Source organism: Oratosquilla oratoria, chromosome 28, assembly GCF_046742065.1.
Source record: "Oratosquilla oratoria isolate Oo_2021 chromosome 28, ASM4674206v1, whole genome shotgun sequence".
NCBI classification, from domain to species: Eukaryota; Metazoa; Arthropoda; class Malacostraca; order Stomatopoda; family Squillidae; genus Oratosquilla; species Oratosquilla oratoria.
In genome coordinates this window covers 4,772,575-4,895,436 of record NC_134804.1, presented here as the reverse complement: position 1 = coordinate 4,895,436, position 122,862 = coordinate 4,772,575, and the positions used below count along the sequence as shown (strand labels likewise).

Genomic DNA, 122,862 nt, shown 5'->3' with positions numbered 1-122,862 from the left:
TACTTTGGTGATCTGCTGAGGACTCGGAAGGGGCCGTCGTATGGGCGCTGAAGAGGAGCTCGTGTGGAGTCTTTCCTGACGAAGACGTAGTCACTTGTAGACAGGGCCGGGGGAAGGTGCTCCGGCTGTGGTTGTGGTGGGCGAGGGGGTGTTGGACGGGTGTTGGCGAATGTGTCCTTGATGAGTTGGAGGAGGGCGTGACGATCCGGATCGCCGACGGCAGGCGTGGCAATTTCCCCAGGGAGGCGAAGGTTCTCAGCGTAAAGTAGCTGCGATGGGGAAATGTCATTGTCGACCTTAGGTGTGACGCGGATCGTGAGAAGCACCAGGGGAAGGGCGTCGACCCAGTCGCATGAGGGTTGTGCCTTCAGCGACTCCTTCAGTTGGCGGTGGAACCGTTCCACGAGTCCATTGGCTTGGGGGTGGTAAGCGGTGGTCCGGTTACGTTTGGTGCCAAGGAACTTGAGGAGGCTGGACCATAGGTCAGATTCGAACTGGGGGCCCCTATCGGTGACAATGATGTGAGGTGCGCCGAATCTGGATACCCATCCAGAGAGGAAAGCACGGGCGGTCGTCTCGGCGGATATATCCGGAAGGGGGATCGCTTCTGGCCACCTGGTGTACCTGGTCTAGGAGTTCTTGGAACTCCTGTTTGGCAGCGGCCAACTTCTCTGGGGAAAGTCGTCGAGGCTTGCTGTGTACTGGCGGTCCAGATGTCTCGATGTGGTGCATGATGTTGTGAGGGGTGGGGTAGCGGTCGGGCTTCGTGATGCGGTTAAGTTGACGGTAGTCACCGCAAGCCCGCCATTGGTTGGGCGGTGGGGGTGGCTTGGGAACCATGTGGAGTGGTGATGCCCAAGCACTCTCCGATGGTTGGATGATGTCCTGACTGGCCGCCGCTGCCCTATTTAAGGGTCGCTCGCGGCTCAGCGTAGTTGGCAAGAGAGGTCGCTAGCCGCTCGAGAACCATTTGCTGGCTCCTGATTGGCTAGCTCATATTCACCTCCCGCCAACTATGGGAAGTGTGTGACCGCCTGTGGCTGCGTCACTACACACATACCCGATATATCACAACTTCACATATTTTATAAGTCCTCTGCTATTTTTTAAATTAAAATTATATCACTCGTAAAATTCAGGTGATTTGAATACTGCTAATAAACATATTTTTCTATTTTCAACTTGACTGAAAAATATCAGACAAATTGTAAATAAATGAAATTATAGCATCATGTCGCACTCCTTTCTCGATCTTTATATATATTTTTTCATTATCTTTATACAATCAAATTGCAGCCCTAAGAAATACGTTTGCGAATAATGGTAAATTTATTTCATTAGAAAGAAAATTGGAAAAAAAAATATGGTATTATCAACCAGTTACTTTGGAATCAAACACATACAATATATTTTTTTCGAAATATATACAGATAAGCTGAATATTTTTTTATACAAAAAACAACTAAAGAAACAGAAGGGCACTCTGTGACGTTATTGTTTGTTTACAAACGTCAATCCTATTGCGTGTAAGTCGAACTTCAAATTCTGGGTGCACGAAAGATCAAGCGGCGTCATAGTACGTCGTCAGGCCAATTGGGTAATTTTGTCAATAAACAAATGAAGATGCCATCGTACTCACTAAATGAAAAGGTTCAAAATTTCGCTATATTTACAAGATTTGGTGTTCTTGTTCTCCAGGTGAGACGCATGCATAAATATTTTTGAATGGGATAATTAATAATGGACGATATATATTGATATTGTTGGTTGTGTGGTATTTGGTACCTTTTGATTAGCTTCAGTTTATAAGCAAACATACAGTTAGCAGCATTTCAGAACGTCAAACATGACATGTGTCATGTCAAGGGTTTCCACTATGAAATGTGCGGCATTGTAACTTGTTCAATTCAATAAGTTTATTGTTGATGTACATTGTCCAACAAAGGAGAGAGTTGGGTCTTGCCAACTAACCCCTATACATTTTATATTTAATTTGTTTATTACAGTTTTATCAAAATAAATGTTTACATAAATTATATTACAATATCACAGTATTATATTTACCATTTGAAAGCAAACATTGGATGTTTTTTCACAATTTTAGTTAATATATCATTATTTATGAAATAGCATACGAGCTCAATGAGGTTCCATTGTCCCTGTGGTCTAAATTCATCGATTATTGGGCAGTACTGTACATAATGTTATAGTGAATGTCCTCCCGGCCTTGCACATAAAGTACAGGGCTCAGGTTCAGCTTCCCTGTACACCTCCCATTAATATTTATATCCCAATCTGAGTCTCAGTGACTAAATCCATTTGGGAACTATGTCTACCATATGGATATTCCTCTGTATTATTTAATACTGCCTTATAATGCTTGCTACTTACACTACTATCTCGCAACATTTATCTAGGTCTATATCCATGTTAGCAATAACATTTGATCTTAATATTGACCTTATATGTTTATATGTGTATTCATTACCAGGAATGTTGTTAACATCTCTAATTGCACTTCGTGCAAGACTATCTGCTTTTTCATTATAATACAATCCTATATGGGATGGCACCCATACAAAATAAATATGTGTATTGTTTCTCTCCAGGTTATATATAACATTTAAACATCTGTTAACAACATCACAATCAGCTGGAGAGGAAGACACAAGTTGATATAATGCACTCTGACCATCGACAAAAAAGTATACAGGTTTACCCATACTCGAAATAATATGTAAGCCTTCTAAGATAGCATATAGTTCAGTTCTGGTTGATGACAAATTATTTGGTAGTCTTTTTGAAATTTCATAATCTTGAAATTCTTCAGAGGAAGAATATTCTCTTATAAACACCCCACATCCTGTCTTGGTACCCTCAACTGACCCATCACAGTACACATGTACCACCTGTTTCCGTGGGTATTGTGACAATTTGTCAAGAAAATGTGCTTTTAATTCGTATTTATACCATTGTTCCTTTGGTTTACTTAGCTTTTCAATGTCAATTTTTACATTATATGGATTCCAGGTGGTATAGTAGTTATTTTTTATGAGGGCATTAAATTCGTTCATAATATCAAACTTTCTTAGAACCTTACATATTTTGCGAAGATATGGGTTGTTAGTTACATGATTATCATTATATAATGCTAATATATCTCTTTGGAGAGAGTTTGTACCATTACACACTATACGATATACAGTTCGACTCGTTATTTCTTCTATTCTTAAAATAATACTGGGTAATCTTAACTCTCTTCTTATTACCTCTATCTTAGTTGTTGTAGCACACCCTAAAATAATTCTCATCACCTTATTTTGTATGACTTCTAAGCATTTAAGTTGTTGTGTATCGTATTGCACCAACACAAGTGAAGCATAATCTATGAGGGAACGTATCACATATATATAAAACATGCAAAGTATAAGTACACCAACACCTGACCCTCTCTTTGCTAAGACTTTGAGAGGGGCTAGCCTAGATACACACATATTTTTAACATATTCAATACAATAATTAGCATTTCTATAACCTAATTGTACACCCAAATATTTGTAGTTAAGGACATGCTCAATTTTTACACCATTTACAGTAGGTTTTCTACACTTTTTCTGTTTAGCTTGAAATTTAGTTTTGTTTTCATTTATGACAAGCCCCATGTATGTACATAATTGTTCAAGTTCATTCACAGCCTTGCTAAGTGTTTTAGGTGTATCACATTGAATAAGTATGTCATCAGCATAAATGATGACTTTGGTACCCTGTGTAAATTCATATCTAGCAATTTTATCCATTAGTATATTGTATTGCATAGGACTTAGAACTCCACCTTGGGAGGTACCTAACTCAAATGTTTCTTCATCTGATAGTGTTCCCTGTAACCAAACCTTACCTTTTATATTATACAAATAGTCTTGTATCCATCCTAATAACTTTCCTTTGACTCCCTTCAATAAAAGTTCCTCTAGTATAACTTCTTTATTAGATCTATCAAAGGCACCTTTCAAATCTACATATACTTGACAAGAAGCACTGGTATTAGCTAAGCAATGAACAAAACAGTCGCTAGTAGCACGTCCCTTCATGAAACCATATAAATTTTCAGACATTTTATCACCCACTTTATAAATTAACCTACGTGAGACAATTCTTTCCATCATTTTGCACAAACAGCTGGTAAGTGAGATTGGTAGAAATTTCCCATCACTCTTAGGTACAGGTATAATTATGGCTGATTTCCATGCTGGGGGTAACATACTATTTCTGTAAGACACATTAAACATATCTAGTATGGGATTTTTCCCGTCAATATTCAGTAATGCATTTATAATATCATATGTAAGTCCATCCTCACCAGGGGCTGTTGATTTACCACTTTTGACAGCATATAATAGTTCATCTATTGATATAGATACACAAGTGTCATCATCCAACTTAACATTATGATTTACTAATTGTAGCCTTTGTAACCTATTCTCTGCCAGAGCAATTTGATGTCCAACAGGCAGACCAGACAAAGCAGAAACAGAACTCCATTGTTTAATGAGGTCTTTGACCTTTTTTGCAGGATTTGAGTCACTGGTTACTGAAGTTTTCTTACCTTTGACCTTATTAACGTGATACCAAATTTCCTGTATTGATTTGGTGTTACAAATTTTATTTAGAAACTCATCCCATAACTTCTTCCTCATGTCTCTCTTTAGCTCAGACAAATGTTTAGCAACTGTTCCCATAGCTCTCTTGACATCATGATCATTTGGCTGTGCTTACCATCTACTCTGTAAGGCTGCCATTGTATCCTGACAATTTGATATAACAGGGTCATGTGGATATGATCTCTTTTGATTATGAGTGTGCTTCTGCCTAGTCTTGTTGTTGTCTACATATTCATTAATTACTTCAAGTAATCCCTGATAAATATCATTGGCATCTTGTAAATTAATATTGTTATTACTGTACCATTTCTTGACATTGATCAGGAGCCCAGGAAATTTACTTGAGGGGTTGCTTAATCTTTTTCTGTGTACTATGTTGGTTGTGGAGAGGGGGATATATGTCTTAAGGGCAAAGTGGTCACTGAGAAGAGATGGTACAACATTAGTTTCACACGTACAAAATGGATTATTGAATAAAGCAACATAATCTAGTCTTCCTCCCTGAACATGTGTAGGGACTTTGGCACCAGTAATTTGTACATTATTATTAGCTTTAAGAAAGGTTACCCACCTTACGCCATTAGTATTAGAAGTCTTAAAATTACCTACTAAGTATTTCAGCGGCTTTGACCCATCGTTTTTCGCTCATATTTCCGAAATAATCATTCACATCAGCATGGTATATTAGCACAGCCTAATTCACACCCTGCGCTAATTTTTGACGTTATAGTGCATTCACAAGTGTATTTAATTACGGTGTTTACTCTTGATATTATGTGTGTCGTAGCCGACACCCGTGAAGTAAATCGAACAAGTGAAGTTGGGATACACGAGGTAGTTTGTGATGACGTCATGACTTCACCTGTTCGATTTACTTCACGGGTGTCGGCTACGACACACTTAATATCAAGAGTAAACGCCGTAATTAAATACACTTGTGAATGCACTATAACGTCAAAAATTAGCGCAGGGTGTGAATTAGGCTGTGCTGATATATCATACTGATGTAAATGGTTATTTCGGAAATATGAGCGAAAAACGATGGGTCAAAGCCGCTGAGATACTTATGTCTAGCATTGAAATCACCCAAAAGAATTGTACTTTCTTCTAATATGTGCAGAGGTAAATTGTCAATGTACAGGGCACCAGAATGAACATACATATTAGTGATATTTATATAGTTATTTGATAAATGTAGACACACAGTGATACATTACATTCTATTCCCCCATTGACTCCTTTCTCCACCAAGGTAACTGGAAGTCCAGACTTAACATAAGTAACCATACCTCTACTGCTTCCATCATCACAACTAAGAATATGTTGATAATATCCTCTGAGTTCATACACCTCTGGTCCAGTTTCCTGTACAGCTATGAAGTCAGGGCTCTGTTGAAGAATATATGCATGTATATCAGTTATCCTATCTCTTAGTCCATTAACATTCCATGTCAATAAATTGAAAATTTTGTTATTCATTGTAGGGTTTTGCATCATTTTGGTGGGGGCCACTGTTTATTGTTCTGGCTAGCAATGACTTCTCTTCTGAAGGCTTCAAATTTCTCTAGAATTAGTTCTATATTCCTAGATAGCTGTTCGTAATTTTCGTGTCTCTCCTTATCTCGCTTTTTCAAAATTTCAGGTTTTTCCATGATAGATTCCATATTCTTTGCTTGTTGACAGTTAGCCTTCTGTATTTCTTGATGCACAGTTTCCTTTACTTCTTGATGAACTTTCTGAATGCCTTGATACACAGTTTCCTGTACTTCATGATGTACTTTCTGAATGTCTTGTTGCACAAATTTCTGTACTTCCTGTTGGACTTTTTGTATGTTTTGATGCACTAATTCCTGCACTTCTTTAAATTTAGAGTCTGTGTATTCTTTCATTTTTCTCGCAAGCCTTACTCTATCTGCTCTTAAATCCTCTATACTCTCATTTAACAACGTAGTAAGTTTGTCCACTGCTAAACTTAGTCATTCCTGCTCTTTAGCCACTATATTTACTTTATTTGACTGAGTAATGGATAGTGACCTCACCTTAGCTTTAGAATTAGTTGTTGCTTTCTCCTGTTGAAAAAAGGTGTAAATTCTTCCTGCATAGCTGTGATGTTCCAAGCAGGTCTTGCAGGTGGAGGAGCAGTTTGGTATACAGTAGTGGGTATACTTGGTGGTAGAGTCTTGTAGCATGGTTTTTTAGGGCATGCTGAAGAACTTGCATTGTGTTGACCTCCACAGTTGCAGCATTTCGGTGGTACAGCTACTTTTTGTTGAATCTTTTCCCAGCACTACTCTGAGAGATGTCCCCCAGCACAGTATCTGCATCGCACATATGTAGCTCGACATCACCAACTTTTGTGTCCCCATTTGCTACACCTTTGACACAGGTCTGGCTCTGGAACATAGGGAGCAACTTTCTTCCTTCCAACACCGATGATGAGAGTTTCTGTGTCAATAGGTCCTGATACTGCTCCTAGGAGTTGTGGCCTTGGATTTTTCCCAACCATCCGTCGTTTTAGCCACTGGAATCCTGGTGGACACTGTAATAAATTTACATTTTTGTAAGTAGGTACATCAAAAATTACCACAGTACGTTGTAAGCCAGTTATAGGTTTCATTACTTGTCCCTGGAAGGCATCTGTTATCATTGTGTTATATTGCTGACCATTGATTAATGTGATATATGGTGCATTTCTCCCTTCCTTAAAGAGTGGCCTACGCTCAGGGTGTCAATTTAATAGAGCCATATACCAGGTATATTTGTTTTCCAGAGAGAGGTTACATTTTTCTGGAAATGCTATCATGACTCTTTCCCTACCTGTGGTGTTGTTGTCCCCGACTACAATATCTTGATTCACATCAGCTGCTTTAGTGTCTGCGAGTTATTTTTTTCAATTATCAAGGCCTGGTCCATGCCGGCTGCTTCTATTGCAGTCATTAAGGGATCTTTCGTGGTGGCAGATTTAGCTTGGTCTTCAGACATTCCACTAACCTTCATTCTCTTGGCACAGGAACTGGCATTGTTGACACTGTCGTTCGAGTTCTCAGCTATCTCGGCCCTGTCCTTCACCTTTCCTACTCCCTGTGTTGGCGTCTCTCTCATGCTACTTCCTTCACAGTTTTCATTATTCCGACTCTGTTGCAGAGTCATATCCATGTTGTTAACTTCCTGGGAGGATTCAATAGCAGCATAGGTGTGATCTAAGGAGCTCCTTTTCTTCCCAAATTTCATGGTCATATAATACAAGATTGTCTGGAGTTATGCTCGGAACAACCTTCCTCTGCCGCTGCCCGGCAATGTCGCACGGGCGGCATTGTTTTCACTGTGCAGTGATTTTAGAGGGAGGCTGCTGTTGGCTGTATATAATAGTGATTTAATCAGTACTTAATTGTACAAATGGATGAAGCAGTGACATAATCCGAAGGGGTAAACACAGGTGTTTCATGATTTATTTGAATGTATGAAGAGGAAGGTCACCATACCCATGAAACTGTAAAGCTGTGGTGAGTGGGGCATATCAATGTGTTATAGAATAGTGAATATTTAGGAAATAACATCAGAACATTGTATTTCAAAATCATATTTTTCTAGGTGTTTTAATGGAGATTTGACCAAACCTGAAGTTTTTTTTATGGGAAATTGCTCATTTTGTATTCACCTGGCCCATCTACTTAACCAATTTGGCCAGGTGCACTGTTAGGTTAGAGTAGACAGATTTAGGTTTTATTTTAGTTGTGCACACCTATGCGATATAGCATTAGAAAATTAAATATTAATTTTGTAAATCATAGTACATGAATGTAATGTGTGATTTTCTTGGCAGAAATAAAAAACAAAAAACCTTGAGCAAATTTACTAATGAACTAAACTGCTAGAATACGGTATGGAAACCATACCAATCCAGTCACTATCAAATGACTGCTTTCACATTGTGGACCGGGTGTTCTCCAACTCCAGGTGACATTAATAAGCACTGTTACAAATGCAATAGGGCTTCCTTAGACTTTATGAGAAAACACGGGGTTCTGCCATCATCTGTTAATTGTCCAAGATACAATAATAATCAGGCTGTCAACATCCGTGATGATGACCTGGATCATCTTTAGAATTTGAGGTACTGAATTACTAAATATTGGTTAGGCTATGCAGGTTAGTTAGGTAGGTTAGATTAGAATAGACTAATTTATCATCCTTTCATTTCTTCGACTTAGGCACCTATCAAAACAAACATGGTGTATCATTCAACTCCTGCGACTTCGTTCTTTAAAAAATACATTTTAGCAAGTTTTTTGTTATCGATTTCTGCCAAGAAAATCACATATTACATTGATCTATTATACATACATATACCAAAGGCTTTTTCCCCCTAACACAGGGGGTAGCCAAAAAGAAAAAGGCATAGAAATCGCTCCCGCCCATTTCATTTCCCATATATTCCACTCCCCTCCACCCTCCTCCCTCCCTCCTATCTTGGCACCTCCTGGATGACGGGTCATCCCTGCATCCTGTCCCACCTTTACCTCAAACCATTCACTCTCTCCATTTCTAATCCTAATGCAAGCTCTACTACTCTCATAAAAACTCTTGACTGCTCTTAACAGCTTTCCTCCTATCCCTTATATCTGCAGTACCTCCCACAGTGCCTTCCTGTCTACCCTGTCATAAGCCTTTTCCAGATCCATAAAAGCCCAAAAAACATCCTTACCTTTTCCTATAGCTTTCTCACATATCTCTCTTACCACAAAAATCTGATCTACACATCCCCTACCTGTCCTAAAACCACACTGTTCCTCACCAATTACTCCCTCTGTTCCTTTTCTAATCCTCTCAATCAAGACCCTCTCATAAGTCTTCCCAACTACACTCAACAAGCTGATCCCTCTGTAACTACTACACTCACACTTGTCCCCCTTTCCTTTGTAAAGTGGAACTATACAGGCACTCCTCCAGTCCTCTGGCATTCTACCCTCTCTCCAGCAAACATTAAATAACCTCACCAGCCAGTCCACCATCACTTCAGACATTCTGCATGGCATCCATCCAACCCTGGTGCCTTACCTGCTCTCATCATCTCAACAGCTGCTTTCACTTCATCCTTCCCTAATTCTCCTCCATTTTCCTCACTCATCACTCATTTTCTTAGCGCTTCCCACTGCAGCTATCTTTCCCTCCCTATCCTCCATCACATTTAGCAAGTCCCTAAAATACTCTGCCCACCTTCCTCTCACTGCCTTCTCTTCCATGATCATCTCTCCATCTGCACCTTTTACCTTTTCTTCTCTACTTAATTCGCCTCTTCTTCCTCTTTTAACTTCCTTCCAAAACATCTTTTTATTACTTTCAAAATTTTCTGTCATACTCTTTCCCCATTTCTCATCTGCTCTCCTCTTTGCTTCCTTTATCTTATGCTTAACTTCCTTTCTCTTTACTTTGATCTATTATAGTTTACAAAATTAATATTTTTCTGTTGCTATATTACGTAGGTGTGCACAACTAAGATTTTACCCAAATTTATCATGACGTTAATATTTTCGACCTCCGCCACTATCAAAACACAAAGATGATGAATGCTGGTCATTTCCAGCAAGTGGTAGTTTGATTAGGACAAGTGGTAATTTTTTAGTTGTGCACACCTACAAGATATAGCACTAGAAAAATAGAAAAGTAATTATTGATTTTGTAAATTATAATAGATCAACGTAATATGCCATTTTCTTGGCAGAAATCAATAACAAAAATGTTGCTAAAACCTATTTACTAACAAAGCAAGTTGTGGCGGCTGAATGATACACCATGTTTTGATAGATGCTGAGGTCGAAGAAATGAAAGGATGATAAATTAGTCTGTTCTAACATAACCTAACTAACCTACGTAACCTAACATATTTAGTAATTTGGTACCTCAAATTCTAAAGATCATCCTGGTCATTGTCATCATCATGGATGTTGACAGCCTGATTATTATTGTACCTTGGGTAATTAACAGACGATGGCAGAACCCCGTGTTCTCTCATAAAGTCTAAGGAAGCCCTATTGTCTTTCTAACAGTGCTTATTAATGTCACCTGGAGTTGGAGAACACCTAGTCCACAACGTGAAAACAGTCATCTGATAGTGACTGGACTGGCATGGCATGTAGACCTAGTGGCTTTGTTCATTAGTAAATTTGTGTGTAGCAAGGTTTTTTGTTTTTTATTTTTGCCAAGAAAATCGCATTCTACAAGTTCAAGCAAGCATTAGATAAGAACTCCCTGTGTACTGTACTGTCACTGTTTTTGGGTTGTGGAGTACATTAACTATGTAGACATAGGGATGATAATCAAATATATGTGAAATGAGGTTATAAGTCGGTGTGTTAGCATAACCTAACCACTCCCTCAAAATGATACCTGCTCAAACTGACACCCACTCAAACTAGTGCTCATTTTAATTGATGAACTCCCCCACTACTGCAAAAGTCTGGCAGGATCGTATTAGAAAGTCAGGGATTTGGATGGGTTGAAGAAGCTAAATGAATGAGTATTTGTTGAAACAAATGACAATTTTTCAAATGAGAATAAAAATAAAGATGAATTTCACCATTCCCTAACCAGACAGGGTCCAACTATGGAGTGTATTATACCAAGCTCAGGGTCTTTGCTTCCATAGCCTCCAACAGTGTGATGTATATTATCTAGACAGATCTCCCACTGGGTTAAGGATAATTCAGCTAGACTTTTTTAAGAGGAGTTCAGTGTGAAAAATATCTGTGCCAATTTCAATGATTTTGTATATATGTATAACATGAACTACCAGAGGAGGCTGGACGACCGTGTTGTGAACAGCTGCCCAGGATGTAACACTTCACCCCATACCATACAACACATAATGGAAGACTGCATTATACACAATCATGCACGCAAACAACACAACATACACTCTATAAAGGATTTGTGGGAAAACCCAGTCTCGGCTGTGGCCTTCCTTGGGGAGACGGGACTGCTCGGACAGACAGTCTAGGGAACGACAACAACAACAACTTCTGTTGCTATATTGCATTGGTGTGCAATTCTAAAATTTACCATTATAGGTACTGCATTATCAAATGCAGGCTAGGTTAGTATAGATGAATTTATCATACTTTAATTCCTTTGACCACTGCATCTATCAAAACAAAGATGGCATCTCATGCAGTCATTGTGGCTCCATTCATTAGTACATCACTTTTAGCAATTGTTTCTGTTATTGATTTTTGCCAAGAAAAATATATAGTGAGACCAAGAATAAGAGTGATGGATGGGGTGAAGGGGCTTTGGATACACATGGAATGTCTGTTATGTAGGGAAAAGAAAGTACAGAAGATAGGAATGAATGGGGGAAAATTATGACTGGATGAAGTAGTGACAGCCTAAAGGGCTATTCTCAATTGCTTCATGATTTATTTTGAATGTATGAAGAGGGAGGTCTCCATACAGGAAGCATACATACATATACTAAGGCTTTTTCCCCCTTACAAGGGGGGGTAGCCAAAAAAGAAAAAGGCATAAAATCATTCCCACCCATTCCATCCCTGCATACACTTCACACCCCTCCACCCTCCCTCTTATCTTAGCACCTCCTGAATGACGGGTCATCCCTGCACCTTGTCCACTGCCCTGGGTCAGAAGCAGTGTCGCAAGACACAGCACATCCACAGCAAGGCCGCTTCATTAAATCGGCGACCCCCTCTCTCCGTCCCCCCAATGCATAAAATGAGAGGACGGGGAGAAATCCCTTCGGGCTGCATCAAATTTTGCTCACACATGCTACCTCACCCCCCATCCACCCACCCATTCCACCTCATGCATCACAACATCATCTATATACAATCATTCTCCATTCACCCCTGTCTTCTGTCCTCTCCCATCCTTCCTCAACAGACATTCCCCTCTTCCCCAAAGCCCCCTTTACCCCATCCATCCACCTCATCCTAGGACGTCCCCTCATGTTCACTCCCTCCACATCTGCCTTCCACACCTCTTTTACTAGTCTTTCTTCACTCATTCTTTCCATGTGTCCAAACCATCCTAATATTCTTTCATGAACCCTATCTCCCAGCTCCTTTTCCACCCCTGTTCTCCTCCTCACCTCCGCATTTCTCACTCTATCTAGCCTAGTAACCCCCATCATACTTCTCAGACACCTCATCTCAAACACATTCAAACTCCTTCTCTCTTCCTCTCTTATGTTCCATGTTTCTGCCCCATACAGTGCTGTTGGCACAATCACTCCTTCATACAGTCTCCTCTTAGCATCCATTCCCAAATGTCTATTCCTCATTACACTCTTTAATCCACCAAGGCATTTACTCGCTTCTCTCAATCTACATTCTACCTCCACTTTCACTCCACCTTTCCCTGCCACATTTGCACCCAAGTATCTAAAACTATCCACTTCCTCCAGTCGCTCTCCCTTAATGTTCACTTCCAGTCTACTGCCACTACAGGAAGCAGTTGGAGTAAACCAGCTCTAGCTATCAAGCCCAGTTGAGGAAGAATTGTGCCCTGCTACTTTGCCTTTGACCCAAGCATTATGGCCTTTCATCCCCTGAGGTGCTGAGATAGGAGAGTTGGTTTAGTGGATGGTATTTGACCATGATATGGATATGTGCTATGACAGGGCATTCCCCAAATAACATGGAAAAATGCTGTTGTTTTTTATGTAATCTAACCAGGTGAATGATAAATGGTTTAAGCAAGGTCAGGAATTCAAAAGTTGAATGTAAATGTGGGCAAAAGTAAAGTTATCAGGTGTACAAGGAGTGACGGTGGTAACAGGTTGGATGTGAATTTGAAGAATGTCTGGAGCAGCGAAGAGAGAATGCAAAAGAGAGTGAATAGAGGGATATTATAAATTGGTGAATGGTTGATGACAGAGGGACATTATTATCTATTTCATGCATTCTTTTGAGTGGATGAGGAAAGGGCAGTGGGTCACCTTATAATGAAACAGAGGAGGACTGGCTCAAGCTGCTGTGACAGAACTGTGGCTCACATTGCATTTAACCCTAACAGTGTGGTGGGGAATAGAGATGACCATTCATCCACAAGGTGCTGAGATATGAGAGGAATAAAATGAGTTTCAAAGTATATGAAGTGCACAAATGCTTTGATTTGGCCACCCCCTTTTTAGAAAGAAAGCCTTTGGCATAGATCAGAGGTTCCCAAAGTGGTCAATGAGACCATCCAAGGGGTCGAAAAGGGGTCAGCAGGTTGCTAGGGGTTCGAAAGGCAGTCTTTAAAATTAAATGGTCAGCATGAAATGATCCTGTTTTCTTCCTGTATTGAAAGAGTGAGAATAATCAACCAACCAATATCTAAAATTAAAGAAAAACCATGTCAGTTCACTCTGAGTTGAAAATCCTCCCCCATTCTGTGTATGTAGGGAGAATCTAACATACACACAACCACATCGTGAATGAACATCAAGAAGACAAGCTTGTGTAATATTATTGGCTTGAATATTACTTATAGTAATATAATAAAGAATATATATTATAAATATTTATTTTAAAACATGTTTATGTATATGTGAAAGTGCATCATTATTGGGATGCCGTCGCCTTGATGAATGTTGTCATTTAGCCCTTTTATAAAGGATCAAAATGATGATAATAACACTATTGATAACTAAAATTATAATAATGATCTATATACAATAGAAAATAAACTTTGTCAGGTGTCAATCCAGTCTCTCAATGCCTAACCCTCCCTACAGTAAAACGGGAACACCCGTGTCTCCATCTCAGAGTACACTCACGTAAAGGTATTTCGCACTTATTATGCCGCACACGTTGTCATCAAGCGGTTGACCGGCAAAATGCCAGAGGAATCCGAGCCCATAAAGAAGAGGCGGCAATGTCACTTTTGGAAATGGGTGACAGATCAGAAAAAAATTCCAAAAGCCGTCCTGCAGTCCAACAGACAGTACCTTTACCAGCTAAGGACCGAACATAGTCAAACATTCCACGCTCTATATGCTTAAGTCAAATCTTTCACAACCAAAGAGTCGGTAAGAGAGTTTCATCGAAAAGTCCTTAAATTAGAGATTTTTGACGGGGATATCACGGACGTGGCTTCCGACAATTTTATGAAACACTACTTTGCCGGATACTCAAATTTTGTGAAGAACGGTGCTAAATCTGACCACAGAAACTATCAGATGCACTATCTGGATATGTCATATAAAGCGTTTGTACGCTCCAAACGAGTTAACAAGTATTGATCTCCAAGAAAGATTTAGAGGAATTGTTAGACTTAAAGTTTAAGGAAAAATTTCAAGTGTTGGAAAAGAAACAAGAAGAAATTAAGAAGGAACAAGAAGAAATGAAGAAGGGGCAAGAAGAAGTGAAGAAGGGGCAAGACATCATCATCAAGGCGGTCAAGAGATGGAGTGACGATGATGACAGTGATGGTTCGGAAGTAGAAACTGGAAGGACTCCATCACGTAAAAGACCTAAAATGTCCAAAGATGTTGTTATTACTGATTACTGATGTTGAATAAAAACCTATATGGATTTTTCTCTTTTATTAACCAAACCATACATTAAAAAAACGTGGGTGTAGCCCTCGCAGCGCCGCAGGCCAAGCACACATGGCGAAGCCAGGTGCTTGTAATAAAAATGTAATAAAAATAATAATGGTAATAATAAGGATAAGGATAATAACTATAATAATAATAATATTACTAGCATTGATAACAATAACAACACCAATAATAATAATAAATTTACATTATTTGTGAATTATAGTTTGGGGGTCTATAGAAAATCTTAAACTTTACTAGGGGGTCGATGAGCTGAAAAGTTTGGGAACCCCTGTCATAGATAAATGTAGGAATTCAAGCAAAACTAAGATGAGAGATGCCATCATGAGCAAACAAGTTAGAAGGTAGAACTGAGAGCAAACTTTTTCTCTCGAAGAGACATCCAACATTGGTACACCATGGTCAAAGAAGTAGTCTAAACTTAGAATATACTCATTTGTGATAACCACATACCAAAGACTTAGCAGCAAAAGTAGAGTGGAAGACAACAATAAGATTTTTTTTCTCTTCCTTGACATTGGATTAGCATACAAAATTTAAGTTACACTGTGCAAAAGTTATCTTGAATAGTAGATGCTGATGGAGAGCATGCAAAATTGATTTGTATATCACTCAAGCATGCAAGTGTCCCAAATGATTGTGGGTGTAGACAGCCTTTAGTATTTCTGGGAAAACATTTATAATTCAGTTAATTTGTAAGATACTGTGCAGCATATATACATTTGTATATTTATTTATATTTCATTCTCTTCCTTCCCATGCTAACCATGTGCACTAATGAGATACTAAACACAATTGTTTGTTTTCTTTCTTTCAACAGGCAGTTGCAAACCTCATAATACCGGATCACAATGCAGATGCTTTTGTGTCACCACCGAACCCAAACTTACCAGAGTTGTGGGGGGACAAGGTGGTGGAGGTGCTCCTTGGTGGGCTTATGCGATGGGATGCTCAATACTTCATCCACATTGCAGAATATGGCTACACACATGAAAACACGCTGGCCTTCTTTCCAGCATTTCCCATAGCAGTTCGATTTACAGCTTGGCTTCTCAGCTTTGTTCTACAGTTTGTTTGTAATCATCACAGTATTCTTTTAGTGTCAGCTGTGCTCCTAAATTTCATCTTCTTTGTGAAAGCTGCAGATGCTCTGTTCAAACTAAGTAGGAAGGTGCTAAAGGATGATATCCTTGCCTACCGAGCAGCTCTTCTATTTTGCATTAACCCAGCCAGTATTTTCTTTAGTGCCCCATATTCAGAAGCCATGTATGCCTTCTTCACATTTTATGCTCTCTTGTTGAATGAGACAAGAAATGCAACAGTCACATCACTTCCTTTTGCGGTTGCTTCTGCTGCACGTTCAAATGGCCTGGTCAACATCGGTTTCATCTTGTATCACAAACTCCAGGACTGTTCAAATTATTATTACAAGTAAGAAATTATAATTTGTTTGTTGATGAATTAAATATTTTAGTTTCCTGTGTGTAGTATAACATTTTGGAATTATATATGTCAACTGTGTGTAGAACAGATGGGTGGGGGTGAGCTTGAGATGGAAGATCAAAGGTGGGGTGGGAAGAGTGGCTTGGTTGCACATGCAATGTCACTCAAGCAATGCAGAAAGAATGCAGGAGATAGGTGTAATAGGAAGGAGATTGTGAATGGATGAAGGGAGGGTGTACCCTGGGGAATGTTCTTCGCATCTGCTTCATGGATTATTTTGAGTGGGTCAGGAGAGGATTGTCATATGATGAAGTAGTGGGAGTAAACTAGCACTATGTGTCTGACCCTGCTGTGAAGAAGCAGTTCATCTGTTATGCCTCTGACCCGAGCAATTTAACCCAATAATTATGCAATAGGGTTTCATTGGTCATACCCGTGGTACACAATTGTTTGGGGTTAAAGAAAGAAAATTCTCAGAAGAAAGTTTTACTGTTATGAAATGAAAGGTTGCATGGAAAAGTATAAGAAATATTAGTTCATTATTTGCCTTGGTTCAGGCATGGTGATGTAGCAAAGTTGCACATTTTGTCACTTCGAGTTAGTGGGCAGTGAGTGGTAGTCATGCGTGGGTGAGCAACAGGGAAATTTTCTATTACTTTTTCACACTGTTCCTCACCACTGCTGCTTTAGTCATTCACTGTTTCTTTTTCATGTGAATGTTTTTTTGTGTTAATTATCTTACCCAGTCTAGGGTATTGGCTGCATATTATTGTGAGGTTAAAATCTGCTCAGTAGCATGCAGCTGACACTTTAGGGTTTATATGAGGTGCCCCTACAGACCAGAGCCACTTATCATCTTGTGTGTGATGCCATAGAGGAAATCTCTATTCACATAGAATACATACATATACCAAATGCTTTTCCCCCCTTACATGGGGGGGTAGCCAAAAAGAAGAAGGCATAGAAAATACTCCCACCCATTTCATCTCCCATATATTCCACTCCCCTCCACCCTCCTCCCTCCTCCCTCCCTCCCTCCTATCTTGGCACCTCCTGGATAACGGGTCATCCCTGCATCTTGTCCACTACCCTGGGTCAGAAGCAGTGTCGCAAGACACAGCACATCCACAGCAAGGCTGCTTCATAAATTCGGCAACCCCCCTCTCCGTCCCCTCATGCAGGAAAGGAGAAGACCGGAAAAATCCCTTCAGGCTGCGTCAAATTTTTCTCATACATACTTCCTCACTCCCCATCCCCCACCCATACCCCCTCATGCATCACAGCCTCATCTATACACAACCCTTCTCCATTCACCCCTATCTTCTGTCCTCTCCCGTCCTTCCTCTACAGACATTCCTCTCTTTTGTAAAGCCCCTTTCACCCCATCCATCCATCTCATCCTAGGATGCCCCTCATATTCACTCCTTCCACCTCCGCCTTCCAAATTACTTTTAGTAATCTTTCTTCACTCATTCTTTCCATGTGTCCAAACCATCCTAATACTCTTTCATCAACCCTATCTCCCAGCTCCCTTTTCACCCCTGTTCTCCTCCTCACCTCCTCATTTCTCACTCTATCTAGCCTAGTAACCCCTATCATACTTCTCAGACATTTCATCTCAAACACATTCAAACTCCTCTCTTCCTCTCTCATGTTCTCTGTTTCTGCCCCGTACATTGCTGTTGGCACAATCATTCCTTCATATAACCTCTTAGCATCTATTCCCAGATGTCTATTTCTCATTACACTTTTTAATCCACCAAGGCATTTACTCGCTTCTCTCAATCTACATTCTACCTCCACCCCCACTCCTCCCTTTCCTGTTACATTTGCACCCAAGTATCTGAAACTATCCACTTCCTCCAGTTTCTCACCCTTAATGCTCACTTCCAGCCTACTGTCACTCTCTCCCCTTTTACATCTCATCACCTTACTTTTGCCCACATTTATCTTCAGAGAATGATGCTACTTAATTATGCTGCAACTGCCCCTCCTGTATGCTGTCCCCCCCACTCTTAATACTGTCCTGTACCACTTCTCTGAATATATATTTCCTTTTCACTAAACCCATAGTAGGAGAAAAGAATACTGCCAACAAGTGTTCCCTATTGAGTCGTAAAAGGCAACAAAAATGGGACAGGGATATGACTAGGCATCCCACTCTCTGTAGCCCCAAAGGAGACACCCTCCCCCCCCAAAAAAAAAAAAAAAAAAAAAATTAAGAGTATCTGGGTGGAGTTTTCCAACCAGAACCCGAAGGTTTGGATCTTTTAATGTGTGTGGATGTGGTGCAGATGAGAGTAAAAGGGAAGAGATAGGCAGTATGTTTGTGAGGATAAAGATGGATGTGTTGGCATTGAGTGAAACCAAGTTGAAAGGGAGAAGTGAGTTTGAGTTTGGGAGGGTGTCAGGAGTGAAGAGAGGATCAGGGAGAGAAGGGGTGGCTATACTAGTAAGTGAAAAGATAGGTAAGCATGTGGTGGAGTGGAAAGTTTCTTCAAGGTTATTGTGGATGAAGGTGAAACTGGGAAAGGAGATGTGGGTTTTTGTAAGTGCATTTGGGCCTGGTAGTGAGAAGAGTGCAGAGGAAAGGGAGACTTTTTGGATAGATTTAAATGGGTGCATACAGTGTATAAGGAAAAATGTCAGTGTAATAGTAGTCTTTTTCCCAACTTTAGAATCAAAAGTAAATTGAAATTACACACTTATTTTACTCTTTTTTTATAGCTTTTATTACAATTGATAATCTGGGATTTTCAGTGAAAGAGAAGCTTGCTGGTGGATGAAGCATGTTTAATTTCAACACATGTCGACACCAATGTCGTATATCGTCCTACTCCTCACTTGGGAGATAATAGCCATCATCAGATGAACTTACACTCCCATCTGATGTATCCAAGCCTTTAATTGAAGCTTCACATTCATTCTCATCTGAACTTGACATCTGGGCATGATTTATATATACATATATATAAAAAAAAAGTGCATGTGCTCAAAAGTGATGAGTCTGCTTCATTTGAGATACAGTACCTTATCACAAATAAATGCATCTCAAGGTGAAAGAGACACAGCTACCAGATGTACGATTCACAGAGTATACTCGTTGACTGGTGAGAAGGGCCCTAATTCAATGATTATACTCATCTGTGCTTGTTTTTGAAATGTTATGTCAGGATGAGTCTACTTGTTGCACTGAAAAAGAATTGGGTGAAGAGGAGTTTAATCATCCTTGCCGGAGAAGGGGCTAATGGACTCTATAGTGGTGACCAGGAGAAGAGTAGGAAGAGTTTCGTATGTACAAGTTCTTAGGGCAGAGAGTGGGGGAATATCAGATAATTTTTGGGGTAAAGGTAAGTTGAAAGTGGAGATCAATGGAGAAAGAGGAAAAGAAAAGAAGGTAGGGATGTGCTTAGAGTAAACTGCTTAAATGAGAAAGAAAAAAGGAGGAGTACAATAACCTGAGAGAGAAGTGGGAGGTAGTAAAGGATAGAGTAGAACCAGGAGTGGAGAAGGAATGGGAATGTTTCAAGGAGGAAGTCACAAGGTGTGCAAAGATGGTGTGTGGAACAAGGGGGGCAGGAGGAAATAGAAGGAAAGGTAGTGATTGGTGGGATGAGGAAGCAAAAAGGTTGTAGAAGAGAAGAAATAAGCAATCACAGATTGGTTCCAAATAGGATGAAAGAATCATGTAAGAGATACAAAGAAAAGAAAAGTAAAGCATAAGATAAAGGAGAGCAGATGTAAAATGGGATAAGAGTTTGAAAGAAATTTTTGAAAGTAATAAAAAGATGTTTTGGGAGGAAGGGAAGGCAAACCAAGTAGAGAAGAAATGGTAAAAGATGGAGATGAAGGGACGATAATGGAAGAGACAGTGGCAAGTGGAAGACTGGTAGAGTATTTTAGGGAGTTGTTAAATGTGAAGAAGGATAGGGAGGGAAAGGTAGTTGCAGTGGGAAGCACTAAGAATATGACAATGATGAATGAGGAAAATGTAGAAATGAAAAGATGAGGTGTAAGCAGTTATTAAAATTTTCTTGAAAGTGGCAGTTGCCGACAAGACTGACGAGTTAAACACCATATGAGGACGGAGCCGTTATTTGTACAACGTTTCACTTATTACAGCTTTTTCAAGTACAAGTTGAGATACATATGCTTGAGATTAAATAAGGGGAAAGGAGGGAACGGGGAGAGGAAGGAAGAGGAGGAGGAGGAGGAGAAGGGGGGGGATTGAACACTGGGAAAGGTTGAGAATGCTGGCCCAAACGTCCGTGGGCGAAATGTTCATAAAGGGTGGTTTAAATATTTAAAATTTTGTTGGCCATAGGTATTAGGGGAATTATGTGGGGCGAGATGTTAAACATGCCCCTGTTTTGTTCAATAGTGTTCGTTCCTTGAATGATCGCTGCTTCTAAACACTTCCTGCGGATTTTGTCTGGTTGTCGTATCAGCAGCTCTGCATTCTTCCAGTCCATAAGATGGTTTTCCTTGTTTATATGTGTCACACATGCATTGGTGGTGACATCATGCCTGACATCGTAACGGTGTTCACGTATTCATGTATTCAGGTCGCGTGACGTTTCTCCGATGTAAACTTTATCACATCCTGAACACGGAATATGATAAACACCGGCTTTGGTGCCTGGTGTTTGGTTGTGTATTTTCGTCTTCGTGATGTCTTTTATCGTCCTGCTTGTCTGGCACACTACTTCCAAGTTGGTGGTTCTTAAAATATGTGTCAGGTTGGTGGCAACTTCGCTGATTGGCAACATGAGACGTCTTGTTGTGCTGTCCTGCTGCCTACGGCTTTCCCGAATCTTAGTGGCCTGCCGTAGGCAGCAGGATAGCACAACAAAATGTCTCGTGTTGCCAACCAGATGTTGCCACCAACCTGACACATATTTTAAGAACCACCAACTTGGAAGTAGTGTGCCAGACAAGCAGGACAATAAAAGAGATCACGAAGACGAAAATACACAACAACCAAACACCGGGCATCAAAGCCGGTGTTTATCGTATTCCGTGTTCAGGATGTGATAAAGTTTACATCAGAGAAACGTCATGCGACCTGAATACACAAATACGTGAACACCGTTACGACGTCAGGCATGATGTCACCACCACCAATGCATGTGTGACACAGAAACAAGGAAAACCATCTTATGGACTGGAAGAATGCAGAGATGCTGATACGACAACCAGACAAAATCCGCAGGAAGTGTTTAGAAGCAGCAATCATTCAAGGAACGAACACTATTGAACAAAACAGGCATGTTTAACATCTCGCCCCACATAATTCCCCTAATACCTATGGCCAACAAAATTTTAGATATTTAAACCACCCTTTATGAACATTTCACCCATGGACGTTTGGGCCAGCATTCTCAACCTTTCCCAGTGTTCAATCCCCCCCCCCTTCTCCTCCTCCTCTTCCTTCCCCCCCCTTCTTCTTTTCTCTCCCTGTTCCCTCCTTTCCCCATATTTAATCTCAAGCATATGTATCTCAACTTGTACTTGAAAAAGCTGTAATAAGCGAAACATCGTACAAATAACGGCTCCGTCCTCATATGGTGTTTAACTCGTCAGTTATTAAAATGATGAGAGCAGGTAAGGCACCTGGGTCAGGTGGGTGTCATGCAGAGTCTAAAAAATGGAAGGTACAGTGATGGTGGACTGGCTAGTGAGGTTATTTAATGTCTGTTTAAAAGAGGGTAGAGTGCTGGAGGACTGAAGAAGTGCCTGTATAGTTTTGCTCTACAAACTAAAGGGGGACAAGTGTGAGTGCAGTAGTTTCAGAGGGATCAGTTTGTTAAGTGTAGTTAGGAAGGCTTATGGGAGGGTTTTGATTGAGAGGAATAGAGGGAGTAATTGGTGAAGAACAGTGTGGGTTTAGGACAGGTAGGGGTTGCATGGATCAGATTTTTGTGGTAAGACAGATATGTGAGAAAGCTTTACAAAAAGTTAGTGATGTTTTTTGGGCCTTTATTGATTTGGAAAAGGCTTATGGCAAGGTAGACAGGAAGGCACTGTGGGAAGTATTGTAGATATATGAGATAGGAGGAAAGTTGTTAAAAAGTTGAGTTTTTACAAGAGTAGTAGAGCCTGTGTTAGAATTAGAAATGGAGAGAGTGAATGGTTTGAGGTGAAGGTGGGACTTCACCAGGGATGTGTCACATTGCCCTGGCTATTCATTTTATACATGGATGGGGTGGTGAAAGGTAAACACAAGGGTAATGGACCTGGAATTGGAGAGGGTTAAAGAAAGTGGAAAAAAGTGGGAGAAAAGCCAGTTATTTATTGATGACAATAGCAGGATCAGAAGAAGGATTGAGGAAGTTAGTGACAGAGCTTGGGAAGGTATGTGAAAGAAGGAAGTTGAAGGTAAATGTGGGTAAAAGTAAGGTGATGAAATGTACAAGGGGAAAGGATGGTAGCAAATTGGAAGTGAGTATTAAGGGAAAGAGACTGGAGGAAGTGGATAGTTTTAGATACTTGGATGCAAATGTGGAAGGAAAGTGACAAAATTTTCACATTGAATGAGAATCAGACAAGAAACAATGGTCTCAAACTATCCGGAAATAGATTCAATTTGGAAGTAGGTAAAAACAACTTTGCCAACCGTGTAGTTAATGAATGGAATAAACTTCCTGCACAGGTAGTGCAATGTAGTTCAGTTTGAAGCTTTAAGACTCGTTTAGATAAACACCTAAGCAAGATGCTGTAATGATTATAATTTATTATATATTATTTGTTTTTGCTTTGTTATCATTTGTCTGTTTGATTTTCATTTATTATTAGTTATTTGTCAATTTATTATTATTTACTGTTTACCTGTTTGTTTGTTATTCAACTATACCTATGCATTTATTTATATATTTTGTTTGTTGCATACATTATTATAGTTTTTTTTTATAATTATTATTTTATTATTATTATGATTTTTTTCCCGCATCCGACCTAGATATGGACCAAAAGGTCTCCTGTCGGCATGCTCCGCCTTTGTAATCCTTTGAGTGGAGGTAGAATGTAGACTGAGTGAGTGCCTTGGGAGTTAAAAAGTGTAATGAGAAATGGACATTTGGAAATGGATGCTAAGAGGAGATTGATTAAAGGAGTGATTGTGCCAACAGCACTGTATGGGGAAGAAACATGGAACATAAGAGAGGAGGAGAGAAAGGGTTTAAAAGTGTTTGAGTTGAAATTTCTGAGAAATATGGTAAGGGCTGGATAGAGTGAGAAATGAGGAGGAGAGCAAGAGTAGGGATAGAAAGGGAGTTAGGATATAGGGTTGATGAGAGTATTGGGATGGTTTAGACACATGGAAAGAATGAAGTGTAAAACAATAAGTAAAAGATGTGTGGAAGGCAGAGGTGGAAGTAGTGATCATGAAGTGGTGACCAAGGACAAGATGGATGGATGGGGTAAAAGGGGCATTGGGAAAGAGGAGAATGCCTGTTGAGGAAGGAAGGGAGAATACAGAAGATAGGAGTGAGTGGAGAATGGTTGTGTATGGATCATGCTGTGATATATGGACAGGAGTAGGTATGTGTAAATGATTTTTTGACACAGCCCAAAGGGATTTCTCCCCATCTCTTTTTCTCCATGAGGGGGCAGAGGGGGGATCGCCAATTAAATGAAGTGGCCTTGCTGTGGATGTGCTGTGTCTTGCTGCATTGCTTCTGAACCAGGGCATTGGGCAAGATGCAGGGATGACCCATCATCCAGGAGGAGCCAAAAAAAAAAAGAGGGAGGGAGGGGTGGTGAATGGGAGTGGAGTAGGTGTGGATGAAATGGGTGGGAGAGGATTTATGCCTTTGAATTTGGCTACTTCCCTTGTAAGGGGGAAAAAGCTGTTGGTATATATATGTATGTATGTATCTTACATTGCATACCACAAGAAGTAGAGGGTTATGGTTCATGTTGAGGTGATTGGTCTGCCCTTCCTGAGAACAAAGGATGCATGGGAGTGTAGGTGTAGTGTGTGGACTGGTTCACCCTGAGTCGCCAAACTTCGTTTGAAGACATATGGGAGTAAAATATAGACTGCCAAGTTTAAGAAAAGCCTTCACATTATATAATGCATGTTGCATTTACACATTGTCCATCATGTGATGTATGTCACAGTTTATAGGTTAATGGGGGAGCAGGGTGACTTTTCATCCATGAGGTGCTGAAATAGAAGAGATGATTGGGGGATTGGAGGAGATAGGATTTATTTGTATATGATGCAGGTGTTCTTTGGCTAGGTCACCCCCCTTATGATTAATTGATCATTTTATGTCACAGCCATGATTAATTTTCTTGTTCTTGTTGAAAAAATTCTGTTATTCATATAGTAACCTTCAGATTTATAAATAATGTTTTCTTTTACATCTTCAGAATTCGAAATGCAACAACTGAATCAGGCCACTTAAGTTTGTTGATTGTTGTGATTTTGACCTTCAACTACACACTCATCCCGCTCTTCATTAGCTGTGCATTTGTCATCCTGCCATTTGTCTTCTTCCAGTTCTGGAGTTACTATGTAAAACACTGTTTACAGTTTAATATAATTGCAAAGTCCAAGACAAAATTCCAATACAGTTGTTTATATTTTTCAATATAATTATTCATTTCAAATAGGTTGATTATGAAAATAGTTGGTGTGTAACATAGTGAAATATGTCTTTGTGTTTTATTCCAAAATAGACCTACTGCAATGAAGATATCAACTTTATGCAAGAAATGCCTCCCCACATTGAAATGTTTGTGCGTTCCAATTTCTTGCATTCACCCGACATTGGCAGTGCTGACTGGTGCTACAATGTTCCTCCTTTAGCATATTCCTTCGTCCAGAACAAATACTGGGAGGTGAGACATTCCTTTTATGTGTCAGGTATTTTTACAGCTGGTATTTTGTAATTCAGTAACATTCCTCAAATGAAACCCTATATAAGATCTAGTATGTCATTTTCAGTTGATTTTTCATTTGTTCTAAGAAATAGCTGTGTAAGGTGTTTCAGCATAAAGAATCATGATTCACTGGGTATTCATTTGAATTTCAGTCAATGAATGTCATATTTAGAAAGCAAATGTACACCCAGGTTGGTCTGTTGCGATATTATGAGGTACGACAGGTACCCAACTTTCTGGTGGCTATACCAGTGGTCATGCTTGTCATCGTACAAGCAGCTCTCTACTTGGTAGATAACCCACATGTAAGTATGATTGATTTTTTTTTTTTCTTTTCTTTTCTTTTAAGAATAGGAAATAAAAGTTTTCTTGTTTTCAATGTTTTGGAGAGTAAAAAAAAAAAAATGGAAATGGTTCATGTTATGGTAGTATTTATACTAAAGTCAGCTTTCCAACTACTGTATAGATTACTGTATATCATAATGGTAGTTTGGTACATATATGCTGAGACATTCTGACAAGTTGAAGTGGGTTGGAAGAGGAAAGACTGAAGTCTTAATCTGAGTTTATTCTTGACTAGTTTCGCACGAAACTAGTCTTTCCTCTTCCCTCTCACTTCATATACATGTGCATGCAACAAAAGGCCTTTTTCCCCAGATAAAGAGGATGGTTAACTCAAAGTATACACCCATCCAAGACCCATTTGTTGTTCTTTTTGTCTTAGCACGTCATGGATGATGAATCATCCTGTACTTCACCTCACCCTTCAAGTCAAAGACATATTTGAAGCTCGGTATGATAAATTGGAGAGTAGGTGATGGGACCCAACAAGCATTGCTCCTTTCCTGACGGGTGGAGGTGATATACCCTCCTTCTTTGTTTAATGATATTCCCCTTCTCCTTATCCACTCAAGAAATTTACAGAGCAGACAAGAACATCCCTTCAGTCTACTTCATTTTCTTCTTTATATTTAACTGCTCTCCATTCATGCTGACCTTTTACACTATCTCTTCATTGCTTGATGGGCATTCTTATCGCATGACTTCACCATCTTTTTCCACCATATTCTTGGTCCTCCTTTAAAGTTCACACCATCCAGGGACCAATGATGTATGCCTGCTTGTGATGGTCCTGCCCATTTTTCAAAACCTGTCAACCATCTCACAGACCTTGATGGGCTTGATTCCAAGATGTCTCTATCAACTTTAATTATATTTCTTACACATTTTCATATACGAGACCTGACAACTGATAACTGCTCTCCTCCTATTACTTTCAGCCAATGATGTAGAAATAATCCCACATTAATACAGACAAAAGTCCAGAGTATCTTCCCAGAGAGCTCTTGGGGGGATGGGGGAGAGGCTGCGAACTGTTGCCAGGTGCTGTGGGGTTACAGGTTTCCATTTCTTTCCACATTTTCCTCACTCATTCTTTCCTAATGCCCAAACCCCCTCAGCACTCTTGGATCCACCAGCTCTTTTTAATCCTACTCTCTGCCTCTTCCCCACATTTCTTATACAAACGATTCTTGTTACACTTACCATACTCCTTGAAAACATTATCTTGAACACATTTGGGCTCTGCTTTTCTGTTTTATTCAGATTTCAGGTCTCCACTCTATACTTTAGTGTGGGCACAATAACTGCTTCATACTTCTCTTTGTGTTCATCCCCAGATACATATTTCTCATGACATTTTCAATTCTTCCCTGACATACCTGATTTCCTTACCCTATGATCCTCTTCCACCTCCAATCCTCCACCCTATTCCCTGCCACATGTGGCTCCAAATACCCCAAAGCTCTCCCCTTCCACCAGTCTCTCACCCTTTAAATTTACATCCAATCCTCCACTGTCATTACTCCTAGTACATTGCATCACCTTATTTTGTCCATATTTACTTTCAACTTTCTCCTCAGACACATCCTCCCAAACTCCACCACCAACTGCTTCAGTTTGTTCTCAGACTTAGCCATCTGCAAACAACAACTGCTTCAACTCCCACTTCCTTTTAATCTCACTCACCATAATGACATTATACAACCCTGTCTGTCACAGCCCCACCTTCACTTCAAAACACTCATTCTTTCCATTCCCAACCCCCACACAAGTTACACTACATGTAAGATATTGACCACCCTCAACAGACTTCCCACTATTCCATACATCCACAGCACATTCTATAATAACTTTGTGAACCACCCTTGTATGCCTTCTCAAGGCCATTAAAGCCCAAGACATCCTTACCATTGCCAAAAACTTCCCACTTATATTTCTACAAAAACTTGACCCATCCACCCTCTCCCTCTTAATCCACTAAATTAAAACTCTCCCATACACCATGCCTTGCGTTTAGCCACCACTTTCTTTGCTCAGTACCTAGTATATTCTTCCCAGTTTCTTCTTTGCAACCCATGTATATACCAAGGGCTTCTTCCCCCTTTTAAGGGAGGTAGCCAAGTCAAAGGTATGCACATACTCCCACCCATTTGTTGCAATCACCATATGTTTTTTTAAAAGCAGTGTAACCTTTGAGGCACCTGCCCTCAGAGCACCATTCAGCATTAAAACAGTACCTACATAGAATAGACCTGGCCACAGATTTAGGTTGTCCAAATTGCAGCCACCACATAGAAAACACAAAACACTTCTTACTACTATGGCCCACACTAACAATCCCTAGACAACAACATAATATATCTTACTTGAGATAACTATATTAACATGCTGCTACTCTAGTGTGAGTAATCCAAGGTTTTCCACTGTCACGAACTAGACTCTGTATTTGAGTTGGTGCTTCGAATCATAAAATATGACTCGAACAGTTCCTGCAATCCAGATTCTAGAACATCTATTAAGCCTCTTTTTAGATCATTTAAATCTCACTGGGGTTAAGGAAAAGGTGGAGCACAATTACTTAAGGGTGGCATAGCACTTCCACTTATGAGACATTCAGATTAATGATAGAAGGCTGATTTTTCTACCACAAATTGTGCATGTCACAGTGGTAAATTACCCCAAGTTTCACTGTTTTACATACACAATTGTAGCTGTAATAAATTTTTTCATGAAAAAGTGAAAATTTTCCTATTTTCAAATGAACAAAAGTCCGTAACTATACTGAACTAAAAGCTCCATTTTCGTGTACAAACTCTACATAGTATGGGATGAAATATGACACAAAGTTATAAGTCTACCTTGTAATTTGTGTCAATTGATTTTTTTTTTTTTTTTTTTAAAGCAATATTTCATGCATTTTTTTTCCTGGTAAAAATTCAGAACCCTCATTTACAATAATCAGATACTGATAAATTTGTGTCATTTTGTGGAAAAAACACTATGAATGAAACATGGAAAATTTCAGAAAGATTGATGAACTCTGGAGGAAGTTTTATAATTTTTTAGTATAAATATTACTGTTTTCGGAAATCGCCTGCTGAACTTGGCACAAGGATTGAATTACCTCTAGAGGCATATGGGTGTCAATAAAATGGTGGTGTATGGTGCCAATATATTACACCAGGCTTACTCTATGTAACTGCTGAGCCAGAGTAAAAGAATTGGCTCATTGTGTGTGCCAGAGTCCAAAGAACTGCGTACAGTGTTATGATAGGCCTTTACCGGTTGGGTCAAACTCACCACTGGGACCTCCAAAACATTGCGTCATCAAGTGGGGGATTTCTAAATACCAGCGATGGGCCTCTTCCCCACTCTCAGCAGTGTTTCTGGTCATAAAGCATGATGGTACAGGCATTTTAGAATGCACCAGGTGCATAATGTTGCTCATCTGTCTGCTTCAGGCGCTTGCGTCTGAATACAGAGGGTCGAAACAGTTCCCTCTTTCTGTCCATTCTCTGGACAACAGGCCTCATAGTACTTGCTGTGGAGTACAGATTGGTGCTAAATGCTGCTACTTCATATCCTATATTGTAGGTGAGTACTGCATATGCAACAGCAAAGTCTACAACTACTTTGCCCAGGTTCTTTACCTTGGGGCAATACTTCCAGATCTGACAATGCAAGGATTCATTCGGATTTTGGGTCTTACCCTGCAAGCATCTCTTGAGAGGGTTTCCTCTGTTAGGCATTTATACACACCCTTTAGCTTTTCTTTTCCTTTCTCATCACAATTCAGGCTGATGCTCTTCTCCTCTGGGGATCGAATGACTGGCCTCTTCTTTCCTGGTGGTGTGCAACACACACATTGTTCAATCTCTTTCATATTATCCATACTGACAATAACATTGTCTGTGTTATCACTCTCTGCACTTTTTTCAGTGTCTGGAAACAACTGTTTCAGCTTACAAGCACTTGAAGTTGACGGTACAGCGATGTCAATGCTGTCAGCTGGCTGTGTTGTGGTAGGCATGGATTTTAAACATTGCACACATAGCAGATCAGCTGGCTGGGGTGACTCACCTCTATCGACACTTCTGGTTGCCGGCTTCCTTCTCCGCCCTTTATTGGCCTTTGCCATATCTCCTCTTCTAGGTTCCAGCATACAAGATCACACGATAAAAGAGAATAATCCGTCAGTGGTGAAGTGTTACTTTCCTCCACACTTGTACAACACACTGCCATGCTCGCTTTTGCTTTCACTAGTAGCGGAGTACATGCCAGAAGTCTTCAGAACATCACACGATGTTATAGACAAAATATTATTGCGACTTACGTAGATTATATTGTGATATCATGAACACGTGTGACATCATAATGTAAACAAAAGAGGTATTTCACATTTTTTTGCCCAAAAACATAGTAAAAATTGCGCAATATCTCCGAAACTTCGCTGAGGTGTTGCCAACATATCAAGTTATTTTTGTGCTTGTTTTCACAACTTTTTGTAATTTTTCATTTTTTACCCTTCTGAAGCAGTATGCCACCCTTAATTTAACATGTACATAAATTACAATTTGCCTTTAACTTACAATGAAGTTCGGTGTGAACAAAGTGTGAGCACAGTTATCAGGGGACCCAAAAATCCCCATGCATCTTTTTATACTACAGCAGTACAACACTAGTGCCATGGCACAGGTGCCAATGTATACAGATGTAACCTATCCTATCGCTATCTACCCAGCTCCACACAATTTACCAGTTTCTTTATTTTTGTGTGAAGAAGGCTCACAATATATCAACTACTCATCTAAAATACATAAGCCTGTGGGTCATAGAGGTGAGGGCCTACTTTGAGTCATCATTTTGATTTACGTGCCCTCTGACCTCTGAGGACGGGAGGCTCCCATTGTGTAATCCTCTGCTGTCGGCTTCCAAATCCCCTGCAACTTGGATGACAAAATAAGATACTTGTGTCAACAACTAGAAATCTTACTCTTCATTCTTAGATAAACCTATACATACTTAGAAAGTGGGTGCTGTGGCTCCAGCTAAGACATGGCTTGGCACCATACCTGCATCCTTTGTCAGTGACACGTCATGGAACATGACACCACTCACTTCTCGTATGTCATATCAGTCTGGCTGAGGATTATTCAGGTGACTACCCTTTGTAGCTAAGATGAAAGGGAAAGCAAATGGGTTTGGGATGGGTGCATGACCTGGCTGGCTATCTCCCATATAAGGAGGAAACTATTTTGGTATATGTATGTATATATGTATTCTTTGTATTCTCTCAGTTTCTCTTATAGCTCTTTTTATGTAGTGACCATATCACCACTGCATATTCCAGTCTGAGGTAGATTATACATACACCCATCCTGGGAGCAGATCAGATTTTCAATTATAATTATAATTTTGTGTATGCATATATAATTACATATATGTGTATATGTGTATACATATATAATTTTTTTCTTTCTTCTACTCCTCATCCTCCTCATATTCTCATCAGTATAATGAAATGCCACTCTTATGTTCATTAACGGTTTATGTTTCTCTCCTGTTATTTTGTTTATATAATTATCTAGTGACTGATCATCCCTAATTGAGTCTCCTAATCCTGTTCTTTGTGTGCTTTTGTGATTACTTCATTTCCCATTTTATAACACCATAATGGTGTCTTTTTTGCTTTGAAGAAAGATTAGTAAAAGAAGTGTGGAAAGCAGAAGTATGCCTCGTCCAAGATAATACTAGCTTTCATGTTGTCATAAACTAACGTACGTACTTTATTCAAATACATACCATCATGATGAAGGGTAATGTTGGCATCATTTTGGCCCTCCAGGTATTAGTGATTGTTATCAACGGGTCGGTTGAGAAGTTCAGAGGTTCCAAAATACGATCATAAGGTTCAAGATCAGATTGATGGCTGTTGCAAACACTTTGGATTTGGCCGATGGATTATATACAGACACTCCTCTACTTACGTTCATTAATTTTACGTTTTTTCAATTTTACGTTTTTTAGTTTAGCGCGCTCTCCGTAGTTCAAACGATACTTGCGCGTGACACTGCATCCATTGTTTGCATAGCACAAACGACAAACTGAACATGCCTTGCCTCCTCCTCCACCATCTCAATTTATGTTGCTTGAATTTAATTTATTTGAAATTAATGTTATTATTTTACAATGTTATGTGTATACTTAATGATTTAGGGGTGTTTTATAAGATACGGTAATAGAATTTACGGATGTATAGTAGTACAGTAACAACTTACGTTCATTTTCATTTTACGTTCGGCCGTTCGGAACGTTACTAAAACGTAAGTTGAGGAGCGTCTGTACAAACACCTACTATCGCCCACTTCCGTTACCAAGTGCAGCAACAAGGTCAGGGTCGGAACGCATTCGTGTACTTCCGCTGTAAACAACATCAAACCCGGTACTCCCCCAGGTAGGCGTAGCTCCTCTTTGGGGATCGGTGCCATCTGCGTAGAGCTGATGGCCAGGGGTGGTTGCTGCTGATTGGCCCCCAACTCTTGGGGTTGGGGGGTGGTCCCACGACGTAGACGCTGCAGCTCCACTCTATAAAGGATTTGTGGGAAAACCCAGTTTCGGCTGTGGCCTTCCTTGGGGAGACGGGACTGCTCGGACAGACAGTCTAGGGAACGACAACAACAACAACAACATCAAACCTGGAAGCAACAGTGTTATAATAGCAATATGTTTGCTATTATCTGGTGACATTCGTCAATGCCCTGGCCCTATGAGCAGAAAGAGCCAGTCTAGACTCCCATGTACGTGTTGTGAAGTGGGCGTGAGATCCAACAGTAAAGCACAGTCCTGCAACCAATGTGACAGATGGACCCACATTCGTTGTTGTGATTTCCCTGCTAACCGATATGAGGAGCTACAGTTAAATGGTGAGGACATTTCGTTTATTTGTCCCAGTTGCTGTTTGTCTGCACTGCCTGGTGTAGTGGATGACACTCCTGGATCAGACCCAGAGTATACACATGCCACAGTACCTCAGACTGAGTCCGTTACACAATCTCAGTCCGCAGAGATGGATGCCAAGCTGTCCTGTTTGTTGAGCAAGGGCCTACAAATTGTTCACTTGAACGTTTGCAGCCTGACGTCAAAATTGGACGAGGTACGAGAGATTGCACAGAGGTCAACCCCTGCAGTATTATGCTTCACTGAGACCAAGCTGGACGATATGATAGCGGATCCGGAGGTTGAGATCAACAACTACACCATCGTGATGAGAGATCGTAACCGGGATGGTGGCGGCGTGGCTGTCTACATACGCAACGACATCGCGTTTGATCAGCGGACAGATATGAACAGTGAGTTAGAGGCTTTGTGGATAAACATTCTCTTGCCAAAATCTAAGCCTATTCTCGTAGGTGCCTGCTATAGACCGCCCTGGCAACATGACCTCTATAGTAAGCTTGAGGATGTGTGTTCCAATGCCACAGACTTTCTGAGCAAAGAAGTGATTATAACTGGTGACTTGAATACTCATGTAGAATCAACCTCGAATACTCTGCATAATGCTCTAAAGTCATTCTGTTTAATGAATGATCTGAAACAAATTATCACAGAACCCACCAGAGTATGTGCCACTGCTGAATCTATTATATCTTATTTTGGTATCAGATGTTCAGAAAATATGTTCTAGTGGAGTAATTGATATTGGTTTGAGTGATCATAGAGCAACATATTGTATCAGGAAGGTTTCCAAACAACAAATCAATCAGGATAATACCATAAAAGTTCATTCTCTTTAAGCATTACAGCAAGGAATTGTTCTACGAAAGGTTGTCCACGGTTAACTGGTTTTCAGTCGTCAATTGTACATATGTTGATCAAGCTTGTATTAATTTTAAAGCACTGTTCTTGGGTGTTTTAGACAATTTAGCTCCTGCAAAATCCATCAGAATAAAACAACGTTCCGAGCCGTGGTTTTCTGGTGACATCTTGAAAATGATCAACAGGAGAGATAAGGCTTTAAAAGATTATAAGAAAGCAAAAGATCAATCTGTTTTTGCTATGTATAAGAAGTTACGGAACGAGGTTCAGGTTATGGTAGACAGAGCTAAGGTAAGATATTACAAAGATTCTCTTCAAACCAACAAAAACAATCCCAAAAATCTATGGCAAACAATCAAACAATTAGGTTCTTCCAAAAATCCAAAATCCAAAAGTAGTAACATTGGTCTTAATGTTAATGGGAATGTTACTTTCGACAAAGTAGCAGTGGCTCAAAAATTTAACTCCTTTTTCACCACCATTGCTACCACCCTCGTAAGTAATTTACCAGTACCTTCAGGTCTTTTTGGCCAAGAACACATTAATAATTATTATTGGTATCAGGGTGTAACCCATGACACTTTTGCTCTGTCTACGGTTGCTAAGGTAGATGTGTATAAAATGTTGAAGACTGTTAACAGGTCTAAGGCTACCGGACTAGATAATATTCCAGCCAGATTTGTGAATGACTCAGCTGAGCAGATTGCTCCCTGTATCACTCACATAATCAATATTTCGATTCAACAGGGCAAAGTTCCCAAAGATTTTAAATTAGCGAAAGTTATTCCTTTGCAAAACAGAATCCAGTAACTATAGACCTGTCTCAGTGCTTGGTATTATATCGAGGGTCTTGGAAAGAGTTGTTTATAACCAGGTTTATGAATACATTCAAAGTAATAACTTGTTCTATGATTTACAATCAGGCTTTAGAAAATCATATTCTACTGATACATGTTTGATTAATTTGACAGATTATATCAAAGGTGAAATTGATAGAGGTAATTACTGTGGAATGGTTATGCTAGATCTCCAGAAAGCTTTTGATACTGTAAATCATGATATTCTATTATTCAAATTAAAAGCGTTAGGTTTCAAATCAGATGTTATTAATTGGATGAGGTCTTATCTAACAGGTCAAGAACAGATTGTGAATGTAAATGGTACAACATCAAAAACAGCACAAAAAACCTGTGGTGTCCCACAGGGTAGCATTTTAGGTCCGTTGTTGTTTCTTTTGTATGTGAATGACATGAAAGCTGCTGTGAACTGTAAACTGCTGTTGTATGCCGATGATTCAGCCTTACTAGTTTCTGGCAAAGATGTAAATAGGATTGAGATGTTACTCAGTGAAGAGTTATTGAATGTCAGCAAGTGGTTGATGGATAACAAATTGTCTCTATATCTAGGTAAAACAGAAACCATTCTCTTTGGCTCTAATCAAAAACTCAAAAATGCTCCCAACTTAAATATCCAATGTAATGATACTAGTATTCAACCTAAGTCTGTTGTTAAATGTCTTGGAACAGAAATTGATAAAAAAGTGTCGGGAGAAGTTATGGCGCAAAAAATAATTAAAAGAGTCAGCTCCAGAACAAAATTTTTGGCAAGAATACAAAAATACCTAGATGTAGAGACAATGAAGTTACTATCTTCGGCCCTGGTACAGTGTCATATTGACTATGCTTGTTCTTCCTGGTATAGCAACCTATCTAAAAAATCTAAGAGTAATCTTCAAATATGTCAAAACAAACTAATCAGGACTGTTTTGAAACTCCATCCGCGTACTCATCTAGAATATACGCATTTTAAACTGTTAAATTGGTTACCTGTTGAGAAATGTGTTGTTCAGTTAAAGCTTAATCATGTTCACCAAATTGTAAACGACTCTTGCCCCAGTTATTTGTCAGATACCTTTACACTTGTTAGAAATGCTGGTTCCCTGAGAACTCATTCTAGTAGGTCATCTGTTATTGTACCTAGGTTTAATAGTTCATTAGGGAAAAGTATGTTCAAATACACTGGTGCTATTGCTTGGAACTCCTTACCGACCAACATTCAATCAATTGTATCTAAAAGCAGTTTTAAAAAATCAGTTAAATGTTATCTTTTAGGCACTGTTCTTTCTGAAGGAAATAGTTTATATGTTTAATTTACACTTCTTATAATCTTAATTTACACTTCTTATAACCTAGCTTTTACTATGACAATCTTTTCCTAGTTTTTATATGAGGACCACAGTGGAAATAAGTCTCTTGACTTTCTGTGCCATCCTCGGATGTACAATTATATGTACTATGTATAGTATTGAGTCTTATATGTATTGTACTTATTGTATGTATGATTGTATCCGAATAGAATTCAATTCAATTCAGGGGGTGTCCTAGGATGAGATGGATGGATGGGGTGAAAGGGGCATTACAAAAGAGAGGAATGTCTGTGGAGGAAGGACAGGAGAGGACAGAAGATAGGGGTGAATGGAGAGGGGTTGTGTATAGATGATGCTGTGATGCATGAGGGGGAGTGGGTGGGGGGTGAGGAAGTATGTATGAGAAAAGATTTGACACACCCCAAGGGATTTCTCCTCATCGTCTTTTCTGCATGAGGGGACTGAGAGGGGGGTCGCCAAATTTATGAAGCGGCCTTGCTGTGAATGTACTGTGTCTTGCGACACTACTACTGGCCCAGGGCAGTGGACCCTTCGTCCAGGAGGTGCCAAGATAGGAGGGAGGGAGGAGGTTGGAGGGGAGTGAAATATATAGGAAGTGGAATGGGTGGGAGTGGTTTCTATGCCTTTTTGTTTTGGCTACCCCCCATTTAGGGGGGAAAAGCCTTTGGTATATGTATGTATGTACAAAAAATGTAGTGAGGCAAAAGATAGAAGAGACAAAGCTTGGAAGAGATGGAAAAAAGCAAAAACAGGGTAAGTGGCAAATAGATATCATACTAAGAAATTAATATGTAAAGATACATACATACATATACCAAGGCTTTTTCCCCCTTACAAGGGAGGTAGCCAAAAAGGAAAAGGCACAAAATCATTCCCACCCATTCCATCCCTGAATACACTTCACACTCCTCCACCCTCCCTCTTATCTTAGCACCTCCTGGATGACAGATCATCCCTACACCTTGTCCACTGCCCTGGGTCAGAAGCAGTGTTGCAAGATACAGCACATCCACAGCAAGGCCGCTTCATTAAATCAGCGACCCCCCCTCTCAGTCCCCCCAATGCATAAAAGGAGAAGACGGGGAGAAATCCCTTTGGGCTGCATCAACTTTTGCTCACACATACTACCTCACCCCTCATCCCCCTGCCCATTCCACCTCATGCATCATAATATCATCCATATACAACCATTCTCCATTCACCCCTGTCTTCTGTCCTCTCCCGTCCTTCCTCAACAGACATTCCCCTCTACCCCAAAGCCCCCTTCACCCCATCCATCCACCTCATCCTAGGACATCCCCTCATGTTCACTCCCTCCACATCTGCCTTCCATACCTCTTTTACTAGTCTTCCTTCACTCATTCTTTCCATGTGTCCAAACCATCCTAATACTCTTTCATCAACCCTATCTCCAACTCCCTTTCCACCCCCGTTCTTCTCCTCACCTACTCATTTCTCACTCTATCTAGCCTAGTAACCCCATCATACTTCTCAGACACCTCATCTCAAACACATTCAAACTCCTCTCTTCCTCTCTTATGTTCCATGTTTCTGCCCCATACAGTGCTGTTGGCACAATTACTCCTTTATACAGTCTCCTCTTAGCATCCATTCCCAAATGTCTATTCCTCATTACACTCTTCAATCCACCAAGGCATTTACTCGTTTCTCTCAATCTACATTCTATCTCCATTTTCACTCCACCTTTCCCTGCCACATTTGCACCCAAGTATCTAAAACTACACTTCCTCCAGTTGCTCTCCCTTAATGCTCACTTCCAGTCTACTGCCACTTTCACCCCTTGTACATCTCATCACCTTACTTTTACCCACATTTATCTTTAGCTTTCTTCTATCACATACTCTCCCAAACTCTCACCAACTTCCTCAGTCCCTCCTCCGATCCTGCCACAAGCGCAGTGTCGTCCGCAAACAGCAGCTGGCTCACCTCCCACTTTTCTCCATTTTCTTTAACCATCTCCAATCCCTGACCCACTACCCTTGCATTTACCTCTCGCACTACCCCATCCATTTATAAGTTGAACAGCCAGGACAACATAACTCATCCTTGACGAAGTCCCACCTTTACTTCGAACCACTCACTCTCTCCATTTCTAATCCTGACACAAGCTCTACTACTCTCATAAAAACTCTTGACAGCTCCTAGAAGCTTTTCTCCCATCCCATATATCTGCATAACCTCCCACAGTGCCTTTCTGTCTACCCTATCATAAGCCTTTTCCAGATCCATAAAAGCCCAAAAAACATCCTTCCCATTTCCTATAGCTTTCTCACATATTTGTCTTACCACAAAGATCTGATCTACACAACCTCTACCCATCCTAAATCCACACTGTTCCTCACCAATTACTCCCTCTGTTCCTCTCCTAATCCTCTCAATCAAGATCCTCCCATAAGCCTTCCCAACTACCCTTAACAAGCTAATCCCTCTGAAACTACTACATTCACACTTGTCCCCTTTTCCCTTGTAAAGTGGAACTATACAGGCACTCCTCCAGTCCTCTGGCACTCTACCCTCTCTCCAGCAAACATTAAATAACCTCACCAGCCAGTCCACCATCACTGTACCTCCTTTTTTTAGACATTCTGCATGGCATCCATCCAGACCAGGTGCCTTACCTGCTTTCATCATCTTAACCTCTTCAGTACGGGCCAAAATCTCGCGGGCAGCATTAGCTGCCAGACGTACGATGTGTCGTAATAATACTCGCATCATAAAATATAGTCAACGCTTATATCGATCATTCTCTCTTTCACCTGTGAATTTTGATAACCATAGAAAATGTGATGAAGACAGTTTGAAGAGTATGTCATTACGCAGGGGCAACTACAATAAATATAATCAAGACGCCGATATGGCAGCCTCGCATATCCACTTGCTCCTCATGCCGCCTACGTATGCGGCACCGTATGGAAGGGGTTAACAACTGCCTTCACTTCATCCTTCCTTATTTCTCCTCCATTTTCCTCACTCATCACTCTCATTTTCTTAGCATTTCCCACTGCAACTATCTTTCCCTCCCTATCCTCCTTCACATTTAGCAACTCCCTAAAATATTCTGCCCATCTTCCCCTTACTGCCTTCTCTTCCATTATCATCTCTCCATCTGCACCTTTTCTTCTCTACTTGATTCGCCTCCTCTTCCTCTCTTAATTTCTTTCCAAAACATCTTTTTATTACTTTCAAAATTTTCTGTCATACTCTTACCCCACTTCACATCTGCTCTCCTCTTTGCCTCCTTTACCTTTTGCTTTACTTCTCTTTTCTTTTCTTTGTACCTCTCATATGAGTCCCTCGTCCTATTTTGTAACCAATCTGTGAAAGCTCGCTTCTTCTCTTCTACAACCTTCTTTGTTTCCTCATCCCACCATTCACTACCCTTCCTTCTATTTCCTCCTGTCCTTCTTGTTCCACACACCATCCTTGCACACTTTGTGACTCCCTCCTTGAACCATCCCCATTCCTCCTCCACACCTAGCTCTACTCTATCCTTCACACCCTCCCACTCCTCCTTCAGCTTCTTCTTGTACTCCTTCTCCTTTTCATTTAAAGAGCTCACTCTAAGCACCTCCCTACCTTTTGTCCCTTTTCTCTTTCTCCATCTATTCTCCACTCTCAACTTACCTTCCAATAAAAGATCTGATATCCCCCCACCCTCTCCCCTTAGCACATGTACATCCTTAACTCTTCCTATCTTAGTCCTATTTACCACTACATAATCCATCTATGCTCTATCTACCACCCTTCCATCCACCACCCTCTCCCATGTGTACTTATGCTTGACTTTCTTCCAAAACACTGTATTTGCTATCATCAACTCTCTTTCTAGACACATTTCCACCATCAACTCTGCACTACAATTCTTTCCTGGAACTCCACATTTCCCAACCACTCCATCAAAAGGACCATTTCCTACCCTAGCATTAAGGTCTCCCGGTACTATTACGTTGACATTTCTCCCTAAATCCTCAATGCACTCATTTAAATCTATCCAAAAGGCCTCCCTTTCTTCTACACTCTTCTCACTGCCAGGCCCATATGCACTTACAAAGACCCACATCTTTCCCAGTTTCACCTTCATCCACATTATCCTTGAGGAAACCTCCTTCCACTCCACTACCCGTTTACCTATCTCTTCACTTACTAGAATAGCCACCCCTTCCCTCCCTCGCCCTCTCTTCACTCCTGATAACCTCCCACTTACACTCACCCTTCTCTTTCAACTTGGTTTCACTCAAAGCCAACACATCCATCTTTCTTCTCACAAACATACTACCTATCTCTTCCCTTTTACTCTCATCTGTACCACATCCACGCATATTAAAAGACCCAAGCCTTAGGGTGCTGTTTCGAAAACTCCCAGACCCTCTTATGCCTTTACTTTTTCGTTTAGGAATGTCCCCTGTGGGGCTACAAGGAGAAGGATGCCTAGTCCCACTCCCTGTCCCTTTTCCTCTCGCCTCTTACGATCCAAGTGGGAATACTTGGTGACAGTATTCTTTTCCCCCACCACAGGGAATTCCCCCACAGCAGAAAGTGAATACTCAGAGAAATGGTACAGGACAGCAGCAAGGAGATGGGGGACAGCATAACGGAGGGACAGTCGTAATATAAAAGTGTCATCATTTCTCTATGAAGAGTTTTCCTCTATCATAGACAAAATGATGTGTGGCTCTGGTCCAATAGGGTGCCCCATATAGACCCTAAAGTATCAACTGCATGCTACTTTGCCACAATAACAAGCAGCCAATACCCCAGACAGTAAAGATAAACGCAGGAAGAAAAAAGAAATTGAAAAAGACTTAAAGACAAATGTAAGAACCAACCTAAATTATTCTATACATATGTAAATGGTAAATTAAAAAATAAACGGTAAATAGTGAAACTGCATCAAGGGAATGGGGAATATATAGATGTAGAAATGGATGAAATTATGAACAAACATTTTAAATCTGTATTCAAGATTGAAAATACACAAAATTGGGATGAAGAACAGAAAGATCTCCCCCAATGAAAGAAATAATTGTGACATAGAAAGAAACAAGGGACCAAATGATAAACCTTGATGTCAGAAAATCACACGGTCCGGATGGAATTGCAGATTGAATACTAAAAGAAGGTATAGATGAACTAATGGACAAAATATACAAGATAATAGATTGCCCTCTCAAAGAAGGAAAGGTACCACAAGATTGGAAAAATGCAAGTATTGTACCAATATATAAAGGGCAAGATAAGGAATACTCAACAAGCTATAGACCAGTCTCCCTTACAAGCACAATAGCTAAAATATGTGAAAAAATTATCAAAAGTAGATGGATTAAACATCTGGAAGATGTATATATCCTGAATCCAAAACAATTTTGCTTTAGACAAGGAAGGTCATGTGCCACTAGCTTGATTTTTTTTTACCCAAGGCTAATAGACATAATACAAGAAAGGGATGGATGGGCTGACTGTGCTTTCGTAGATTTACTAAAGGCATTTGATAAAGTACTACTCAAAAAGTTACTAAGAAAACTCAAAATAACAGGAGGTGTACAAGGAAAGTTATTGGAATGGATGAAAGATTTCTTGAACGGGAGAAAACCTCAACCTGGGAAGAAATGATAAGTGGAGTCGCACAAATATTAGCTCCAATAATGTTTGCCATATGTATCTATGACATGGATGAAGTTGTAGAATGTTGTATGAACTTTTTTGCAGATGATGCAAAACTACTGTATGAAGAAAGACTGAATCACTACAGAGAGACCTGGATAAAGTTTGGAAATTTACCCAAAATTGGGAAGTAAACTTCAACATCAAGAAATGTAGTATAATGGAGTGTGGAAAAAGTAAAAATAGAATATCAAGGCAATATAAAATTGGTACAATGGAAGTAAAAAAGTTAGCTCAGAAAAGGACCTAGGAATAATTACACTGGGTAACAAAATATTTTTTTTTTTTTTTTTTTTAAATCGTCCAGGGTTTTCCAGCGGAATTAGACTAATTGTGATGCTCTGAGTCCGAAAATGCCCTTGGTTTTTCTCAATCAGGTCAGGATTGTTTGCTACAGACATTTAAGAAAAAAACGATTTTTCGTCCAAAAACCCAATTTCTGCGGATCATAAAAATTCGTTTTTTCCGTTTTCCTGGGGAAATAAAAGTCAACGTATCCAAATTCAATCATTTTTTATATACTCGATTACATTTGGTAAGCTTAATACATGTACATGAGCATTACGTGACACAAAAGTTCGGAGTTCACGGCGTAAATCGCCATTTCCTCGAATTCCGTGTGTGAGCAGCTGCTGGGTTGTCTCTCTTCAGCGACCAGCAGTAGTCCACGAGCATGACTGCATCCCACCTCCCCTGGTACCTCTCCTCCATTTGACGCATGTCCTGATGGAACCTTTCTCCCTGCTCATCGCTGACCGCACCAAGGTTTTCAGGAAACTTCTCCATGTGTGAGAACAGGAAATGCATCTTTATACTCATCAAACACCCGAGGTTTTGGAAGTTCTTTATCATGCTGTTGATGAGTGTGGCATGGTTTGCTGCCTTCTTGTTCCCCAGGAAGTTGTTCACCACCTGCACAAACGACCTCCAGGCGGCGCACTCTAGCGTGTTCATGGAGTTTTTGAACTCTGTGTCCTTGATGAGCTGGCGTATCTGTGGGCCATCGAAAATGCCGGCCTTCAGATTCTCAATGGTCACTCATGGGAAGGCTCGCCACAGGTAGTTGAAACACCTCCCATCCTTGTCCAGAGCACGCGTGAACTGTTTCATTAACCCAAGCTTGATGTGAAGCGGTGGGAACAAAATCTTTTCCCGGTCAACAAGAGGTTTGTTTATGATGTTGCTCGCCCCAGGTACTAACTGCTCTCGCGCCAGCCACTCTTTCTTCACATAGTGCTGGGCTCTGTCTCGACTGTCCCACTTACATATAAAGCATGGGTACTTTGTGTACCCGGACTGCTGACCAAGTAGAAAGTTCACCATCTTAAGGTCGACGCAGATGAGCCATTGGTGCTGCTCATATTGGATTTTGTCGAGCACGTACTTGACTGCTTCATATTTCTCTTTGAGAGTTGTGGAGTGCGCAAGAGGAATTGAGGCGAACTCGTTCCCATTGTGGATGAGCACACTCTTCAAAGAGCGCTTACTACTGTCTATGAAGAGTCGCCAATCTCTCGGATCATATTGAGGAGCGCCGAGTTTAACAAGAAGACCGGCGATATCTCGGCAGTACACGAGGTCTTCCTCCTGGCAGAAGTAGCCCATGTAGTCCTGATGCCTTCTACGAAAGAACGTGATACGCGCGTCCTCACCGAGTAGATTTTTCTCTTTGAGTCTGGAGGCCAACAGCTCGGCGGAAGTCTTCGACAAGCTGAGATCCCGAACCAGATCATTAAGCTCACATTGTGAAAAGGGCTGCAGACCATCTTGTGTTTCATACTCTTCTTCTGTATCTCCTCCCTCCTATGCAGTGGTGGCCTCGTCGTCGCTGTCAGGAAGCTCTCTGCACGCTGGTACAGGAAGTTCTTCGCAGTGAACAACTGGACGGCGGGCAGATGGAAGGTCGGGGTACTGGAGGCTGCTCCGATTCTTCCGGTTGATGCCAGTAGTATTGATGGCGCAGAAGTAACAATCCGATTCATGGTCAGACGGCTCCCTCCAAACCATCGGAATCCCAAACTTCAGTGAAGTTTTCGTGCTTGTGATGCTCTTCCTGTGCATTGACAGCGTGTATTCTCCGCAAATGTAGCAGAAAATGTCAGGATTATTCCTGCATGACCGTCGCGCCGAAGCCATATCAATACCCTGAAAAGAAAGAAATATGTCAATTAGTCAATTTCAAACAGAAACACACCAGAAGCAACCATTTATATATGAATAATTCGCTATATTCTTCAAGAAAAATAGGATTGAACTCAAAACCCTTCAAATTATCATATGTATAGCTCGTCAGGTAGGCCTATGGCTGTATCTCAAAAAGTTGACCTGATTGAGCAAAACCAATGTGATATTCGGACTCAGAACACCAAAATTAGTCTAAATCAGCTGAGAAACCCCTGACGATTTTTTGGCTGTTACCCAGTGTTATTAACAAAAACATGACAACTAACAAACATATTGATAAAATAGTTGGAGAAACCTACAATTTACTAAAATCAATAAAAGTGGCCTTTAACTACTTAGATATGGTAATGGCAAAGAAAATATTAGTCACACTGATAAGACCAAGATTGGAATATGCTGTGACACTATGGACACCTAGCACAAAAAAGAATATAAAGAAATTAGAAAGAATCCAAAGAGCACTGACAAAGATGGTATCAGCACTTCCAAAATTTATATATGAACAAAGATTGTCCAAACTGAAACTACCAACCCTGGAACAAAGAAGATAATGAGGAAATCTGGCCATTTACAGAATCATGAAAGGCATGACAGAAAAGATTTATTAAAGTGGGACAAAAGAAAAACAAAAGGACATGAAAAGAAACTCAAAAAGGATAGTTATAGAAGAGATCTGGAAAAAAAAAATAGTTTCCCACTCAGAGTGGTGGACATCTGGAACAAAGTGGATGAAACAATAGTATGTGCAAAAACCATACAAGAATTTAAGAACAAGATGCTGAAAGATACAAAGGCTGGTCATTACAAGCATAGCTCCCATCCCATAAAATACAACTAGATAAGTACAGAAGCCCCTATATCACTAATTGGTGAGAGGAATTCATTGAAGAGATCTAAGCACGATGAATTGGATCGGGCTCTCTACATTTGGTTTACCGCTCAACGCTGCTGACAGTCAACTTGAATATTGAAATGAAGGAATGTGTGATATTTTAAACAACTATTTTAGCTCGGTATTCATAAACAAAACACCTCAGTTTTATATACAGATGCTCCTCTACTTACGTTCATTTGTTTTACGTTTTTTCGATTTTACATTTGAACTGACTAAAAAAAAAAATGGTAAAAAAAAATTTTAGTGAATTTTTTAGTTTAGCGCGCTCTTCGTAGTTCAAACGATACTTACGCATGACGCTGCATCCATTGTTTACATGGCACAAACGACAGACTGAACGTGCCTTGCCTCCTCCTCCACCTCCACCATCTCAATTTATGTTGCTTGAATTTAATTGATTTGAAATTAATGTTACAGTAAACTCACGCTTATCCGAACGCGTTTTAACCGAATAATCGCATTAACCGAACATTTTCTCAACACGGGAGCCATCACTTCAACCGAACGTATTTGGATCTCAACCAAATATTCAAACACCCCGCTGCCTCTAGCGCCACCCGCGAGCTTCACTAAGTGCTCACACGGTGGCAGTACACTCCATGTTTACACCCGATCGTCTGTTTATACTCTATAGAATATGTTTATGAACTATTATAAGCATTTCCATGTGTATGTTAAGTTTACAGGTACGAATATTGCAGCCGACATTACCACATAAAACTCCACGGGAACGAAACATACAAAGTAGGATTAACCGAACATTTCGGTTAATCGGACATTTCTAATCCCCCTTGGAGTTCGGATAAGTGGAAGTTTACTGTATTTTACAATGTTATGTGTATAATTAATGATTTAGGGGTGTTTTATAAGATACGGTAATAGAATTTACGGATGTATAGTACAGTATGAACGGTCATACATTACTAGAATGTGCATTAACAACTTACGTTCATTTTCAACTTACGTTCGGCCGTTCGAAACGTAACTAAAACGTAAGTTGAGGAGCATCTGTATCTATTTATCAGAGGACATCATTTGTGATAATTACTACCAGGTCTTTTTCAAATTCCACTTTCTTTACTTTGTTCTGATTTTATTTTGTCCTGATATCCTTTCTTTTACTTTTTCCAAACTCCATTATGTTGAAGTCTATTTCCCACTTCTGACTCCATTTCCAAACCTTGTTCAGGTCTCTCTTTAGTGATTCACAATCCATTTCAGTATTCACTTTCCTCAGCAATTTAGCATCATTTGCAAAGAAGCTCATGTAACATTCCACATCTTCATCCATGTCATTCACATAAATAGCAAACATTATTGGAGCCAATACTGATCCGTGTGGAACTTCACTATTCACCTCCCAAGCTGAACTTTTTCTGAGTACTATTCTCATTTTTCTGCCATGCAAGAAATCCTTCATCCAGTTTAGTAATTTACCTTGTATCCCTCTTATGTTTTCCAGTTTGTATTTAACTAGTTGTATCTTACGGGAAGGGGAGCTATGCTCATGATGTCCTGTCTTTGTATCTCTCCATATCTAGTTTGCTCTTAAATTCTTGTTTTTGCACACACTGTTGTTTTGTCTAATATGTTCCATACATCCACCACTCTGTGGGGAAAGCTGTTCTTTTTCAGAAACATGGAACATAAAAGAGGAAGAGAGGAGTTTGAATATATTTGAGATAAGGTGTATGAGAAGTTTAATAGGAGTTACTGTTGGATAGAGTGAGAAATGAGGAGGTGAGAAGGAGAATGGGGGTGGAAAGGGAGCTGGGAGATAGGGTGGATGAAAGAGTATTGGGATGGTTTGGACACATGGAAAGAATGAGCGAAGAAAGACTAGTAAAAGAGGCGTGGAAAGAGTGAACATGAGGGGGTGACCTAGGATGAGATGGATGGATGGGGTAAAAGGGGTTTGGGGAATAGGGGAATGTCTGTTGAGGAAGGACGGGAGAGGACAGAAGACAGGTGAATGGAGCATGGTTGTGTATGGATGATGTGTGATCCATGAGGTGGAATGGGTGGAGGGTGGCGGGAGAGGGAGTATGTGTGAGAAAAATCTGACGCAGCCTGAAGGGATTTCTCCCCATCTTCTCCTTTTCTGCATTAGGGGATGGAGAGGGGGGTCACCAATTTGATAAAGCGCCTTGCTGTGGATGTGCTGTGTCTTGCGACACTGCTTCTGACCCAGGGCAGTGGATAGGATGCAGGGATGACCCATCATCCAGGAGGTGCCAAGATAAGAGGGAGGGAAGGGGGTTGGAGTGCGATGGGGATGGAATGGGTGGGAGTGGCTTTTATGCCTTTGTTTTTTTGACTACCTCCCGTGTAAGGGGAAAGAGCCTTTGATATATTTATTTTCTATAATTGTCTTTTTTGAGCTTCTTTCCATGTCCTCTTGTGTTTCTCTTATCCCAATTTAGTAAGTCTTCTCTATCAAGGACTTCCATGCCTTTCATAATTCTGTAGATGGTCAAGAAGTCAGTAATTCCAATATTTCTTCATATGTGAGTTTTGATAGTTTTGGGGCCATCTTCATAGCTGCTCTCTAGATTCTCACAATCTTCTTTATATTCTTTTTTGTACTGGTTGACCATAATGTTGCTGTGTATTCCAATTTAGGCCTTATCAATGTGTGTATGTGTCTGTCTGTGTGTGTATTTATCTAATTGTATCTTATGGGAAGGGGAACTACAGTTGTGGTGTCCTGTCTCTGTATCTTGCAGTGTCTAAGTTGTTCTTAAATTCATGTATGGTTTTTGCACATACTGTCATTTCATCCAGTTCCATACATCCAGCACACTCTGTGGGGAAAGCTGTTTTTTTTTTTTTTTTTTTTTTTCCAGGTCTCTTTTATAACTGTCCTTTTTGAGCTTCCTTTCATGTCCCCTCATATTTCATATTTCTCATATTCCAATTTAGTAAGCCTTCTCTGTCAAGGACTTCCATACTTCTCATGATTCTATAGATGGTCAACATGTCTCCTCTTTCTCTTCTTTATTCCAGGGTTGGTAACACTAGTTTAGACAATCTCTCTTCATATGACAGTTCTGAAAGTATTGGGGCCATCTTTGCAGTTGCTCTTTGGATTCTTTCAATTTTCCTTGTATTCTTTTTTATACTGGGTGTCCATAGTGTCACTGCATCTTGGTCTTATCAGTGTGACTAGTATTTTCTTTACCATTTTTTCATCGAAGTGAATGCCACTTTTATTGATCTCAGCAAGTTGTAGGTTTCTCCAACAATTTTGTTTATCTTTCATCAGGGGACATGTCCTTTGTGATGATTTCTCCCAGGTCTTTTTCAAATCCCACTTTCATTACTTCCTTTTCACTGATTTTATATTGTCCTGATATCCTGTTTTTACTTTATCCAAATTCCATTATACTATATTTTGTAATGTTGAAGTCTATTTCCCATTTGACTCCATTCCCAAAGTTTGTTCAGATCTCTCTGCAGTGACTCAGAGTCTGTTTCAGTGCTCACTTTTCTAAACAACTTTACGTCATCAGCAAAGAAATAACTTTGCGTCATCAGCAAGGAAACTTATGTAATTGTCCACACCCTTGTTCATGTCATTCACATAAATAGCAAATATTATTGCAGTCAGTATTAATTCTTGTGGAACTCCACTAATCACCTCTTCCCAAGTAGAACCCTTATCTCTGAGCACTACTCTAATTTTTCTACCGTGCAAGAAATCCTCCATTCCAATAGTTTACCTTGTACTCCTATGGTTTTCAGTTTTCTTAATAGTTTTCTATGTAGAACTTTATCTGTAGGTCTAGGAAAACACAATCAGCCCATCTATCCCTTTCTTGTATTATATCTAATAGTCTTGAGTAAAAACAGATCGGATTTGTGGCACATGATCTTCCCAGTCTGAGTCCAAACTGTCTCAGTTTTAGTATGTTGTTCTCCTGGGGCCGTATACACAAAACTTGTTAGCACTAACAAATAGCTGTTAAGGGTAACAAATTCCTGTTAAGGCTAACATTTAGCTGTTAAGCACTAACAGTGATACAGAAAACTTGTTAGGGCCTTAAAAGTACTGTTAAGATAAAAGTGCTGAGGAGGACTATTAAGCTCTTAACAAGTTCCTGTTAGTAGAGAAGATGGCGGAGCAACAACAACTAAAAAGATGACTGCGAGTTTATCGACAGCGACGGGACATATTTAACGAGTACAATGATGACGAACTCATCAAACGCTTCAGAATGAACCGTGCTGGTATAATAAAAATGGCTGATTTAGTGAGGGACAAACTTCAATCCCGAACAGAACGGAATCGACCACTGAGTCCTGAGACGAAGGTGGCAATTACCCTATGATATTTAGCCACAGGTAAAATGCAGCAGTGACGAATTTGGGACCTCGCAAGCATCAATCAGCCGTGTCATTACTCAAACAATTGATGCACTATCAGAACCAGATATTGTAACTCAGTTTGTAAAATTCCTATTGACTCGCCAAGAAGTGCAAGTAAAACAAGCAGAGTTCATGGAAAACTGTAGGTTTCCCGGTGTTGTGGGTACCATAGAAGGCACAAACATTAGAATTGGGGCTCCAAGTGTCGATGAACATTTATATGTAAACAGAAAACAATACCATAGCATCAACGTGCTTTGTCATGCCTCCCTCTTATCCTTGTGGTTTAAATTTGGCTTGAATCGCCCATTTATTATTATTTTTTCTCCATAATCACGTTGATCAAGAGGAGTGTTTCCTCTTGTGACCAGTTTGGCTTCCTTTTCTTTTTCTGTGTTTCTTCTGTCATGTCTATGTCCTCTGAAATTATTGTTGAGTCTTCTGTCGGAAGATTTGTCTGTGGCACGGCCGCCTGTACAATGCGCCTTCGTCCAAAAATATCTGTCGTTGGTTAATAAGTACTTCTAAAACCCATACATACGATATCTATGTGCTATCATGATACTTTATTAATAAATTCTGAACAAATGCATTAATAACACTGTTTTATGTGTGCAATTTTTGATAATACGTCCATTTACATGTTCATAAGCTGCTAACTTCAGCGCTGTTTAGCGGTACTTGACAAACAACTGTTTGCTAGCTAACAGTTGTTAGTTAAGCATTGGTGTATAACTTTTAGTGGTTTTCTGTTAGCTAGCAGAGATTGTTAAGGCTAACAAAAAAGTTTTGTGTATACGGCCCCTGATGTTTTGTCCATCTATTTTTGATAACTTTTTCACAAATTTTGGCTATGGTACTTTTAAGGGAAACCGGTCTGTAATTTGTTGGGTTTTCCTTGTTTTTTTCCTTTATGTATTGGTATGATGTTAGCCTTTTACCAGTCGTCTGATATTTTTCCTTCCTTAAGTGAGCATCTTATTATATTTTGCCTACCAATTCTTCTTTACACTCATTTAGTATCCAGTTTGCAATTTCCTGACATCAAGGCTTATTATTTGGTCCATTATTTCTGCTTGTGTGTTGCTATTAATTCCCCCATAGGTGGGGGATCTCATTTCTTGCCCTTCATCCCAGTGTGTGTGTGTGTGTGTGTGTTTGATTCATCATGGTCTTGGATCATGTGTTGGACTCATGATTGACAGCTATTTCTATCCTGGAGGAGAGCTCAGAGCTCATGTATGACCGATCTATGGGTAATGCACACACACACCCAACACCACGCCCACAAGAGTTGGAGTAACAACTCACAGTGCAGCGACATTGAAATTATTTCAGCCCTGGGCAGAATTCAAACCCAGACCACCATAGTGGAAGCCAGGAACTCTACCACTGCACCACAAGTCATGTTGCATGTATTTACTTGTTTACCTTGTATTTTATGGGAAGAAAGCTATGCTTATAGTGCCTGCCTTTGTATCTTTCAGCATCCAGTTTGATCTTAAATTCTTGTATAATTTTTGCATTCACTTTTCCTCATTTAATTTGTTCCAGATATCTGCCACTCTGTGTGGAAAGCTATTCTTTTTCAGATCTCTTCTGTAACTAACCTTTTTAAGTTTCATTTCGTGTCCTCTTGTTTTTCTTCTATCCCACTTTAGTAAGTCATCTCTATGAAGGACTTCCATCCCTTTCATAATTCTGTAGATCATTAGCAGGTCTCCTCTTTCTCTTCTTTGTTCCAGAGTTGGTAGTTTGAGTTTGTCCAATTTTTGTTTTTATGTCAATTTGGAGAGTGTTGGTGCCATCTTTGTCATTGCTCTTTGAATTCTTTCTGATTTCTTTGTTCTTTTTAGAACTAGATGTCCATGGTGTCGCAGCATACTCCAATTTTGGTCTTATAAATGTAACTAATATTTTCTTTACCATTTCTTCCTCCATGTAGACAAAGGCCACTTTCATTGATCTTAACCCCTTCAATACGGACCACATCGCATGTCTGGCAGCATTAGCTGCCAGACGTGTGATGTTGCATCATAATACTCGCATTATAAAAAATAAACTCACTGCTCTATTGCTCGTTCTCTTTCACCCGTGAATTTTGATAACCATAGAAAATATGATGAAGCCAGTTTACAGAGTATGAGGGTCACGCAGGTATGACTACAATAAATATAATCAAGACACCGATGTCGGCATCCTCATATACCCACTTGCTCCTCATGACGCCTACGTAGGCATCACCGTATGGAAGGGGTTAATAAATTGAAAGTTTCTCCGAGTAATTTGTTGATATGTTTGTCTGGTGCCATGTCATTGGTGATAGTTACTCCTAGGTCCATTTCTAAGTTGACTTTTTTAATTTCCTTTGTATCAATTTCATATTGCCTGATATTATGTTTTTGCTTTTTCCAAATTCCATTATACTACATTTCTTGATGTTGAAATTCACTTCACTCTTCTGACTCCATTTCCAGATTTTGTCCAGGTCTTCTTGTAATGATTTGTAATCTTCCTCTGTGCTTACTCTCTTTAGTAGTTTCACATCATCTGCAAAGAAGTTCATATACCATTCCACACCTTCATGTCATTTATATATATGGCAAACATTATTGGAGCCAATACAGAGCCTCGTGGGACTTCACTTATCATTTCTTCCCATTCAAGAAATCTTTCATCTATTCCAATAACTTTCCTTGTATTCCACCTATTATTTCAATTTTTCTAAATAGCTCTTTGTGTGGTACTTTGTCAAATGCCTTTTGTAAATCTAAGAAGGCATAATCTGCCTATCTATCCCTCGAATAAAAACATATCAAGTTTGTGGCACATGATCTTCCATGCCTAAATCAAAATTGTTTTGGATTTAGTATTTTGTTCTCCTCCAGGTGTTTAATCCATTTACTTTTGATAATTTTTTCGCATATTTTTGCTATTGTACTTGTAAGGGAGATGGGTAGTTGGTTGGATTTTCTTTGTCCCTCCCTTCATATATTGGTACAATATTTGTATTTTTCCAATCTTGTGGTACTTTTCCTTCTTTGAGTGAAACTCAATTGTCTTGTGAATTTTTGTCCATTAGTTCATCTATACATTCTTTCAATATCCAATTTGCAATTCCATCTGGCCTGTGTGACTTTCTGTCAAGGTTTTTTATTTGTTCCCTTATTTCTTTCTGTGTCACCATTATTTCTTTCATTGCAGGGGGATCTTTCTGTCCTTCCTCCCAATTTTGTGAGCTTTCAATTGTGAATACAGATTTAAAATGTTCGATCATAATTTCATCCATTTCTTCATCTACATATTATTTCGTTTATGTATTTACCTAGTTGTATTTTGGGGGAGTAGAGCTATGCTCATAGTGACCTGCTATTGTATCTTTCTGTATCCAGTTTTTTCTTAAAGTCGTGTACAGTTTTAGAACTCACTGTTTCCTATTTCACTTTGTTCCACACTCTGTGTGGAAAGCTATTCTTTTTCAGATATCTTCTGTGACTATCTTTCTTAAGTTTCTTCTCATGTTCTCTTCTTTTTCTTCTGTCCCATTTTAGTAGGTCATCCCTATCAAGAATTTCCATCCCTTTCATAATTCTGTAGATGGTTATGAAATCACCTCTCTCTTCTATGTTCCAGGGTTGGTAAATTTAGTTTGTCCAATCTTTGTTTGTATGTCAAATTGCAAACTGTTGGTACCATCTTTGTCGTTGCTCTTTGAATTCTTTCTAGTTTTTTTGCAGCATATTCCAATTTTGGTATTATCATGTAACTAACATTTTCTTTACCATTTCTTCATCCATGTAGTCAAAGGCTACTTTCATTGATCTTAACAAGTTAAAAGTTTCTCCAACTAATATGTTGACATGTTTGTCTGGTGTCATGTCATTAGAGATGGTTACTCATAGGTCCATTTCTGAGTTTACTTTTTTAACTTCCTTTGTACCAACTTTATATTGACCCGATATTCTATTTTTGCTTTTTCCAAATTCCATTATACTACATTTCTTAATATTGAAGTTCACTTCACACTCCTGACTCCTTTTCCAGACTTTGTCCAGGTCTTCTTGAAATGATTTGCAGTCTTCCTCTGTACTTTCTTTAGTAGAATTGCATTACAGGGGTCCCTCAAATAACGCGGGGGTTAGGTTCCTGAAATTACCACATATGACCAAATCCGCGTATGCTGACTTTCCATATTAAATACCAAGAACCGTATGTATATGTGTACGTGTGTGTGTGTGTGTGTGCGTGCGTGTATGTGGTGTATGTATGTGGCGTATGTGTTTGTGCGTATATACATGTGTATGTGGCGTATGTGCATATGTGTATGTGGCATATATACATGTGTGTGTATGTGGTTTATACACATTGTGTGTGTGTGTGTGGCGTATGTATATGTGTGTGTGTGTATGTGGCGTATGTATGTGTGTGGCATGTGTATTCACTTGGTCTTTGGATCACGTGTTGGACTCGTGATCGACAGCTATTTCCCTCCTGGAAGAGAGCTCAGAGCTCGTAGGTCCGATCTATGGGTAATGCTATGACCTTGCACATACACACACCCCCAACTCCCCACCCACGAGAGTCAGAGTAACAACCCGAGGCACAGCGATACCGAAATAATTTCGGCCCTGGGCAGGATTCGAACTGGGTACTGGGAGCACTTCTACTTCCCAGTTCAGCGCTCTACCAACCGTCCCACCGAGTCGGTGTGCGTGCGTGTATGCGTCTGTGTTAACATGTACAAGTAAGCATGTACGTGTGTGTGTCTGTGTTCGTATTTGTGTGTACACGCACACGCATTCACAATATACACTGGTTGTCTAACACGTGTCTATCGTGTGCATGTCTACACGTGTGTAAGCGTGTATATGTCTGTTTTTGATCTCCCAAACCACCACCACCAGTAACAAGAACCTCATAAGAGAAATTAAGTCACGACAAGCGCAGTCATTATCAGAATTATTAGTTGTGTTCCAAACAAAAGAAACATTACACTTCAACAGGTTAGGGCGGTAAAATTGTTTGCGATGTTGCCGCGTGTGTGCGTATGCGTGCCCGACTCGGCGCAAATCTTAAAACGGTTCTCTACATTTGAGATGGTTTTGAAATAAAATCTGCGTATGATTGAATCCATGTTATTCGAATCCGCGTTATTTGAGGGACCCCTGTATCTGCAAAGAAGTTCATATAACATTCCACACCTTCATCCATGTCAATTATGTAAATAGCAAACATTATCGGAGCCAATACAGAGCCTTGTGGGACTCCACTTATCTTCCCAATTTGAGTTCTTGTCTCTAACTACCACCCTCATTTTTCTCCCGTTCAAGAAATCGTTCATCCATTCTAATAACTTTCCCTGTATTCCACCTATTATTTAAATTTTTCTTAGTAGCTTTTTGTGTGGTACATACATATACCAAGGCTTTTTCCCCCTTACAAGGGAGGTAGCCAAAAAGGAAAAGGCATAAAATCATTCCCACCCATTCCATCCCTGAATACACTCCACACCCCTCCACCCTCCCTCTTATCATAGTACCTCCTGGATGACAGGTCATCCCTGCACCTTGTCCACTGCCCTGGGTCAGAAGCAGTGTCGCAAGACACAGCACATCCACAGCAAGGCTGCTTCATTAAATCGGCGACCCCACCTCTCCGTTCCCCCCATGCATAAAAGGAGAAGATGTGGCAAAATCCCTTCGGGCTGCATCAAATTTTGCTCACACATACTACCTCACCCCCCATCCCCCTGCCCATTCCACCTCATGCATCACAACATCATCCATATACAACCATTCTCCATTCACCCATCTTCTGTCCTCTCCCGTCCTTCCGCAACAGACATTCCCCTCTTCCCCAAAGCCCCCTTCACCCCATCCATCCACCTCAACCTAGGACGTCCCCTCATGTTCACTCCCTCCACATCTGCCTTCCAGACCTCTTTTATTAGTCTTTCTTCACTCATTCTTTCCATGTGTCCAAACCATCCTAATACTCTTTCATCAATCCTATCTCCCAACTCCCTTTCCACCCCCGTTCTTCTCCTCACCTCATTTCTCACTATATCTAGCCTAGTAACCCCATCATACTTCTCAGACACCTCATCTCAAACACATTCAAACTATTGTTTGGTTAACAATAAGGTGGAGTAAAACGCTGCACGTCAAAAGTTAATATATATTGTACATAAAAAGTACAATCTACGTCTTCACACTCTTTCACCGCAGTCAAGAAAAATGCCCTCATATGCACCCTACGAGAGCTCACGCTGTTCACTGCATGCGTGACTAAGCACCGGGTGGTCTGATCCAAAAAGTTGCTAAATCTAATTTATACAATTATTCTAATTATTCACTCGCACACAGAAATTTTACATTTATACACTTTCAGTTACATGACAACTTAAAATTTGATAGTAATAATAATCTATATCCCATTCATTCAACTTTCGCATTACAAATGATTTGATAATTACTTAAGATGTACCAATGGCAATTTGTAAGTTCTCGAAGATTCACGCTAACACGCATGTACATATACACATACAGAAATTCTAACTACGTATTTATCTGAATCTACATGTAGCATAATTCTAGCAACTTAGAGTACAATAAACGCTCGGCCACGTGGAAGGAGCTGGCCTCAGCGACTTACAATGTAACGTACAAGAAGATATTTTCAATTTGTACATGCAGGCATATGAATATTATAATTACATGGAGAACATACATGGAAGATTAAAAATCTTAAAGGACGGTAGTGAACAATTTGGCAGCTATAAGGGATTGAAAGTTCAAGAAGTATGACGGCTGCGAAGATTATATGGGTGGGAGACAGGGGACGTTGAAATGGGAGGGGAGGGAGGAAGGGGTTCTGTGGGAGTCGGAGGGTCATTGTCACAGTCTACACCTCAAGAGAAAAGCTTAAGGGTGTCCAGGTGCATGATGGATTCTGTGTCTGAATGTAAGTGTTTTACTTTGACTTTATTTGTAGGTTCTAGTGCGAGGACACGGAAAGGACCAAGGAATTTTGGTGAAAGCTTGGAAGATGGAGAATGGTTCTGGGCATATACAATGTCACCTATTGCAATGTTAGATTCTCTCGCATTTTTATTGTGAAGACGGGCCATCTCTTCTTTAGCGAGAGAAAGAGACTGAGTAATTCTCTTGAAGAGAGAGCTGAAATTTGAAAGTGAAACCTTTACAAAATCATCAAGGTTGTAAACGGGACCTATTTCTGAAGCAAGAAGGTCATATGGGAGTCGCTTGTCGGAGCCAAAGATGACAAAGTGAGGCGACTCTGATATGGACCTATTGGAGGCACTGTTAAGGCAAGACTGAATCATAGGGACATGATGATCCCAGGAGAGATGGAGGTCAGAAGCGAGGTGTCGGAGAACATTGAGAATCTTTCTGTTTTGGCATTCAACAAGGCCACTTGAACTGGGGTGGAAGAGATGGCAGTGAGGGGAAGATGGGCAGAATATTTTAGGGAGTTGCTGAATGTGAAGGAGGATAGGGAAGGAAAGATAGCTGCAGTGGGAAATACGAAGAAAATGAGAGTGATGAGTGAGGAGAATGGAGGAGAAATAAGGAAGGATGAGGTGAAGGCAGTTGTAAAGATGATGAAAGCAGGTAAGGCACCTGGTCTGGATGGATGTCATGCAGAATGTCTGAAAAAGGGAGGTTCAGTGATGGTGGACTGGTTGGTGAGATTATTTAATGTTTGCTGGAGAGAGGGTAGAGTACCGGAGGACTGGAGAAGTGCCTGTATAGTTCCTCTTTACAAGGGAAAAGGGGACAAGTGTGAATGTAGTAATTTCAGAGGGATTAGCCTGTTGAGTGTAGTAGGGAAGGCTTATGGGAGAATCTTAATTGAGAGGATTAGGAGAGGAACAGAAGGAGTAATTGGTGAGGAACAGTGTGGATTTAGGACGGGTAGAGGTTGTGTAGATCAGATCTTTGTGGTAAGACAGATATGTGAGAAAGCTATAGGAAAGGGGAAGGATGTTTTTTGGGCTTTTATGGATCTGGAAAAGGCTTATGATAGGGTAGACAGAAAGGCACTGTGGGAGGTTATGCAGATTTATGGGATAGGAGGAAAGCTTTTGGGAGCTGTCAAGAGTTTTTATGTGAGTAGTAGAGCATGTGTTAGGATTGGAAATGGAGAGAGTGAGTGGTTTGAAGTAAAGGTGGGACTTCGTCAAGGATGCGTTATGTCGCCCTGGCTGTTCAACTTATACATGGATGGGGTGGTGCGAGAGGTGAATGCTAGGGTAGTGAGTCAGGGATTGGAGATGGTTAAAGAAAATGGAGAAAAGTGGGAGGTGAGCCAGCTGTTGTTTGCGGACGACACTGCGCTTGTGGCAGGGTCAGAGGAGGGATTGAGGAAGCTGGTGGCAGAGTTTGGGAGAGTATGTGATAGAAGAAAGCTAAAGATAAATGTGGGTAAAAGTAAGGTGATGAGATGTACAAGGGGTGAAAGTGGCAGTAGACTGGAAGTGAACATTAAGGGAGAGCAACTGGAGGAAGTGGATAGTTTTAGATACTTGGGTGCAAGTGTAGCAGGAAAAGGAGGAGTGAAGGTGGAGGTAGAATGTAGATTGAGAGAAGCGAGTAAATGCCTTGGTGGTTTAAAGAGTGTAATGAGAAATAGACATTTGGGAATGGATGCGAAGAGGAGACTGTATGAAGGAGTGATTGTGCCAACAGCACTGTATGGGGCAGAAACGTGGAACATAAGAGAAGAAGAGAGAAGGAGTTTGAATGTGTTTGAGATGAGGTGTCTGAGAAGTATGGTGGGGGTTACTAGGCTAGATAGAGTGAGAAATGAGGAGGTGAGGAGGAGAACAGGGGTGAAAAAGGATTTGGGAGAGAGGGTTGATGAAAGAATATTAGGATGGTTTGGACACATGGAAAGAATGAGTGAAGAAAGACTAGTAAAAGAGGTATGGAAGGCAGATGTGGAGGGAGTGAACATGAGGGGACGTCCTAGGATGAGGTGGATGGATGGGGTGAAGGGGGCTTTGGGGAAGAGGGGAATGTCTGTTGAGGAAGGAAGGGAGAGGACGGAAGACAGAGGTGAGTGGAGAATGGTTGTATATGGATGATGTTGTGACTGCATGAGGAGGAATGGGCAGGGGGGTGGGGGGTGGGGTAGTATGTGTGAGTAAATTTTGACGCAGCCCGAAGGGATTTCTCCCCGTCTTCTCCTTATATGCAAAGGGGGACGGAGAGGGGGGGTCGCCGATTAAATGAAGCGGCCTTGCTGTGGATGTACTGTGTCTTGCGACACTGCTTCTGACCCAGGGCAGTGGGCAGGGTGCAGGGATGACCCGTCATCCAGGAGGTGCTCAGATGAGAGGAAGGGTGGGAGGGGTGTGGAGTGTATTTAGGGATGAAATGGGTGGGAGTGTTTTTATGCCTTTCCCTTTTTGGCTACCTCCCTTGTAAGGGGGAAAAAGCCTTGGTATATGTATGTATGTATGTATGTGATTTGAAAGGATTTGCAAATATTTGAAAGAATCTCATTGTTGAATTCCGTGCCATTGTCAGAGAGAAGAACTTTGGGAGTAGTGAAGGGGCAAATAACTTTGTCAATGAATGTCTTTGCAATTGTTGTCGCAGTCTTGTCTGGGATAGGTGCAAGTATGCAAAATCTGGAAAAATGATCATTACACACAAACAGGTACTGGTTTCCACTAGAAGTGAGTGGTAATTTGAGAAGGTCAATTGCAACCATATCAAAGGGTTTGCTAGGGATTGGGTATGTCAATATGGGAACTTTACTCTGAATATGACCTTTATGGCTAGCACAAGAATGACAGGCATCAATGTGGTTATGGATATCCTTTCTCATGGTAAGCCAAAAGTACTGAAGTCTGGCCTGTGTTAAGCATTTGTCTTTTCCTGGATGTGCAGCAAGTGGAGAATCATTTAAAAGGAACAGAACTTCAGGTACTAATTCAGAAGGAACTACGAGTTGTTGTACAAGTCTATTTGGTTCATGCTTGTTGGAAAGTGTGGTTTCATGATAAAGAACGTCATCGACAAGTCTGAAGTGGTCCAAGGAGGTAGGTAAGTCTGTAAGATCAGATGTATCTCCTGACTCGAGAGAGAATATCACACGTTTCCACATTGGGTCAGATCTTTGAGCTGCTTGTATACGCGCATGAGTAAGAGTGACTGGCTGAGGGAGGGAATTGATAGCAGCAACATTTCTAGAAAGTGCGGCTGCAACCTGGTTTGCTGATCCACGCACATATGAGAAGGTGGGATTGAATTCTTGAATAGTCAAGAACCAGCAAGCAAGTTTCCCGGACAAGTTCTTGCCTCTGAAAAGTTGAAGAAGTGCCTGGTGGTCTGTATGGACTGTGACAGGATAACCTAGAATGATTTCCTTAAAATGTCTAAGAGCATATATTACAGCAAGAGCTTCAATTTCTGTGACAGAATAGTTACGTTCAGCTTTGTTAAGGAGTCTGCTGGTAAAGGCAATAGGACAAAGGTGTGTGTCGTGTTCTTGCATGAGGACTGCACCAAGGCCTTGGAATGAGGCATCGGTGTAGAGAATAAAGGGTAAGTCATAGTTTGGGAAAGCTAAGACAGGAGCAGTGGTAAGGGCATTCTTCAAGTCTGCAAAGGCTTGTTCCTGGGCAGATGACCAGTGGAAAGGTACATCTTTCTTTAGCAGTGAAGTAAGAGGGGCTGCAATTTTTTAATAATTGCGGATGTACCTACGGTAATAACCTGAAAGACCAAGGAAGGAGCGAAGGTGCTCAAGGTCCGTTGGACGAGGAAAGTCAGCAACAGCTTTGACTTTATCAGGAACAGTAAGAATGCCATCAGAAGTGAGTATGTGTCCAAGAAAACGAATTTCTTTCTTAAGAAAGGAGCATTTGTTGAGTTTGAGTTTTAGGTTGGCATCTGCAAGACGAGAAAAGACTTGTTGAAGGGTGTGAATGTGGTCGGGTACGGATTTGGAAGCTATTATGATGTCATCCAAATACATGAAGACATTTTCACCAATTAAGCCATCAAGTACGGTATACATAAGCCGTGTAAAGACAGAAGGAGCAGAGGTGAGACCCATAGCCAAACGTTTGAATTGGAAATGACCAGAAGGGGTAGAGAAGGCTGTTAGAGGTCTGCTTTCCGGAGCAAGAGGAATTTGAAAATATCCTGACATTAGGTCTAAAGTTGAAAAGACAGTGTTATTCTGACCAACAGAATGTAGGATTTCCTGGAGAACGAGAATGGGCGTCCTTTCAGGGACAGTGATTTTGTTAAGCTCTCTAACATCAACAACAGGGCAAAATGTACCATCTGGTTTGGGAACAACAAATAGGGGAAAGTTCCACTCGGAAATGGACGGTTCTATGATATCCTGGGCAAGCATGTCTGCAATGAGCTTGTCCACAATCTTGCGCTTACTGTGCGGCAGTCTATAAGCCGGAATATAGCAAGGTTTAGAGCCATCACGAAGGGGAATGTGGTGGTGAATGAGGTCTGTAGAACCTAGGGATTCACCTGGCAAAGCAAAGACATGGCGAAAGGCATTGCATAAGGAAATTAAATCCTGTTGAGCATCGGGGAAGTCAAGGGGTTTGAAGTGAGATGCTTCAATAGGAACCTGTGCATGATGCACATCGGAGTTAATGGTACAAACTGGCAAGGAAGAATTTTGGTCATCAATGACTTTTACTCTTGAAGGATACACAAGAAAATCACATAAGTTAGTACCAAGTTTGGGGTGGAGGGGAGCATGAGTGTCATTGGCAACAAGAAAAGAAGTATGACCTTTCTTGGAGGTAGTACATAAGGCTGAAATAAGTGATATGCCTTTGACACGTGTGGATTCTGGCATACAGAGAACATCACATTCCGGAGCTCGGAAAATGCGAAGCTGCACTTTGAAATACTCATGTGGTGGAAGAGTCATGGTTCTTGTTAACACTGCATGAGTAGTGCGACACATTGTGGAAAGCACATCGGAGACAGGGGAGGAGGTAATTACTAAATCATCCAAGGAAGGAGAAATCTGGCTTTCTGTTGGAGAGAATTCTGTAGAAGGGGGAGAACATTTGGTATTCCTTTTCCTTGATTTAGGCATGTTAGAAGAACGCAAACGCTTAGTACGGGTGGGAACTTTGAGCAAGTTAGGTTCACTAGAAGGGGGAAGTGAATTCTGAAGAGAAGGTGCCGATGAAGGTTGTACAGTATCCTGGGACGTGGGAGCTATAGGAGAAAGGGAGGAAGTACTCTCTGTTTGAGTTTTCTGAATCCGGGTAGAGGGGGTAGGAGGAGCAACAATAGTGGGCACTGACACAGTAGACATGCTGTGGGAGAGGGAATTTGCAGAAGTGGGAAGTGCAGAAGGTGGATGAGAAGTAGTCACCAAGTGTAGGGCTGGAATAAAATGACGACTGCAAGCAATGCCATGACGTTGGGGAAAGACGCTAATTCCATATTGTTGCATAGTGTCTAGTCCCAGAAGGACATCTGCAGGAAACTGTACATCAGCCACATATAGAGGGATATGAATCTCTTGACTGTGAGGATGAAGAATTATTGGAAGATGGATCTTACCTAAAACTGGAAATGGAACACCATCTACGTTAGTAAGTTGGAGGTCGGAAGGTTCCAAGATTGTAACATGCTTATAGGATAGGCGGAGTTTGTGGAAGGTGGAAGAAGTTATGATATTTACAGAAGAACCAGTATCTATGAAGAGAGATATAGGAATGGTATGCACAGTAGCAGGAATGGAAATAGCATTGGACCATGTGTTAGAGTTAGAAAGAGTACAAATGGGAAGGGCGGGTGGTGGGGATGGGATATGCATGCTAGGAGGGGGTGTCCTGAGAGAAAGAGAAGGAGATAGTCATTTAGGAGAAGAAGAAGGGGAACTCCGACGGGAAGAGAAAGTCTGTTGAGAGGGGTTGGAGTTCAAAACACGACATTCTGCAGCCGTGTGGAAACATTTGCCATGGACGGGGCAATCTTTATCAGGAGGAGTGGAGAGACGAATAGCACATCTGTTAGCATAGTGGCCTGGGGTTTTGCAATAGTAACAAATAACAGTGGAACGTGAGAAGGATCTTTGTCTATGTCGAGAAATGGATCTGGGACGGAAAGTGGATCTATGCCGAGAGGCAGATCGGGACACATGTGCAATTGCTAAAGTAGGTTTGGGGATAGGGGCTGGCTGGGCATCAATGTCTGTCAGTGTCTTTGGTGACTCTTGGATCTGATGAGACAAAGTTGAGATGGTCATATTTGGAGTGAATTGTATGGATTTAGTTTTGTTTAAGGTGTCTGGATGGAGAAGAGAAAGAAAGTGAAAGTAAGCAAAGAGGGATGCAACCTGGTTGAGGGAGATTTTTCCATCTGCATCAACCCAGTTGGAAGATTCTAGTGTGGATTTTAGACGGGCTTTTAGATCTGAAGCAAGTCTTGCAGCTTTTTCTTTTCTGACATAAGGAGGAGAGTTGATTTGTAAGGCAAGGTCATATAGGGGAGTGAGAACACCAAGTGTAGTGTGTTGGCCAAAGTGAGACTTAATTAAGTCAACAAAAGTAGAATAATTGTTACATTCCTGAAACGCATCCGTTTGCAGGATGTCTCCGGCTACGGAGTTGAGATCAACAAAGCTGCGTAGGACACTGAGTTTTTCATCATCAGTAGTGCAATTTCTACGATTAATAGCCGCTTCGACATTGTTAAGGAATGAATGGAAGGGGATATTGGATCCTGTGAATTTGGGTACGTCTACCGTGTCGTGTACAATAGTCATGAGTTGACGGGGTTCCTGGGATGAGGAAGAAGCCATGTTGGTAGGGCTCAAACTTGGGGATGAGAACGGAGAAGGAGGTAGGGGTGGAAGGTCGTCTAGTGACACATTGAGTAGAGATAAGAATCTTGGGGAGGGATGAGGTGAAGGTGTTGATTCCGTGGATGTAGGTACAATATTGAGGGAGGGGCTGCGAAAAGGATCGCGAGGAAAGTCTGTCATATGGGATGGACTCACTGCCAAAAGGTTTTCCACTTACCTTAGAAATACGAGAAGACGTCTTGAGATGTAGAGAGAAGACACAGAGGGATCGAAACACATAGGTGGAATGGAAGAGAAGTGGATTTTGCTGTAAACAGTGGAAGATTTTAGTAAAGGCACACAGAATTATAGGTAAATATACACAATGCAAAGAAATATTATAGGACTTATAAGGAATTATGAAGAAAAATATTTGAATTAATGTTGGCAATATATATATACAAAAATGCAGATAGTAATAGTTATGATGTAAACAACATAAAACTGTAACACGATTGTTTGTGAAAGCAATTTCTAACTAATTCACACAAAAACACTGTAATGTTACGAATCAATATATTGGTGCACTTGAATACACAAAACAAAGTTCAAGAATGTCACTTATGGAGGAGGGGGTGGTCGTAGTGGATATGTAGTCTGCGGCCCCGTTGTGAGGAACGGAGAGCGGATGGAGGTGGTGGACGTCACGTTACGTCACAGCACGTCGCGGCACAGCACAGCACAGCCGTGGAAGGTGGTTGATGCTGGAGCGGAAAGGATTTCAATGCTCGTGGTCCGGAAGTCCACTTGGGAAGTGGAGCAGAGACCGGATACTGTCGTAGTCCACTTGGAGAAGGAGATGTGACTCGAAATACGCGTCTGAGGGAATTTTGCTGACCTACGCGTATGATTGACAGGGAGTTCCTGTTTGTGAGCTCAACGGCACGGGTGATGACAGTTGGGTTAGGGGCGAGCTTGGAGGGTGAGGGTGAGAGTGGAAGACGGAAAACTGCGAAGACGCTTGGTAGCTTGGGTATAGATGAACGTGGTTGGAGGTAGCGTGGTGAGGTGACCTTATACCACTGGCACTCGTGTAGGGTATGTAGAATTGTAGGTCGTTCACCGAAGATTGCACTGTAATAGGGTTCACCTAGTTCTGCACACTGTTGTAGACAATGCAGGTTGAAGCACGTAGCACTGAAGACGTTCGCGTTGGTCGGTACTTGTGGATAGGGCGTTTGGAAAGCACTTATAACTTTTCGACACCGCGCCACCATTTATTGTTTGGTTAACAATAAGGTGGAGTAAAACGCTGCACGTCAAAAGTTAATATATATTGTACGTAAAAAGTACAATCTACGTCTTCACACTCTTTCACCACAGTCAAGAAAAATGACCTCATATGCACCCTACGAGAGCTCACGCTGTTCACTGCATGCGTGACTAAGCACCGGGTGGTCTGATCCAAAAACAGTTGCTAAATCTAATTTATACAATTATTCTAATTATTCACTCGCACACAGAAATTTTACATTTATACACTTTCAGTTACATGACAACTTCAAATTTGATAGTAATAATGATCTATATCCCATTCATTCAACTTTCGCATTACAAATAATTTGATAATTACTTAAGATGTACCAATGGCAATTTGTAAGTTCTCGAAGATTCACGCTAACACGCATGTACATACACACATACAGAAATTCTAACTACATATTTATCTGAATCTACATATAGCATAATTCTAGCAACTTAGAGTACAATAAAACTCCTCTCTTCTTCTCTTATGTTCCATGTTTCTGCCCCATACAGTGCTGTTAGCACAATCACTCCTTCATACAGTCTCCTCTTAGCATCCATTCCCAAATGTCTATTCCTCATTACACTCTTCAATCCACCAAGGCATTTACTTGCTTTTCTCAATCTACATTCTACCTCCACCTTAACTCCACCTTTTCCTGCCACATTTGCACCCAAGTATCTAAAACTATCTACTTCCTCCAGTCGCTCTCCCTTAATGCTCACTTCCAGTGTACTGCCACTTTCACCCCTTGTGCATCTCATCACCTTACTTTTACCCACATTTATCTTTAGCTTTCTTCTATCACATAGTCTCCCAAACTCTGTCACCAACTTCCTCAGTCCCTCCTCCGATCCTGCCACAAGCGCAGTGTCGTCAGCAAACAACAGCTGGCTCACCTCCCACTTTTCTCCATTTTCTTTAACCATCTCCAATCCCTGACCCACTACCCTTGCATTTACCTCTCGCACTACCCCATCCACGAAAGACTACTTACTAAATTAGCTTTACACGGAATAAGTAGTACCCCATTAGGTTGGATTAGTAATTGGTTGAATGGTTGAAAACAGAGAGTTGTTTTAAATGGAAAAAACTTCTAGATGGAAAAATGCTACAATTGGAGTTCCTCAGGGTTCCGTTCTTGGACCACTTCTATTCATAGTATATATAAATGATATAGACCATGGACTAAAATCTATTGTTTCCAAATTTGCTGATGATACAAAACTGTGCGGAGTGGCAAATGATCACTCAAACCAATTAGATATTCAAAAAGATTTAGATAAATTACAGCAATGGTCTGAAAAGTGGCTAATGAAATTTAACACAAGTAAATGCAAGGTAATGCTCATAGGTAAAAATAACAGTAAGTACAATTACAAGTTATTTGGAAATTCGTTATCAAAAGTGGATAGTGAAAAAGATCTCAGCGTAATTATCAGTAATGACCTCAAATCACCCAAGCGGTGTATTTCAGCCTCTGAGAAAGCAAATAAGATTCTAGGACTGATTGTGCAATTTTTTTATTTCAAAAGTCCATCACTCATTAAGCTATATAAACCATTAGTTCGTCCACATTTGAAATATGCTGTTTCTGTATGGTCACTGAATCTCATTAAAGACATTGACAGACTGGAAAAAGTACAACAGCGAGCCACAAAACTGATTCCAAATATCAAAAATAAATCATACAAAAATCGACTAAAACATATGAATCTGTTTTCCCTAAAAAAGCGTAGACTCAGAGGTGACTTGATACAGATCTTTAAGATTTTAAAGGGAATTGACAACATCAAAATTGACAAAATTTTCACATTGAATGAGAATCAGACAAGAAACAATGGTCCCAAACTGTCCAGAAATAGATTCAATTTGAAAGTAGGTAGAAACAACTTTGCCAACCGTGTAGTTAATGAATGGAATAAACTTCCTGCACAGGTAGTGCAATGTAGTTCAGTTCGAAGCTTTAAGAATCATTTAGATAAACACCTAAGCAAGATGCTGTAATGATTATAATTTATTTTATATATATTTTTTTTTTTTTTTGTCTGTCTGATTTTCATTTATTATTAGTTACATGTCAATTTATTATTATTTACTATTTACCTGTTTGTTTATTATTTAACTATACCTATGCATTTATTTATGTATTTCATTTGTTATTTACATTATTATAGTTTTTATATATTATTTTATTATTATGATTTTTTTCGCATCCGACCTAGATATGGACCATAAGGTCTCCTGTCGGCATGCACCGCCTTTGTAATCCTTTGTAAGTTGAACAGCCAGGGTGACATAACGCATCCTTGACGAAGTCCCACCTTTACCTCGAACCACTCACTCTCTCCATTTCTAATCCTGACACAAGCTCTACTACTCTCATAAAAACTCTCCTATCCCATATATCTGCATAACCTCCCACAGTGCCTGTCTACCCTATCATAAGCCTTTTCCAGATCCATAAAAGCCCAAAAAACATCCTTCCCCTTTCCTATAGCTTTCTCACATATATGTCTTACCACAAAGATCTGATCTACACAACCTCTACCCGTCCTAAATCCACACTGTTCCTCACCAATTACTCCCTCTGTTCCTCTCCTAATCCTCTCAATCAAGATCCTCCCATAAGCCTTCCCAACTACACTTAACAAGCTAATCCCTCTGAAACTACTACATTCACACTTGTCCCCTTTTCCCTTGTAAAGTGGAACTATACAGGCACTCCTCCAGTCCTCCGGCACTCTACCCTCTATCCAGCAAACATTAAATAACCTCACCAGCCAGTCCACCATCACTGTACCTCCTTTTGTTTTTAGACATTCTGCATGGCATCCATCCAGACCAGGTGCCTTACCTGCTTTCATCATCTTAACAACTGCCTTCACTTCATCCTTCTTTATTTCTCCTCCATTTTCCTCACTCATCACTCTCATTCTCTTAGCATTTCCCACTGCAACTATCTTTCCCTCCGTATCCTCCTTCACATTTAGCAACTCCCTAAAATATTCAGCCCATCTTCCCCTTACTGCCTTCTCTTCCATTGTCATCTCTCCATCTGCACCTTTTACCTTTTCTTCACTACTTGATTTGCCTCCTCTCCCTCTCTTAATTTCTTTCCAAAACATCTTTTTATTACTTTCAAAATTTTCTGTCATACTCTTACCCACTTCACTTCTCTCCTCTTTGCCTCCTTTACCTTTTGCTTCACTTCTCTTTTCTTTTCTTTGTACCTCTCATATGAGTCCCTCATCCTATTTTGTAACCAATCTGTAAAAGCTCGCTTCTTCTCTTCTACAACCTTCTTTGTTTCCTCATCCCATCATTCACTACCCTTCCTTCTATTTCCTCCTGCCCTTCTTGTTCCACACACCATCCTTGCACACTTTGTGACTCCCTCCTTGAACCATCCCCATTCCTCCTCCACACCTAGCTCTACTCTATCCTTCACACCCTCCCACTCCTCCTTCAGCTTCTTCTTGTACTCCTTCTCCTTTCCCTTTAAAGAGTTCACTCTAAGCACCTCCCTACCTTTTGTCCCTTTCCTCTTTCTCCATCTATCCTCCACTCTCAACTTACCTTCTACCAAAAAATGATCTGATATTCCCCCACCCTCTCCCCTTAGCACATGTGCATCCTTAACTCTTCCTATCATAATCCTATTTACCACTACATAATCCATCAAGGCTCTATCTACCACCCTTCCATCCACCACCCTCTCCCATGTGTACTTATGCTTGACTTTCTTCCGAAACACTGTATTTGCTATCATCAACTCTCTAGACACATGTCCATCAACTCCACTACGATTCTTTCCTGGAACTCCGCATTTCCCAACCACTCCCTTAATTGGACCATTTCCTACCCTAGCATTAAGGTCTCCCAGTACTATTACATTGACATTTCTCCCTAAATCCTCAATGCACTCATTTAAATCTATCCAAAAGGCCTCCCTTTCTTCTACATTCTTCTCACTGCCAGGCCCATATGCACTTACAAAGACCCACACTTCCTTTCCCAGTTTCACCTTCATCCACATTATCCTTGAGGAAACCTCCTTCCACTCCACTACACGTTTACCTATCTCTTCACTTACTAGAATAGCTACCCCTTCCCTCCTTCGCCTTCTCTTCACTCCTGATAACCTCCCACTTACACTCCCAAACTTACACTCACCCTTCCCTTTCAACTTAGTTTCACTCAAAGCCAACACATCCATCTTTCTTCTCACAAACATACTACCTATCTCTTCCCTTTTACTCTCATCTGTACCTGTCTGGGGTATTGGCTGCTTGTTATTGTGGCAAAATAGCATGCAGTTGATACTTTAGGGTCTATATGGGGCACCCCTATGGACCAGAGCCACACATCATTTTGTCTTTGATAGAGGAAAACTCTTCATAGAGAAATGATGACACTTTTATACTATGACTGTCCCTCCATTATGCTGTCCCCAACCCCTTGCTGCTGTCCTGTACCATTTCTCTGAGTATTCACTTTCTGCTGTGGAGGAATTCCCTGTGGTGGGGGAAAAGAATACTGCCACCAAGTATTCCCACTTCGATCATAAGAGGCGAAAAGAAAGGGACGGGGAGTGGGACTAGGCATCCTTCTCCTTGTAGCCCCATAGGGGATTACAAAGGATTACAAAGGCGGAGCATGCCGACAGGAGACCTTTTGATCCATATCTAGGTCGGATGCAAAAAAAAAAAAAAAATAATAATCATATTAATAATAAATTAAAACTATAATAATGTAAAAATAACAAATAAAATACATAAATAAATGCATAGGTATAGTTGAATAACAAACAAAAAGGTAAATAGTAAATGATTATAAATTGACAAATAACTAATAATAAATGAAAATCAGACAGACAAATTATAACAAAACAAAAACAAATAATATAACATAAATTATAATCATTACAGCATCTTACTTAGGTATTTATCTAAATGATTCTTAAAGCTTCGAACTGAACTACATCGCACTACCTGTGCAGGAAGTTTATTCCATTCATTAACTACACGGTTGGCAAAGTTGTTTCTACCTACTTCCAAATTGAATCTATTTCCGGACAGTTTGAGACCATTGTTTCTTGTCTGATTCTCATTCAATGTGAAAATTTGGTCACTTTTGATGTTGTCAATTCCCTTTAAAATCTTAAAGACCTGTATCAAGTCACCTCTGAGTCTACGCTTTTTTAGGGAAAACAGATTCATGTGCTTAAGTCGATTTTCGTATGATTTATTTTTTTATATTTGGAATCAGTTTTGTGGCTCGCTGTTGTACTTTTTCCAGTCTGTCAATGTCTTTAATGAGATTCAGTGACCATACGGAAACAGCATATTCCAAATGTGGACGAACTAACGATTTATATAGCTTGTTAATGAGTGATGGACTTTTGAAATCAAAAGATCGCGCAATCAATCCCAGAATCTTATTTGCTTTCTCAGAGGCTGAAATACACTGCTTGGATGATTTGAGGTCGTTACTGATAATTACGCCGAGATCTTTTTCACTATCCACTTTTGATAACGAATTTCCAAATAACTTGTAATCGTACTTACTGTTATTTTTACCTATGTGCATTACCTTGCATTTACTTGTGTTAAATTTCATTAGCCACTTTTCAGACCATTGCTGTAATTGATCTAAATCTTCTTGAATATCTAATTGGTTTGAGTGATCATTTGCCACTCCGCACAGTTTTGTATCATCAGCAAATTTGGAAACAGTAAATTTTAGTCCATTGTCTATATCATTTATATATACTATGAATAGAAGTGGCCCAAGAACGGAACCCTGAGGAACTCCACTTGCAACATTTTTCCATCCAGAAGTTTTTCCATTTAAAACAACTCTCTGTTTTCGACCTTTCAACCAATTACTAGTCCAACCTAATAGGCTACCACTTATTCCATGCAAAGCTAATTTAGTAAGTAGTCTTTCGTGTGGGATGGTATCAAAAGCTTTTGCAAAGTCTAGATATATTAAATCTATATTGTTTCTTTTGTCATAATTCGAGATAACTGTGTTGTAGAATTCGAGTAAGTTAGTCACGCAAGAACGTTTCTGTCTGAAACCATGCTGGCTATCATTTATCAAACGGTTACTTTCTAAATGATATTCGATATCATCTCTGATGATAGTTTCCATTATTTTTCCTACGATCGAAGTCAAACTTATAGGCCTATAGTTATTTGGTTTCTTTTTGTCACCTTTTTTGAATATGGGAGTAACATTAGCTAGCTTCCATTCTCTTGGGACATCTCCGGATATGATGGATTTCTTGAAAATAATTTCTAATGGAACAACAATCTCATTTTTCATTTCCTTTAAGATTCTCGGATGCCAACCGTCAGGCCCTGGTGTTTTATTAACTTTGAGTTTGTCTATACACCTTTTAATTTTTTCTTTTGTTATATTTACCGTAGTGAGTAAGTTTACCCCAGACTTTTCACAGGTTTCAGTTTGGAATTCACTTTGAGGTGTTTCGTTTACGAATACCGAGCTAAAATAATTGTTTAAGATATTACACATTCCTTCATTTGAATATTCAAGTTGACCGTCAGCAGATAATAGTGGACCAATGTGATTCCTAACAACCTTTTTATCTCTAATGTAACTATAGAATTCTTTGGGATTCTCTTTGGATTTATCAGCGATGTTCATTTCGTATTGTCGTTTTCTTTTTCTTATTGTCTTTTTTAAATCTCTCTGTATTGATACATAACTTTCATAGTCATTAGATGCACCCGAGCACTTATATTTCTTATAAGCCTGTCTCTTTTTAGCAATACTTTTTTCAGTTTCTTTGTCGAGCCACTTTGGGTGAGCCTGATTTGGGGGACGTCTGTCCTTAAAAGAAATGTAAGTTTGAATCATCTTAGTGAGCGTATTTTGAAATATTTCCCACATCTGATCTACAGGCCTTTCGTTTAATTTTGCCTCCCAATCTGTAAGCTGAAGTTCCTGACGTAGTTCTATGAACTGAGCTTTACTGAAATCGGGTATTTTAGAAGCACAAGTATCTATTTTAAAATTGTTTAGGAGTTTGAATCTGACTAAATTGTGATCGCTATTTGCAACAGATTCACTGACTTCTACATCAGTTACCATGCTTTCGCGGCTAGTGATCAATAAATCGAGCAAGTTTCCATATCTTGTGGGCTCTTTTACATGCTGAATTAAGTAATTGTCACCAAGAAAATCAATCAAGCGACTACCCATATGGCCATGTTCAAGGGTCATCCAATCAATGTCAGTAAAATTGAAATCACCCATTATCAATAAATCCCGGTTGCAGAAACTAGACAGTTCTTGAAATAACAGTTTGTCGTCTGCTAATGATAATGTCTTTGGCCTATATATTACACCTATATTCATTTTTTGTCCATTTGTTAGGGTTAACTCAACCCACAAACTGTCATATGCATCCTGTTTCACTTTCTCTAAAACACAAGCATGAACATTGTTTTTAACGTACAATAGAACACCCCCACCTTTCTTGTGGTTTCTATCCTGATGAAAGTGTGTAAATCCCGCAATATTAAATTCAGCTTCGAACTCTGCACCATTTAACCATGTCTCAGTTATTCCTATCATATCGAGATTTTCGCTTTTGACATACGCCTGTATTTCTTTAAATTTGTTCCTAATACTACGAGCATTAAACTACATAGTTTTAAGAAACTTGTGATTATTTCTTTTTGCCACATTTTGAGTTTCAATATCATGTCTTATATTATCATTTTGTTTTTTATTTATGCCTTGCTCTATATTATTATTATTTGGTCCTTCATTGACATTCAATGCCTCATTAACATTTCTCCTATCAAAATTAAAATTTCCCCCATCACGGACATCTGGTCGATTACGGTCATCCGATCTATTTTGTACATTTTGTCCCCCTACGTCACCATGATTCACGCCGGCCTCCCATTGTTCAGTGACATTATGTCCGGCATCCCTTTCTAAAATTATATTTTGTCCTCCAGTGACATTATATCCTACCGTGATATTTTTTCCTCCACTATAATTACATCCCATCGTTATCTTTTGTCTTCCACTGTCATTACATCCTATCTTGATATTTTGGCCTTCATTGACATTCTGTCCGGTATCTCTTCCTAAAATTATATTTTGTCCTTCACTGAAAAAGTAAAGGCATAAGTGGGTCTGGGAGTTTTCGGAACAGCACCCTAAGGTTTGGGTCTTTTAATATGCATGGATGTGGTACAGATGAGAGTTTTTGTGTGGAAAGGGAGTTGGGAGATAGGGTTGATGAAAGAGTATTAGAATGGTTTGGACACATGGAAAGAATGAGTGAAGAAAGACTAGTAAAGGAGGTATGGAAGGCAGATGTGGGGGGAGTGAACATGAGGGGATGTCCTAGGATGAGATGGATGGATGGGGTGAAGGGGGCTTTGGGGAAGAGGGGAATGTCTGTTGAGGAAGGACAGGAGAGGACAGAAGACAGGGGTGAATGGAGAATGGTTGTATATGGAAGATGTTGTGATGCATGAGGTGGGATGGACGAGGGGATGGGGGGTGAGGTAGTGTGTGTGAGCAAAATTTTGACGCAGCCCGAAGGGATTTCTCCCCGTCCTCTCCTTTATATGGGGGGTCGCCGATTTAATGAAGCGGCCTTGCTGTGGATGTGCTGTGTATTGCGACACTGCTTCTGACCCAGGGCAGTGGACAGGGTGCAGGGATGACCCATCATCTAGGAGGTACTAAGATGGGAAGGAGGGTGGAGGGGTGTGGAGTGTTTTCAGGGATGGAATGGGTGGGAATGATTTTATGCCTTTTCCTTTTTGGCTACCTCCCTAGTAAGGGGGGAAAAGCCTTGGTGTATGTATGTACTTTGTCAAAAGCCTTTTGTAAGTCCAAGAAAGCACAATCTGCCCATCTTGTATTATTTCTATTAATCTTGAGTAAAAGCATATTAAGTTTGTGGTACATGATCATCCACTTCTAAAACCAAATTGTTTAGGATTTAGTATTTTGTTCTTTTCCAAGTGTTTAATCTATGTATTCCTAATAACTTTTTTGCATATTTTTGCAATTGTGCTTGTAAGGGATACTGGTCTAAGTTTGTTGGATTTTCTTTGTCTCCTCCTTTGTATATTGGTGCAATATTTGCATTTTTCCAATCTTGTGGTATTTTTCCTTCTTTGAGTGAGAATTCAATTATCTTGTGTATTTTGTCTATTAGTTCATCTATACACTCTTTCAGTATCCAATTTGCAATTTCATCCGGCCCATGTGACTTTCTGGCGTCAAGTTTTTAATTTGGTTCCTTATTTTTTTCTGTGTTACCGTTATTTCTTTCATTTCAGGGAATCATCCTCACTGTCCTTCCAAATTTGTGAGCTTTCAATCGTAAATATAGACCTAAAATGCCTGATCATAATTTCAGCCATTTCTACATTATCTATATATTCTTTACAGGTAGTCGTTGACTTATGACTGCAATTGGTTCCGACCGACCAGTCATAACTCAATTAGGTCATATGTCGGACACGTGCTAAATTCCCATAGGAATAGTAGACTCTTTAAAGTCATAATTTACCCAAATTTTCTTCATATATGTACAGGGGTCCCTCAAATAACACGGATTCAATCATATGCAGATTTTATTTCAAAACCATCTCAAATGTAGAGAACCATTTTAAAATTCGCACCGAGTCAGGCACGCATATGCACACACGTGGCAACATTGCAAACAATTTTACTGCCCTAACCTGTTGAAGTGTAATGTTTCTTTCATTTGGAACACAACTAATAAGTCTGATAATGACTGCGCTTGTCGTGACTTAATTTCTCTTATGAGGTTCTTTGTTACTGGCGGTGGTGGTTTGGGAGATCAAAAACAGACATATACACGCTTACACGTGTAGACACGCATACAGGGAAACCTACTAAAATGGATAGAGGACTTTCTGACTGGTAGAAAGATGAGAGTAGTGCTCAGAGAAAAATATTCAGACTGGAAAGAGGTGATCAGTGGAGTACCGCAAGGATCTGTGCTGGCACCAATAATGTTTGCTATCTATATGAATGACATGGATGAGGACGTGAACTGCTACATGAGCTTCTTTGCCGATGACGCCAAACTGCTAAGGAAAATAGAAACTGATGAGGACTGTGAAGCACTGCAAGAAGACCTAAATAGGGTATGGAACTGGAGTCAGAAATGGGAAGTGGACTTTAATACTAAGAAGTGTAGCATAATGGAGTTTGGAAAAAGCAAAAACAGAATATCAGGAAAATATACAATTGGAACCAAGGAAGTAAAGAAACTAGGATCAAAAAAGATTTGGGAGTAATTATCATGAACGACTTGTCCTATGATATACAGATTAACAAAATTGTCGGGGAGACTTACAACTTGCTAAGATCAATAAAAGTGGCGTTTACATACTTGGACGAAGACATGATGAAAAAAATATTGGTTACATTGATAAGGCCTAGATTAGAGTATGCAGCGACATTGTGGTCCCCCAGTACCAAAAAGAATATAAAGAAAATAGAAAGAATCCAAAGAGCAGCTACAAAAATGGCACCTGCACTTGCAAACCTATCATACGAAGAGAGATTGGCTAAACTGGAGTTACTGACACTGGAGCAAAGAAGAGAGAGAGGTGACCTATTGACCATCTACAGAATCATGAAAGGCACAGAGGTACTCGATAGTGAGAACTTACTTAACTGGGACAAAAGAAACACAAGAGGACATGGAAAGAAAATAAAAAAACATAGCTATAGAAGAGAACTGAAGAAAAACAGTTTTCCTCATAGAGTTTTGGACACTTGGAACAAACTGGACAATGAAATAGTATGCGCAAAAACCATTCATGAGTTTAAAAACAAACTAGACACTGCAAGATACAAAGGCGGGACAACACGAGCATAGCTCCCCTTCCCGCAAAATACAACTAGGTAAAATACACGTAGACACGTGTTAGACAACCAGTGTATGTTGTGAATGCGCGTGCGTGTACACACAAATACGAACACAGACACACACACGTACATGCTTACTTGTACATGTTAACACAGATGCATACACCCATGCACACACACACACACACACACACACACACACACACACACACACTACCACCCAACAGTGTAGGAAATGACGCATATAATTATTGGATTAGAAACAGAGAGACAAAGCAAGGGGGTGGAGTTATGTTCCTGACTAAGAAGGATATAAACGTGAAGAGTGTCACATATGGAAAGAATACAGTAGAGATGATTATGATCGAAGTGGAAGACAGAGATAAGAAGAGCAGAAAGTTTGTGATAAATTATGTGCCTCCAAAAACAGCCTCATGGGAAGAGAGTGAACATAAAAGTATCTTAGAGGACACAAAGATAACATTAAATAAGATAATGGAAGATGGAAGAAGAATAGTTATGATGGGTGACTTTAATTGCAAAGGAGTCTGCTGGGAAGAGATGACAGTAAAGGGTGGAGACGGCTCATGGGGAAATGTTCTACTCGAGATGATTACTGACCATACAATGACGCAATGGATACAGGAGAACACTAGGTATAGAAATGAAGAAGAACCATCAAGACTAGACCTAATAATCACATCTGAACCTAGAATAGTAGAAAAGATTGAATATAAAACACCAATAAGTAAAAGTGACCACATATTGATTGAACTGGAACTAAATGAGGAAAAATACATGAAAAGAAATGAACAATATAGGAAAGGAAGAATGATGTATGAAAAAACAAACTTTGATAAAATAAGAGAATTCTTTCAACAAGAAAACTGGGAAGGAATATACAAAGAAGAAACAACAGTGGAAGAGAAATGGAATATTTTGACAAAAATTTATAAAAAAAAAAAGGAGTGGAAAAGTATGTCCCAAAACAAAAACAAGAAAAAGAATATGTAAAGTGCTGGTACAACAAAAGTTGTAGGGAGTTAAAAGACAAAAGAGACAAAGCCTGGACCAGATGGAAAAAAGACAGACCTGAAAAATGGAAAATATATACTAGTTATAGAAATGAATATGTACAAGCATGCAGAGAGGAAAAGAGAAAATATGAAAAAGATGTCATAGAAAAATGTAAAGATCAACCAAAACTATTTTACAGATTTGTAAACAGCAAACTGAAAAACAAACAAGATTTGGAGAAATTAAGAGGAGGAGTTGAATACACAGAGGAAATTGAAATGGCGGAAATTATGAACAAGCATTTTAAATCTGTGTTTACAAGGGAGAACATACAACCTGAAGAGATCAAATGGAAAGAGAAAGTCCCCCCCATGAAAGAAATAGAAGTAACAAAGAATGAAATATTGAAACACTTGAGTAATCTTGATGTCAGAAAATCGCATGGACCAGATGAAATAGCAAACTGGATTTTGGAAGAAGGAAAACTCCCAGAAGATTGGAAAAAAGCAAATATAGTACCTATATATAAAGGGGGAAATAAAGAAGACCGTACCAACTACAGACCAGTCTCTCTAACAAGTACAATAGCAAAAATATGTGAAAGAATTGTCAAAAGTAGATTGGTAAAATATTTAGAAAAAAAACGTGCTAAATCCAAGGCAATCATGTGTCACCAATTTAATATGTTTCTATTCAAGGCTAATACATATAATACAAGAAAGAGATGGGTGGGCTGATTGTGCATTTCTAGACCTAAAAAAAGCTTTTGACAAAGTACCACATTAGAAATTGATTAAGAAATTAGAAACTGAATGAGGAATACAGGGCAAACTGCTTAAATGGATGGAAGACTTTTTGCAAGAAAGAAAAATGAGAGTAGTGATAAGAGACAAACACTCAAATTGGGATGAAGTAATAAGCGGTGTTCCACAAGGAACAGTTCTGGCCCCAATAATGTTTGCTATATATATTAATGATATGGATGACGGAATTGAAAGTTATATGAGCTTCTTTGCAGATAATGCAAAACTGTTAAAAAAAAAAGTGAACACGGAAGAAGATTGTGAGTCACTACAGAGTGACCTAGATAAAGTACAGGAATGAAGTAGGAAGTGGGAGATGGAGTTCAACACTAGAAAGTGTAGTATAATGGAATTTGGAAAAAACAAAAACAGAATAACAGGATCATATAGATTGGGAGAAGAAGGAATAAAAAAGTAGAAAATGAGAAGGACCTGGGAGTCATTGTTATGAACAATATGTCACCTGAGAAACATATAAATAAGATTTTTGGAGAAACTTATAACTTAATAAGAACAATGAAAGTGGCATTTACATACCTGAATGAAGAAAATTCTAATCACTGATAAGACCAAGATTGGAATATGCAGCAATGATATGGTCACCAAGTACAAAAAACTGTATTAAAAAAACTTGAAAGTACAAAGAGCAATTACAAAATTGGCACCAACACTCTCAAAACTATCATATGAAGAGAGACTAGCAAAACTTGAACTACAGACACTAGAGCAAAGAAGAGAGAGAGGAGATTTGATAGCTATTTACAGAATCATGAAAGGCATAGAAATTATTGATAGAGAGAATCTGATAAAATGAGATGATAGAAATACAAGAGGACACGGAAAGAAAATCAAGAAAGACAGCTATAGAAGAGATCTCAAAAAGAACAGCTTTCCTCACAGAGTAATAGACAGTTGGAACAAGTTAGATGAGAAAGTGGTGTGTGCAAAAACAATACATGAATTTAAAAATAGTTTAGATAAAATGAGATATGAAGACGGGACACCACGAGCATAGCTCCCCTTCCCGTAAAATACAACTAGGTAAATACACACACACACGCCACACACACATACATATGCCACATACTGTACACACACATATACATACGCCACACACACACACACACAATGTGTATACGCCACATACACACACATGTATATACGCCACATACACATATGCATATACGCTACATACACGTATATACGCACAAACACATACATACGCCACAAACGCCACATACATACACGCGCGCACAAACACACACACACACACACACGTACACAAAACTAGGACTCGGTGGGAGAATGAAATTATGGACTTAAGAAATGATATCAGGATTAAGGGAATGCTTAGCAAAGGCGAATCACGAAATCTCTGACCTAAGAAAAACCAACTTAGATCTCACAAACGAGATCAAATAAATGAAAAGGGATATAAATGAGCTGAGGAATGATAATGAAAAGAAGAAAACTAATGAAAATAACGGCAGCGACAATTTAAAGATAGAGGTGAACAACAGATTACATAGTTAAGGTTTATTCAACAATACAAAATACAATTTAGACATACATATATACAAAAAAATTACAAAATTAGTAATTGAAAAGGGAGAGCGAGAAGCAAAGCTTATGGGGAGTCGCTCTCCCTTTAATTTTTTTTTTTTTTTTTTTTTTTTTTTTTTTTTTTTTTTCATGTTAGTATGATCCATACATACACATCTACACACAAATATACATATACACACATATATATACACACACACACACACAATGAGATGCGACACGACGTCCGCTAACTCAGACCTCACGTAGTTGTCATGAGTTGTCACAAAAGATCGAAGAGAATCTAGGTGAAGAAAGTATTCAGAAAATTAAGAAGTGGAAGGAAAACATCGAAAACAAGGAAACTGCTTTTAAAGAAATAGTCAAGCAGCAAATGCAGGATAATGCAAAAGACACAATTATCCAAGTGATTAATGAAAAAGCAAACTGGGTCAGGGATACAGTAGATAGGAAAAAATGTATTGTGGTCTATGGACTAAAAGAAAAACAGGGATTGGCGAGGTACATGAGAGAAAAAGAAGAAAAAGAGACAGCAGTAGAAATTCTAAATGAAATTCAGGGGGGGGGGAGATTCAAGCATAGACTTAGAAGAGACACACAGAATCGGTCGCTACTCTAAAGATAGAAATCGACCTCTAAAGATAAAATTAAGGTCACAGATGGTAGTAGAAGACATCTTTGAAAAAGTAGGCAATTTGGCAAAGAGTGAAAAGTACAATAAGATATGGATAAAAAGAGAAATGAGTACTGAGGAATTAGAAAAAGAAAAGTCACTAAGAAAAGAAGCAAAGGAAAAAAACTTGTTGAGAACGGAGACAGAATGCAAAGAATTCCATTGGAGAGTAATTGACATGAGATTGAAACAGTGGCACATCAAAACGAAAAAACCAAGGACAGAAAAGATAATGGAGAAGGAAGAAAATTAAAAGTGGCCTACACTAACATTGACGGATTAATTTCAGGTCTGAACGAACTCAATGATTACACTGGGTAACAGCCAAAAAATCATCAGGAGTTTCTCAGCTGATTTAGACTAATTTTGGTGTTTGAGTCCTATTTTTCTTGAAGAATATAGCGAATTATTCATATATAAATGGTTGCTTCTGGTGTGTTTCTGTTTGAAATTGACTAATTGACTTATTTCTTTCTTTTCAGGGTATTGATATGGCTTCGGCGCGACGGTCATGCAGGAATAATCCTGACATTTTCTGCTACATTTGCAGAGAATACACGCTGTCAATGCACAGGAAGAGCATCACAAGCTTTGTGAAGCTCGCATACCAGGCTTACTTTCAAGTCAAGCTGGGTGACCAAGATAAGTCCTGGGCACCGCACACGGTGTGCATGACATGCGTGGAATACCTCCGGCGGTGGACGAAGGGCACGAAAACTTCACTGAAGTTTGGGATTCCGATGGTTTGGAGGGAGCCGTCTGACCATGAATCGGATTGTTACTTCTGCGCCATCAATACTACTGGCATCAACCGGAAGAATCGGAGCAGCCTCCAGTACCCCGACCTTCCATCTGCCCGCCGTCCAGTTGCTCACTGCGAAGAACTTCCTGTACCAGCGTGCAGAGAGCTTCCTGACAGCGACGACGAGGCCACCACTGCATATGAGGGAGGAGATACAGAAGAAGAGTATGAAACACAAGATGGTCCGCAGCCCTTTTCACAATGTGAGCTTAATGATCTGGTTCGGGATCTCAGCTTGCCGAAGACTTCCGCCGAGCTGTTGGCCTCCAGACTCAAAGAGAAAAATCTACTCGGCGAGGACGCGCGTATCACATTCTTTCGTAGAAGGCATCAGGACTACATGGGCTACTTCTGCCAGGAGGAAGACCTCGTGTACTGCCGAGATGTCACCGGTCTTCTTGTTAAACTCAGCGCTCCTCAATATGATCCGAGAGATTGGCGACCCTTCATAGACAGTAGTAAGCGCTCTTTGAAGAGTGTGCTCATCCACAACGGGAACGAGTTCGCCTCAATTCCTCTTGCGCACTCCACAACTCTCAAAGAGAAATATGAAGCAGTCAAGTACGTGCTCGACAAAATCCAATATGAGCAGCACCAATGGCTCATCTGCGTCGACCTTAAGATGGTGAACTTTCTATTTGGTCAGCAGTCCGGGTACACAAAGTACCCATGCTTTATATGTAAGTGGGACAGTCGAGACAGAGCCCAGCACTATGTGAAGAAAGAGTGGCCGGCACGAGAGCAGTTAGTACCTGGGGCGAGCAACATCATAAACGAACCTCTTGTTGACCGGGAAAAGATTTTGTTCCCACCGCTTCACATCAAGCTTGTTAATGAAACAGTTCACGCGCACTCTGGACAAGGATGGGAGGTGCTTCAACTACCTGTGGCGAGCCTTCCCTGGAGTGACCATTGAGAAGCTGAAGGCCGGCATTTTCGATGACTCACAGATACGGCAGCTCATCAAGGACACAGAGTTCGAAAACTCCATGAACACGCTAGAGTGCGCCGCCTGGAGGTCGTTTGTGCAGGTGGTGAACAACTTCCTGGGGAACAAGAAGGCAGCAAACCACGCCACACTCATCAACAGCATGATAAAAAACTTCCAAAACCTCGGGTGTTTGATGAGTATAAAGATGCATTTCCTGTTCTCACACATGGAGAAGTTTCCTGAAAACCTTGGTGTGGTCAGCGACGAGCAGGGAGAAAGGTTCCATCAGGACATGCGTCAAATGGAGGAGAGGTACCAGGGGAGGTGGGACGCAGTCATGCTCGCGGACTACTGCTGGTCGCTGAAGAGAGACAACCCAGCAGCTGCTCACACACGGAATTCGAGGAAATGGCGATTTACGCCGTGAACTCCGAACTTTTGTGTCACGTAACGCTCATGTACATGTATTAAGCTTATCAAATGTAATCGAGTATATAAAAAATGAATGAATTTGGATACGTTGACTTTTATTTCCCCAGGAAAACAGAAAAACCGAATTTTTATGATCCGCAGAAATTGGGTTTTTGGACGAAAAATTGTTTTTTTTTTTTTTTTTCTTAAATGTCTGTAGCGAACAATCCTGACCTGATTGAGGAAAACCAAAGGCATTTTCGGACTCAGAGCATCACAATTAGTCTAATTCCGCTGGAAAACCCTGGACGATTTTTCAAAAAAAAAAAAAAAAAATTGTTACCCAGTGTTATCTGTTAGAAGAAAAACCAGACATAATGGGAATTGCAGAGACTAAACTAAGAGGAGAAATACCATCTATTGATATTGGACAAGGGCTATACAATTACTGGATAAGAAACAGGGACAAAATGCAGGGAGGGGGAATCCTGTTCTTGGCCAAGAAAGACCTAAACATGACAAATATTGCAGAGGGCAAAGGTAATGTTGAACTGATCATGATAAAAGTCGAAGGCAAGAATATGAAAAGTAGAAAGTTTGTGGTGACCTATGTGCCCCCAAGAACGAATGCTTGGAAAGAAAACGAACGCACAAAAATGCTAGAAGATACAAGAAAATCACTAAATGAGATACTAAAGGGTAAGGGTAACCTAGTAATTATGGGAGACTTCAGTTGCAAAGAAATTTGTTGGGACAACATGATAGTACGAGGAGATGACATGTGGGGCAATGTACTGCTAGACATGACCATGGAGTACACAATGACCCAATGGGTCAGTGAAAACACAAGGTACAGAAACAATGAAGAGCCATCAAAACTAGATTTAATATTTACAACGGAACCTGAAATAGTGGACAAAGTCCACTACAAGACACCAATTGGAAAGAGTGACCATGTACTCATCGAAACTGTACTAAAGGAAGAAATAGAGATGAAGAGGAGCGAAAAGCATAGGAAAGGAAGATTGATGTACAACAAAACAGACTTTGCAAAACTAAAGACATTCTTCCAGAGTGCAAACTGGGAAAAATTCTATATGGAAGAGACAACAGTGGAAGAGAAATGGAACATACTGTTGGCTAATTACAATGAAGGGGTAAACAGGCATGTACCAAGACAAAAGCGAGAGAGTACATTAAATGTTGGTTCAACAAAAGATGCAGTGAGGCAAAAGACAGAAGGGACAAAGCTTGGAAAAGGTGGAGAAAAGACAAAAAACAAAGCAAATGGCAAATTTATATAAACTATAGAAATGAGTATGTTAATGTGAGAAGAGAGGAGAAAAGGAACCGTGAGAAAGATATTATAGATAAATGCAAAGATCAGCCCAAGCTATTCTACCGGTATGTAAATGGTAAACTTAAAACCAAACAGAAACTAGTGAAACTACGCCAAGGAAATATAGAATACACAGAAGAATTAGAGATGGCCGAAATCATGAACAACAGAGAGAAAATACAAAATTGGGACGTAGATAATAGCAAACATTCTCCCCACATGAGTGAATTTACAACATCACAAAAAGAAATATCAGAACATCTATCAAAACTGGACGTCAGAAAATCACATGGCCCGGATGGAATTGCAAATTGGATTCTAAAAGAATGCAAAGAAGAGCTAATGGACAAAATACACATCATAATAAATAGCTCACTCAAGGAAGGAAAGATACCTAATGACTGGAAAAATGCTAACATTGTACCAATATAACAAGGAAGAACCCACCAACTATAGACCAGTATCACTAACAAGTACTTTAGCCAAAATTTGTGAGAAAATCATCAAGAATAGATGGGTAAAACACGTGGAAGATAACAACATATTAAATCCAAGACAATTCGGGTTCAGACAAGGAAGATCATGCACCACAAACTTGATATGCTTCTACTCAAGACTAATAGACATAGTGCAAGAAAGAAACGGATGGGCTGATTGTGCATTCCTAGACTTGCAAAAAGCATTTGACAAAGTACCACACAGAAAACTACTAAAAAAAACTGGAACACATAGGAGGAATACAAGGGAACCTACTAAAATGGATGGAGGACTTCCTGACTGGAAGAAAGATGAGAGTAGTACTCAGAGAAAAATATTCAGATTGGAAAGAGGTGATCAATGGAGTACCGCAAGGATCTGTACTGGCTCCAATAATGTTTGCTATCTATATGAATGATATGGATGAGGGCGTGAACTGTTACATGAGCTTCTTTGCTGATAACACCAAACTGTTAAGGAAAGTAGAAACTGATAAGGACTGTGAAGCACTGCAAGAAGATCTGAATAGGGTATGGAACTGGAGTCAGAAATGGGAAGTGGATTTTAATACTAAGAAGTGTAGCATAATGGAGTTTGGAAAAAGCAAAAACAGAATATCAAGAAATTATACAATTGGAACCAAGGAAGTAAAGAAAGTAGGATCCGAAAAAGACTTGGGAGTTATTATCACAAACAACTTGTCCTATGATACACAGATAAACAAAATTGTCGGGGAGACTTACAACTTGCTAAGATCAATAAAAGGGGCTTTTGCTTACCTGGACGAAGACATGATAAAAAAAATATTGGTTACATTGATAAGGCCTAGACTAGAGTATGCGGCGACATTGTGGTCTCCCAGTACCAAAAAGAACATAAAGAAAATAGAAAGAATCCAAAGAGCAGCTACAAAAATGGCACCTGCACTTGCAGACCTATCATACGAGGAGAGATTGGCTAAACTGGAGCTACCGACACTGGAGGAAAGAAGAGAGAGAGGAGACCTACTGACCATCTACAGAATCATGAAAAGCACAGAGATACTTGATAGAAAAGAATTACTAAACTGGGACAAGAGAAACACAAGAGGACATGGAAGGAAATTAAGAAAACATAGCTATAGAAGAGAACTGAAGAAAATCAGTTTTCCTCATAGAGTTTTAGACACTTGGAACAAACTGGATAATGAAATAGTAAGCGCAAAAACCATTCACGAGTTTAAAAGCAAACTAGACACTGAGAGATACAATGGTGGGACAACACGAGCATAGCTCCCCTTCCCGCAAAATACAACTAGGTAAATACATACACATACATACGGTTCTCGGTATTTAATATGGATAGTCAGCATATGCGGATTTGGTCATATGCGGTAATTTCAGGAACCTAACCCCCGCGTTATTTGAGGGACCCCTGTATATATATATATCGTCATACTTAAGTCATATTTAGTACTCTGGACACGTGTCTTTACAACATGTTTCTCTAAACATCATACCATTTCATATTGTTAAGTTAGGCTTAAATCAAACACAGAATATTAAAGTTACCACAATTGGTTTAATATTGAAAACATATGAAAATAATACAGTAATACTGAAAAATACAATTATGTACAGATGTCGAAAAAATAGAAAACATTTGTGGAAATACAAAAAGACAATTTAAAACAAAGACACAAACAAAACTTAGTCGCTGCTCGGATAGCTGGTGCTGAGTTGTGGATCATGTGGGTCAGCTGTTGATGTGGTGGGAGGAGGGGTAACGGTCAGTGTTGTAGGGGGTGGAGTAATAGTCAGTAAGGTGGTAGCAGGGCAAAGGTAGGAGTGACTGGTTCCTCATAAATTTCACAATGTGGACCCACCGCATCGTTTATCAGCCTTTCAATCCTTGTAAAGTGTTCAAAGTTGGAGTCCATTTCTTCCAACTGTTTAAAGAATTTATTCATTGTAGCAAAGCTTTCTGATAATCCCTTAGTGGTGAATTTCCTTACTGGCAACTCTTCTTCCTCTGCCTGTCTTCTCTCCTCTTCAGCCACTCGTTCTTCTTCCAATTCGATGAGTTCTTCATTCGTTAGTTCACCAGATTTATTTATCTAATAATTCTTCCACATCTTCTAATTCACATTCCAATGAAAGTTCTTTTGACAATTTCAATATTTTTTCATGTATCTCATTGAGTTCTTCACTGTCAAATCCAGCAAAATCATGCACAAAACATTTGAGACACTTTTTCCTAATTCCATTCATACATTTTTCAGTGACATTCCATGTATCAGATAGATTCTTGATGCACATAAGAACATCATATTGTTTCCAAAATTTACATAGGCTTAGTGATTCTCAAATAGTTTGCTTTGAATGTTGCAATCAAGCCTTGGTTCATAGGTTGAAGAATTGATGTTGTGTTAGGCGGCAAATAAACAACTTTCACATTGGGATGAAGATCACCCAAGTGAGGTGGATGTCCAGGTGCATTATCCAACAAAAGTAAATTTTTTTTTTTTTTTTTCTTTCCTCCTTCCTTATAAATTTCACAATGTGGACACACCGCATCGTTTATCAGCCTTTCAATCCTTGTAAAGTGTTCAAAGTTGGAGTCCATTTCTTCCAACTGTTTAAGGAATTTATTCATTGTAGCAAAGCTTTCTGATAATCCCTTAGTGGTGAATTTCCTTACTGGCAACTCTTCTTCCTCTGCCTGTCTTCTCTCCTCTTTAGCCACTCGTTCTTCTTCCAATTCAATGAGTTCTTCATTTGTTAGTTCACCAGATTTTTTTATCTAATAATTCTTCCACATCTTCTAATTCACATTCCAATGAAAGTTCTTTTGACAATTTCAATATTTTTTCATGTATCTCTTTGAGTACTTCACTGTCAAATCCAGCAAAATCATGCAAAAACATTTGAGACACTTTTTCCTAATTCCATTCATACATTTTTCAGTGACATTCCATGTATAAGATAGATTCTTGATGCACATAAGAACATCATATTGTTTCCAAAATTTACATAGGCTTAGTGATTCTCAAATAGTTTGCTTTGAATGTTGCAATCAAGCCTTGGTTCATAGGTTGAAGAATTGATGTTGTGTTAGGCGGCAAATAAACAACTTTCACAATGGGATGAAGATCACCCAAGTGAGGTGGATGTCCAGGTGCATTATCCAACAAAAGTAAAACTTTAAAAGCTATTCCTTTTTCTAACAAATACTCACGCACTTGAGTTATGAAGCAATTCACAAACCAGTCTTCAAAAAGTAGCTTAGTCATCCATGCATTACGATTTGATCGAAAGTAAACAAGCAAAGCGTGCTTGTTTACATGTTTCAACGCACATAGGTTTTCCAGATGGTAAATTAAGAATGGCTTCAGTTTGAATCATGCAATATTCCCACCAAGCAGAAGAGTAAGCCCTTGTTGTAAGCTTTAAATCTTGGCATTGTTTTAGCTTCTAAATGGATATATGTGTGTTCTGGCATTCACTTCCAATACAATCCTGTTTCATCTACATTAAATATTTGCTGTGGAAGATAGCCATCATATGTAATAATTTTATCAAGCATTTCCACAAACTTTTTAGCTCCTTCATCTGTACTTGCTGCTTCTCCAGACATGTGAACACTAAAGTTGAAATCTTTTCTTAAATCTTTTAAACTATCCAGTACTTGCAACAAAATCTTGCGTGTATTCATCTCCAGCACGTTCCTTCAAAGTCTCAAACAGACTTTTTGCCTTCGTCTGTATGATAAACAGGCTTAACGGTGTCCTTTTCTGAATTTGGTCTTCCATCCAAACAACAAATTCTCCATTTCATGGATGGCCCCATACATTTCTTGGTACTTATGACAGAGCCTGAAATTGTCGACAAAATTGATTACAAAACTGATAGGAAAGAGTGACCATGTACTAATAGAATTTGATTTGAAAGAGCAAATGGATCAAAGTAGAAATGAAAAACATAGAATAGGAAGACTAATGTACAACAACAAATTTTAAGAAACTCAAAAAATTCTTTCGCAACACGAACTGGGAAAAATTCCTAAATGAAGAAACAGGGATGGAAGAGAAATGGAATATACTAAAAGAAATTTATAATGGAGTGAATAAATACATATAACAAAAAATGGAAAGAATATACATAAAAAGCTGGTACAACAAAAAATGTAGTGAGGCTAAGGATAAAAGAGACAAAGCTTGGAAGAAATTGAAAAAAGACAAGAAAACAAGCAAATAGCCAATGTACATCAAACTAAGAAAATCATATGGTCCAGACGGAATTTCAAATTGGATACTGAAAGAATGCATGGAGGAATTAACAGATAAAATATACAATATAATCAAATTCTCACTTCAAGAAGGAAAGGTGCCATAGGACTGGAAGAATGCAAATATGTACTGATTTATACGGGAACAAGGAAGATCCATCAAATTACAGACTGGCTCCCTGACAAGCACAATAGCAAAAATTTGTGAAAAGGTCATCAAAAATAGATGGGTTAAACATTTGGAAGAAAAAATTATACTGAATCCAAATCAATTTGGATTCAGACAAGGAAGATCATGTACAACAAACTTGGAATGCTTCTACTCGAGATTAATAGATATAATACAAGGGAGAGATGGGTAGACTGTGCCTTTCTGGACCTACAAAAGGCATTTGATAAGGTACCACACAAGAAACTAATAAGGAAAATAGAGTTAATAGGTGGCATCAGAGGAAAATTATTGGAATGGATGAAAGACTTCCTGACTGGGAGGAAAATGAGAGTAGTAATTAGAGATAAATTCTCAAATTGGGAAGAAATGATAAGTGGTGTCCCACAGGGATCAGTACTGGCCCCGATCATGTTTGCTATATACATAAATAACATGGATGAAGGAATAGAGTGTTATATGAATTTCTTTGCAGACGATGCAAAAATATTAAAGAAAGTAAGAACAGAGGAAGATTACAACTCATTACAACAAGACTTGGACAAGATCTGGAAATAGACTCAAAAGTGGGAAGTGAAATTCAATATCAAGAAATGTAGTATAATGGAATTTGGAAAAAGTAAACACAGAATATCAAGAAGAAGAAGAGGTAAAAAAAAGTAAACACTGAAAAAGACCTTGGAGTGATGATCAGCAAAGACATGACACCGGACAAACATATTAATAAAATAGTCAGAGAAACCTACAATTTATTGAGGTCAATAAAAGTGGCATTTGTCTATATGAATGAGGAAATTATTAAAAAACAATTAATTACACTAATAAGACCAAAACTCGAGTATGCAGCAACACTATGGACACCCAGTACCAAAAAGAATATTAAAAAATTAGAATACAAAGAGCAACAACAAAACTGGTAGCCATTCTTTCCAAATTGACCTATGAACAAAGACTGTCCAAATTAGAATTACCAACTCTGGAACAAAGAAGGGAAAGAGGAGACCTACTATCTATAGAATTATGAAACAAATGGAAATCTTGGATAAGAGTGATTTATTGAAATGGGGCAATGGAAAAACAAGAGGACATGAAAAGAAACTAAAAAAATATAATTACAGAAGAGATCTGAAAAAAAATAATAGCTTCCCACACAGAGTGATAGATACCTGGAACAAATTAGACAAAGAAACAGTATATGCAAACACTATTCAAGATTTTAAGAAAAAACTTTATGCTGAAAGATACAAAGACAGGTCACCATGAGCCTAGCTCCCTTCCCGCATAATACAACTAGGTAAATACAGTTGAACGTATGAGTGCAGAACCTTTCACAGGTTCACGAATGCCTTTGTCATTCAGGATCATCAACACGGTTGAATGTGATAACTGCATATCGTGCGATTGCATTAACTTTTTTTCCTCCTTCAAACTGTTTAATCACATTCAACTTTTGGGCCAAATTAATGGCTTTTCTTTACTTCTTGGCAGACTTGGGAGTGGACAAAGGTAGTTTCCTCTTGGGAGCCATCTTGGGGGTATTTTGTAATAAAACTTTTCTGTTGATACGGAAGATGTTAGCGCTGTGATGAATAAAGCGTGAGAGAGCAATCCTGGGCCCACCGCAAAATACACATGCCCAACATGCTCTAAACCCATTACCTCGAGCAGACAGACAAAGGGCTCAGTTCAGTGCAATATGTGCAAAAACTGGGCCCACCTCACTTGTACAACACTTGCTGACACAAACCAATACACAAACACTTGGACATGTTCTACCTGCCCTCCAGTAACCCCACTCCCACCTCCCCCAACCACAGCCAGCACCCTTACCCACTTCCAATTTCCTTTTGCCCTTATCCCCAATCAGTACTCCCCTTCCTTTGTCCCCAATCTCTCCTTTCCCCCCCTCTAACCCAGATCCTATACCTTCCCCAAACGGCAACATACAACACATACAGAACACACAACATCAACATATTACAACACAACATTGATGGTATTAACACGAAAAAACATGAACTCAAACACTTTCTTAAACAACACAACATACACATTGCAATTATACAAGAAACAAAACTAAGACACTCACACAAAACACCATCATTTCATAATTACACCACCATCAGACAAGACCGGACCGACGGCAATGGCGGTGGACTTATCACCCTGATCCACCACTCCATCTGTTTTGTGGACACAAGCGCCACAACCAAAATTCTCCTCCCTACCACAGATAACACTACAGAAATCCAATCCATTCGAATCCGCACAGGCAACAAATCAACACTGACAATAGTTAACATGTACATTCCCCCCCAATCATCCCCCACACTTCCAAACATCTTCAGGCCTCAATTTAGCCAACTAGCCTCAATCCCCAACCTGATCATGGGTGGTGACTTCAACGCCAAGTTGTCTGCCTGGTATGTCAACAACCCTGACACAGACAGAGGGCTTGATATACAGACTCAGTTTGACTCATTGACTATCATGAACAACACACATAATCATACACATATCCCACACCAAGCCCTCTACACTCCCTCCTCTCCTGATATCACCTTTTGCTCCCCTGCCTAACCCCAACAACATCATGGAGAGTGGTCGGAACCCTTGGTTCTGACCACCTTCCAATCATCATCACCACCAAAACAAGATGCACCCCAGTTGGCCACAGACACACATACACCAATTACAAGAGAGCTAACTGGGAAGCTTTTACTAAAGAGACAGAACAATATTTTGAAACACTTAACAGTACACCAATCACAAACATAAACAATGCTGTGCACACTTTTAATACAATCATACAAAACACAGACAAGAGATACATCCCTAGAGGCAACAGAAAATCACACAACCCCAACTTCACACCAGAAATCCAAGGCCTCATCAAACAACGAGACACACTCAAACACAATACCCCCACACCTATCCCTCAAAACATAGCAGACCAAATACAAGCACTAAACACTGATTGCCAATAAAATACACGAACAAAAAACACAAAATTGGCAAAACTTTATCAATACACTTGATCACAAAACAAACACCAGTAAATTGTACAAAGCACTCAACAGCATTACACTATCCAACAGTAACACAACACACTCTCACGCAGCAATAATCACAACAACAGACAATCTACCCTCAAACAGACAATAAGCAAACACACTCATAAATCATTTTGCACAGACAAGCCATCTCACTTCTCACCCTGACGACCGACGCACTATTCGACGTAAGAAAGACTTTCCCACAGACTCAGACTATACACCCTTCATAGACAGTCAGATAAAACGCATAATCTCAAGCACTCATCTGCCTGTGGCCCTGATAACATAAGTAACATCCACCTAAAACACATTGGACCACAAGGTATACACGCACTCACAAACATTGCAAACTACAGCTATTCACACAACACTATACCCGACATCTGGAAGCATGGTAAAATAATCACCATTCCAAAACCGAACAAAGACCCAACAATCCCAACATCGCACCGCCCAATCACACTTCTCTGCACCCCCTCTAAAGTCATTGAACACCTAATACTTCAACTTGTCACACCACATATTCCCCTTGCTGACTCACAAAGCAGTTTTAGGCCACTACACTCCACAAACACTCTTCTGATAAACCTCACACAAAGAATTTTAGATGGCATCAATTCAGATAGGCCCCACCACAGAACACTTCTTATAACATTAGACATTAGTAAAGCTTTTGATGCTATCCCCCGCCACAACCTAACAAATAAAATATATAACACAGACATGCACAATAACACCAAAAGATGGCTGGCCAATTATCTGGCAGGTAGGAATGCTTACGTGTCATATAATGGCCAATCATCGCACATCAGAAACATTAAGAGTGGAGTACCACAGGGCTCTGTTCTATCTCCCACGCTCTTTAACCACTTCAGTATGGAACTTAAATCTCACGGGCAGCAGCCAATGCCAGCCGTACGACGTGTCATAATTATACTCGCATCATAAAATATAGTCACGGCTTATATCGATCGTTCTCTCTTTCACCCGTGAATTTTGAAAACCACAGAGAATGGGATTCAGAGCAGATCAAGGAGAATGTAAAAACACAGGGGTGACTACAATAAATATAATCAAGACGCCGATATGGCAGCGTCGCGAATCCACTTGCTCCTCATGACGCCTACGTGTGCGGCACCGTATGGAAGGGGTTAATCTATACATGCATGACTTACCCACACCAGACACCTCAGAAATACAAATCTCTTCCTACGCAGACGACATAACAATCACATGCACACATTGTAACACAGACAAAGCTGCAGAAATAATCCAGCCATACCTTGATACACTCAACACATGGTTCATCACAAACAGACTCAAAATAGTTCCAACCAAATCTACAGCAACACTTCTCACCAACTGGACAAAAGAACACAAATACATACCTCATCTCTACATCAACAACACTCTAATACCACACACAAACACACCGAAAATTCTTGGTGTAACATACAATACATCCATGTCTTTCAAACAACACATCACAAACATAAAAACAAATGCACACCTAGACTTAATGCACTTAAGTCAATCACTGGAACAACATTTGGACAAAACAAAGAAACTAATACAACAATATACAAACAATGCATACGCTCAGTGATGAATTATGCGAGTCCTGCATGGGCTCCTAATCTCAGTGAGATACACCACAACACCCTTCTATCATACAAAACAAAGCCCTAAAAACAATTACAGGCTGCACAAATACAACACCTACAGACCATTTACACCATGAAACAAAAGTCCTCAAAGTCAAGGACCACCTTGACATGTCGACATGAGAGGCACACAAACACTTGCTGCAGCCACCACAAACACATCACACCTGCTACACTACATAGCAGAACACCCACACACACCAAGAAACATTAAAACAACACCCAAAGACCTGTATCACACACAGATACTCTCTTCTCTTCTTCCACAACCACCAAATACCAGCCTCCAGAAACATATTTATAATCATATCACTTACCACTCCATTAACATACTGAAAGACAACACACTGCTGCATGCCAGACCCCCTGATATCCACCCTTCTGAATCTTCGCTCCCACGAAAGGACAGAGTCCACCTGGCCAGACTGCGGTGCGGCCACCACCCAGCACTTCTAAGCTACCAGAAGAGGCTGGATGACCGCATTGTAAACAGCTGCCCAGGATGTAACACTTCACCCCATACCATACAACACATAATGGAAGACTGCATTATACACAATCATGCATGCAAACAACACAACATACACTCTATAAAGGATTTGTGGGAAAACCCAGTTTCGGCTTTGGCATTCCTTGGGGAGACAGGACTGCTCGGACAGACAGTCTAGGGAACGACAACAACAACAACAAAGCATGAATGAGACACTGAGTGAGTGAGCAGCATCACTGTCATGCATTGAGAGATGGAGAGGTGGGCAGGAGGGTAGCACTTGAAAATACGAACTAATAAGTACATATTACAGTAAAAGTCCTTGTATCTGGCATCAACGGGACCCTAAGGCATGCCGAATGTTAAAAAATTCTGGATACATGAAGGGATAATAGATAAAGTCAGTCACTTATTTTATTCACTAACCATATCAGTTTTACACCAATAAATCATAAAAGCACCAAATCTTAACAATTAAAATGTATGTATTTTGTAATATTACGTACAGTGTACTTCTCATACTTCCTATGAGCATGGTGATTAAATGCGGCGGTCAACAACAAGTTGCCAAGTTATTATCGCTTGTCTCACTGGTTGGTTGTACACTTTTCTGAGCCTTATACATCTGTCCACCTTTCATAAACTCTCTTATGTCTATCTGCTCGCAACTCTTGCCTCTTTGCAACAAAAACTCATTTTGAATGCAGTGAACAGCCATGACATTGCGCATGGTCATGTAACTGCATTGTTCAGCAAACTTAACAAAAACTGCTAAACCTTTCGCTGCATCTGTCCATGAAACTTTGGGCTCTGGGTCATCTTCCTCTTCACTTTCTGCCTTTCACTGGAGTTGGAATCGATTTGTATTGATTTTATATATATGTATATTTTCATATATTTTAATGCTTGGAAAAAATATGCTGGATATTTGAAGTTGCCGATTAATAGAAGGGCTTTTACTTTATATATATGTATTATGCAGATGGGTGGTGATGGTTGTAAAGTCAAACAATTGTATGTTGGATAGGTCATAAGTCAACGACTATCTGTATTTCCTTAATGCAGTTTCAATATTTCGTGTTTGGACACATGGAAAGAATGAGTGAAGAAAGACTAGTAAAAGAGGTATGGAAGGCAGATGTGGAGAGAGTGAACATGAGGGGACGTCCTAGGATGAGGTGGATGGATGGGGTGAAGGGGGCTTTGGGGAAGAGGGGAATGTCTGTTGAGGAAGGAAGGGAGAGGACGGAACACAGAGGTGAGTGGAGAATGGTTGTATATGGATGATGTGTGATTGCATGAGGAGGAATGGGCGGGGGGATGGGGTAGTATGTGTGAGTAAATTTTGACACAGCCCGAAGGGATTTCTCCCCGTCCTCTCCTTATATGCAAGGGGGGTCGCCGATTAAATGAAGCGGCCTTGCTGTGGATGTGCTGTGTCTTGCGACACTGCTTCTGACCCAGGGCGGTGGGCATGGTGCAGGGATGACCCGTCATCCAGGAGGTGCTCAGATGAGAAGGAGGGTGGGAGGGGTGTGGAGTGTATTTAGGGGTGAAATGGGTGGGAGTGTTTTTATGCCTTTGCCTTTTTGGCTACCTCCCTTGAAAGGGGGAAAAAGCCTTGGTATATGTATGTATGTATGTATGTATTTGTCTTTTAGTTTATCATTTACATATCTGTAAAATAGTTTAGGTTGTTCTTTGCATTTATCTATTATATCTTTTTTGTAGTTTCTTTTTTCCTGTGTATATCTACATATTCATTTCTCAGTTTGATGTATGATTGCTATTTGGTCTTTTTTGTCTTTTTTCCATCTTTTCCAAGCTATGTCTCTTCTATCTTTAGCCTCACTACTCTTTTTGTAATACCGACACTTTGTGTAAACCCTTTTCTTGTTTCTTCTTTGGTACATATTTATCTGTCCCCTCCTTGTATTTTTCTTTTAATATGTTCCATTTCTCTCCTATCTTTGTTTCGTCATTTGAATTTTTTTCCCAGTTAGCATTTTGAGAAAAATTCTGAGCTTTACAAAGTCTGTTTTGTTGTACATTAATCTTCCTTCTCTATGTTTCTCATTTCTTTTCACATCATTTTGTTCTTATAGTTTGAACTCTATTAGTATGTGGATACTCTTCCCAATTGGTGTCTTGTAATTCATTTTGTCCACGATTTCAGGCTCAGATGTGAATATTTAGTCTTGATGGTTCTTCATGGTCTCTATATCTGGTTTTTTCCTTGACCCATTGAGTCAGTGTATAATTATAATTAATTAATGGTCATATCCAGTAGAGTGTTGCCTCAGAGTTCCTCTCCACGTTTTACTGTCATTTCTTCCCAATTTATTTCCTTTGCATTAAAGTCACCCATAATTACTATGTTTCCTCCATCTATCAGTAACTCGTATAATGCATTCTTTGTGTCTTCCAGTAATTTGGAATGATCACTATCAGACGAAGCCTGTTTTTGGGGGCACATATACTACTATAAATTTTCTACTTTTTGTATTACTATTCACAACTTTTATCAATCATTTTCACAATATATTTTCCTTCTGTTATTTTTGTCACATTTAAGCCCATTCTAGTCAATAACATGACTCCACCCTGTTTATCCATTCTATTTTTCATCCAATGGTTGTGTAGACCTTGTCCTACCATACTTCATGATAAGAGACCTTTCAAATATGTCTCCACTATTCCCATTATGTCCAGTTTCTCCATTAACAGATAGTTGTTTAATTCATTTATTCCAGAAATCATACCATCCATGTTTGTGTATGCCATCTTTTATTTTTTCTTCTCTTTTTTGGTTTATGTTTCCTTTTTTCTGATGTACCAGTTTCTTAGCCTTCGATCCAGTACTCTAAAAAATGTATATATATATATATATTTTAGATTTACTTCAATTTTCACTGTTAGCTAATTTTTTCACTTTCGATAGTATCTTCAGCTATCATATGAGTCCTTAGTTTGATTTTCAATTGCCTATAGTGTTTTTCTCTAGAGAATGTGCCCATTCTGTACACCTTGTTGATATCTTTATCTAATTCTTGGCCTTAGTCCTGAACCGCTGTGTGTATTTACCTAGTTGTATTTTATGGGAAGGGGAGCTGTGATCATGGTGACTCATTTTTGCATCTTGCAAGATCAAGTATGTTCTTAAATTCTTGTATTGTGTTTGCACTCACTATTTTTTCGTCCAATTTGTTCCTGATATCTATCATTCTGTGTATGAAGCTGTTCTTTTTCAGGTCTCTTCTGTAGCTGTCCTTTTTGAATTTCATTACATGTCCTCTTGTTTTTCCTCTGTCCCACTTTAATAAGTCCTCTCTATCAAGGCATTCTTTTCCTTTCATAATTCTGTAGATGGTTAGTAGGTCCCCTCATTCTCTTCATTGTTCCAGGGTCAATCGTTCCAGTTTGGCCAGCCTTTGTTCATATGTCAGGTTTGAAAGTGTTGGAGCCATCTTTGTCATTGCTCGTAGTATTCTTTCTAATTTTCTTATATTCTTTTTTGTACTGGGTGACCATATCAATGCTGCATATTGTAGTTTTGGCTTTTTTTTTTTTTTTTTTTCTTATCCAGGTATTTAACCCCTTCCATACCATGACGCCTACGTAGGTGAGGAGCAAGTGGGTACGTGAGGATGCCAACATCAGTGTCTTGATTATATTTATTGTAGTCGTACCTGCGTGACCCCCCCATACTCTGTAAACTGGCTTCATCATATTTTCTATGGTTATAAAAATTCACGGGTGAAAGAGAACGAGCGATAGAGCAGTGGCTTTATTTTTTATAATGCAAGTATTATGACGCAACATCGCACGTCTGGCAGCTAATGCTGCCAGACGTGCAATGTGGCCCGTATTGAAGGGGTTAAAAGCCACCTTTATTGATCTCAACAAATTGTATGTTTCTCTATTTTATTTATATGTTTATCTGACAACATGTCTTTGGTGATGATTACTCTTAGGTCCCTTTCAGAATTTACTTTCTGTACTTCTTTTCTGTCAACTTTATACTCTCCAGATATCCTATTCTTGCTTTTCCCAAATTCGATTGTACTGCATTTCTTGATTGTACTGCATTCTCTAATGACTCGCAGTCAGTTTCGGAGGTTATTCTCTTTAATAACTTTGCATCGTCTGCAAAGAAATTCATGTAACATTCAGTACTTTTGTCCATGTCATTCATATATATAGCAAACATTATCGGGGATAGTACTGACCCCTGTGGGACACCACTACTCATTTCTTCCCATTTTGAATATTTGTCTGAGCACTACTCTCATTTTTCTTCCATGTAGGAAATCCTCCATCCAATTCAATAGTTTTCCATGCATGCCTCCTATTGTTTCCAGTTTATATAGCAATTTTCTGTGTGGTACTTTATCAAATGCCTTTTGTAAGTCCAGGAAGGCACAGTCTGCCCAGCCATCCTTTACTTGCAATAAATCTATCAATCTTGAATAGAAACAAATCATATTAGTGGTACGTGATCTTCCCTGTCTGAATCCAGATTGCCTTGGGTTCAGTATATTGTTCTCCTCCAGATATTTTGTCCATCTATCTTTGATGATTCTCTCACAAATTTTAACTATTGTACTCATTAGGGACACCGGTCTATAATTTCTTGGGTCTTCCTTATTTCCCCCTAGTTGTGTTTACCTAGTTGTATTTTGCAGGAAGAGAGCTATGCTTGTAGTGACCTGCTATTGTATCTTTCTGCATCCAATTCATCCACGATTTCAGGCTCTGATGTAAATATTCAATCTAGTCTCGACAGTTCATTGTTTCTCAATCAGGTATTTTCCTTTACCCATTGAGTCAATACGTCATATCCAGTAGAATATTTCCCCAAAGTTCTTCTCCACCTTTCTCTGTCATTTCTTCCCAACTTTCTTTTGAGTTAAAATCACCCATAATTACTGTTTTCTCCTTCCAATCATCATTTCACCTGTGCCTTGCTGTTAGAGGTTTTGCCTCTGTCACGCCCTAAGCTCTGTTTTTGTGTGTTACATCAAACTCTAAAACAGAGTTTGAGTAATACATACAATCCAGAGTCTCAGAGAAGAATTGCCCCTTTATAGATACATCCAACATGCCAGGATAAAGAAAGAAGATATACAAAATCACTGAAATATTTACTAACACAACTAGTGAGAATATCTCTTACTTACAAAGTACCGACAATGTGCAGAGGTCGAGTGCGGAGTGAGCAGCGTGGGTATCTGCACCCCCCGATTTATACCCCAGCCGCACAATACAGGTGCTACTGCCCAAGTACCAACTTATCTTAATACATATATTCCTATCCCTATCTACCCAACTCCACACATCCATTACTTCCTTTATTTATGCATGGAGAGGGTTTACAATAATTCCCTAGCTTATACCTTAACCTACAAGACAGTGAGGTAGAAAAGGAGGGGAGGCGCTAATTCATCTCCTTCTTCTTGGTTAATGCGCCCCTTGACCTCAGCTAGCAGGCGGCGTTGGGTTCATACCACTCCGCGGCTTGCCTACGAGAGCTTTCGCACATGTTCTAGGTCAACAGTCTTAGCGGACAAGGAGTCAATGTTCATTCTCACCCCATAGGGCTAAGGTGGTCAAGAGAGGGGACGCCGTCTTCACAACCATCGGACTTACGCCACTCCATATTTGGTCCATGTTATAGGTCACGCCGAGGGGTTGCAAAACACATTGTAGTCATGCTCCAGGAATGAATATGTCACATCACAAGTATGAACCCGGTGTGACGTGACATACATCCCCCTTCACTGGACAAAAATGTTCAAACCTGCGGAGCAAGGGTTGAACATTTTGTGTCTGGACGTGATAGGGCATCAGCAATCCTGTTACTCTTCCCTGAAATATATTTAAGATTAAAATCGTGACCCTGGAGTGCTAGCGCCCACCTAGCCAACCTATCACTCTTAGCATTCCCTTTTATAATGTACTTAAGAGGATTATGATCACTAAGAACTATCACCTTACCATCTAAAAACACCTGGAATTTCTTTAGCGCTAACACGAGACTGAGGGCCTCCATCTCAATTGTGGAATACCTAGTCTGATAATCCTTGAGGACTTGAGACATAAATGAAATAGGTGGCATGGAACCATCCCTTTCCTGAGCCAACACGGCACCTACAGCCACTTGACTGGTGTCACAGAGAATAAAGAAGGTCTTACTATAGTCAGGAGCCACCAAGATGGGACGACTTGAGAGAAGCCTCTTGCACTTATCAATAGCTGCATTTGCGCCTTCATTCCACCTGAAAGGATTACAAGAGAGCATGTGGGTCAAGGGAGCGGTCACATCAGCGAGTTTTGGACAATACCTTCTATAATAGTTCACCATACCCAAGAATCTTCGGATCCCCTTCTTCGTCTTCGGGACCTGGAACTCTGCAATGTCCTTCACCTTAGCTTCTACTGGTGAGACGCAATTTTGGCCAACTTGATGGCCTAAGTACTCGATAGTGCTCCTTCCAAAAGAGCTCTTTTTCAAATTTACGGTGAGATGAGCTTGGGCCAACCTGCCAAGCAACTCCTTTAGCTGGTGAAGGTGATCCTCCCAACTGTCAGAGAAAACTACGATGTCATCTGAGTATGCCTTGACACCGGGTAATCCCTCAACTATCCAATTGACCAGGCGTTGGAAGGATGCTCCGCTGTTCTTCATTCCAAAGGGGGTAACTTTATATTGAAAGTGCCCTTGTGGAGTAACAAATGTGGAGACCTCCGATGCTCTACTAGTAAGGGGGATTTGGTGATACCCCTTCATTAGATCCAGCTTGGACAGGAACCTAGCTGCTGCAACCTCCTCAATGAGGTCATCAATTCGTGGAAGAGGGTAGGGGTCTGCCTTGGTCACAGCATTCAGACGGCGATAGTCCACACACAATCTCCACTCACCTCCGGGTTTCAGAACCAACACAGTAGGCGAAGCCCAGGGGCTCGTGCTTGGTTCCACCAACCCTTGTTCCATGAGCTGCCTGACTTCTCCTCCATGATTCGCTTCTTCTGGGGCGACAGCCTATACGGGGCTTGCCTCACAGGCTTCGCTCCATCTTCTAGGACGACGTCTTGGTGTATCGCTTGGGTAACAGTGGGGTATGAGGAGAACACATTGGCATTCTCGCTTAGCAGCGCTCTGACCTCTTCCCGCATTTCTCCCTCTAGTGAGGATAAGGACTTCTCCTCCGCCTCACTAGTGTTTGATCTGTTCAAATCATAAAACAGATTTAGATTATCAATGTCTGAATCCAGGCTCCCATCATCTCGTCCTGTCTCGATTACCCCAATTGCGCCCTCTTCTACTATTCCCCTGAACTCTTTAACCACTTCACTATGGGACTTAAATCTCGCGGGCAGCAGCCAATGCCAGCCATACGACGTGTCGTAATAATACTCGCATCATAAAATATAGTCACCGCTTATATCGATCGTTCTCTCTTTCACCTGCCAATTTTGAAAACCACAGAGAATGGGATTCAGGGCACATTTGGGAGAATGTAAAAACACAGGGGCGACTACAATAAATATAATCAAGACGCCGATATGGCAGCGTCGCGAATCCACTTGCTCCTCATGACGCCTATGTAGGCGGCACCCTATGGAAGGGGTTAAGGAGGTTAATATGTACTTGTTGGACCCCAGACTTTCTCATTGGGTTTATTAAGACATAATTGTGGCCCCCTTTCCTTTCAAGTACCTTGAATGGTCCCTCATATTTTGGATGCAATGATGATCTTTGAGGGGATAGTACAAGCACATAATCTCCTGCCTTGAATTCCCTCTTAACAGATTTCCTATCATAGTATTCCTTATGATTCCCCTGGGCATTTTCAAGGTTCCTTTTGGCTATTTGCCTAATTTTCCTCAGTTTCTCAAAATTTGCGCCCACTAGATTAGCGTACTTGACATCTCCCTCTGAACCCTTAGATAAAATTTGTTCATACAGGGCAGCGAGGGGTTCCCTCGGGGCCCTACCAAACATTAAGTAGAAAGGGGAAAACCCTAGTCCCTCATACGTGGTTATTCTGGATGCATACAATAAAAGGTCTATACCCTCGTCCTAGTCCTTCTCCTGCTTTCTATGTCACTTTCCCCTTCTCTCACCTGTGGGAATCCTTCAAAACTAGGGCTACTCCTAGAACTAGCTGGGGTGTTTGGGTGAGACATCGTATAAAAGAAAGAAAAACGACTACAATACCATAGGTAACGCGTTGCTGAAATGTAAACAATGAAGCCAATCTGCTTGCGTTTGTATGATCGATCACGGTTTTGATCGCTTGGCGGCTTGCGTTTTTACTTGAAAATAATTTCTTAATGCTTTTGCATACACTAATTCCTCTATCTGGCGGCGGAGTGTATCCCGGTCATGAGGCCCCCATTTATGTCACGCCCTAAGCTCTGTTTTTGTGTGTTACATCAAACTCTAAAACAGAGTTTGAGTAATTCATACAATCCAGAGTCTCAGAGAAGAATCGCCCCTTTATAGATACATCCAACACGCCAGGATAAAGAAAGAAGATATACAAAATCACTGAAATATTTACTAACACAACTAGTGAGAATATCTCTTACTTACAAAGTACCGACAATGTGCAGAGGTCGAGTGCGGAGGGAGCAGCGTGGGTATCTGCACCCCCCGATTTATACCCCAGCCGCACAACACAGGTGCTACTGCCCAAGTACCAACTTATCTTAATACATATATTCCTATCCCTATCTACCCAACTCCACACATCCATTACTTCCTTTATTTATGCATGGAGAGGGTTTACAATAATTCCCTAGCTTATACCTTAACCTACAAGACAGTGAGGTAGAAAAGGAGGGGAGGCGCTAATTCGTCTCCTTCTTCTTGGTTAATGCGCCCCTTGACCTCAGCTAGCAGGCGGCGTTGGTTTCGTACCACTCCGCCGCCGCTTGCCTACGAGAGCTTTCGCACGTGTTCTAGGTCAACAGTCTTAGCGGACAAGGAGTCATTGTTCATTCTCACCCCATAGGGCTAAGGTGGTCAAGAGAGGGGACGCCGTCTTCACAACTGTCGGACTTACACCGCTCCATATTTGGTCCGTGTTATAGGTCACGCCGAGGGGTTGCAAAACACTGTGTAGTCATGCTCCAGGAATGAATATGTCACATCAGGAGTATGAACCCGGTGTGACGTGACAGCCTCCTAGAAATAAAAAAAGAAAAAAAAAAAAGAGAGGGGCCCAAGTTGAAATACACCCCATTCCAGCACTAACCATATGCCCCAGATATATAAAAACTTGCCTTAGTCTGGTGGCAATCCTTGGGCCCTCCTAAAGATCTCTCTGTGAAAGAACTTTGAACTGTTGTCTTTATTATATTAGTGTGGGACAGTTTCTCTGTCACCAGTTTACTGTAGTTGAAGGAGGGGAGCAGTTGCCAGTTGTTGTTGTCGTTCCCTAGACTGTCTGTTCAAGCAGTCCCGTCTCCCCAAGTAATGCCAAAGCCAAAACTTTGTTTTCCCACAAATCCTTTATAGAGTATGTTGTGTTGTTTGCGTGCATGATTGTGTATAATGCAGTCTTCCATTATGTGCTGTATGGTATGGGGTGAAGTGTTACATCCTGGGCAGCTGTTCACAATGCAGTCATCCAGCCTCTTCTGATAGCTTAGAAGTGCTGGGTGGTGGCCGCACCGCAGTCTGGCCAGGTGGACTCTGTCCTTTCGTGGGAGAGAGGATTCAGAAGGGTGGATATCAGGGCATCTGGCATGCAGCAATGTGTTGTATTTCAGTGTGTTAATGGAGCGGTAAGTGATATGGTTATGAATATGTTTCCGGAGGCTGGTATTTGGTGGTTGTGGAGGAAGAGAAGAGAGTATCTGTGTGTGATACAGGTCTTTGGGTGTTGTTTTAATGTTTCTTGGTGTGTGTGGGTGTTCTGCTATGTAGTGTATTTACCTAGTTGTATTTTGCGGGAAGGGGAGCTATACTCGTGGTGTCCTGCCATTGTATCTTGCAGTGTCTAGTTTGCTTTTAAACTCATGAATGGTTTTTGCGCATACTATTTCATTATCCAGTTTGTTCCAAGTGTCCAAAACTCTATGTGGAAAACTGTTTTTCTTCAGTTCTCTTCTATAGCTATGTTTTTTTTATTTTCTTTCCATGTCCTCTTGTGTTTCTCTATTCCCAGTTAACCACTTCACTACAGGACTTAAATCTCGCAGGCAGCAGCCAATGCCAGCCGTACGACGTGTCGTAATAATACTCGCATCATAAAATATAGTCACGGCTTATATCAATCGTTCTCTCTTTCACCCGTGAATTTTGAAAATCACAGAGAATGGGATTAAGAGCAGATTAGGGAGAATGTAAAAATACAGGGGCGACTACAATAAATATAATCAAGACGCCGATATGGCAGCGTCGCGAATCCACTTGCTTCTCATGACGCCTACATGTGTGGCACCAAATGGAAGGGGTTAAGTAAGTATCTCTGTGCCTTTCATGATTCTGTAGATGGTCAGTAGGTCACCTCTCTCTCTTCTTTGCTCCAGTGTCGGTAACTCCAGTTTAGCCAATCTCTCCTCGTATGATAGGTTTGCAAGTGCAGGTGCCATTTTTGTAGCTGCTCTCGATTCTTTCTATTTTCCTTATATTCTTTTTGGTACTGGGGGACCACAATGTCGCTGCATACTCTAGTCTAGGCCTTATCAATGTAACCAATATTTTTTTTTATCATGTCTTCGTCCAAGTATGGAAATGCCACTTTTATTGATCTTAGCCAGTTGTAAGTCTCCCCAACAATTTTGTTAATCTGTTTATCATAGGACAAGTCGTTTGTGATAATTACTCCCAAATCTTTTTCAGATCCCACTTTCTTTACTTCCTTGGTTCCAATTGTATATTTTCCTGATATTCTGTTTTTGCTTTTTCCAAACTCCATTATGCTACACTTCTGACTTCTGACTCCAGTTCCATACCTTATTCAGGTCTTCCTGCAGTGCTTCAGTCCTTATCAGTTTCTACTTTCCTTAACAGTTTGGCGTCGTCTGCAGCAGGTGTGATGTGTTTGTGATGGCTGCGGCAAGTGTTTGTGTGCTTCTCATGTCGAGGTGGTCCTTGAGTTTGAGGACTTTTGTTTCATGGTGTAAACGGTCTGTAGGTGTTGTATTTGTGGAGCCTGTAATTGTTTTTAGGGCTTTGTTTTGTATGATTTGAAGGGTGTTGTGGTGTGTCTCACTGAGATTAGGAGCCCATGCCAGTTGTCAGCAGTCTTTATAAGAAAAACTGGAAGAAATACAGTTGAAGCTGATAGAGGTCTTGGGACTGGTTGAAAGATTGAAAGGGCCACATCTGATGGAGGTGAAAATGTTGTAATATACAAAGTAAGATCTACACTAATGAGGTCTCATATACGTGTTTCCACTGGTCAAGCTTGACTTTGAATTCATCTGTTTTGTTTTTATCTAACAGAACTGTTACTTCCATGTTGTTGCATGTCTTCATTTGTATGGAAAGTAGTATTTCTTAATATCCCTTAATCACATTTTTCTATGCCCTCTGGTATTTCTTATTTTCATTTTCATTGTTATGAACACTGCCATCATATTTCCTCCTCCTCCTCCTTTTCTGTTGTAGGAAGTTGTAGTTTCTAATCTTTGTATGTTTTATCAACTAGGTATGCAACTATCTTAGCTGTTGTCCTGTGAATGTTCTCTATCCTTTGTATATATTTTATTTTGTGTGGGGACCACACCACTGCAGTATATTCTGGTCTGAATTATGATAGGTCTTCAGTGAGTCTCTTCATGTAGTGGAATGCCACTCTTACGTTTGTCAGTAAATCATTTATAAATTTCCCCTGTGATCATCTTGATGTATTTTTCCATTGACAAATTATGTATTATCAACACTCCCCGTCCTCGCCTTATATGCAGAGGGGGACAGAGAGGGGGGGTCGCCGATTAAATGAAGCGGCCTTGCTGTGGATGTACTGTGTCTTGCGACACTGCTTCTGACCCAGGGCAGTGGGCAGGGTGCAGGGATGACCCGTCATCCAGGAGGTGCTCAGATGAGAGGGAGGGTGGGAGGGGTGTGGAGTGTATTTAGGGATGAAATGGGTGGGAGTGTTTTTATGCCTTTCCCTTTTTGGCTACCTCCCTTGTAAGGGGGAAAAAGCCTTGGTATATGTATGTAACACTCCAAAAAAAAATTCTATGATAGGACTTGCAGTAAGGGATAATTAGACAAATTTAAATGTAACCTCCTCAATATGAGTCAAATTTTTGTGTTCAGCATTGGATGCCTGATGTATGATGATGCATCACAATACTCTTGTTATAAGATATAAAGTCACTGCTGACTTACTCATTCTCTTTTACTCAGAATGATGATAAGCACAGAAATGCAGTCAAGTCAGTTTACAGAATTTGGGGGTCACACAGTTACAACTGCAAAATAAATGTAATCAAAACACCAATGCTGGCATCCTCATATACCCATTCACACTTAATGATGCCTACATAGGTGTCATCATATGGAAGAGGTTAAGAAGGAAATAGGCAAGAACTGGTTTACCAATAGAGTGGTTAACAAATGTAATGGATTTAGTAACTGTGTAGTGAACACCAAAATTATTGCTTGTTTTAAGAAAAGGTTAGATGACTTTGTGGGTGGGGATGAAAGGTGGTAATGGAGATGGAACTGGCCAGTGTAGACCTGTGGTCTTGCAATCTCCTTCATTCTTATGTTCTTTGCTTTTGTCTATCTGTCCAGATAGCTTCCCTCTTATAAGGATGGTAGCCAGCTAAGGCATGCACCCATTTATTTCCCATTTCCCTTCCATCTTAGCTCCTTATGGATGAAGGGTCATCCTGCCCCTTGCCCACTATCCGAGTAAGGAGCATTGCAGCAAGACACAACATGTCTACAGCAGGGCCAGCCATTTCATTTACATGGCAATCCTCCCTCCCCATCCCCTCATGTGAAAATAGAGAAGACAAGAAGAAATCCCATTGGACTATATCAATTTATATTCCAGGCACAACCATTCACCACACCCACCCATCTCTTGCCCTCTCCTTTTCCTGCTCAACACACATTCCCCTCTAACTCAAATAATTGTTAAGCTTCATTTCCCACTTTGCAAATTTTATAATTTTGTGTTGGCCTTTTCTTATTTATATAAATTTTCAATATATATATATTTTTCTATACATTGAATTTTTTCTATTTCTGGTTCCATTCATATTTCCTATCTAGATCTTCCTGTAATCTCTTAGTTATTTTAATAATTCGTAGTACTCAGTCTTGACATTGTCATCAAATAGTTTTAACTGTGTTAACTATATCATTAGATTAAGAACTTAACTGGTGCCACTGAGCCCTGTGGGACCCCCACTAGTTACTCCTTGTGTGAAATTCCATCATCACTAGCCTATTCATTAAGAACTCCATGCATTCTAATATACTTCAATTATGATATATAATCTGCATGATGGGATGGAGAGGGGGGTTGCAGATTAAATGAAGCCACCTTGCTATGGATGTGATGTGTCTTGCTGCATTGCTGCTGACCTAGGGTGATGGGCGAGATGCAGGGATGACCCATCATCCAGGAGAAGCCAAGATGAGAGGGAGGGTTGGTGAATGGGGATGAAATGGGTGGGAGTGGAATTATGCCTTTTAACTTTGACTACCTCCCTTGTAAGGGGGGAAAATTTTTGTATATGCATGTATGATATATAAGTGTGTCACAGTAATCCTAACAATAAGCCAGTATGGTATTTTATTCAACTAAACATATTTTCATGGTATTCTTCAGGTGTGTTGGAGTCTTGGTATTAAATTACCAGACTCTGAAGTGCGCAGCAAAAAGGATAAGACTGCATTCATTTGGCACGAAGAAGGAATTAATTCATGGAGACTATTTGTTTATACAGCACATGCACTATGCTTATGTGCATTTTGTGTGCTCTGTATTCATGTTCAGGTTAGTATTGTATTTATTTTTGGAAACTTTCAAAGTAAAATAATTTTTGAACATGTATACTAAAAAAAAGCACTAAAGAAGCTTACTAAGATCTTCAGTACCCAAACCTTGGAAACATATTTGTACTTATTTTAGGAGAACACATTAGTTACCAAACAGTAAAATAATACATTCTGTCTCAAGATAACTGCTCCACTTACCTTACGATGGGTGCTGCCTTCCCAACTGGGTTGACAATGTCACTAAGCAGTTTTCTCTCTTGCACACCATCTATCCACTATTTTTAAATCTAGCTATCTCCTATGTCACTCCCTGTCTCTCTTCACTCCCTTGCACCTTTCATTCCCTATGCTCCCTCAACCCTGCCCCACAAACTCTATGCCAGTCCTGTAGTTCATGGTGAACTTTGCCCTCATACCAGGAGTGCCAACCATGCATACATTCACCTGATGCCTTCACCCCCCCTTCCGTGATCTTAAGATAAACTTCTTTGTCTCCCCCCATCCCCTACTTCATAGTCCTCCAACCATCTTGGGAGACATCTGTTCAGCTGTGGTTGCTGATGTGTCACTCCCTCTTCTGATGCCATGTCACAGCTCTCTTCATTACTCTCTCTTCCGTCCACTACACTGTAAAGATTCAGGATATGTTGCAGCACTCCATCTACAGAAACATTGTTCCATGAATTCACATGTCACAACACCCCTCATCTGCTGTGAGTTACATACTATGTGTTTTCACCCATACCTCCTCCCCTACTTGTACTGACAGTTCCTTCCTCGACATTGCCCAGTAGTGTCAATGCTTCTCTTGGATATTGCCATTCATACTATATGGCCTTCTGTGGGACCAATTCTTCATCTTGTCCTGACCTAGGGGACATGTACCAGAAAACTGGCTCCATAGACAACATTAATGCCCTCTTGGCAATGGACATGACAGTGCAATGACATTGTTCCACTATCCCGTTACTGCCTGGATGGTAACTCTAAAAGAGCATCTTGTGTTCCACTTGTCCAGCATCCTTCAGTACTTGTGATTGAAAAGTAGTGCCATTATACACTAAAATTTCATGAGTTGGGCCCCTCTCCAGAAATATCCTCTTCACTCTGGGGCACATCGCACGTCTGGCAGCATTAGCTGTCTGACGTGCGATGTTGCGTCATAATAATCGCATCATAAAAAATAAAGTCAGTGCTCAATCATTCGTTCTCTTTCACCCGTGTATTTTGATAACCATAGAAAATTGATGAAGCCAGTTTAGAGAGAATGGAGATTACGTAGGTACAACTACAATAAATATAATCAAGATGCCGACGTCGGCATCATCGAGTACCCACTTGCTCCTCATGCTGCCTACGTAGGCGTCACCATATGGAAGTGGATATCTCATTTGACACGCACACAATTTCCTGTCCTATCTCAGTCTTCAGTTCCCTTCAGATAGCAAATCATCCAGGGCCACAATCTACCATTAACAGGTACATGCCTTGTCAATAGTGAGTTACATCAACAGTTAATCTCTGTCAGTTCTTCTTTGAGCTGATATCCCCTGTTGCATGCAGCTTTGGAGCAGGATCTATTGATTGATATTGGATATATGCTCACACAGATTACTAAACTTATTCCCTCGTGATATTTGGGTTAACTCACCCGGTCAGGAACAACAACTTGTCAATACCTAGGTGGTGTGCCCCATGTAGCTCCTCAGTGCCTAGGGATTCTGCTGCACACACTTTGACCTCCTCCTCTTCCTGTTCATCCCCCACTCTCAGCCAACCTTTCCTCACTTCAGTTAGCATGTCTGCTTTATTCTCTCCCAATGGCACTCTGACTATGTTCACCTTCAAGCTGAACTTGTATATCAATTCTATCAAGATTCCAAGGCACAGGTTCACAATGACCTCTGCTGCCCCTTTTGTCTGCACTCTTTTCTCTTTGATTAGCATTGTGATGATCCTTCCTGCCACCCTGGCTGAATTGATCCTGATTTTGATCTCTCGCAATCCCCATTGCAATGCCAGATGGACCCCCATTACAACCACATCCAACTCTGACATGTTAATGTAATGACAATCATCCTTTTTTTTTCACTGCCAAGCTTTTTCTTTACATAAGAACATAAGAACATAAGAAATAAAGGAGACTGCAAAAGACCATAAGGCCTACACTAGGCAGCTCCGTATCCATCACCACCTGTCGTCCCCATCCATAAAGTTGTCTAATCGTTTTTTAAAACAACTGATAGTTTCAGCGCTTACTACGTGGTTACTAAGTTTATTCCATTCATCGACCACCCTATTTGTAAACCAATTCTTGCCTATTTCCTTCTTAAATCTAAATTTGTCCAGTTTATACCCATTACTGCGAGTCCTGCCCTGTTGTTTTATTATGATGACCTTGTTTGCATCACCCTTGTTATAGCCTTTGATCCACTTGAACACTTCTATTAGATCACCCCGCACTCTGCGTCTTTCCAGAGAGTGTAAGTTTAGGTGCCTAAGCCTCTCTTCGTAAGGCAAATTTCCGAGTCCTTGTATCATTTTGGTCATTCTTCTCTGTACTGATTCTAGTGAATTTATGTCCATTCTGTAGGACGGAGACCAAAACTGTACCGCATAGTCAAGGATGGGTCTAACTATCGCTAGATAGAGTTTAATAATTACCTCTGCACTTCTATTCGTTACCGTCCTAGCAATGAAGCCTAATGCTCTGTTTGTTTTATTTCTGGCGCTAATGCACTGCTTCCTGGTTTTAAGGTCCGGACTCACCAGAACTCACCAGAACTCCCAAGTCCCTCTCGCACTCAGATTTTTAAATGTCACATTACCTATTTCCAGGACTTTGGTAGTTACTATGCTGCTTACATCACACCATAGCACACCTTTGTCCAGTTGCAGTACACGTCATCATCCTTTCACTGGGTCATTGCATCTCACTCATTGCATGATAATCACAGATCATTGTGAGCATGCCCTCATCAACCTTGTCTCCCCAATCTTTTCCCCCAGATTTTCTCTTAAAATAGCTGCATGCCAAACAGTGATGATATAGTAGTGGCCAACCAGTTTGCCACATAATTAGAAGAGCTCTCATCTGTCACATCTAGGATATCACTGCCTCTCCTGAATACCAGGTTTCTACTCCTATCTTGCTCTAGTTACAGTCCCAATATTGTCCCTTTATCACTCCATCCATCAGTTCTGGTTCCTTTGAGACCAGTCCAAATCGTGCCAGGTGTTTTACTACTTCTGACACTGGCTCAACAGTGTCATCCACTACTATATCATCACTGTACAAATCCATTCACTTAGCAAGCACTTCAGTCTTCTTCAGCACAGTTTTCAGGATCATGATCAGAGGGGCTGAGCATAGCCTGAAACCCAGTCAGGTTAAACAGTACATTTTGCTCATGTATTTTACATACACATGCATATACCAAAGGCTTTTCCCCCCCTACAAGGGAAGTAGCCAAAAAACAAAGGCATAAAAACCACTCCCACCCATTCCATCCCCACATATTTCACTCCTGTCCACCCCCTTCCCTCTCTCTTATCTTGGCTCCTCCTGGATGACAGGTCATCCCTGTATCTTGCCCATTGCCCTGGGTCAGAAGCAGTGTCACAAGACACAGCACATCCACAGCAAGGCTGCTTCATTAAATCAGCGACACCCCCCCTCTTTTCATCCCCTTACGCAGAAATGGAGAAGATGGGGAGAAATCCCTTCATACTGAATCAATTCATTTTTCACACATACTCCCTCACCCATCCCCACCCACTCTCCCTCATGCATCCATACACAATCATTCTTCCCTCACCCCTAACTTCTGTCCTTCCTCAACAGACATTCCCCTTTTACCCCATCCATCCATCCATCTCATCTTTGGTTGCCCCCTCTGCTTTTCACACCTCTTTTACTAATCTTTCTTCACTCATTCTTTCTGTGTCCAAATCATCCCAATACTCTTTCATCAACCCCTTGCTTTCCACCCCCGTTCTCCTCACCTCCTCGTTTCTCACTCTATCCAGCCTAGTAACCCCCATCATTCTTCTCAGGCACCTCATGTCAAACACATTCAAATTCCACCTCTCTTCCTCTCTTATGTTCCATGTTTCTGCCCCATACAGTCTTGTCAGCACAATCATACAATCTCCTCGTATCATCCATTCCCAAATGTCTATTTCTCATTACACTTTTTAATCCACCAAGACATTTACTTGCTTCTCTCAACTACATTCTACCTCCACTCCTTTTCCCACCACATTTGCACCTAAGTATCTAAAACTGTCCACTTACGTCTCCCTTAATCCTCACTTCCAGTCTGCTGCTACTTTCTCCCCTTGTACATCTTATCACCTTACTTTTACCTACATTTATCTTCATATTCCTTCTTTTTTACACCCCAAACTCTGTCACTAACTTCCTCAAACCCTTCTCTGATCCTGCTACAAGTGCAGTGCAGTCCTGTCAGCAAACAACAACTGGCTTATCTCCCACTTTTCTCTATTTTCTTTAACTATCTCCAATCCACAACCCACTACCCTTGCACCACCCCATCCATGTATACCATATTTTTCGGACCATAAGGCGCGGGAAAAATCCTTAAAATCGGCCAAAATCGGGTGGTGCGCCTTATCGTGCGGTGCACCTTATGTGTGGCTTCAGTGCAAAAAAAATGCCTCGGATAGTGACGTACTATTTTGACACGTTTCGTAGCTAGCCTGCCGACGGCGACAGTGCATGATAGGCCTAGCAAAAGTTACAACCAAGTTATAACCAAGATGCATGTATCTTGACAAGAAAATTGTGAAAACTTCGACAGTTTTTGGGTCCATGCCACAGCATTCATTCACGCTATCATGGCTATGACATGATAGCGTCCACAACACAGACAGCCATTTTGCATTGGTATAGTCTCGCTCCACTCAGACTGTAGTCATTTGGGTATTTTTTTAGTTTCGATCATGGGCGCAATATAGCAATATAAAATTAATTATTAATTTTGTAAATTAAAATGTATTAACGTAATATGCAATTTTGTGGGCGGAAATGAAAATAAAAAATACCTTGCTACAAGCAAATATGCTAATGAACGAAGTCGGTAGCATAGGATCAGGACGACGACGACAACTAGGACGAGCCGGATGACATTTAATTTGCAGATAATGATTTATTAAACACAGGTTAGGTTAGGTTAGACGAATTTATCACCCTTTCATATCTTCGACGTCGGCATCTATCATAAACATGGCGTACCATTCGTCCGACACGACTTCGTTACTTACGAAATCTGTTTCAGCACATATTTTGTTTTTTATTTCCGCTCACAAAATTGAATATACGTTGATACATTATAATTTACAAAATTAATAATTAATTTTTTATTGTTATATTGCGCCCATGGTCGAAACTAAAAATTTACCTTCATTTGTAAACTTGTGTTTTTAAGTGAATAGAGAATTCCGGGAATAAAACTGCTAAAGTTGGTTTTATTCCCCACAATTTCCGTAACGTGTTGTTGTTTTTTACGAGTATTGGCAGGGCAGACCATCCATGGAGGTGGTCTGATTTCACTGACCAAAATAAAAATATATATAATTTATTTTTGTAATTTTGCTAAATCCCAACAGATTTTTCTCATACAACAACGAAAATTTTGTTCTGAATGCACTCACATATGCATGATTATCCGATGACGAGACCAGGTGCGCCTTATGTAAGGACAGGGAATAGCAAATTACAGGTGCGCCTTATGGTACGAAGCACCTTATGGTCCGAAAAATACGGTAAATTGAACAGCCAAGGTGATAAAACACATCCCTGATGAAGTTCCACCTTTACCTCAAACCACTCACTTTCTCCATTTCTGATTCTAACACAAGCTCTACTACTCTTGTTAAAGCTCTTGACTGCTTTTAAAAGCATTCCTCCTATCCCATATATCTGCAATACCTCCCAAAGTGCCTTCCTGTCTACCCTGTTATAAGCCTTTTCCTAATCCATAAAGGTCCAATTGATGGAGTGGTTGGGAAATGTGGAGTTCCAGGAAAGAATCATAGTGGAGAATTGATGGTAGAAATGTGTCTAGAAAGAGATTTGATGATAGCAAATACAGTGTTTCGGAAGAAAGTCAAGCATAAGTACACATGGGAGAGGGTGGTGGATGGAAGGGTGGTAGATAGAGTGGTGATGGATTATGTAGTGGTAAATAGGACTATGATAGGAAGAGTTAAGGATGTACATGTGCTAAGGGGAGAGGGTGGGGTATATCAGATAATTTTTTGGTGGAAGGTAAGTTGAGAGTGGAGGATAGATGGAGAAAGAGGAAAGGGACAAAAGGTAGGGAGGTGCTTAGAGTGAACTCTTTAAATGAAAAGGAGGAGTACAAGAAGAAGCTGAAGGAGGAGTGGGAGGAAGTGAAGGATAGAGTAGAGCTAGGTGTGGAGGAGGAATGGGGATGGTTCAAGGAGGGAGTCACAAAGTGTGCAAGGATGGTGTGTGGAACAAGAAGGACGGGAGGAAATAGAAGGAAGGATAGTGAATGGTGGGATGAGGAAACAAAGAAGGTTGTAGAAGAGAAGAAGTGAGCTTTCACAGATTGGTTACAAAATAGGACGAGGGAGTCATATAGGAAATACAAAGAAAAGAAAAGAGAAGTAAAGCAAAAGGTAAAGGAGGCAAAGAGGAGAGCAGATGTGAAATGGGGTAAGAGTATGACAGAAAATTTTGAAAGTAATAAAAAGATGTTTTGGAAAGAAATTAAGAGAGGAAGAGGAGGCGAATCAAGTAGAGAACAAAAGGTAAATGGTGCAGATGAAGAGAAGATAATGGAAGAGAAGGCAGTAAGAGGAAGATGGGCAGAATATTTTAGGGAGTTGCTAAATGTGAAGGAGGATAGTTGCAGTGGGAAATGCTAAGAAAATGAGAGTGATGAGTGAGGAAAATGGAGGAGAAATAAGGAAGGATGAAGTGAAGGCAGTTGTTAAGATGATGAAAGCAGGTAAGGCACCTGGTCTGGATGGATGCCATGCAGAATGTCTAAAAAAAATGAGGTACAGTGATGGTGGACTGGCTGGTGAGGTTATTTAATGTTTGCTGGAGAGAGGGTAGAGTGCCAGAGGACTGGAGGAGTGCCTGTATAGTTCCACTTTACAAGGGAAAAGGAGACAAGTGTGAATGTAGTAGTTTCAGAGGGATTAGCTTGTTAAGTGTAGTTGGGAAGGCTTATGGGAGGATCTTGATTGAGAGGATTAGGAGAGGAACAGAGGGAGTAATTGGTGAGGAACAGTGTGGATTTAGGACGGGTAGAGGTTGTGTAGATCAGATCTTTGTGGTAAGACATATATGTGAGAAAGCTATAGGAAAGGGGAAGGATGTTTTTTGGGCTTTTATGGATCTGGAAAAGGCTTACAATAGGGTAGATAGAAAGGCACTGTGGGAGGTTATGCAGATAGGAGGAAAGCTTCTAAGAGCTGTCAAGAGTTTTTATGAGAGTAGTAGAGCTTGTGTCAGGATTAGAAATGGAGAGAGTGAGTGGTTTGAGGTAAAGGTGGGACTTCGTCAAGGATGCGTTATGTCGCCCTGGCTGTTCAACTTATACATGGATGGGGTAGTGCGAGAGGTAAATGCAAAGGTAGTGGGCCAGGGAATGGAGATGGTTAAAGAAAATAGAGAAAAATGGGAGGTGAGCCAGCTGCTGTTTGCTGACGACACTGCGCTTGTGGCAGGATCAGAGGAGGGACTGAGGAGGTTGGTGACAGAGTTTGGGAGAGTATGTGATAGAAGAAAGCTAAAGATAAATGTGGGTAAAAGTAAGGTGATGAGATGTACAAGGGGTGAAAGTGGCAGTAGACTGGAAGTGAGCATTAAGGGAGAGCAACTGGAGGAAGTGGATAATTTTAGATACTTGGGTGCAAATGTGGCAGGAAAAGGTGGAGTGAAGGTGGAGGTAGAATGTAGATTGAGAGAAACGAGTAAATGCCTTGGTGGATTGAAGAGTGTAATGAGGAATAGACATTTGGGAATGGATGCTAAGAGGAGACTGTATGAAGGAGTGATTGTGCCAACAGCACTGTATGGGGCAGAAACATGGAACATAAGAGAGGAAGAGAGAAGGAGTTTGAATGTGTTTTGAGTTGAGGTGTCTGAGAAGTATGATGGGGGTTACTAGGCTAGAGTGAAAAATGAGGAGGTGAGGAGGAGAACAGGGGTGGAAAGGGAGTTGGGAGATAGGGTTGATGAAAGAGTATTAGGATGGTTTGGACACATGGAAAGAATGAGTGAAGAAAGACTAGTAAAAGAGGTATGGAAGGCAGATGTGGAGGGAGTGAACATGAGGGGACGTCCTAGGATGAGATGGATGGATGGGGTGAAGGGGGCTTTGGGGAAGAGGGGAATGTCTGTTGAAGAAGGACGGGAGAGGACAGAAGACGGGTGAATGGAGAATGGTTGTATATGGATGATGTTGTGATGCATGAGGTGGAATGGGCGGGGGGATGGGGGGTGAGGTAGTATGTGTGAGCAAAATTTGATGCAGCCTGAAAGGGATTTCTCCCCGTCTTCTCCTTTTATGCATGGGGGGACGGTGGGGGGGGTCGCCGATTTAATGAAGCGGCCTTGCTGCGGATGCGCTGTGTCTGGCGACACTGCTTCTGACCCAGGGCAGTGGACAAGGTGCAGGGATGACCCGTCATCCAGGAGGTGCTAAGATAAGAGGGAGGGTGGAGGGGTGTGGAGTGTATTCAGGGATGGAATGGGTGGGAATGATTTTATGCCTTTTCCTTTTGCTACCTCCCTTGTAAGGGGGAAAAAGCCTTGGTATATGTATGTATGTATGTTTGAGTTCACCTGTAGTGTGATAAGTAGATTGGGTTTTTAACAAGCATTTCTCCTAGACAAGTGTCAGGCCTGTATAAAAAATTGGGAAAATAACTAAAGAGATATCCAAGATAAAAGCTGCCTCATCCTTTTCCAGTAAAGACAGAAATTGACATCAAGAAACTGATAAACTTATATATACCAAAGGCTTTTTCCCCCTACACGGGGGGCCAAAAAGAAAAAGGCATAGAAACCACTCCCACCTATTCCATTTCCTATATATTCCACTCCCCTCCACCCTTCTCCCTCCCTCTTATCTTGGCACCTCCTGGATGACAGGTCATCCCTGCTACATACAGAAAACTGGAACAAGATAACAAACTATCACCTTTTACTTCCATTTGTAACAAATCTACTCATTGAATGGCCCAGTTACCACAGTATGACATAGTATTTGTAATTCTATACATTTTCTCTACAGGTTACAACTCGCCTGCTATGTTCAAGCTGCCCAATTCTGTACTGGTTTGCAGCTCATCTCTATAGTGGCTCAAATGCTGGTCAGCAGGCACCTAAAGGAGCTTCTCCAGAACTTCGTTCTGAAACTGCTGGCAACTTGAGAAGTTGCTGGAAAGTTTCTGTTCTCACAGATTTCCCAAAGCCATTCTGGGGACAAGTTATTATTACTTATTTCTTTCTTTATTTCTTTGTGGGAACCATAATGTTCTCAAATTTCTTGCCATGGACGTAATGACATTAACATTTATCTTTCTATTTTAGATGCAGTTGTATAGGTACAATTCTGGACTGCAAATATTTCCTAACAGTCATTGTTACGAGGTCATCACTTTCCATGGGATATATTAGAAATGAAAGGCTAAGGTTGACATTTAAAAATTAGTTTTGGATCAACATCCATCCATAACTTGTGTATTTTGTGAAGAACATCATGTCCATAGTTCTAAGCACTCTTATTTCTTAGAATATGGTCTCTCCTGTCTTCACATCAAAATTATAATTTTAAGATATGTAAAGCTATGTTTAGCTGTGTTGTGTTCATTTGTTGTAGTACTGGTGCACCCCAAAATTATACTAGTGCACAGAATCCATCAGGGAATCATCCTTATGATGCAGAGTACTCAGATCATCTTCAGCTCAAGAGAGGAATGATTAAAATAACACACAAAAGTTTTATCATTTATATCTTGTAGGTTATAGGATTCAGGAGTGTTTGAGATGCCAGTCAGCTATGAAAATAAGGAACTTAATATATTACAATAATGAAATCACTGTTTTTGAAATGACATTGCATTCAAACTAGAATGACAACCATTAGTTGTGAAAAAAAATCCTTTATTACAATAATGAAATCAGTTTTTGAAATGACACTGCATTCAAACTAGAATGACAACCATTAGTTGTGAAAAAAACATCCTTAGAGTGAAAGCACAAGTTGTAATTTGTAAGCAATATCCCTTTTTGGTACACATGCCAAGAAAGACAATGTGCAATCTCATTCTTATGTCAGTCTTAGGTGATGTGAATGGCATTCTACAAGATATTGTTGCTTTTGTACTGCAGTGATTTTTACTCATAATTTCCCAAATTAGGGTGCCTTCTTAATGCTATTGCCATAATAAGGAGATAGGAAATTTTACACAGGTATCCTAAGGAGTGCATAGAGACAAGATTATTTATGGTTTCCAAGGCTATTTTGTGTTCATTAAGAAGATAGGGAGGTGGAGAGTGCATATATAGAAGCACTACAGATTTTAGGTTCCCCTGAAATTATATAAATTCATGGTGTGAGGTGATGCTGATGTGGACATATGATGATAGTATTTGATTTAGTTATTAAATTCCATGCTACAAAGACCTCTGTAAGGGGCACCATTCCAGCCTCCTGATAGTGGGCATTTTGCAAAAACAAAAAACAAAAAAAAAAAATCGATCATATTTTTAAAATATTTTCTTCATGTCTCATATTTTAGATTATCTTACCTGGAATGGATGGTAGTGCATTCCAATGTGGGTCAATGGTCTGAGTGTGTTATTTGTCAGAAAAAGGATGTAGAATATTCCCTTTATGGTGTTTTTTCCACACAATCTTTCATTTCAATTCATAATTTGAGTGAGGGAGGGTGTTGCCATGTGTTGAAGGGACAAGATTAACCAGTCCAAGCTGTGGAAGAGTTCCTTGCTGCATTGCTTTTTATCAAAGCAAAATGACAGGAAACCGGGTGACCCTTCATTCCTGAGGTACAGTGATGACAGAGGGTTGTTGAATGGGTTTTGCTTATGATATGAAAGTGTGCTTTCTTCAGCCAAGCCTTTATAAGGGGGAAAGAACTTTGGTATATTTAAATATAGGTATCATCTTGTATGATCAAACCTTTATATTAATGTAGTTACATTTGAATTTTCCACACTGACAACATCTTGATACATACACCAAAGGCTTTTATCCCCTTACAAGGGAGGTAGCCAAAAAGACAAAGGCATAAAATCCACTTCCACCCATTCCATCCCTATATACTCCACTTCCATCCAACCCCCTCCCTCCCTCTTATCTTGGCTCCTTCTGGATGACGTGTACTGATAATCCTTGCATCTCACCCACTGCCCTGAGTTAGAAGCAGTTGTAAGACACAGCACATCCACAGCAAGGCCATTTCATTAAATCAGCAACCTCCCTCTCCATCCCCTCTTGCAGAAATGGAGATGGGGAGAAATCCCTTCAGGCAGCACCAATTTATTTTTCACACATACTTCCTCACCCCCCATGCATCACAGCATCATCCATACACAACCATTCTACCTTCACCCCAATCTTCTATCCTCTTCCATCCTTCCTCAACTGACATTCCCCTTTTTCTCAGTGCCCCTGTTACCCTTACCCCATCCATCCATCTCATCCTTGGTTGCCCCCTTCATGTTCACTCCTTCCATCTCTGCCTTCCACACCTCTTTTAGTAATCTTTCTTCACTCGTTCTCTCCATGTGTCCAAATCTTTCATCAGCCCTATCTCCTAACTCCTTTCCACCCCTGTTCTCCTTCTCACCTCCTCATTTTTCACTCTATCCAGCCTAGTAACCCCTATAATAATAATAATAATAATAATAACAATAATAATAATTCTACTTTGCATTGAATCAATATACATGAAGTGCAGATAATGAAAAGAACACATAGTTTGAAATAACAATTACAAATGCCGAGCCACCTTATCTCAAACCAACTACAGACCAGTCTCCCTAACAAGCACAGTAGCAAAAATATGTGAAAAAGTTATCAAAAGTAGATGGGTTAAACATCTGGAAGACAAAACTACACTGAATCCAAATCAATTTGCATTTGGACAAGGAAGATCATGTACAACAAACCTGATCTGCTTCTATTCGAGACTAATAGAAATAATACAAGAAAGGGATGGATGGGCAGACTGTGCCTTTCTAGACCGACAAAAAGCACTTGATAAGGTACCACACAAGAAACTAATAAGAAAAATAGAAGCAATAGGTGGTATCAGAGGAAAATTATTGGAATGGATGGAAGACTTCCTGACTGGGAGAAAAATGACAGTAGTAATTAGAGACAAATATTCAAATTGGGAAGAAATGATAAGTGATGTCCCGCAAGGTTCAGTACTGGCTCCAATCATGTTTGCCATATATATAAATAACATGAATGAAGGAGTAGTGTTTTTGAATTTCTTTGCAGATGATGCAAAAATACTTAGATAAGAACGCCTCTTTTACTAATCCTTCATCAACCCTCTCTCCTCCTCACCTCATCATTTCTCACTCTAACCAGCCCAGAAACCCCTACCATACTTCTCAAATATTTCAACTCCAACACATTTAAAAAAAAAAAATTCCTCCTCCTCTCTTTTACTCCATGTTTCTGCTCCATACAGTGCCATCAGCAAAATCACTCCTCTTAGCATCCATGTCTATTTCTCATTACACTTTTTAATGACCCAAGACATTTACTTGACATTTCCCAATACCACTACACTGACATATCTCCCTAAACCCTCTATGCACTCTTTAAATCTATCCAAAAAACCTCCCTTTCCCCTACACTCTTATCACAACCAGGCCCATATGCACTTACAAAAACCCACATCTCCCTTCTCAGTTTCACCTTCATCCACATTATCCTTGAAGAAACCTTCCACTCCACTTCACATTTTCCCATCACTTTACTTGCCACTCCTTCTCTCCTTCATCCTCTATTCACTCCTGACACTGTCTCAACTACTCTCCCAAACTTGGACTTGCCCCTCCATTTCAACTCAATACCAACACATCCATCTTTGTATAGACACGGTAAAGGAAACATGGACTGGAGGTGAAGCTTTATTCCTGACGTCCGCACACCCCCTTGAGCCATAAGGCGGGTTTATAATCTCTGTATGTTTCTAGTATGCTCATTCCTTTGAGAAAGTCGTTAGACGAAACGTCAGGAATAAAGCTTCACCTCCAGTCCATGTTTCCTTTACCGTGTCTATACAACTTGTTCACATGGATTTTCTTCTGACATCCATCTTTCTTCTCACAAACATACTGCTTATCTCTTCCCTTTTACTCTCATCTGTACCACATCAACTTGCATCAAGAGACCCAAACCTTAGGGTTTTGGTATGAAAATTTCTCCCAGAGCTCTCTCTCTCTCTCCTCTCTCTCTCTCTCTATTCTCTCTCTCATTCTCTCTCCTCTCACTTTCATTCTCTCTCTCTCTCTCATTCTCTCTCTCTCATGGCTCTCTCCTCTCTCCTCTCTCTCATTCTCTCCTCTCTCTCTCTCTCTCTCTCATTCTCTCTCCTCTCTCTCTCATTCTCTCTCTCTTTCTCTCTCCTCTCTCTCTCTCATTCTCTCTCCTCTCTCTCTCTCTCATTCTCTCTCCTCTCTCTCTCTCTCATTCTCTCATTCTCTCTCCTCTCTCTCTCTCTCTCATTCTCTCTCTCTCTCTCTCTCCTCTCTCATTCTCTCTCCTCTCTCTCTCATTCTCTCTCTCTCTCATTCTCTCTCTCTCTCATTCTCTCTCCTCTCTCATTCTCTCTCTCTCCTCTCTCTCTCATTCTCTCTCTCTCCTCTCTCTCTCATTCTCTCTCTCTCTCCTCTCTCATTCTCTCTCCTCTCTCATTCTCTCTCTCTCTCATTCTCTCTCATTCTCTCTCCTCTCTCTCCTCTCTCTCTCTCTCTCTCATTCTCTCATTCTCTCTCCTCTCTCTCTCTCTCTCATTCTCTCTCCTCTCTCTCATTCTCTCTCCTCTCTCTCATTCTCTCTCCTCTCTCATTCTCTCTCCTCTCTCATTCTCTCTCCTCTCTCTCATTCTCTCTCCTCTCTCTCATTCTCTCTCCTCTCTCTCTCCTCTCTCTCTCTCATTCTCTCCTCTCTCTCTCTCATTCTCTCATTCTCTCCTCTCTCTCTCTCTCTCATTCTCTCTCCTCTCTCTCTCATTCTCTCTCTCCTCTCTCTCTCATTCTCTCTCCTCTCTCTCTCTCATTCTCTCTCCTCTCTCTCTCATTCTCTCTCTCTCTCTCATTCTCTCTCCTCTCTCTCATTCTCTCCTCTCTCTCATTCTCTCTCTCTCTCTCTCATTCTCTCTCTCTCTCTCATTCTCTCTCCTCTCTCTCTCTCTTCTCTCTCTCTCTCTCAAAATGTCCCATTTAGCTACAGAGAATAGAATACCTAATCCAATCACTATCCCATTTTTGTTGCCTTCGACAAATGAAGTGGCAGTATTCTTTCTCCCCTACCACAGGGTTTGGCAAAAAAGGAAATGAATATTCAGGGAAGTGGTACAGGACAGTATTAAGAGTTGGGGGACTGCATAACAGAGGGACAGTTAAAGTATAATAAAGTAGCATCATTTTTCTATGAATAGAGATTTCCTGTATCACAGACAAAATTATGTGTGGCTCTGGTCTGTAGGGGCACCCTATATAGACCTTAAAGTATCAGCTGTATACTACATAGCAGCTTTTAACCCCACAATGATATGCAGCCAATACCCCAGAGAAAGTATATCAAGATTTTGTCTTTTGGAGATTTCCATCGGAAAACATCATTGGTTTGGTTCTCCTCAAAGATAGAACTGGGGCTACAGATTAATTGAACTATGGACATTAATTTGCCATGAATGATTTTACATTATCAAACCCTTGGCTACAGCAATGTTCTTTGGACATTGTAGTCTGGCTAATACAGCTACATCTTTAAATTTCCAGGAGGGTACATTCCATGAAACCTCATGTATTGTAATATATATAACTATTCTCCAAAAGAAGTATACTGTACAGTGTTGCATTACATGGTTGTATAACACTGAAGTGAGCAAGGTGACTAGTCATGACTGTCGGACCTCAGGGACCCTTACTGCCAACATATGTTGACTCTCTAGTGGGACTAAAACCACCATCCATTTGGTTCCCACACATAAAATTGCACCGAGGACCAGGCCTAGGATTTGTAGTAGTCATGTAAAGAGGGCATACAAAATTAGAAGAAAGTGTGAAGGATCAGTGCCCATGGAATTATGGCATTGTTTTTCTTATGAAGAAAGGTTTTGACCACAAAGATGATGAAACAAGCTTTGAGTTTTAATGATTCAATGATTCAAAAATAGGGTAATAGGGAGTTAAGAAATTCAGAATGAACATGGAGTACCACAGACAATAGTATGCTTTACATGTTGAGAATAGGTGAATGAACAGTCAACCAAGTAATATTTGTATACATATACACAGTACTGAGAAACAGGAATATGTGTACACAGGTTGTTCTTCCATCTTATGTAAAATTTTGTTATCCTGGTAAAAATATGATTCACCATGGTAAAAATTGAATGTGGGGCAAGAAAAAAAACATACAAACTGATTAACTATTGTATGTTTTTCATACACTTCATGTACATATCTGTGATGTTTGTGATGTACTTCTTCTAAGGTTGTTTTTGTCAACTTTAGTGTATGTTATTGCTTGTTTATCACCACAGCTTATGAAATAAATTACTTCTAGTCAACACCTGTGGCCACAATGTTAATAGACTAGAATGTCTATAATTTTATGCAAACAAGCTTTTAAGAGTTGTAATTATGATAAGTTTAAAAAAAAAAGTTAATGATAAATTGTTCCTTTTACATTGCCATTTGTTTTTCTGTATCCAAGACATTTTATACTTTTTATAACATTGATTTAGTAAAATGAACTAAAAATAAGTTTTAGGTACCGTATTTTCCGGCTTAAAATGCGCATCGGGTTATAATGCGCACCCATACACTTCGTTACCTCAGTACACAGATAGCGCGCACCGACGTATAACGCGCATGCCAGGAAAAGTCACTGGTGGCTAAAGCTCAT

The 122,862-nt window shown here is 40.2% G+C and overlaps 1 protein-coding gene across 4 annotated transcripts; it reads left to right on the top strand.

The window, feature by feature from the left end:
- The first annotated feature begins 1,473 nt into the window (after positions 1-1,473).
- Positions 1,474-116,904, top strand: PIG-V (phosphatidylinositol glycan anchor biosynthesis class V). 4 transcript variants are annotated; one of them, XM_076210922.1, is made up of 7 exons: positions 1,488-1,698; positions 16,040-16,650; positions 25,039-25,183; positions 25,348-25,509; positions 25,743-25,856; positions 106,506-106,673; positions 115,975-116,904. In XM_076210922.1, exons 1-7 carry the CDS (start codon positions 1,618-1,620, stop codon positions 116,242-116,244), a joined length of 1,551 nt encoding a protein of 516 aa, XP_076067037.1. In that variant the 5' UTR covers positions 1,488-1,617; the 3' UTR covers positions 116,245-116,904. The 4 variants fall into 4 exon arrangements, with proteins under 4 accessions (XP_076067034.1, XP_076067035.1, XP_076067037.1 ...); XM_076210921.1 differs by having other exon boundaries at positions 25,704-25,856; XM_076210919.1 differs by lacking the exons at positions 106,506-106,673; positions 115,975-116,904 and adding an exon at positions 79,572-81,338 and having other exon boundaries at positions 1,474-1,698; positions 25,704-25,856.
- The last annotated feature ends 5,958 nt before the right edge of the window (positions 116,905-122,862 follow it).

Excerpts from the sequence above, each read along its gene's own strand:
- PIG-V (XM_076210919.1), top strand. The coding sequence starts at position 1,618 with ATGAAGATGCCATCGTACTCACTAAATGAAAAGGTTCAAAATTTCGCT. Across the intron at positions 25,184-25,347 it reads TCCAGTTCTGGAGTTACTAT|ACCTACTGCAATGAAGATAT; the intron begins GTAAAACACTGT and ends ATTCCAAAATAG. Across the intron at positions 25,510-25,703 it reads TCCAGAACAAATACTGGGAG|TCAATGAATGTCATATTTAG; the intron begins GTGAGACATTCC and ends TTTGAATTTCAG.